This window comes from Columba livia, unplaced genomic scaffold (assembly GCF_036013475.1).
Source record: "Columba livia isolate bColLiv1 breed racing homer unplaced genomic scaffold, bColLiv1.pat.W.v2 Scaffold_102, whole genome shotgun sequence".
Taxonomy (NCBI): Eukaryota; Metazoa; Chordata; class Aves; order Columbiformes; family Columbidae; genus Columba; species Columba livia.
In genome coordinates this window covers 399,179-537,534 of record NW_027043007.1, presented here as the reverse complement: position 1 = coordinate 537,534, position 138,356 = coordinate 399,179, and the positions used below count along the sequence as shown (strand labels likewise).

At 53.9% G+C, this 138,356-nt stretch overlaps 9 protein-coding genes across 9 annotated transcripts; 6 read left to right on the top strand and 3 right to left on the bottom strand.

The window, feature by feature from the left end:
* Positions 1-16,200: 16,200 nt before the first annotated feature.
* On the top strand, positions 16,201-16,977 carry LOC135577570 (olfactory receptor 14I1-like). Its single transcript, XM_065047706.1, has one exon. The coding sequence runs from the start codon at positions 16,201-16,203 to the stop codon at positions 16,975-16,977; it is 777 nt and encodes a 258-aa protein (XP_064903778.1).
* Positions 16,978-28,196: 11,219 nt separating this feature from the next.
* Positions 28,197-29,138, bottom strand: LOC135577569 (olfactory receptor 14J1-like). Its single transcript, XM_065047705.1, has one exon. The coding sequence runs from the start codon at positions 29,136-29,138 to the stop codon at positions 28,197-28,199; it is 942 nt and encodes a 313-aa protein (XP_064903777.1).
* A 25,002-nt stretch (positions 29,139-54,140) lies between these two features.
* Positions 54,141-55,073, top strand: LOC135577568 (olfactory receptor 14C36-like). The gene has a single exon (XM_065047704.1). The coding sequence runs from the start codon at positions 54,141-54,143 to the stop codon at positions 55,071-55,073; it is 933 nt and encodes a 310-aa protein (XP_064903776.1).
* A 6,751-nt stretch (positions 55,074-61,824) lies between these two features.
* LOC135577567 (ubiquitin carboxyl-terminal hydrolase 36-like) lies at positions 61,825-66,788 on the top strand. Its single transcript, XM_065047703.1, has 11 exons — positions 61,825-62,078; positions 62,152-62,369; positions 63,115-63,225; positions 63,520-63,622; positions 63,952-64,019; positions 64,390-64,460; positions 64,644-64,726; positions 65,052-65,163; positions 65,453-65,593; positions 65,896-65,996; positions 66,287-66,788. Exons 1-11 carry the CDS (start codon positions 61,825-61,827, stop codon positions 66,786-66,788), a joined length of 1,764 nt encoding a protein of 587 aa, XP_064903775.1.
* A 7,287-nt stretch (positions 66,789-74,075) lies between these two features.
* LOC135577566 (olfactory receptor 14J1-like) lies at positions 74,076-75,166 on the bottom strand. The gene has a single exon (XM_065047702.1). The coding sequence runs from the start codon at positions 75,009-75,011 to the stop codon at positions 74,076-74,078; it is 936 nt and encodes a 311-aa protein (XP_064903774.1). The 5' UTR covers positions 75,012-75,166.
* Positions 75,167-90,703: 15,537 nt separating this feature from the next.
* On the top strand, positions 90,704-95,176 carry LOC135577565 (ubiquitin carboxyl-terminal hydrolase 36-like). Its single transcript, XM_065047701.1, has 11 exons — positions 90,704-90,953; positions 91,027-91,248; positions 91,532-91,642; positions 91,937-92,039; positions 92,371-92,438; positions 92,809-92,879; positions 93,063-93,145; positions 93,471-93,582; positions 93,872-94,012; positions 94,284-94,384; positions 94,675-95,176. Exons 1-11 carry the CDS (start codon positions 90,704-90,706, stop codon positions 95,174-95,176), a joined length of 1,764 nt encoding a protein of 587 aa, XP_064903773.1.
* A 6,283-nt stretch (positions 95,177-101,459) lies between these two features.
* LOC135577564 (ubiquitin carboxyl-terminal hydrolase 36-like) lies at positions 101,460-106,407 on the top strand. The gene is made up of 11 exons (XM_065047700.1): positions 101,460-101,709; positions 101,783-102,004; positions 102,751-102,861; positions 103,156-103,258; positions 103,590-103,657; positions 104,028-104,098; positions 104,282-104,364; positions 104,690-104,801; positions 105,091-105,231; positions 105,503-105,603; positions 105,906-106,407. The coding sequence occupies exons 1-11, from the start codon at positions 101,460-101,462 to the stop codon at positions 106,405-106,407; spliced, it is 1,764 nt and encodes a 587-aa protein (XP_064903772.1).
* Positions 106,408-113,493: 7,086 nt separating this feature from the next.
* On the bottom strand, positions 113,494-115,160 carry LOC135577599 (olfactory receptor 14I1-like). The gene has a single exon (XM_065047735.1). The coding sequence runs from the start codon at positions 114,634-114,636 to the stop codon at positions 113,701-113,703; it is 936 nt and encodes a 311-aa protein (XP_064903807.1). The 5' UTR covers positions 114,637-115,160; the 3' UTR covers positions 113,494-113,700.
* Positions 115,161-130,328: 15,168 nt separating this feature from the next.
* LOC135577563 (ubiquitin carboxyl-terminal hydrolase 36-like) lies at positions 130,329-135,291 on the top strand. Its single transcript, XM_065047699.1, has 11 exons — positions 130,329-130,578; positions 130,652-130,873; positions 131,619-131,729; positions 132,024-132,126; positions 132,458-132,525; positions 132,896-132,966; positions 133,150-133,232; positions 133,558-133,669; positions 133,956-134,096; positions 134,399-134,499; positions 134,790-135,291. Exons 1-11 carry the CDS (start codon positions 130,329-130,331, stop codon positions 135,289-135,291), a joined length of 1,764 nt encoding a protein of 587 aa, XP_064903771.1.
* The last annotated feature ends 3,065 nt before the right edge of the window (positions 135,292-138,356 follow it).

The window sequence follows — 138,356 nt, the reverse complement described above, 5'->3', positions numbered from 1 at the left end:
AAGGAATTCATCTGAGTCAATCGAAGCATCTTATCCTGGGTTTGTAGTCCTGGGGCTTGAAAAGTATTCAGATCCCTCCCATACCTGCCAAAATTCCACTTCCATCCAGGTGGGATTCCTCTTGCATCAGGTGTTCAGATGCTCACAAAATAGGCTGTGAGCTCCTTTTCTAAACTCACATGCTAATTGATGAAGTTGGAGGCCAATAGTCAGGTGTTCAGGTACAAATGTATGGTGACGTGACATTTCAGAAGTGGTCTAAGACATGTGCAGGTACCTGCAGACTCAAATGTAGTGATTCACAGAGACAGGGCAACATCCATGGGCATCCTCTTGAAGGATGTTGAGAATTTCCTTTGGCCAACTGAAACCACAACTGATGCTCAAAATAAGGGCAAGTGAACCTTTCCCTACTCATCATGTTCAGGGCAGCCTCTAGAGGTGTTCATGTGAATGATTCAAGTCATGTGCGTAGGGAGAGCTCAGTGTCTCTCTTCTGCAGTTTGTACTAGATCTTGACTGACTATATTGGCAGTTGTCTCATGTCCAGCCTCACACTGACTTACAGAATTCAGCATATCTACTCAATTTAGTATTCAAATCAAGGCCCACAGAGCTACAGGAGATGCAAGGGCTTGCAGGAACAGCAGAGGACTTAGAGAAAAACAATTCCCATTCAGGGCAGGTGTGTGACAGACACCCTAGGTGTCATCACAGGGATTGCAATTCGCTGCCTGTGTGCCATTGGCTGGTGCTATCAGTAAGAGGCATCAGTCATCAGATACCATCAGAGAGGCAAGGTCTGCCCCTCCTCTACCCAAGAGTTGCAGGCATTTTGTGAACAAGAAGCACATCACACTGGGGTCTTTAATCACCCCCATGATGATACAGTCAAGGAACACAAAAATAGTTTTCATAATGTGCCTGGCTACATTTTGTCTTCAGGGACAGTATCTTTCCAACACAGCAATGATCCTTATAAAAACTCAATTGAAAATGGAAAGGGAATGCAATGGGAACCAAAATGAGCTGTTGCTACATTAGGAACAGTTAAAGAAGCAACAGAGAGAATGTGGGGCCTCTGCTTAATTTAGTAAGAGTAGGTGTAGATAAATCTCAAATAGTTTATGACAACTTTGCCTCAGTTACCACCAGCAAGATCTTCCAAGCCTCTGAGCTTCGAGGCAGGACTCTTGGGACTCTGGAGGAGAATAACCCATGGCAGATGGGGATCAAGCCATGGGTTCCTTGAGCAAACTACACTCTTACCTATCCATAGCACTGGAGAGTTTGCATTCAAGGGTATTGGTCAGCAAGTTGAGCTCATGTGGATGACCAAGCACAGCCACCCCCAGCAGTGTGCATTCCCCATGTGGCAGGCTGAGGCATGCACATGAGATTGAAATGTCTGTTATCATACCTGATTTGGACAGGAAGGGCCTTCTTTCCTGCTATATTTCTAGGAAAAACATCCTTCTCCTCTTTTGCCTGCCGATATCAACTGTTTTCCGTTGTTGGTTTTGGATATAGTTTTAAGGATTCACTAAACCCATCAGCTATCCCCTTATTTTTCACTGAAGTCCCCTGACTGTCTCTCTCAGACCTACACATCTCCAGTCACTGCTGCTCAGGGCCTCTCATTCTTGCCTCTTGTCCTTGTGTCTTGTACCACAGACATGAACCTGGCTTATTGTTCCAGGGAACTGTGTAATGCTTCTATATTTTCCCTCCAAAGATCTCTTTTACCAGTTGGTCAAGTCCAGATCTCTAAGCTTCTTCTCACAGTACATGGTTTATCACCCTAAACACCTTGGTAGTCCTCCACTGAATTAGATCCAGATTTTCTAGGTCTCTTTGGCATTGTGGAGTTTCAAAACCCAGGAAATATTCTGAATATGGTGTAAGAAATGCTGAGAAAAGGGGTATAATCTTTTCCTCTCGTTATGCTCCTGCTCATAGAGCCCAGGATGCTGTTGGCCTTAGAATGATAGAATCACAGACTCATTTTGGTTGGAAGAGAACCTCAAGATCATCGAGTCCAACTCGTAACACTGACACTAAACTGTGGTGATGAGAACGATTCATACAGACGCAGATACACACACAGACACAGAGTTCTTGTTAGCAGTGAGAGCACAGCTAGGCAGAGCTGAGCTCACTTTTATTAACAGTTCTCGATTTATAGGTTTACAGATACAGGCCTGTACCAAGAGGTTAGACAGGATGTTTTTTCAATAATTGTTGTTCCAAACATACCACACTCATATTGTGACTGTTATCAGTCACGTTGCCATGCATATCTTGTGGGCGGCATTCCAACCCACTCATTCACAAACCCGGGCCCAACATTCACACATCATACATATGGGGGCAGTTTTTTGACCCAAGATATCATTCTCACTGGCCTGGGCTATCACTGCTTACACTCATAAAAAACATACTTCTATATAACCTGTCCAAGGCCCTTTAGCCAAAACCACACATCCTACCATTCCCACACCAAACCATGTCCCTAAGAACCTCATCTACACGTCTGTTCAACCCCTCTGGGGATGGTGACTCAACCACTTCCCTGGGCAGCCTGTGCCAATGCCTGACAATCCTTTTCAGGAAGAAATTTTTCCTAATATCCAATCAAAATCTCCCCTGACACAACTTGAGGCCATTTCCTCTATCACTTGCTACCTGGGAGAAGAGACAACACCCTCCATGCTACAACTTCATTTCAGGCAGTTGTAGAAAGTGAGAAGGTCTCCCCTCAACCTCCTGTTCTCCAGAGTGAACTCCCCCAGATCCCTCAGGAATGTGTCCAGGCAGGTCTTGAATGTCTCCAGAGAAGGAGACTCCACAATCTCTCTGGGCAGCCTGTTCCAGGCTCTGGCACCCTCAAAGTAAAAAACTTTTGCCTCCTATCCAGATAGAACCTCCTATGCTTCAGTCTGTGCCTGTTGCCCTTCATCCGCTCATTAGGCACCACTGCAAAGAGTCTGGTCCCATCCTCTTGACATCGACCCTTGAGATATTTATAAACATTTATGAGATCCCCTCTCAGCCTCTCTTCTCCAGCTGAACAGACCCAGCTCTCTCAGTCTCTCCTGCTCAAGGTGCTCGAGGCCCCTCATCATCTTCATAGCCTGCCACCGGAGTCTCTCCAGTAATTCCTTGTCCTTCTTAAACTGCAGAGCCCAGAACTGGACACAGTACTCCAGATGCGACCTCACCAGGTCACAGTAGAGGGGGAGGACAACCTCCCTCAACCTGCTGGTCACACTCTTATTAATGAACCTCAAGATACCATTGGCCTTCTTGAGCACAAGGGCACATTGGTGACTCATGGTCAACCAGAACTCCCAGGTCCTTCTCTGTACTGCTACTTTCCAGCAAGTCTGCCCCTCAACGGTACTGGTGTCTGGGGTTATTCCTCCCCAGGTGCAGGACTCTACACTTGCCCTTGTTGAACTTCATTAGGTTCTTTTCTGCCCAGTCCTCCAGCCTGTCCAGGTCCCACTGAATGGCAGCACAGCCGCTGGTGTGTCAACCCTTCCACCCAGTTTCGTATCATCAGCAAACTTGCTGAGAGTGCACTCAGTCTCTTCATCCAGGTCACTGATGAAAAGATTGAACAGCACTGGACCCAGTACTGACCCCTGGGGAACCCCACTAACTACAGGCCTCCAACCAGACTCTGCACCATTGATCACAACCTTCTGGGCTCTGCCATCCAGCCAGTTCATGATCCATCTCACTGTGCACAAGGTCACAGAGCAGCCTCCTCTCTCCTGCACCTGCATGACTTTGATCCCTCCCACAAACCCTGGCTCTGCACCACAACCCCTGGTGTGAGTCTTCACCCTGCATGGCCATGCAGCATGAGATACAGGCTGATGTTTTTCTCTCCCAGGTGCTTCCCAGCATATCCCAGCTCCATCGAGTCTCTCCCACCTCCCCTGCCCTATCTCCACCCCCAATGCCCTCTGCTCAGCAAAGCCCAGTTTGGGCTGGTCCCACACTAGTGCCCATTGCAGGTGCTCTGGGCAGTCACCCCACAGCCTCTGCCCCTCTGAAGGGCACAGCAGCTCCTGGGGGTCAGAGAGGGGTCACCCCAGAGGTGGGTGAACATGCACAGCAATAGGGAAAGGAGGCACCTGTGTCCTTTGCTCTCCTCTCTAGCAGATCCTGAGAGGTCCACAGCCCCTCCATATGATCCCCCAACACAAAAGCCCTGGCCCTTGAGGTCTTCAAGAGCTCTTACTGCTCCAGGCACAGGCAGCCTTCCCAAAGCTGGTGTTGCCAGGAAGGTGTTTTCATTTCCCATTCATCCCTGACACAATGAGGATGAATCTCGGGAAAAAAAAAAGTTGTCACGTGTTCATTTATTTCACTTAAATACGAGAGACTCCCCATTTACACAATGTCTTTGGGTCACACTAAACGGGTGGATAATTAAGCAGGAGGGGATGAATAGTGACATTTCATTCAAGAGAAAAACATCACAAGTGTTAAAAAAGGTAAAAAGTAAAGAAGGAAAGACAGACTTGGCCTGTCATGACATACACTGGGAGCCCTTTGTGGGAGGAAGCAGGCAGTCTATGGCTTTTGAAAACATCCAGTCATCAGCTTCCTCAGAGCACTCTTGAGCTCCTTGCTCCTCATGCTGTAGATGAGGGGGTTCAGTGTAGAAGGTACCAGTGCATACAGTACTGCCACCACCAGATTCAGGTTTGGGGAGGATAAGGAGTAGGTTTTCAGGTAAACGTGCCAGTGCTGACGAGCAGGGAGACCATGGCCAGGTGAGGGAGACACATGGAAAAGGCTTTGTGCCGTCCCTGCTCAGAGGGGATCCTCAGCACGGCCCTGAAGATCTGCACATAGGACACCGCAATGAACACAAAACATCCCCAAAATAGAAAAGCACTAAAAGCAAGAAGGCCAGCTTCCCTGTGGTAGGAGTCTGAGCAGAAGAGCTTGAGTATCAGGAGGATTTCACAGAAGAAGTGGTCCACAGCATTGCCCTTGCAGAGTGGCAGTGAAAATGTATTGGCCGTGTGCAGCAGAGTGTTGAGAAACCCAGTGGCCCAGGCAGCTGCTGCCATGTGGACACAAGCTCTGCTGCCCAGGAGGGTCCTGTAGTGCAGGGGTTTGCAGACGGCAACGTAGTGGTCGTAGGACATGACTGTGAGGAGAAAATACTCTCCTACAATCAGGAAAAGGAAGAACTGTGCAACACATCCCATAAAAGAAATGGCCCTGGTGTCCCAGAGGGAATTGGCCATTGATTTGGGGACAATGGTGGAGATACAGCCCAGGTCAAGGAGGGAGAGGTTGAGGAGGAAGAAGTACATGGGGGTGTGGAGGTGCTGGTCACAGGCTATGGTGGTGATGATGAGGCCGTTGCCCAGGAGGGCAGCCAGGTAGATGCCCAGGAAGAGCCAGAAGTGCAAGAGCTGCAGCTCCCGTGTGTCTGCGAATGGCAAGAGGAGGAACTGGGTGATGGAGCTGCTGTTGGACATTGGTTGTTTATTGGCATGGGGGCTCTGTACAATAAAGGAAATTACAACTTCAAATGAGGGCAGACTCCTCTGACCAAAGCCACTGATTTTTGTAGAAATCATCCCCAACTTAGATACATTTCCTTTCTCTGTTTTTTGCTGGCTGAGTGTGCTGAGGGGAGCAGGACCTTTGCCCATATGCTGCCAAGCAGCCAGCTTTGCTCTGATGCAGTGGGGACATAGGAGCTGGTTTTTGACAGTTCTGACATTCCCAAGGAATGTCAGATATAATCCAGCTTTAATGGAAAAGTTCTGTATATGCACTCATTACTTGAAAAGGTGTGGTCTCCACAGGAAATGTTTCACGTATCTTTGTATGAACTTTTTCTGTATTTTTAACTTTCCACCATGATATCTGTGGAATGTGTTACTTATGGGTAGAAATAGGGATTTATCTGACTGAAACTGTGAAGAGTCTTGAGACAGGACAGTCAAAAGGGCTCAGCTCTCTGTAGCTCAGTGCAGAGTCAGGAGAGCAAAAGTGTCCATCAGGTTTTTTACTCATCTCCCCTGTGCTATCGCTGGTGCTGTGTTGAAGATGTCTTTATATACAAATTGGTCTTTAAAAAAACTCAAACAGCTGGACTCATACAGGAGCAGGGGAGCACTGTTTGAAAGGACAGATCTGAATACTCTCTGTCCCAGCCCAGAGGCGGAGATGTGATGGAGAGAGCAAGGTACGACCCATCACTGAGAGAAGCAAAGGACTCTGAGAGGACAGTGCAGACCCCAAAGAAAGGCTCAGCACTGCTGGGATCCTACAGCAGACCTGAGCCTTTCTGGGGGCAGCTCGTGAGCCCAGCAGGACAGGCAGAGCAGAGTCAGGCTTCTGAAGATGGTATCTGCTAAAGGGACAGTCAGATCATTGTTCAGCAGACAACACCCAGAAGACAGAATGCAGCCTCCCCCCAGCTTGCATGGTCCCTGTGAATCCTCCCCAAATTTGCAGCTATTCAAAGTTGCCTGACAAAAGCCCCTGGCCAAGGAGTCCTCCTGACACATCCTGTGAGCTGTGGCTGTGCCAGCATCAGGAGATGCCTCCAGGAACTGCAGCTGCATTGCCCAGCAACCAGAGACTTACCATGTCAAGGGCTGTGAAGATTTCACTTCCAGTAAACTCTCAATCATCCTTCAACTCCCAGCTGGCCTCTACCCTCTCTCTGCCTGGCTCCTCTGCCCTCGGTGCTGCAGGCAGAGCCCTCATCCCTGCTGTGTGTGCAGAGGAGCTGCTCCTGGGCAGAGCTGTCTCTCTGCAGCGCTGCCGCTGCCATGAGCCCCCTCTGTGCCAGGAGCCCAGCCCAGCTCAGCAGCACAGGAGCAGCACAAGGGGGCACTTTCTCTGTCCCCTCTGGTGTGTTTGGTTCCAAGACTATAGACAGTGATAGGAAGTTGAAGAAGCCTCTCAAGAAGTCAAAGTTGCAAACTCCAATGTTTCTTGTAGTGTTAATGGACCCCACTGAGGGACATATCACTGACAAAGCTTGTGTGCTTGTTAAGGCAGAAAACTGGTGACAGTGAGGACAGCTAGGCAAAGGCAATGGGAAGGTGGCTCTGATGCTGTGTAACCAGCCCCTGGGGAGGCAGATCTTGTCCCTCACACATTGCTCAGGGCTCTTCCTGGGGCAGTGGGATGTGGGGCTGTGCAATGCCAAGAACAGAACTACGGTACAATATCTTCCAGGCTTACAGGTTGTGATGAGCAGGCAATGGAGTACTGGTGCTATAGTGGTGTCTCATAGACATCAACTGCTCAGAGAACAGCCGCAGCCCAGGAGGCAAAGGCCTTGGCTGTGTTGGGGACTTTCAGCCTCGCCAGTGCCTCCAGCTTTCTCCACCACTGGATGCCATACAGTGTTGACCTCCACCCTGCTTACCAACCTTGGTTGCACCTGAGCATCTTCCCACCCTTACCGATATCTCTCCATCCTCACAGACTGTTCATTGAAATGCAAAGCTTTGGCTAATCCAGACTCTTTGTAAGCGGCCTCTTGTACCACAAAACTGCACTTGCAGTGGCATTTTTTTCTCCTTTTGTCAAATCTCAGCCTCCCCATCTGCACTTTGTGGCATTTTTTCTTTCCAAATTCTTCTTTCTCAATTTTGAAAAAAGCTCCATCATCTCTGAAACTACACTTCAAGCAGTCTCAGGCTACTCCTATACTGCACTGAGCCTCTGTGCCACTGAGAAAGAAGAGCCAAATGAGTCCAGGTCTCTCAGTCCCTCTACACAGGGCATCTGCTGAAGGCCCCAAACTCCAGATCTCCTCTGGGCACTCTCCAGCTCCTCTCATCTCCATCAAAATAAGGAGCCAATAACTGTGACACACCCATGTGTGTGGGTCCCTGCCAGTGACCAGTGCTGTGCAAAGAGGGATAATATCTCCTCTGGGTGAACATGCTCAACGTAATGCAGCCCTGTATGCAGGTGGTCTTGTTCATGGTCAGCATAAACCACTGGCTTCTGTGGTATCTCCAACAGTTCCCAGGCTCTTCTCCTCAGAGTCACTCCTCAGCACTCAAAGTCACACAGACTCAGGTCCCAGCTGGACCTGATGTGCAGGTCTTTTATTCCTCTTGAAGCCAGACTGGCCAATTGTCCTTGTAAAGTTCAAGAGGTTTCTGTTGGCCAAACCCCTGAGTATCTCAAGGCCCCTCTGGATTCAAACTCCATTTGCTCATCTGTTAATATCTGCATGCAGGTGACTCACCCTGACTGTGGTGTGGTCTCACAAAGTAACAACATGAGGAGTTGAAGGTCTCTGCAAACCCAGGCAGGATTTACCATGAACACAATCTCCAAGACACCAAAGGAGGGTACAAAGCAAGCAAAAGCAGAGTCAGCAGAGAAAGGATAAATGAAGGTTGGGCTGTTTGTATGCAAGGCTATATTCGTGGAAAATGTACGCAAATATAGACACACAGAAAATGTGGATGCCTGCAGGGGCTGGTCATAGACCCTTTGTCTGTGCGGGAGCTGGCCCCAGAATCCCCTCCTGTCCCCATTTCCCCCCCACACACAGACAAACTCACACATGCAGATGTCTGTCTGCAGCACAGCAGCACAGAACCATTGAGGCCGGAAGGCAGCCAGCTTCTGCCTTCTCTGTGCTTCCTCTGCATGGCTATTTTGGAAGGAGCTCTTTTCAGTTACTCCTTTGTCAAGCATTTCCGTGCCTTTCTCCTGCCACTTTTTCTTAACAATCTACATGTGGGAGTAGACCATTCTGGAGGTTCAACAGGAGATCCTTGACCATCAAATAGCACACTGCAGCCCTCCTCTCTGTAGGGCTGCATCCTATAGAAATCTTAGAGGCAGGTTGCCCAGCAGGCCAAAGCCTGCCTCAGGATCCTGCACTCTACTTTCTTATCCCTGCCTGTTACATCTCTGACCAGTTCTTCCTTGTCTGGAAGTGTCAAGTCCTAAAGGACACCTCACCTCACTGGCTCTTCTTTTTATTTCCACTCTGCTCCCACCACAGAGTAGGTTTGTGGGCAGCGAGGGAACTTGCTAAAACCCGTGTGAATTGGAGTCCAATGGACGGTGACCTGTGGAACAGTTCACACTGGAGTTACATCAGCTGAGGGGATGGTTGCCTTTGGATAAGTCCATGTCAGAACATGCACACCCCTGTAGGGGCTGTGAGGAGTCACCCACATCAGAGCAGAGACAGTTCTGAAGGGTTGTTGAGACAGCCCCAGGTCTCTTAACCTCTCCTCATATGCAAGATGCCCTTTGTGGCCCTTTGCTGGACTCTCTCCAGTTGCTCCAAATCTCTCTTGTCTGTGGTACAGACCCCTCACTCACACACACATGTACTGTGTGTGGCCTCAGACATGCAGCCCATCCTGGAACTTGTCTTGGATTCTTGCTCTGCCCAGGTTCCTTTGTCCTAGAGACACCCATGTCATGGAGTGTCTTTCAACCATATGTGCACACACCATACACACAAACATGCACAGAGAAACACGTCTCCCAGTCACCCCTCAGACCCCACAGCCTTTCCAGCACCTGCAAGGACTCCCCTGGTCCCTCTGCAGCCAGCTCCTCCCATTGTGTCCTCAGCAGAGACCCTCACACAGCCTTGGCTTCCAGGTCACTTCACCTACATTCCAGCTGATCTGGCTTAATCTTCACCACTGATGACACATCTAATATCCCAGAGCCCACTGGATCATTAATGTCTTCAGTGATAATAATCTGTATTCTGTTTTCTTTCCTTTTTTCCAACCTTTAACTTTTCCATCATCTTCCCAGATGCTTTCTGTCACAGCCACCCCTAATGCACCCTCCCACTAGACAGAACATGAATCAAAATAAAAATTCTCCCACTACCTCTAGGTGCTGAGGAACTAACTGTAACCACAACCCTGACTTTACTTCAGGCTGTTGTATCACTGAAGTACCAAAAATTCTCTGGGATCAATGGGGCAACTTCTCTCCAGATCATTAAAAGTTATGTTCATGCGTTGTTTAAGTCTGAACTGCCTCTTTTCAGTGGTTGGTTGGTTGGTTGGGTTTTTGGTTGTTGTTTGGGTTGAGGTTTTTTGTTTGATTGGGTTTGTTTGTGTTGTTTTTTTTGGGGGGGTGTGGGGATGTCATAAATGGAGATTTTTATGAGCTCTCTGAATAACTCCTCTTTTTGTAAGATTTTTGGTGCTTGAAGCCATCTCATCTTTATTGTTTATAAAGATGTCTACTCTTCCTCTTTTTCTTTCTTTTTTTTCACCCACCTGGAGAAGATGATTTTAGGGCTCCTGTTTCTACTTTTTGGGGACAGCCTGCACTAACAGTCATCATTTTCTCAGCTCAGATTTCTTTAACTTCAATGTTCAGTTTGTCCTCGTTTTGTTACACTTTTAGCATCTTCTCTATCTGCATTTACTATTTGAGAGTCACCCATCTCACCTGTATCAGATATAACTGGCCCTTCAAGGATTACTCATTCTATTGAGGGAGGGGTCAGTATCCAGTGGAACACAGGGAAGTCTCTTATTTCCCTAGTTAACTCTTGTATGTACTATATTGAAAAAATTAAAAATTATTATATTTGAGTAAATTCAAGAATTGTTAAATGCTGCCAGTTCTTTTCACCTCTTTCTACTCCCTTTTTTCTGGTCTTACTGTTCATTTCAGCTTTCATAGAACCATAGAATGGTTTAGGTTGAAAGGGACCTTCAGAGCCCATCTAGTCCAGCCCCTGCCATGAGCAGGGACATCTTCACCCAGCTCAGGTTGCTCAGAGCCCCATCCAGCCTGGCCTGGGATGTCTCCAGGGATGTGGCACCTACCACCTCTCTGGCTTCCTGGGCCAGCATTCTGCCACCATCAGTGGAAAAAATGTCTTCCTCATGCCCAGCCTGAATCTCCCTCCTTTAGTTTAAAATCACCACCCCTTGTCCTACCACAGCAGGCCCTGCTAATAAGTCTGTCCCCATCTTTCTTATTAACCCCTTTTAAGTACAGAAAGGCTGCAACAAGATGTCACCAGAGCCTTCTCTTCTCCAGGCTGAACACCCCGACTCTCTCAGCCTGTCCTCACAGCAGAGCTGTTCCGTCCCTCTGATCAATTTTGTGGCCTCCTCTGGCCCCTCTCCAACAGGTCCATGTCTGTCCCGTGCTGAGGACCCTGAGCTGGATGCCGTACTCCAGGTGGAGTCCCACCAGAGTGGAACAGAGGGGCAGAATCGCCTCCCTTGACCTGCTGTCCGTGCTGCTGGTGGTGCAGCCCAAGATACAATTGGCCTTCTGGGCTGCAACAGCACGTTGCTGGCTCATGTCAAATCTTTCATCCACCAGTACCCCCAAGTCCTTCTTGGCAGGGCTGCTCTCCATCCCTTCATCCCCCAGCCTGTACCGATACTGGGCATTGCCCTGACCCAAGTGCAGGACCTTATACTTGGCCTAGTTGAAACTCAAGTTATTCACATGGACCCACGACATGAGCTTGTCCAGGCCCCTCTGGATGACGTCCCGACCCTCAGGCGTGTCAACTGCACCACTCAGCTTGGTGTCATTCATAAACTTTCTGAGGGTGCACCCAATCCCTCTGTCCATGTCATTGATGAAGATATTAAACATCACTGGTCCCAGTACGGAACCCTGAGGGACACCACTTGTCAGCAGTGTCCATCCAGACATTGTGCCACTGACCATTACTCCTGGGGTGTGACCATCCAGCCAGTTCCTCATCCACTGAACAGTCCACCCACCAAATCCACACCTCTCCAGTTTAGAGAGAAGGCTGTTTATGGGGGACTGTGTCAAAGGCTTAACAAAAGTCCAGATAGACGACATCTGTAGCCCTTCCTTTGTCCACTGATGTAGTTACTCCATCACTGAAGGCCCCTAGGACGGTCAGACAGGACTTGCCCTTGGTGAAGCCATGATGGATGTGTCAAATCACCTCCCTGTCCTGCATGTGCCTTAGCACAGCTTCTTACTCTTTACGTCTCTTAGGCATGAACCATTGTTCAACTCTGGGACTAAGTTTAGATCCAGCTGCACCCATACTCCTCACTGAGAAGGAGTTTAGAAAGCAAGGGGGTCCATTCTGAACCTTGTGACTCAATGGGAGGGCCTCCTTCTATTCTTTCATGTGTCCTGTCCCCACAGAAATCACTCTGAAACAACTCTCATCCAATTCTGTTTGACACATTTCCTCCATGCAGTAAGTAATAGAGTGAACCTTGCCATCAAACTCTGTTAACTTGCATTTTTCTTTAAGTGTCCTAAACACTGCCCTGCAGCAAGCAGGACCCTAAACCACTCAGCCGTGCAACTTCTCACAGGGAAACCTGAGCACCAATCCTGACCAGAAGACCATTGTACCTCAAGCAGCGACTGCTGTGCTGTGCTGCATGTACAGCGTGTCCTTCATGCCTGTGCTGGACTGCAGGAATCCCTTGGCCACATGACAACCTCAGCAGCGTATTGTCACACAAGAGTTGCAGGCAAGTCATACTCTGTATCAGACATTATGCCTTCTGCATGGCCTTGCCTGGATCTACCAGTGCAGAAAGAAGATCTAATGAAAGCATAATTTCTGTTTGACTGTAGAGATGATGAATAGAGTTGTTTCAAAGTAATAAAATCCTACAATAGCTTGAATGACCAAAACAGGAGACTGTCTTCTATGGATGGGGTCTACATTGTGTGCTGCATTTAGGTCAGAAGCTTGTTCAATGCTACACCTTCCATAGTTTCCACGAACTGAAAGAACATAAGATTGCCCATGTGACACTCCTCTTACAGTGCTAGACCTAATGAACAACATTTTAAATTATTGTATTATCTTTATTATCTTTAAAAAGCTTATCTTGGTGCCTTTCAATTACTTTTTGAGTTTCAGTTGAGTTTTGATATGAAGCATTGCTGCGCTTGGAGGATGCCATCTTGAAGACAAGATATATCCAGGCACACTGTTAAAGTATTTGATCTTTTCATTGACTATATCAAGAGAATGAGTGAAGATCCCTGTGTGATGTGCTGCTTGTCTGTGCAATGTCTGCAGCTATAGAATAGAGACAGACCTTGCCTCTCTGATGACATCTGATGACCGATGTCTCTGACTGATTGTATCAGCCAACAGCAAACAGGCAGTAAATCCCACTCTGCAATGCTGTCTGGGGCAGTTGTGATGCACCTGCCCTGAGTAGGGTAGATTTCCTGGAGGTCTTGTGTGGTTCTTGTCAGCCTTGGCATCTCATGTCGTTCTATGGGCCTGGATTTGAACATGAAATTGAGTATTTGTCCTGAATTCAGTGAGGCAACGTGGAGATGAACATGGGACAACTGCCAGTGTAGTCATTGGAGAGCTGGTAAATTCAGCTGCTGGACAAGAAAGAGACTGAGCTGTCCCTGTGGCACAGGACTATAATAAATCATTCATATGAATACCTCTGTCAACTACCATGAACACAGTGAGAAGGACAAGGTTCTTTCAGCCTTTATTTGGACATCATCTGTCATTTCACTCAGCCAAAGGGATTCCCCACCAGGCTCATGTATGATCCCAGAGATGTTGCCCAGTCTCTATGGACTTCTCCATTAGATCTTGCAATTACTTGCATATAGCTTGCACCACCTGTGGCAGCTCCAGTGTAACCAGGTATTTGCATCTGAAGGTCTCACTCCTGCATTCTGACTCCATTAATTATCACGGGAGTTGAGAAAAGAGGCTGACATGCCTATTTTATGTCTCTGTTTTGACCACAACTGAACAGATGCAAGAAGAATCCCACCTCCTGTGAGTTTCTGGCAGGCACAGGAGGGAGCTGATTCTCCTCCAAATGCTGGGAATGCAATGCAGGATGAGATGCCTCTACTGACTCAGCTGAATCTCTGTCCTCAACAGGGATAAAGGAGATCCCTCCCTGTCACCGTCCAGCTGTCCTGTCTAATATAAGACCAAAAAAAAAAAAGTGATATTTAGATGTAACAGTGTCTCCAAGAGGGGAAATTACACTTCTGGAAAAGTCTGTCTCTCCCCAGATGAGGGGGAGGGAACATCAGTGATGACTTCTGCCAGTTTCACAGCAGGTTCCCTGGAGCCCCATGGACACCTGGAGGGAGCCCAGAGGGGACAGAGAAAGTGCCCCCTTCTGCTGCTCCTGTGCTGCTGAGCTGGGCTGGGCTCCTGGCACAGAGGGAGCTCATGGAAGCGGCAGCGCTGCAGAGAGACAGCTCTGCCCAGGAGCAGCTCCTCTGCACACGCAGCAGGGATGAGGGCTCTGCCTGGGTATCTCAGGGAGATGAGCAAGCCTGAGAGAGAGCTGAAAGGTCATCAGGATTGAGAGGATGACTGAAAGCTCACTGGAGAAGAAATCTTCACAGCCCTTGACACGGTAAGCCTCTGGTTCAGTGACAAAGCATCTGTGGCTCCTGGAGGCATCTTCTGAAGCTGGCACAGCCACAGCTTGTGGGATCTGTAAGGAAGGGGCTCCTGTCAGGCCATTTTGAACAGTTATGAAGCCGTTTGTGCAGCCAGGGGTGCCCAGGGCTGTCCTGCAGAGCAGGGTCCCTGCACCCCAGGGCTGTGCCGGGACAGGGACTCTGCCACCTGCCAGGGTCAGCGCTCAGCCTGCCTGGGGAGATCCCCACGGTGCTGTGGGGAGAAGCTGTGGGTGGAAGGAGCAACGTCTGGTAGGTCAGGGTCCTGCTGCTGAGAGGGTGCTGCCTGGGTCAGGGCTGCTCACAGCTTCAGATTGCTAAAGAAGATTCCCAGGTGGTGTTTAAAGGAGAATAGCAAGGCAGGGGCTACCTGAAAGGGAAGGATCTTGTTCTTTCAGTCTGCTACTCGGAGTTTTCTGCGTGGGCAATGGGACATAGAAATTAATGTCTCAGTTAATGGGAGGCACTGAAATTCCCAATCTGTTCCTCTTAGCAGTGAATAAATGGGTGAGTATCAGAAATCAACACAACCGTGGCTTACAGACATTGTCAGGATGATTTTTCCAGCCTCATCAGGGTTGGTCTGATGTTCCCATCAGAGCCGGCCCACACCGAGCTGTCCCTGGGCAGTGCCGGCTGCTGGGAGGGGTCTGCAGGGCAGAGCTGAGCACACAGCGAGTGGGATGGGGTCTGTGGCACTGACAGCAGGAGACCTGGGGACACAGACACAGCTGCAGGCAGGGACAGCTCCAGGCAGCAGAGCAGGGGGTGTTCAGGAGCTCTTTCGGTCCTTGTCTGCAGATGATGCTGGGTGTTGTGTGCTGGGCAATGATCTGACTGTCCCTTTAGGACATGTCGCTTTCAGGAGCCTGACTCTGCTCTGCCTGTCCTGCTGGGCTCACGAGCTGCCCCCCGAAAGGCTCAGGTCTGCTGTAGGATCCCAGCAGTGCTGAGCCTTTCCTTGGGGTCCGCACTGTACTCTCAGAATTCTTGGCTTCTCTCAGTGATGGGTCATACCCTGCTCTCTCCACCACATCTCTAACTCTGGGATGAAACAGAAGTTCTGGGATCTGCAAACAGAGGTTTACAGATCTGCCTTTTCAAACAGGACTCCCCTGCTCCCATATTAGCCCAATTGTTTGGGTCTTTCCAGAGTGTATATTCTTTGTGATCAAATCTTCATGACAGCAGAAATGAAAGCACATGGCAGATCAGTAAAAGCCTGATGGATGGTGAGGCTGTCCTGATTCTGCACTAAGCCATAGAGAACTGAGTCCTTTGGCCTGTCCTGTCTCAAGACTCATTGAAGTTTCAGTCATAAAAATGAGAATTTCTAACCCTGAACTCCCACTCACCAGATGTTGTGCTGGAAAAAAAAAAAAAAAAAGACACACCGAAAAAATTACTGTAAAGACATGCTAACCCTCTCCTCTGTAGGCCACACTCCTCAGAGTCATGAGTGCAAATACTCAACTATTTCATTAACAGTGGATGATATTTGACATTCGCTGTGAACGTTGGAGCTGCCACAACCCAGCTCCCGTGTCCCCACTGCAGAGCTTGGCAGCACACGGGCAGAGGTTCTGCTGCTCACAGCACACTCAGCCAGCACAGCCCAGAGAAAGTTAATGCATGCTATTTGGAGGGCTAGGGGCTGGTTTCTGTGGAAAATAGAGTGACTTTGGTAAGAGGATGGTATTCTAATTTTATGTTGTTCTTTCCTTTGCTTTTTAACAGACCCCCCATGCCCACAGCCAGCAAATGTCCAACAGCAGCTCCATCACCCAGTTCCTCCTCTTGCCATTTGCAGACACACGGGAGCTGCAGCTCTTGCACTTCTGGCTCTTCCTGGGCATCTACCTGGCTGCCCTCCTGGGCAACGGCCTCATCATCACCACCATAGCCTGTGACCAGCACCTCCACACCCCCATGTACTTCTTCCTCCTCAACCTCTCCCTCCTTGACCTGGGCTGTATCTCCACCGTTGTCCCCGAATCCATGGCCAATTCCCTCTGGGACACCAGGGCCATTTCCTACGCAGGGTGTGTGTCGCAGATCTTTTTTTTCCCCTACTTCATCACAGCAGAGTATTGTCTTCTCACAGTCATGGCCTATGACCGCTACGTTGCCATCTGCAAACCCCTGCACTACGGGACACTCCTGGGCAGCAGAGGTTGTGTGCACATGGCAGCAGCTGCCTGGGCCAGTGGCTTTCTCAACACTTTTCTACACACGGTCAACACATTTTCACTGCCACTCTGCAAGGGCAATGCTGTGGACCAGTTCTTCTGCGAAATTCCTCATATCCTCAAGCTCTCCTGCTCACACTTTTACCTCAGGGAAGTCTGGGTTATTCTGGTTAGCCTCTTATTAATATTTGGATGTTTTGTTTTCATTGTGGTGTCCTATGTGCAGATCTTCAGGGCTGTGCTGAGGATTCCCTCTGAGCAGGCACAGCACAAAGCCTTTTCCACGTGCCTCCCTCACCTTGCTGTGGTTTTCTTGCTCACCAGTACTGGCACATTTGCCCACCTGTAGCCCGCCTTCATTTCTTTCCCATCCCTGAATCTGGGGGTGTCTGTTGTGTATTCAGTGGTACCTCCAACATTGAATCCCCTCATCTATAGCATGAGGAACAGGGAGCTCAGGGATGATCTGAGGAAGCTCATGACTGGATGTTTTCAGCAACCATAGACTGCTCCCCTGTGCAAAGGGCTCCTAGTGTATGTCATGACAGGCCAAGTTTGTCTTTCCTTCTTTACATTTTTTTTCCTTTTTCCACTTGCACTGTTATTGTCTTCCAAGAAATGTCACTGTTCATCCCTTCCCGCTTAATTATCCACCCATCTTGTGTGAACCAGTGACTTTGTGGAAATGGGAATACGTCATTGTATTTAAGTGAAATAAATGAACTGACAACACCATGTGTTTCTGGGCTCCTCCTGGGGATGTGGGGAGTGCAATGCCACTGAAGGATGATGGTGTGACCTCCTGGTCTCCCGGGGAGATGGGTGTAAAGAGGCAATGAGGGTCCATGCCCATGATGATGATGTGTCTCCTTTTAGGCCTTAGTTGGAGGCACATGAGCTATAGCTAAGGGGACAAAGACTTTGGGCTTTCAGGGACATCCAGCCTTACCAGCACCCTTGGACATCTTCGCTGCAGGCCATTCTACACTGACCCAGGCCTGTGGGTGTTCCCTTGCAGGCTGCAGGCTGCAGACACCCAGTGTGTCGGGAACAGAAGGGAAAGGGAGAAACCCATTGGTTGAGGATAAAAACAGCGTAATAAGACAACTATAAGACTATAATAAGACAAGACTATATTTAATAATATACTACTAAAAATACAGATGTGTAAGATAAAATAATGATATTCAGTGCAATCCCTCATGAAACTCCAGTTGTGCTGAACAGTCCTGGAGCAGGGAACATCCTGGTCTCAAACAGCCAATCCCAGTGAGACAGAGAGCAAAAAGGTAAAGTGCAGAAAGACCCAAGGGCTGACTGCAAACCAGAGGAATGGCAAAAGGCCGAACTAACACCAAACTCGCAGTGGAACAGAACTTCCAAACAGAAATAACTAAAGTAGCCACAAAACCTGAACTAACAGAACTGACTAGCTGGAAAAGCTGGCTGCAGCTTTATACCGAGCATGACGCTAATGGTAGGGAATATTTTGCTGATCAACCTGGATGTCAACATAGGAGCTGTCCTGTCTGTACCTCCTCCTACCAATTTGCACCTGCAGCTGGACAGTCGAAGAAGTCTTTGCTTTCCCTGATAACAGGCAAGGTATCAGTGAGTTCTGACTTTCCTTTCATGAGAAATCCCAAACACTGAAAAGCTACTGGAAGAAAATATTTGTTCCATCCCAGGGAAAAAGCAGTGTTATCTCACGATTCTCAGAGTAAATCTAAAAAAAAAGACTATTAAAGCTATGAAGGAGAGAAGATTCTAGCTACATGAAGAAAATTAACTCAGTTTCAGTCAAACCAGCATGTTCCCTTGACCTTCACACTTCAACAGGCTAGAGAAGACTGTGTCTCTCGGCCTCTCCACAACATGACCCCAACCCTATCTTGCCAGACTTTCTCTGGCCACGTGACAGCTACTCCACATTTCTCCAGAACGGGGAGCCTCACACTGGGACACACCACTCCAGATGTGACCACACCAGTGCTGAGTCAAGATGGACAATAATGGTCCGTGTCTGGTTGGCCACATTTGTGCCAGTGCAGCCCGATATGCTCATGGCCATATTCCTATTTAGCACCACTGGCTGCTATGGCATTACTTGTAATGTCCAAACTCTTCTTGCTGAGACTGCTGCTCAAACAGTCATGCCTGAGTCTACCTTGATGTGTGGGTGTTGTTGTTTAGCCCTGTAGACAGGTAAGTCCCACATAGCCACTTGCTCACTCATGATGTCATATAGTGTGGAACATCCCTTTGGTCATTTGGGGTCAGTTGTCTCAGCTGGGTCCTCTCCCAGATTCTCATGCACCTCCAGCCTACCTGATGTGGAGCAGCATGAGGAGCAGACAAGGCCTTGATGCTGTAAAAGAACTGCTCAGCGATAACTGGAACATTGGTATGTTATCAGTACTGCTTTGTGCACAAATCCAAACCACAGCACAGGGTTGCTATGATGAATATTAATTATACTCTAGCCAAAACCAGTACAACAGGGTGGTTCTGCCCACTGATGCAGTGCATCAGAAGCTCAGAAGGAGAACAAACATTCTCTTTAGAAAACTTCTTGAGGTTTCTGTTGGTCAAATCCCAGAGTTTCACAAGGTCTGCTTGGAGTGAAGCTCCATTATGTCAGTGGTTAAGGTGAGTTTGTAGATGGTTCACCTGTGGCCCCTGACTAGATCAAAGCAATAGGAACTAAAGGATGTGACAGAATAGAAATAAACAGAGGAGTCACTAGGTAAATGAAATTGCAGTGGGAAAGCCTGGAGCTTTGCCTTGGAAGAGATGACAAGTCTGTTGAGAGCTTGTGGGTCAGGATTAGCCAGGCAGACCAACATGGGTGACCTCTTAGTGCATGTCTGTTGTTGACTGCTTGTTGAGGAAGAAGTAGATGAGAACTTCATCAGGCCACTGGAAGAAGCTTCATGTACTCACACCCTGGGCCTCCTGGTCTTGGAAATGGACCACTTTATTAGCTCCCTGAGGGGCAACATAGTAGGGTACAACCCATCCAGAAGGCTTCTGGAGGACATCAGTGATAACTTCCCAGGTGTGCAGAGCTGGGCTTAGGGAAGCCAAAGCCCAGCTCAAGCTCAGTCTACATTGTGACCTGAAGGACAACAAAAAAGGTTTCTACAAGTATATAAAGTGCAAAAAGAAGACTAAGGACATGGTATATGGTCCAGGATATGGAAAAGCCTGAGATAGTCAATGTTTTTATCATCTCAGTATTTACTGATAGGACAGACATTTGAGAATCCCAGGGCCCCAAGAGCAGAGGGAAATCTGGAGCAAGGAAGTCTTACCCTTGGTGAAGGAGTCTCTAGTTAGAGAACATTTAAATAAACCAGACATACTTAAGTCTATGGGAACTGAGGGGATGCACCCATGAGTGCCAAGGGAGCTGGCCGATGTCACTGCAAGGCCACACTTAATTCACTTTTAAAGGTCATTGTTACTGGGAGAGGTTCCTGAGGAGTGGAAAAAGGTAAATGTCAATCCTGTCTCAAAGAAGGGCAAGGAGCAGGATCTGGGGAGCTGTCAGACTGTTTTCTCTAACATCCTGCTGGACATGCTGATGAAGTATAGGGTACATAAGTGGAAAATGTGGTGTACTCAGAACTGACAGAACAGCCAGGCTCAGAGGATTGCGACCAACAGCACAAAGACCAGCAGGAAACACCATGAGGAGTGATGGAGAACATCAAAGCTTGGCTGTTAGTCTGGGAGTTGCGAGCATGCACTGCCAGTGGCTCCAGCCCCAAGAGTACCCCGAACCCCATGAGCAGCAGTGAGTCCTCTTCTGACCAGGGAAAGATGCTCTGGCTGGAGAGGAGATGCTGGGAGCACTGGGTTGGCAATCCCCACCCAACATCTTCCCCACCAGGTGTCTCTTGGGTGCCTGGAACCACTGCAGTGATAATGGGAAGAGTACTGCCTACCTGGGCTGGAGGAGATGGGGTCTGGAATGAGGGTCCTGGAGCAGTTTCTCCTGGCTGTTCATGCAGCAACAAGCAGGGCTGGGTACTAGGACTGAGTGACTCTTCTTGAGGGCCTCCAACTGAGCATGAGGATTGTCTGTTGTTTCCTAAGTTCTCCTTTGTATGCTGCCTCTTCTGGTGGGGATCTCAGAGGCTGCCAGCCCTACAGAGAAGCTGAAAGAGGCCTTGTCCTTCCTGTGGTCACAGCTGGAACTCAGGTCTCTATCACAGCACAACTGAGAAGCCTTGTCTAGGAGTGACTTTTGGGGTAAAGGTGACAAGAGGGGTGAAGAAAGTTGTCTTAAGGACATGTGCTGGGCACCAGGACTGAAGTACCAGAGCAAAATGATGTGTCTTCTGGGTGAATGCTTTCTTCAGTGAAGACACAGGGTCCCATACTTTCTTTCCATGCCACCCTTCAGGAGGGAGAATGGCACTAAGAGTTGGAAAGTAGGGGACACCAATCCTTCTGCAGCCACTTCCCAGGCCTGGTGAAGCACCAGGACAGCAAAGACTTCTGGCTCTGCACCCTAAACTCTGGGTGTTATCTTGGGGCAGCTGAACACCAGCATTTTTCTCTCCAAGGCAATTTCCAGCCCAGGTCAGCTCCTTTCTGATCTCCCCCCATCCCTTCTCTGATCTGGTCTGGTGTTCCTGATCCTTCACCTGTGCTCCCCACAGGGCCCCAACCTGGCAGTGATGCTTTGCAGAGGAAATTGGCTGCAGGACCATAGGTGACACTGGCTGTGCTGATCAGTGATAGAGGCAGATGCAACTGGATGGGCCGCACTGTCACTGAGCTCTTTCCCGGGGGTCTAAAGCTGTGGAAAGGGCTCAGAGCATTTCTCATGACTTGGGGTGTTCTCCAGTGCCCACATTGAACCATCCATGGGTTTTTGCTGAAGGAGATATTAATCATCCTCAGATCTCTTTTTCATGATCTTGCTGGGTCCCCACGGCCTCACCTGGGATAGCAGAGACCTTGTTTACTTGTGGATACCGTCCTGGTTTTAGCTGAGATAGAGTTAATATTCTTTCTAGTAGCTGTGGTTTGGTTTTGGTATGAGAAGAATGTTGATAATACACTGATGTGTTGGTTGTTACTGGTTAGTCAAAGACTTTTTGTCTTCCCAGATGCAGAAGAATCTGTGAGGGAGCAAAGGTAGCTGACCCAAGCTGGCCAAGGGGTATTCCTTACCATATGATGTCATGCTACATATATAAATCAGAGTTCCTCAGGAGGCAAATATTGTTGCTTGGTCATGGATGGACTATTGGTGTTGCAGGTACTAAGCATTGTGCATCACTTGTTTTGCATATTCCGTTGCTATTATTATTATTATTATTATTTTCTCTTCCTTTGCTGTTCTGATAAAATGTTCTTATCTCAATCTATGAGGTTTTTTTCATTTGCAATTCTCTCTGCCATCCCACTTGAGGAGGTGGAGTGAGTGTGAAGTGTAGTCCCAGTTAACACCTGGGATTAAACGGCAACAGTTCTTTCTGGTGCACAACATGGTGCAAGAAGAATTTCAGATAGTAACAGATTGACTAGAGTGTATTAAGGGACTTATATCTGTTAATAGTTGTGGGTCACAATACTGATTCATTGATTGTTGATATTAGTTTATTTGATCTGAACTCTGCTCCTGTTTTTGCGATATATGTTAAAGATTGGTGTTGACTTTTGCGGTTTGCTGTGCTCTGAAATTATTAGTGGTGTTTTGCCTGGGAAATTGGTTATTAGAACACTGACCTTGACTTTGATCTGGTACCTGAGCTTTGTACTGAAGCTATTGCTGTACAAGAATTAGGGAAGGATCAAAGCCAGGACAACTGACCCAAGCTGTATAAAAAGTGGAGTTGCTCAGAGGGCAAATACTGCTGCTTGGAAACAAACAGGCTATTGGTGTCACAGGCAGTAAGTGACTTCACTGTGTATCACTAGTTTTGTGTATTCTATTATTGTTATCATTATCATCATTTTTCTCTTCATTTACTGTTCTAATAAACTGTTCTTTTTTCAATCCATGAGGTTTTTTCCCTTCTGATGCTCTCCTCCATTCCACTTGGAGTGAGTGAGCGATTGTGTGGCCCTAATTGCCAGCTAGTATTAAATGACAACAGTACTTTTTTGTACCCAACCTGGTATAAGAACAATTGGAGATAATAACAGCTACAGTAGAGCATATTATGGAATTTATATATCTTAACAGTTGCAGGTCACTATATTGATTAATCTGTTCTTGACATGAGTTAATTTTGTCTGAACTATACTTCTGTTTCGCTACACATGTCAAAGATGGGTGTTGGAGTTATCAGCTTGCTGTGCTCTGCAGTGATTTGCGGTGTTTGCCCTGGGAAATCTGTTATTAGAAAACTGACCTTGAGTTTAATATGGTATTTGAGTTTCATACCAAAGCCATTACTGTACATCTGGCACCAACTAGTGGAGACAATTAATAATTATACTTCTTGATCTGAGACAATTTCATGGAGGAAATACAGAATGGCAGCATTGTTAGCTTATCCTGTGATGCTTCCTCCTTCATTCAAATAACATCAGTACCTTCAAAATCTTTGGGTACTTAGAATACTCGTATTGGTATCTTTTGGAATATTATTTCAGTTTTGTAGAACAATGCACAAAGAATCTGAAAAACATTTAAAAAGCAGCTGAAAAAAAACAACTCCAAACAATGCACCTCAACAAACCAGTCAGTCTCAACCAGCCTCAAACAACCTAAACCAACCAAAACCAAAAACCCTCAGCAAACCCAAACCAAAACAGCCTGAACCACAAACCTTAAAGAACCAACCTGAGACAATTAAACTCAACTAAAACAACACACTTTCAATGACCTACAAACAACTCAAATGGCAAAGGAGGCACCAGGGACACTCAGCAGCTGTGCCCAGTGCCTGGCCACTAAGGTCAGAGGCAGCCCCCTGGGCCTCTTGTGCACAGGGACCCTCAGGGACAGCAGCACAAGGGCTCCTCCAAAGGGTACTGTGGAAGGTGGTGGTGGGGGAGGCAGAGGTGGGCAGGGCTGCATCCAGGGGTCACCCCCATCTCACAGGGCCACCACCTGGCAACGTAGGCATCACAGTGCTCCAGGGCAGGAGAAACAGCAGCGTCCTCCTGTGCCCACAGCCAGAACTGGCCCGGGCCAGCCCCAAGACGTCCCAGAGGAAGTCCTGGAGGAGACAGTGGCATCACTTGACAGGGCTGAAGGGACCAAGGGAAGCGGCTGGACCAGGCTGCTGCAGCTTCTCTGCTGCAGGGCTCATCTCGTGTGGAAACCCTTTTCAGCTGGACAGCAGAGGCAAGACCAAGGAAATGACTTCTTGAGGAGCACTGCAGAGCTCGCTGTCTTCATCCACTGCAGAGCCCGTGGCAGCAGGCATAATATATAGGATACAGAGACGTTGCAAGTGGTCCTGTTATAGTTGAATTGAATTTTGTGGGCTGTGTTTTGATTCTGTAGACCGTATCCAAGATTCTTAGCTTTGATACTGTATCCAGGTTCAGAATGTGCATTCAAACATGATTTTATATAATCATACCCTATTCTTGAAATTGACATAGATTTATGACATATTCTTTAGAACAGGTAACTTAAACCATACCCTATTCTTAAGATTGATATAGATTTATGATATATTCTTTAAAACAGGTGAAAACAGGTAACTTAGAAATAACTGATAAACATGCGAATGTTACTTAGCATTGCTTAGATAGATAATTTGTGTTAGAATAGGTGTGGAATATGCTAATGGTTGTCAAGAATTGTTATGCATATGTATGTGATCAAATTGTATAAATATGGTGTAGTCTGAATCAGTGGCTGAAGCCAGCTTTGGGTGCGAACCCCTGGTTTCCCAGCGCTGAAATAAAGCACCGCATATAACTGCACCTGTGGTTATGTGTCTTGAATGCTAACAGTCCCAGTGACCTGGATCATCCCCTGGGGTCCTGACAGGCACAGGAAGGACTCTTGTCCCTGAGGTCAGTCAGGTCACAGGAATCTGGGAACTCTCAGAAGCTCCTGAAATGGCTCCAGGTCAAGGGAGAATAAGGCTTGGGAATCTCCTCAGAGGCGTGAGTAGCTTGTGGGATGAGAAGCGAAGCCAAGCCTTGCCTAGGGAATATCCAATCACCATCCCTGAGGTCGGGAAGGAATTTTCCCCCAGGCAGATTGGCACTGGTCCCCAGGGTTGTTTTGCCTTCCTCTGCAGCATTGAGCATGACCACTTCTCAGAGCTTCTCTGGTCCCTCTGGGCTCAGTGAGTGTCTGCTGCTCAAGCACTAACAAGATGGCCTTTCATGCCCTGCAGCTGGGGGTGAAAGGCTTTTATTTTCTTATGCAGGAAAGAAAGTGTCCCCAGGGTTTTTTTTTTTGGCTTCCTCTGCAGTGTTGACCTTGGCCCCTTGACAGAGCTTCTTTGGGCCATTTTGGCTGCCTGCTGCTCCTGCTGCATGTGGGCCCTGGTGCCCCACACAACCTGTCTAAACCAAAACAAGCTACCTAAAAGAAAAGAACCAAACCAAAACAACCTACCTGAAAGAAAAGAACCCACCCAAAACAACCAACATAAAACAAACAAAATAAAACTGGCTAAAAGAAAGAACCTAAACCAAAACAAACTACCTAAGCCAATCTACCTAAAACAACCTACCCTAAGAAACCCTAAACCGAACAACCTAAATGAAACGAAACCAAAAAACCTAAACCAACACATCTTGAAACAACCCAACCTAAAAGCAACACTACCTGACACAGCTTACCTAGGAACAACTAAACCAACCCAAAACAAGTAACCTAAACCAACATCAATGGAAACACTTAAGCCAACCTAAATAACATAAACCAAACCTATTTCACCCAACCTACAAAAAATCACATGCATACACCAAACTTATCAAACCACCAACCAAAAAGAACCAATCTAAAAGACCTTTTGAAGAGAAAATTTCATGCCCTAGTGAGGCCCTCATATTATTATCCATTACTAATTTTTCAAGTGGGCAGTGATGAGACTGCAATGGGAAATGTAAGGGCAATCAAGGGAGACTTCAGGGCATTGGGACAACTGTAGGAGGGGAAAAACCAAAAAGCTCTGTATGATCCCCTGCAGTGCAGACCCCTCCTCTGAGCAGCCCCCTCGCCCCCTCTACCCCCAGCAAAGCCTCTGCCCTCAGGGCCGGGGTCTCCAAGGCATGAAGCAGCTCCTGTGCAGCCAGAGCTCCAGTTCCTCTGCAGAGCACAGGGGCTGAGAGCAGCTGCCCGGCAAGGTTGGTGTCTGGGAGGTGGCTGCACAGCTGGGGAAGGGTGACGCTGTCTGAGTGCCCGGCTGCCCCTGCCCTGGCCTCTCTCACACCCACCCTCACCGCATTTTCCTTCTTGCTCCACTGCTCTGTGTTCTGTTGCTGTGATCCTGTTCTTGCTTGAAAAAGGTAGTTGTCAAACCTGTCTTCAAGAAGGGCAAGAACGAAAATTGTGAGAATTACGTGTTGGTCAGCCTACCTCTGTCCCTGGGAAGGGGATGGGACATGTCCTCCTGCAGCCATGTCTAGGCACTTGGAAAACAAAAAAGGGATTGCTGAACAAAAATGGGCAGGGGAAAGAAAGGTATGTTGTGCACATGGAATTTTCCAAGGTGTCAGACATTGTTTCCTGTGGTGTCCTTATAATGTTATTGGTGCTCTCTGGGCTAAAGAAGTGGATTTTGGGTGGGAAGTTGGTTGGATGATGAAGCCCAAATGTCAGCAGTTACCAGTGGAGTCCCTCAGTGACCAGCACTTGGGCCAACACTGTTGAATGTCTCTATTCTCCCCCTGTATGATGTGATGGAGTAAACCTTCAGCTCCTTTGTGGATGGTGCAAACCTGGGCAGAGACCTATAACAACCTCATCTGATATTCAGGGTTCTCTTCAAACCTGAGTTACTCTGTGATTCAAGGAATTTTTCCCTTGGAGAGGTTTTGGAAGACAGACTAGGTGGAGGAACAAGAAAAAAAAAAAAAAAAAAAGAGGCAGATGAGGAGACATTTCCTCTTGTCCTATCACTTGTTACTTGGGAGAAGAGACCAACATCTTCCATGTTCCAACCTCCTTTCATGTATTTGTAGAGAGTGATCAGCCTCCTTTTTCTCCAGGCTGAACAGCCCCAGTTTCCTCAACTGCTCTTCATCACACTTGTGCTCCAGCCCCTCACCAGCTTTGTCGCTTCCTCTGCACTCTCTCTAGTATTTCGATGTCCTTCTTATAATGAGGGGCCCAAAACTGAACACAGGATTCAAGGTGGGACCTCACCAATGCCGAGTATGGTGGCATGATCACTTCTATAGTCCAGCTGGCCACACTGTTCCTGATACAAACCAAGATGCTGGTGGCCTGGGCACACTGCTGGCTGATATTCAGCCGCCTGTCAATCAACACCCCCACATCCCTCTCTGCCAGGCAGCTTTCCAGCCACTCTTCCCCGAGCCTGTAGCATTCCTGGGGTTGTTGTGACTCAAGTGCAGGACTTGGCAATTGGTCTTGTTCAGCCTCATACAATTGGTCCCAGTCCAATGATCCAGCTGGTCCAGATCCCTCTGTATGGCCATCCTCATGTCCCACATCATAAGGAATGGACATGGGGACCTCACTTCAAGGAAGCACACCCCAGTGTTGCATTCAGGTGGTCTCCCATGGGATGTTGCTGGCAACATGAAGTGACCTCGTGAATGATTGTCCCACGGGCCTTCATGGAACGCGCAGGAATAGCTGATGGCATTTGGTCCCACAGCAGAAAATGGAGGCCAATGAGAATGTTCATCCAGCCGGCATGCTGATGAGATCTCCAGACCAGGTAGTTGGCAACCTCAGGTGCCAAACTTGCACCCTAGGACAGCATGAAAGAATTGACATAGAGAATCCTCAGGAAGGTCCTGCTGCAGCAGTGACAGGGAAGCCTGCCCCGAGCTGCCAATGGCAGCAAAGAGTTTCTCTTTCCATGTCTGCACACACACAGTGCCCTGCTCTTCTCCTGGAACATCCCATCGCCCCACAGAGCCTTCTCCCAAGAGACCTCACCTAGGCTGACCCAGCCAGCCATTCTTGCACCCCCTTCCTATGCTCTGCACAGCCCTGAGCTGGCATTGCTGCTCTGCAGAGCAAGTGGGCTGTGGTGCCCAGGGCCATGGGTGGGTCTGCAGGGTCATGCTGGTCAGGATGGGATGTAGACCCTGCTCAGGTTTGCTACTGGTCTCTCCATCTCAGCACACAGACTTGGCTCCTGCAGCTCCAGAGATCTCGGAGAGAGGATCTTGGACAAACAAGTCAGTGCAGGGTCCTTTTTTTTTTGTTTGAACACACAGAATGAACACCTTCTTATATATACGAAGTCTGTGAGTCACACAAGACAGGTAGATACTCACACAGAAATGGGATAAAGAATGATTTCATTTTTTGTTGACAGCATTCATACAACCAAGAAAAGCTAAAAAGCAAAGAAACCAACCAAGCAACCTACCAAAACTAGGCTGAGCGCATATTGAGTTACACTCTGAATGATATGCACAGAGAAGATATCAGTTCATTACTGCTTCTGAGAAATGAACAATCATCACTTTCCACAGGGCATCCTTGAGCTCCTGGTTCCTCATGCTGTAGATAAGGGGGTTCACTGCTGGAACCACCACCGAGTACAGAACTGCCAGCACCAGATCCATGGAGGGGCAGGAGATGGAGTGGGGTTTCAGGTGAGAAAACACACCAGTGCTGATAAACAGGGAGACCACAGCCAGGTGAGGGAGACACGTGGAAAAGGCTTTGTGCCGTCCCTGCTCAGAGGGGATCCTCAGCACGGCCCTGAAGATCTGCACATAGGACACCACAATGAACACAAAACAGATGAAAACTAAACAGGAACTAAACACAAGAAGCCCAACTTCCCTGAGGTAGTAGTGTGAGTAGGAGAGCTTGAGGATCTGGGGGATTTCACAGAAGAACTTGTCCAGGGCATTGCCCTTGCAGAGCGGCAGTGAAAATGTATTGGCCGTGTGCAGCAGAGCAGTGAGGAACCCACTGGCCCAGGCAGCTGCTGCCATGTGCACACAAGCTCTGCTGCCCAGGAGGGTCCAGTAGTGCAGGGGTTTGCAGATGGCAATGTAGCGGTCATAGGACATGATGGTGAGCAGATAAGTCTCCGAGGAAATGAAAAATACAAACAGAAAGAGCTGGGCTGCACATCCTGCATAAGAAATGGCCCTGGTGTTCCACAGGGAATTGGCCATGGATTTGGGGACAATGGTGGAGATGAAGCCCAGGTCAAGGAGGGCGAGGTTGAGGAGGAAGAAGTACATGGGGGTGTGGAGGTGCTGGTCACAGGCTATGGTGGTGATGATGAGGCCGTTGCCCAGGAGGGCAGCCAGGTAGATGCCCAGAAAGAGCCAGAAGTGCAAGAGCTGCAGCTCCCGTGTGTCTGCGAACGCCAGGAGGAGGAACTCGTTTATGGAGCTGCAGTTGGACATTTAACCTCCCTGTGTATGGAGCACTGTCATAAGAGGAAAAGAGAGTGACAAGTTAGAGGAGCTCTGAGCAAAATCAAAGCCGTTTCTCATTCACTCTCCCCCTGCTCCACACCCCCTTGTCCTTTTCCAGACCTTCCTTCAGCTCGCAGACCGAGCACTGGGTGGTGCTGTCTGGAGGTGCCGTGAGGAGCAGGGCCTGTGCCGCTGGCTGCCGAGGAGTCAGCCCTGCTCTGCACCAGGGGGCATGGGAACGGGGGGCAGGGGCCGGTCCTGGGGTTCAGCTTTGGCAGATGGAACTGCTCTTGGTGCAGAAGGGCCTGCCAGCATATGCACTCCCAGGACTGAGAAACTGAGATGGCAGAAGGTAGTTTGGGATGTTTGGTTTTCTACAGCTCCCTCTCCCCTCCCACCCTGAGGAGTGTTCTTGGGTGTCAGAAACCCTCAGCATTTCTGCTGCACTCAGAAAGAACAGAGTGAGTCCTGTGAGACCAGAGAAGACCTGAGGTTCAGTGCAGAGTGAGGGGAGCTGATCTATACTTCTGTCTTGCTCCAGCTGCCCTGGGCTTGCACTTATCCAGGATGGAGCCTGATCACACTTCCATGTTATTGTGAAACACCACCAGGCACTAATGAGAGCAGAGGGATCCACCTCAGACCACAACATGTCTCACCCTTTCCTAAGGTCTCAGCACCCCACGTTTAACCCAGGACACACACAGCTTATTTCACAAACCCCATTTTCTCTGTCATAGCATCACTGTGCTTCCCCATGGGGCTTTCAGATAACAAAAAGATGCTACAGAACAGGTTGTCATGCTGGAGAATGGAAGGAAGCCTCAAGAGGATATCTTAATATCTGAATGATGGCATTTGATTCAGGGAGATTCAGCTCATTCCCCAGCCCCACAGACTGCATTGCCCACAGCCCCACAGGTCAGAGGAAAGCTGGGACACATGTTCCCATGGACACACCTGCAGGAAAGGACCCACAAGATCAGGCTGTGACCCTGGAGCTGAAACTCCCATCCCCAGAGAGCCTGACAGCAAGAACAGGATCACAGCAACAGAACACAGAGCAGTGGAGCAAGAAGGAAAATGCGGTGAGGGTGGGTGTGAGAGAGGCCAGGGCAGAGGCAGCCGGGCACTCAGACAGCGTCACCCTTCCCCAGCTGTGCAGCCACCTCCCAGACACCAACCTTGCTGGGCAGCTGCTCTCAGCCCCTGTGCTCTGCAGAGGAACTGGAGCTCTGGCTGCACAGGAGCTGCTTCATGCCTTGGAGCCCCCGGCCCTGAGGGCAGAGGCTTTGCTGGGGGGGAGAGGGGGTGAGCGGGCTGCTCAGAGGAGGGGTCTGCACTGCAGGGGATCATACAGAGCTTTCTGTGTTCTCCCTCCCACAACATTTCTTGTTTTGTTTTCCTCTCCTTTCTAGATCATATCCCTGCTGTCTGGAGGTTGTCCTCCTGGGAGGTGTTTCCCTGTCTCATGTCTTCTTCCTGTCAGTGCTCACAGACCCCATCCCAACCTCTTTTCAATAACCCTGGCCCTACAGAAACCTGCCTGTTTGCAGCAAAGTCCAGCAAAGGTGATGGTGGTTCTGCATCAACAGAGGAATGGCTGAAAGCATGCCAGGATTCTCTTGAAAGACCTACCGATCACTCAGTTACAGTCCATGAGTCTCAAGTATTTGTTTAAAATTAAGTATCACCTTTCCATTTATCCTCACCAATTCCCCAAGAGCAGAAGACTGAAAACACAGACTCGAGGAAGTTGCTTATCTTTATAGTACTTCTTGTCTTGATCTTCTCCTTGAATCCTTCCGTTGTAAATATTCTGGGAGTGAGTAGGAGCTGTGAGCAGCTCTGACCCACATAGCACCCCAGGCAGGCTGAGCGCTGACCCTGGCAGGCGGCAGAGTCCCTGTCCCGGCACAGCCCTGGGGTGCGAGGGCGAAAAATCATGGACTCCACACAATCCGATATGAATTCCTTTGGCTAGTTCAGAAATAAATCTCCATCTAATAGAAACCCATCCACACAACAACCTCAAGAAAATCCTTCAAATCTCCCACACTGCGGTGCAGGGACCCTGCTCTGCAGGACAGCCCTGGGCACCCCGGGGTGCTCCCCGCTGCAGTAACCCTGAGCAGAAGATGCCATCATGCCCTGTCTCTCTGATAGTGCAGCAGGGAAGCCCTGCTCTGGAGCACGTTCTTCTCTACAACAGAGATACTGTGAGAGAACCTGACAGATCCTGTAAACTGTGGGATGTAGCAGCTCTAGGAGATCCCTCCAGGAACTGCAGCTGCATTGTCCTACAGCCAGAGACTGACCATGTTAGGACTGTGAAGATATGTCTGCAAGTGAGCCCTCAGAAACCTACTACCCTATATTGCCTTTAATGACTCTCTGCCTGGCTCCTTTCTCCTTGGTGCTGCAGCTGGAAGAAGGCAGCCAACATTCTCTGACCCTCCGGAAGTGCAGCAGGTAAGACGTGCTCCATATCATGTCGGCTTTCTCCTCACCGGAGAATCTGCAAGGGTCCTCCTGGCAGATGCCAGAGGCTGTGGGATGTGCCAGCTTAGAAGATCTTTCCAGGAACCACAGCTGCCTTGCCCTGCACACAGAAACTTACCCTGTTAGAGGCTGCGAAGATATTTTCTCTGAGCTCTCAGCATGCTCCCACCCCAGACTGTGCTTCCCCTCTCTCTTTGGCTCCTCTGCCCTCGGTGATGCAGGCAGAGCCCTCATCCCTGCTGCGTGTGCAGAGGAGCTGCTCCTGGGCAGAGCTGTCTCTCTGCAGTGCTGCCGCTGCCATGAGCTCCCTCTGTGCCAGGAGCCCAGCCCAGCTCAGCAGCACAGGAGCAGCACAAGGGGGCACTTTCTCTGTCCCCTCTGGGTTCCTTCCAGGTGTCCCTGGGGCTCCAGGGAAGCCTCCTTTGAAACAGGCTGAAGTCATCAGTGATGTTCTTTCTCTCACCTCTGCAGAGACACTTCTTTCCAGCCAGCACTGTATTTTTCCTAACAGAAAATAAGCTGCTATACAAGTCACCTTTTCTTGTCCCGTCATTAGACAGGACACCAGGAATGTTACAGCAAAGGATCTAATTTCTCCAAGCTTGGCAGCATATCTTCAGTTGAATTAATTTAGACCTTTTATTCTGGGTTTGTATTGCTAGGGCTAGAAAGACATTCAGCAATGTTTTGACCATGTCATGTCTCTGCTCTGAAGCAAAACCTTTGCTCACACAGGGTATTGGACACTTGGTACCAGGTATTCTTGTGGCAGGTCAGAGCTGGGCTGGTGCCACAGCTGGTGTGGTTCAGCCCAGATGTGAGGCAATGTCCTCAGCCAGGGCACTGTCTGGGTGAGCTGGAACCATCAGTGTTGGAGACAGAGCTGTGACACTAATGGAATAAATTGCCAACGCAGGGTGGCAGAGGTTTGTTCATCTGGTGTTCAAGTTCAGCAGCCTCCAAGCACAGCAGCAGTCCAGATCGAAACTCGGTCTAGACCTGTAAGGCAATTCATGGGCCCCATAACAAACTGTTACTACTTCAGGAAAGGTTAGAGAAGAAACAAAGACACCGTGTGGCCACTGCTGAGTATAATAAGGGAAAGAGGTAAGAGTCTCTTTGTCCTCTTGTTCTCTGTCTTCACCAGCAAGGTCTCATAGACCTCTGTGACTGGAGGCAAGAATCTGGAGGAGAACAACCAGCAGTGGATGGGGATCAAGTCAGGGGTCACTTGAACTAAAACAATCCTGACCAGTCTGTGGGACAGGAGGAGAAGCATCCCAAGAGCTGAGAGAGCAGGGCGATGTCACAGTGAGGCCACTCTCCATCATTTTTGAAAGGCCATGGAGTCTTGGGGAACTCCCTGATGACTGGCAGCTCTCACTGCCAGCTCTCACTGTGGCTGTGCCACAGAACATGTCCACCCTGACCCCATTTCTGGGTGTCTGAAAGAGAAGGTGATGTGGCTTACCCAGAGAAGGTTGTGCCTGTCCATCCTCTTTACTTTCTGTGAGGAAAGGAGAGGGTTGCTGGATGTGAGTAGAACAGTGATGGTCTTTTACCTAGAAGTCAGCAAGGCATTCAGAATCATCCCCCACAATATTCTTCTGTCCAAGGTAGGATATTATGGTCTCCATTGGTGTGCATGTAGATGGGTGAAAAGCAAGCTGGATGATTGGGCTGAGAAAGGTAGTAGATAAAAGGATTAACTTTTAAATCATAAGCATAGTCAAGCACTGGAAGCTGTTTCCCTGTAGTGTGCACTCACTCTGTCCCAGAAAGTGACCAGGATGTACTTAGATAAAGCCCCGAGTAATCTGGTCTGACCCTGCTTTGAGCAGAAAGTTGGTCAAGGCACCCGCTGAGGTCCCTTTGAATCTGAATGATGCTGTCTTTCCTTCCCCTTCTTGTTTTCAAATAAGACAAAGCTCTGAGGTTCTCTTTGACCACAGAAATAATTCACATGCAGTATAGCACTGCTTTACAAGAACCCCCCAAAAAGCCCTGACCACAAGTTTGTATTTTCATTTGCCCCAGCCCAGGTTCTTCTTTTTTGCTGCCCTGATACCCTTACAGAAATAACAGGTGCCCTTGTTAATCCTTTCAGAGCAGGTTGTTCAATAGGTGTCAGCATCCATGTACAGAGTCTGCACATCAGCCAGGCGTGCATCAAAGCCACCCTTACAGAAACGGTGACAAAGCACTTGACCAGTTCCTTGCACTCAGATGCTGACACGCCATGTATGCTGAGATTCCAGGGAACACCTAAACTTTAAGAATACAGAGGTGTGAGTCCTCAATGAGTATCTTGGCTCATCTCCTGACCCATATGGTGCTTCAGGGTGTGAAGAGAATCAAAACTGACCGGGGTGGTTCCATTTTCCATGTGTCACGCAGGGCAGATGAAGGGAGCTCAGAACTCCAGACTCTGCTCACAGGTGGGACTTTGGAGACTGGAAATGCAGGTGATGTTGTGTGCCAGTGCATACCACATGAACATTCTGGATTCCTTTGTACCTTTGCACTGAGCTGGGATTTGTTCATAGAATCATAGAATCATTTCGGTTCGAAGAGATCATCGAGTCCAATCGTAATCTAACCCAACTCTAGCACTAAACCATGTCCCTAAGGACTTCGTCTAAATATCTTTTAAACGCCTCCAGGGACAGCCTGTTCCAATGACTGACAACCTTTTCTGTGAAGAATTTTTTCCTAATATCCAATCTAAACCTCCCCTGGTGCAACTTGAGGCCATTTCCTCTTGTCCTATCACTTGCTGCTTGGGAGGAGAGACCAACACCCTCCATGCTCCAGCCTCCTTTCAGGTATTTGTAGACAGCAAAAAGGTCTCCCTTCCCCAGTGGAAGAGAGGGTCAGGAGATGTGAGACAGAAAAGGGTGATGGCTGATTACTTTAGCAAATCTTTACAACCATGTCTGAGTTGTGGTTGATGTGAATGTGGTTGATGTTTGCAGGTGGAGACAGAATAGGAGGAAGTGGTTTTGGAGGGTTATGGAAAGAAGGCAGGCTTCTCTTGGGCTAATCATACATGGTAGTGACATTTATATGCTGTGGGCATGGCTGTGCCTGGGAGATTGGGCATGGCTGCTGCTGGGGCTCGCAATGCTCAGTCATGGCCCATGAGCTGACCTTACTCTGCTCCTCTCTTACACTCCCCAGACTTTGGTGGTTCTCAGGAATCGTCCATGACCCTGGAGGAAGCACCAACATCCTGGAGTGTTGGCCTGTTACTGGATGACAAGAGTGAAAGTTTTGTGAGACACATGGGAGTGCAGGAAGAGAGTGGTCTATGTGTGGCAGTAAGTGTTTTAAAGGCAAGAAGATCTGAAGAACGTGGGCTGGTCATGCTAATGTGGAATAGGCTGTTTTGTTGTTGGTGGTTGTTGTTGTTTTTTGGTGGGTTTTTTGTTATGTTTGGGGGTTTTGGTTTTGTTTTTTTTTTTGTTTGTTTGTTTTAATTTAATTTTAGGGCAACAGAAGAAGGAACATGTGCAATTTGGTGCTAGGCCATGGATCCAAATTGAGGATTCAAGCAAGTTTGGGACTGGGAGAGTGTCCTGGTTTTGTTAAAAAACAAGTTTCTCTTTTAGTAAATTTGCCTGTCAGCTAAAGCTTCATGTTAGCTGCATTTTCCTGGAGAACCAGATACATGTTTTGGTAAACCTAGCATTGGAATGCAAACTTATTGATAAGCACGGATGGACATCTCGCGAGAGGGGCAACGAGAAACAAGTGACCAAGAAACTGACCAACTGTGTATAACATCCCATTCACGTGAATGCTTCATATAAAAGTGGGAGATCACGAGGATCTCATCCCTTTTCCTTATGGCGACATTAGGAGAGGATCTTGCGAGTTGTCCCTACGAACTGAGGCCTAGTGACAGGCTGAATCCAGCTCTGGTTGGCTGTAGAGTCCAGTCCAGGACGTTGGTTGCCGGCTCTGCAGTTGCTGGGACTTTCAAGATTGGTTTTGTATATTTTTTGTTATTTTCTCTATTCTTATTAGTAGCATTAGTAAAACATTGTTAATTTTTCCAACTCTCTTCTCTCTGTCCTTCTGTCCCTCCCAATCGCCTGTCCTGAGTGGGAAGGAGGAAGAGAGGGGAGAGGAGGTTAACAATACATCTGCCAGGGTTTTATTGTCACCCCGCAGTCTAAACCTTCGACAGACAGCTTAGGTGACTGAGGACCATTGTCGGGTCGATGAAACAAGCTGGATGGGTTTTGGGGTCCTCACAGGCATTGCCAGCTCCTCAGGAAAACAGAGCCTTGTGGTTAAAGTGACAGCACTTGGCATCAAACCCACACCCAAAACACAGAGACACTCACACTGACAACAGGCAGAGCCTTGAGAAACATTTGATTGAAAGGGTCTCCTTTGCCAGACCCTGGGGGTCAGGGCTTGGACTTTCTGATGATAAACCAACATGAAGGGATGACATGGCACCATAGCCACCTCCACGTTGCCTTTACTGCCTGTAACCAGTGAGTCCAGGTTTTTGCTTCACCAGCCTCCAGGGACAGGGACTGTCTGTTTCCTTCACAGCTGTGTCAGTGATGGCCCTTTGTGGGGCCCCAAACACCCTCAGAAACTCAGGTTTTGCTTCTGCCTTTCACTCCCTTAGAGCTTTGTTCATTTTTTCAGTATCTGCAGTTCAGGTTCATGGCAGCAGAGGGCTCATTAACATCCAAAACACCCTTACAAGCCAAGGCTCTCTGAAGCATTTTGCTGAAGGCTTCAAGTCTGGTGTGGATGATTAGGGAGTTTTCAAGAATAGCCAAACAGAGAGCATTTCCATAATAAATAGCTATAAAATAAAATTTCTTCTATTTCCTTCCCCCTCCCCCTGCCCTCATTTACAGAACAGGTGGCATCAGGAATGTTAAATTCATATTGACCAGGAGCATCTCCTGATAAAGACTGAACATGTCAGAAAAGCAGGTTCCTTGAAGCACCACGTGAGTGAAGAGACAGGCCAGTACACCTCAAGAGGAGTCACAATCCTCTGGACCAAGAGGTGGGTGCTCCTGGGAATCTCACATGCCACATCTTACTGATACTTGTGTTCAGGGAGTTGGTCAAATAACCCATCTCCTTTTTTGTAATGGTATCTGAGTTTTCTCAAGTCACCCCTGACTTGAGCCCCATCCACTCCGGGGTGTTCTCCATGCTCTTGCCTTCAGGAACAAAGACCCAGGAGACACTGCTGGTGAAGATGGAGGCAAAGAAGCCACGAAGTACCTCAGTCCTGTCTGATTCTACTCAGCAGCAGGCCCATGTTCTCCCTGTCTATTATTTTACTGTGAGAGAAGCAGTTTCAGCTCCTCTTGCTGCGCTCACCCTCCCCTACAGTGACCACACCCAGAGGAGCTCTGGCATCATCCCCACATCCATGGACAAGGTTTCTAAATTCTTCCTTTGCAGCTTCCACCTCCCATGTGCTGCCTTTTTGCCCTGGAGCTCCATCAGATCAGACAAGCAGCCTCATGAGATAAATTCTTCTTTGCATGGGTACTTGGAGAGATCATTCTTGTGCTTGGAGCAGGCTGTCCTGTAAGGCTTCTCAGATTTCCTGAGCTTCTTCACCCTTCAGACCTACTTCCATGACACCACCTCTATCAGTCTCCATCCCCCAGTTTGACAAAGTCTTCTCCTCTGGAGTCCACCAGTCCACGCTCTGCTGCTGGCCTTCCTCCCTCCTCTCTGGTGCCAGGGACCCCACTGTTTCCTGGTCATGACAGCCAAGGTGGACACTGATGTTCATATTCCTCAAAAGTTCTTCCTTGTTTGCCAATTCCATATCCAGTGAACATCACCCTTATTGGCCCATCAGGCAGCTGTGTTAAGAAGTTGGCCCAAGATCCTCTGAACTGTTGGCACCTGCTGCTTTACCTGGCCAGTGAATGTCAGAGCAATTACAGTTCCCCATAGGAACCTGCTCATTGACAGGAGACATCCTCATGTTGCTGACAGAAGATCTTTTCCACTTGTTTTCCATGACCAAGTAGTTTGTAACATCCAACACTTTGTCGCCCTCTATCGGATTTACATGGCAAAGTCTTGGAACTGGGGGGTGATTGTTCTGGGGGTGAGTGTTCTGCAGTTATCAACTCTCTGAGAAGACAACAGGAGTTGGACGGACATCAGACAGAGAAAATTTCAGCTGGCCCAAGATGGACTCCACTCCTTGCTAAATCTGAGCTTCTCAGTGATGTTGGTGGCACCTCTGTGTTATTGTATTTGAGGAAGGGTAAAAAATGCTGCACAACAGTGGGAGGGAGAGAGGAGAGAGGAAATGTGAGAGAAACAAGTCTGCAGGCACCAAGGTCAGTGAAGAAGGAGGAGGAGGATGTGCTGCAGGTGCCAGAGCAGAGATTTCCCAGCAGTTCATGATAAAGACCATGGTGAGGCAGGTTAGCCCTTGCGTCAGGCAGAGGTGCGTGATGGAGAAGATAACTGACACTGCAACCCTCAGAAGACCCCACACTGGAGCAGGTAGATGTGCCCTGAAGTAAGCTTTAAACCCCATGGACAGACCAAGCAGGAGCAGGCTTCTAGGAGCAACTGCAGCATGTTGAGAGCAGCCCACAGAGAAGCAGGTTTTCTGGCAAGAACTGTGACCCTGTGGGGGGCACATGCTGGATCAGTCTGTTCCTGAAGGACTGCACTGAGGGAAAGGACCCACGCTGGAGCAGTTTGTGAAGAACTGCAGCAAATGGGAAGGACCCATGTTGGAGAGGTTCCTGTGGGAGGAACCCCATGCTGATGCACAGGAAGAGAAGCAGAAGGAAGAAGCAACAGACACAAAGCGTTATCAACTGGATGCAACCTGTGCTGTGTTTGCCTGGTGAGTGCGGCTGTGTTTGTCACCTCAGCCATCTGGCATGGCACTGGAGGCTTCTTTATATGCCATTAAATGAGAGCCCTGATGTGTTCAGTGCAGAGATGTGGATGTGATTGAGCTTTGCAGTGACTGGAGCTCTAGTGAGCACTGAGGATAGAGAAAGATCTGTGTCTCTGTTGGCACAGTCCTCCATCTGGTCAGCTCAACAGCTCTGTATGCTCCATGGGGATATTTGACAAAGGCACATCAGTGGCTGGTGTCATTGTAGGTGGCAAAGGATGTCCCCCTTCCCCCTTTGACCTTCAGCTGATACTCAGGAAGAATGAGGGAATTCTCATAATTTTCCATCAGAGCTCACAAACATTGCCCACATCTTGGACCACCACTGGCCCCTCAGTCATCACCAAGGGGCTGTGCCTGAGCGCCTGAGTTCCCACAGAATAAAGACCAGGGGCTCAGAGCCGGTGCTCACATGCAGACAACCCTTTCCTGCACTTCTGAGCTGAACCAAGAGGATTCCGGGGAGGGTGTGGTGTGCATGGGGGGAGCTGGATCCCAGTTCAGCCCAAGGGCTTCCAGCTTGGAAGGAGATGCCTGTGTTGCCTGGGCTGAATCCTGGCCTTGCACAGGTGAAGCCAACCCCTCCCTTTCCCTGTCTGTGTGTCTTTTTGTTATGGTAGAGTAATGGGGAACAGTTACACCTTGCAGTCAACCATGCTCTGGTATGACAAACCATGCTGCAGGAATCAGTGTCTGCCCACACTTTAGTGAGGGATTGCCCATGATTACTGGAGATGACTTCAAAGCACATTACCCTGGAAAGTCTCTGCTGCGTTTCAGGAGCTGTCAGCCCTTGGAGCCCTAAGGACATCTCAAGGGAGCCCACAGGGGACAGAGAAAGTATTGTCTTTGTGAGTCCTTTGCTGCTGAGCTGAGCTGGGCTCCTGGCACAGAGGGAGCTCATGGCAGCGGCAGCGCTGCAGAGAGACAGCTCTGCCCAGGAGCAGCTCCTCTGCACACACAGCAGGGATGAGGGCTCTGCCTGCAGCACCGAGGGCAGAGGAGCCAGGCAGAGAGAGGCTGAAGGCAGTCTGAGATGGTGAGACAGCTGAGAGCTCAGTGGAGGAGAAACCTTCACAGTCCTTAATGCTGTAAGTCTCTGGGTGCAGGGCGGTGCGGATGAATATCCTGCAATTGTCTCCCAGAGCTGGCACATCCCACGGCTGGTGTGGAGGAGAAGGATGGGCTCCTCAGCAGGGATCCCCTGCATGGACAGGACACAACAGCTGCCTTCTCCCAGCGTCAGGGTGTGAGCTGGGACAGCACCCAGGGGTGCCCAGGGCTGTCCTGCAGAGCAGGGTCCCTGCACCCCAGGGCTGTGCTGGGACAGGGACTCTGCCACCTGCCAGGGTCAGCGCTCAGCCTGCCCAGGGAGATCCCCATGGTGCTGTGGGGAGAAGCTGTGGGTGGAAGGGGATACCACTGTCAGAGAAGGGTCCTGCTGCTTTCAAGAGGGTGCTGTGTGGGTAGGAGCTCCAGATCACCCCCAGAACATCAGCAGAGGTAGCATTTCAAAATAAAAGTCAAGGCATGGGCTACCGTAAAGGTGAAGACCATTTCGTGGTCTGTAGTCTCATCTTTCTTCTAAGATAAAAAGGAAAAGAATTGTCAAGTTGGAAGAAGTCACAGAAGTGTTACAGTGGGAGATCAACCAGAAACCTCACGAAGTCCCTTCACCCACTTCTCTACCCACAACACCAGCATCACCTTTTCTGGCATCATCAGGCTTTATCTGATCTACTCCTCAGTACCTGCAAACAGGGAAATGCCCCTGGGCACTGCTCAGCTACCAGGAGGTGTGAGCAGACCTGAGCACATCGTGAGTGGGTTGTGGTCTGTGACACTGGCAGGAATGAGACACGGGGACAAAGAAATGGTTCCTGGCATTGACAGCTCCAGGCAGCCGAGAGCTACCCCACCCTTCTGCATCCCTCTCTGCTCAGCTGCCCAGGGAAAGAGAAAACAGTTTGGAGAAATGGACTTTGAATCTGGACTTTTCCACACTCACAAAAGTCCATTTTCTTCCTCAAGTATGTTGTTAGGCAGATAATTCTCCAACGAAGAGAGGTGTAAGCACAGGACACGTGCCTGGTGACTCGTGTGCAGACCAGCTTTCCTGATGCTGCAGTAGTGTGCAGGGAGCCCTTCTGTCCCTAAGGGCTCACCTGTGTTCAGGCTTAGAGCAATGTGAAGGAGAAAGACTTCTGCCCCTTCAAAGACAGTGGCCTCAGCAACATAGACCTGATATCACAATATGGATCTGAATGAAATTATTCCAAAGAAAGAGAAGTCATTTTGGGGTTGGTGTTGTGATTTGGGTTTTTTGGTGTTTTGTTTGGTTTGTTTGTTTGTTGTTGTGGTTTGTTTTTTTTTTTCCTGATTTGGCTTTTTTGGTTGATTGTTTGGTTTTTGTTTTTATTTTGGGGGGAACAGCCTAGGATTGCCTTAAATTGCCAATGACTTCTCTTTCAACGGTTCCCCATGCAATGGTCTCTTTGTGGCATTCAGATAACACAAAGATGCTGTAGGACAGGTTTGCATCCTGGAGAGAATCTCACAGCTTGGAAGAAAAACTCAAGGAGATAAACAAGTGTCCATTTGATTAAGGGAGATTCAGCTCACAGAATCACAGAATCACAGAATGTCAGGGACTGGAAGGGACCTCGAAAGATCATCTAGTCCAAGTCCCCTGCCGGAGCAGGAACACCCAGATGAGGTTACACAGGAAGGTGTCCAGGCGGGTTGGAATGTCTGCAGAGAAGGAAACTCCACAACCTCCCTGAGCAGCCTGGGCCAGGCTCTGCCACCCTCACCAGGAACAAGTTTCTTCTCAAATTTAAGTGGAACCTCTTGTGTTCCAGCTTGCAACCATTACCCCTTGTCCTATCATTGGTTGTCACTGAGTAGAGCCTGGCTCCATCCTCCTGACACTCACCTTTTATATATCTGTAAACATTAATGAGTCACCCCTCAGTCTCCTCTTCTCCAAACTAAAGAGAGCCAGCTCCCTCAGCCTTTCCTCACATGGGAGATGCTCCACTCCCTTAATCATCTTCGTTGCCCTGCGCTGGACCCTCTCCAGCAGTTCCCTGTCTTTCTGGAACTGAGGGGCCCAGATTGCCCACAGCCCCACAGATCAGATAAAGCTGGGACACGTGTTCCCATGGACACACCTGCAGGAAAGGACCCACAAGATCAGGCTGTGACTCTGCAGCTGAAACTCCCATCCCCAGGGAGCCTGACAGCAAGAACAGGATCACAGCAACAGAACACAGAGCAGTGGAGCAAGAAGGAAAATGCGGTGAGGGTGGGTGTGAGAGAGGCCAGGGCAGAGGCAGCCGGGCGCTCAGACAGCATCACCCTTCCCCAGCTGTGCAGCCACCTTCCAGACACCAACCTTGCTGGGCAGCTGCTCTCAGCCCCTGTGCTCTGCAGAGGAACTGGAGCTCTGGCTGCACAGGAGCTGCTTCATGCCTTGGAGACCCCGGCCCTGAGGGCAGAGGCTTTGCTGGGGGGAGAGGGGGTGAGGGGGCTGCTCAGAGGAGGGGTCTGCACTGCAGGAGGATCATACAGAGCTTTCTGTGTTCTCCCTCCTACAGCATTTCTTGTTTTGTTTTCCTCTCCTTTCTAGATCATATCCCTGCTGTCTGGAGGTTGTCCTCCTGGGAGGTGTTTCCCTGTCCCATGTCTTTTCTCTGTCAGCACCCTCAGATCCCATCCCAACCTCTGTTCCCTCACCCTGGCCCTACAGAGACCTGGCTGTTTGCAGGGCTCTGCCTGGGGACATGCTCCTATTTGTAGGTTGGAAAAATGGCATGTCAGAACAACACTGGTGGGTCCAGCAAAGGTGATGCGTGTGCTGTCCATAGGTAGAGGAGTGGCCGAAGGCCACTTAAGTTTATGGCTCAGCGGTGTCAGTAAGTTGTTGAAGCATGAGAGCTCCTTTTTCTTTTTTCTTGTCCCATTCCACAAGGGAAGCAAATTGAAAACACAGACTCAGAAAAGCTCCTTAGCATTTCAGTAATCCCTGCCTTTACCTTCCCTGTGATAAGTGCCCTCAGAAATGTCCTGCTGTGATCTGGATCTCTGAGCAGCCCTGATCAGTACAGCACACTCTTGAGAACAGGAGGACCTTCTTCTGCCAGGAGTCCTCACAGTGTTGTTGGGATCTCCCCGGGCAGGCTGAGCGCTGACCCTGGCAGGCGGCAGAGTCCCTGTCCCGGCACAGCCCTGGGGTGCAGGGACCCTGCTCTGCAGGACAGTCCCGGGCACCCCTGGCTGCACACACATCTTCGCAATCTGTAGCTATCCATGTGAGAAAGCAGCCATCCTGTCCTTCTGAAGGTGCAGCAGAAAAGTCATGCTCCAACTACATGCTCCATGCTGGAGGAGAAACGGCAAGGCTCCTGACAGATCCCATAGGATGTAGGACATGCCAGCTTTAGAACATCTTTCCAGGAACTGCTGCATTGCCCTGGAGCAGGAGACTTACCATGCTAAGAGCTGTGAAGATATTTCTGCAAGTGAGGTCCTCTCTTTCTTCCCACCCCAGACTGCCTTTAACCTCTCTCTGCCTGGCTCCTCTGCCCTCGGTGCTGCAGGCAGAGCCCTCATCCCTGCTGCGTGTGCAGAGGAGCTGCTCCTGGGCAGAGCTGTCTCTCTGCAGCGCTGCCGCTGCCATGAGCTCCCTCTGTGCCAGGAGCCCAGCCCAGCTCAGCAGCACAGGAGCAGCACAAGGGGGCACTTTCTCTGTCCCCTCTGGGCTCCCTCCAGGTGTCACTGGGGAAGAACCTGCTGTGAAACTGTCTGAAGTCATCACTGTTGCTTCCTCTCTCAGCTGGCCAGACACACAATTCTAGAAGTGTGATTTCACAGTATCACAGTATGTTTGGGATTGGAAGGGACCTCAAAAGATCATCTAGTCCAATCCCCCTGCTGGAGCAGGAATGTTTAGGTGAGGTCGCACAGGAACATGTCCAGGTGGGTTTTGAATGTCTTCAGAGAAGGAGACTCTACAACCTCCCTGGGCAGACTGTTCCAGTGCTCTGTCACCCTTATTGAGAAGAAGTTTCTTCTCAAATTTAAGTGGAACCTCTTGTGTTCCAGCTTGATCCCATTACCCCTTGTCCTATCATTGGTTGCCACCGAGAAGAGCCTGGCTCCATCCTCATGGCACTCACCCTTTATATATTTATAAACATTAATAAGGTCACCTCTCAGTCTCCTCTTCTCCAAACTAAAGAGACCCAGCTCCCTCACCCTTTCTTCATAAGGGAGATGCTCCACTCCTTTAATCATCTTCGTTGCCCTACGCTGGACCCTCTCCAGCAGTTCCCTGTCCTTCTGGAACTGAGGGGCCCAGAACTGGACACAATATTCCAGATGTGGTCTCACCAGGGCGGAGTAGAGGGGAAGGAGGACCTCTCTCGATCTACTAGCCACCCCCCTTCTAATCCACCCCAGGATGCCATTGGCCTTCCTGGCCACAAGGGCACAGTGCTGGCTCATGGTCATCCTGTTGTCCACCAGGACCCCCAGGTCCCTTTCCCCTACACTGCTCTCTAATATGTAATTTCCCAACCTATACTGGAACCTGGATTTCCCCTCTCAGAGACAAAGTTACCTCTAAATATCATCCTTTTTTGGTTTATTATTACATGGTACAGACAGAGAAAGGGAGGGATCTCCTTTACCCCTGCTGAGGGAAGGAATTCAGCAGACTCAATGGAGGAATCCCATCCTGCATTTCTATTCCCAGAATTTGAAGGAGACTCAGCTCCCTCCCATCTCTGCCACAAACCCACAGGAGGTGGGATTCCTCTTTCCTTTTTTCAGGTGGGCATGGAATAGACAAACAACATAGGCATGTCAGCCTCTTTTCTCAACTCCAGTGCAAATTAATGGAAATGGAAGGCAGGAGTGAGATGTTCAGATGCAAATACCTGGTGACATTTGAGTGTCCAGACGTGGTGCATGGTATGTTCAGGTAACTGCGAGCTATAATGGAGAAGTTCATAAAGACAGGGTAATATCTTAGGGATGATACCTTAGCTTCACTCCACATGTGAAGCTTGGTGTGAAATTCCTTTGACCAAGTGAAAAGACAGCTGATGTCCCAATAAAGGCCAAAAGAACCATTTCCTACTCATTATGTTCACGACAGTTTATAAATATTTTCATATGAACAACTGCAGTCCTATACCATTAGGACAGCTCAGTGTCTCTCTTGTCCATCAGCTGAATTTACCAGCTCTCCAGTGACTACACTGGCAGTTGTCCCATGTTCATCCCCACATTGCCTCATTGAATTCAGGGCAAATATTCAATTTCATGTTCAAATCCAGGCCCATAGAGCTACATGAGATGCCAAGGCTAGCATGGACCACACAGGACCTCCAGGAAATCCATTCCCATTCAGGGCAGCTGTGTCACAAATGCCCCAGACAGCATTGCAGGGTGGGATTTATTGTCTGTGTGCTGTGGGTTGATACAATCAGTGCAAGGCATCAGAGATCAGAGAGGCAAGGTCTGTCTCTTCTCTACCCAACAGCATCAGGCATTGCACAAACAAGCAGCAGATCACACAGGAATCTTTACTCACTCTCCTGATGATACAATCAATGAAAAGACCAAATACTTTAACAGTGTGCCTGGATCCATCTTGTCTGCAAGGTCAGCATCCTCAAGTACAGTGATGGTTCATATCAAAACTCAGTTGAAACTCAAAGAGAAATTCCAGGGCACCCATATAAGCTGTTGCTACTTCAACAACAGCTAAAGAAGAACCCTAAATTCTGTGAGACCACTACTAAATTTAGTAAGACTAGGTGTAGGTAAATCCAAGGTACTTCATGTCTTTGCCTCAGTTACCACCAGCAAGGTCTTCCAGGCCTTTGTGCTTTCAGGCAGGACTCTGGAGTAGAACAACCAGTGGTGGATAGGGATAAAGCCAGGGGTTACATAAGCAAACTGCACCCTTACCAGACCTCGGGACCAGAGGGTTTGCATCCAAGAGTGCTGAGAGAATGCTTTTCCCGAGGACGTGCTGGTCTGTTATGATCCTGGTAAGAAAGGCCCTCAGACTCTTTGAGGTATTTGAAATGTTGTTCTTTAGGTCTAGTACTATAAGAGGAGTCATAAAGACAATCTCACGTCCCTTTAGATGGTGGGAACCCCAGGTGGTGTGGCATTGAGTGAACATCCAAGACAAACACTCTTTCATGGTGCAACAGCTGAGGTAATGTAGCCGAAATGTGTACTGCCAGGAGGTGTCCCTTGTCCTGTCACAGCACTGTGACATTTTTGGATTAAGTGAGATGTGGTGGGACAGCTTGTTTTTCTGGGGTGCTGCAGTGGAGGGATACAGGCTCTGCTGGAGGGTGTAGCAAGGAGGATGAGGACAAGAGGATGCCCCTGTGTGAAGACGGATTTCAGATATATGGAGCTTCTCAATGAGATTGGCAACAAGTTGAGTTAGCCTGTGTGAGTGTGGAGGAGAGGAGAAGTCAGTAAGGGTGACCTGGGATTTCACAGAAGAACTGGTCCACAGCATTGCCCTTGCATAGTGGTAGTGAAAATGTATTGACCATGTGTAGGAAACAGTTGAGAAACCCAGTGCCCCAGGCAGCTGCTGCCATGTGCACACAAGCTCTGCTGCCCAGGAGGGTCCCGTAGTGCAGGGGTTTGCAGATGGCAACATAACGATCATAGGCCATGATGGTGAGAAGGGAATACTCAACGGAGATCAAAGAGAGAAAAGAAAAAAAAAAAAAGAGCTGTGTAGCACATCCTCGATAGGAGACAGTCCTGGTGTCCCAAAGGGAATTGGCCATGTATTTGGGGACAATGGTGGAGATGGAGCCCAAGTCGAGGAGGGAGAGATGAGGAGGAAGAAGTACATGGAGGTGTGGAGGTGCTCATGGAGGGGAGAAGGAGCTCATGTCTGGTGGGGGCTTTCAGCCCTTTTACATCCCTTGATCATCTCCACAACAGCCTGTCCTATGCTGTGGCATCACCTGAACCTCTTTCCCTGCAGGCTGGAGACATCCCCCCTGCTACCCCACCTTGCTCTTGTCTGAGCATCTTCCTTCCTTTGCTGATATCTCTCCATCCTCTCCAACTGTTCCTTGAAGCACAAAGACTTGGGTGATGCTGACTCCCTCTGGGTGACCTGCTCCACCACAGAACTGCCCTTCCAGTCACATTCCTTTCTCTTCATGGCCAGCCTGGACCTCCCAAGCTGCACTTTGTGCCATTATTTCTTTCTCAAGCTCTTTCCCACTATGAAGAAAACTTCCACCATCTCTGAAACCACCCTTCAAGCACTCTCAGGCTACTCCTACACTGCTGCATCCTACCCAGCGCTGCTCAGCCAAAGCAGCCCAGGTCCCTCAGCATCCCACACTATGTGTACTATGTCCCAAACCCTGCCTTGGCAGAGCCCTGCACTCTCCAGTTTCTCCATACTTGTCCAAACTGGGAAGCTGCACACTGGCACACACCCGTGTGTGTGGGTCACACCAGTGCTGAACCGAATGGGATGAGAACTCCAGGTGGCTGGGTGCCCACGCTCCTCCTAATGCGGCCCCATGTGCAGCTGCCTTGTTCATGATGAGTGCACCACTGACATGTGTGGCAGCCTTTGTAGTACCCAGGTCCTTCTCCTCAGGTTCACTACTCAACATGTCAGGTCCTGGCCTGGATGGGGTTGTTCTCCTGTCCCAATACAGAACTCGCCATTTCTCGTTGTAATTCTACAGACCTTTCTGATGGGTAAATCCCACATTTTCTCCTGGTCTGTACTCTCCCTGGACTGAAGCTCCTTTTGCTCAGCCGTTAATGTTTGCATGCAGGTGGCTTATGCTGATAAGGGTGCCTCTCCCAAGATAACAGCACAAGGAGTTACAGGACACTATGAATACCACCTCCTGGAGAAACTGTGGGGTCTTGTGGGTCTGGTTCTCATAATACCAGAGGTCTGGAGTCGGAGGGGAAGGTTCCCTTCATGTGGGAGAGCAGCAGGAATGCATGGAGCTCTGCCTGGGGACAGATAATATGAGCTGAAAGCTGAGGAGACAGCATGAGAGAGCAGAACAACATGGGCAATGTTGTGGTGGGTGGACATCAGCTACTGCCTCACTGATCAGGAAGAGGAATTAGATGAGGCCTCCTTCAGACAAATGAAAGAAGTCTCATGTTTTCAGGGCTCTGTCCTCATGGCAGACCTAAGATATCCCAATACCTGCAAGGTACCAGCCATCCAGGAGGGTTTTGGAGTTTATTGGTGAGAACTTCCTGATGTGATTGACTGAAGAGTCAATGAGATGAGGTGCCCTGTGGGACTTCAGACTTACAAGCCAGAAAGAGTTGGTCAGGGATGCAACAGTCAAGGGACAAGGAAGTAGAGTTGAGGCTCCTGGAAGATGACAACAAGGCAAAGAGCAGGATTTCAGGAGAGCAAGCTTTGGCCTGCTGAGGGACCTACTTGGGTCCTATGGAATATGACCTCGTTGTCTGCAGCATTTTGTCTCTCACATTTCCTCCCTCCTCTCTCCCACCTGCTGTTGTGCAGCGTTTTTTACCCTTTCTCAAATACAGTATCACAGAGGTGCTGCCAACATCATTGAGTGGCTCAGATTTGGCAAGAAGTGGGTCCATCTTGGAGCCAGCTGAAATCGGTTCTGTCTGATGTCAGTCAAAGTCCTGTTGTCTTCTCAGACAGGCGACAACTGTAGCACACTCACACTCACCCCCAGTTCCAAGTCTATGTAAATCCAGTACAGGGTGACAACGTGTTGTATGTTACAAACTACTTGGTCATGGAGAACAAATGGAAATGATCTTCTGTCAGTAACCTGAGGATGTCTCCTGTCAATGAGCAGGTTCCTATGGGGAACTGTAATTGCTCTGACATTCACTGGCCAGGTAAAGCAGCAGGTGCCAACAGTCCAGAGGATCTTGGGCCAACTTCTTAACATGACTGCCTGGTGGACCAACAAGGGAGATGCTCAAAGGGATCTGTTACTGGCAAACAAGGCAGAGCTGCTGAGGGACGTGAACAACAGTGTCCACCTTGGCTGCCGTGACCATGAAACAGTGCGGTCTCAGGCACCAGAGGGAAGGGAGGAAGGCCAGTAGCAGAGCACAGGCTGGTGGGCTCCAGAGGAGAAGACTTTGACATACTGGGGGATGGCAGCCAAGTTGGTGACATGGTGACATGGAAGTAGGTCTGAAGGTTGAAGGAGCTCAGGAAATTTGGTAGGCCTTACAGGACAGCCTGCTCCAAGCACAAGAATGATCTCTCCAAGTACCCATGAAAAGCAGCATTTATCTTGTGAGGTTGCTCATCTGATCTGATGGAGCTCCAGGGCAAAAAGGCAGCACACAGTCTTTATCAGGAGACGCTCCTGGTCAATATGAATCAGATATCGCTGATGCCATCTGTTCTGGAAGTGAGGGCATAGGAAAGGGGAAGGAAATCAAATAAATTTGACTTTATAGCTATTTATTATGGAAATGCTCTCTGTTTGGCTGTTCCTGGAAACTCCCTAATCATCCACACCAAACTTGAAGCCTTTAGGAAAATGCAGCAGAGAGCCTTGGCTTGTAAGGGTATTTTGGATGTTAATGAGCCCTCTGCTGCCATGACCCTGACTGCAGATACTGAAAAAATTAACAAACCTCCAATGAATTAAAAGGCAGAAGCAAACTCAAGTTTCTGAGGGTGTTTGGGATCCCACAAAGGGCCATCGCTGACACAGCTGTGAAGGAAACAAACAGTTCCTGTCCCTGGAGGCTGGTGAAGCAAAAACTCAGGCACTGGTTACAGGTGGTAAAGGCGATGGATGCAGAGGTGGCTCTGATGCCATGTCATCCCTTCATGTTGGTTTATCATCAGAAAGTCCAAGCCCTGACCCCCAGGGTCTGGCAAAGGAGACCCTTTCAATCAAATGTTTCTCAAGGCTCTGCCTGTTGTCAGTGTGAGTGTATCTGTGTTTTGGGTGTGGGTTTGATGCCAAGTGTCACTTTAACCACTAGGCTCTGTTTTTCTGAGGAGCTGGCAATGCCTGTGAGGACCCCAAAGCCCATCCAGCTTCTTTCATAGACCTGACAATGGTCCTCAGTCACCTAAGCCATCCCAGTCCCAAACTTGCTTGAATCCTCAATTTGGATCCATGCCCCAGAACTGAAAGGCACATGTTCTTTCTTCTGCTGTCCTAAAATAAATACATTTAAAAAAAATAAAAATAAAAGAAAAAATAAAAGAAAAAAAATAATAATAAAAAAAAAACAACCAAAAAAAACCACCAACCAAACAACAACAACAAGAACAAACACACACACACACAAATCAGTCTATTCCACATTAGCATGACCAGCACATGGTCTTCTTCGGGTCTTTTTCTTGCCTTTAACACATTTACTGCCACACATAGACCACTCTCTTCCTGCACTCCTATGTGTCTCACAAACCTTTCACTCTTGTCCTCCAGTAATGGGCCAACACTCCAGGAGGGTCATTTCTCTTCCAGTGTCATGGATGACTCCTGAGGACCATCGAAGTGTAGGGACTGTGAGAGGGGAGCAGAGTAAGGTCAGCTCATGGGCCATGACTGAGCATTGCGAGCCCCAGCAGCAGCCATGCCCGATCACCCAGGCACAGCCATGCCCACAGCATATTGATGTCACTACCATATATGATTAGCCCTAGAGAAGCCTGCCTTCTTTCCATAAGCCTCCAAAAACACTTTCTCCTATTCCCCCTCCACCCATAGATATCAACCACATTCCACTTGTGGACTCAGACATGGTTGTAAAGATTTGCTAAAGTCATCAGCCATCACCCTTTTCTACCTCACATCCCCTGACGCTCTCTCCCACTCCTACACATGGCCAGTCACGGCTGCTCAGGGCCTCTTACTCTTCAGAAGAGGCCTTGAACTTATTGGTTCTTCCTGGTGCTTGGTTATAATCTTCCTCGCTCCCTCCAGAGCTCATGGTGAGCTTTCTTGGTCATGACAGGGCCTTTGTATCCATCTCTTATGAAATGGTCGTCTTTTAATGATCACCTGTGCAGAAGGAGCTACCACAGAAAAGCACCAACTATATAAGATCTGATGATGTTGAAGTAAATGCAACAAAACCTTGTTGAGTCACCCCGTAGCTGTGTCTTTCCAGCAAAGAGTTTCTCCTGAAAAAGGGATCCAGCCTCTGTCACTCTCTGGAGAGGCACATGAGAAATGTCCATGTCACCTGGGAACAAAAAGGTTGAATTTTGAAAGACCACTCTTTATCTGAACTTCTTAGGCATGTACTTATGGATGGGGCATCAGGCCTTACAGTGCAGCAGAGACTGGAGTTCTGAGTTCCCTTCTGAGCACCCTACCTTGGCAGTTTATTCCATCCATGTAACAGCTCTGTCTCCAACACTGATGGCTCCAGCAAATCCAGTCAGGTCCCTGGCTGAGGGCATTGCCTTCACATTTGGGCTGAACCAGCCCAGCTCTGACTCATCATAAGGAAACCTGGTACCAAGTGTGCAAGACCCCATATGTGCAAAGGTTTTGTTTCAGAGCACAGACATGACATGGCTAAAAGATTGTTGAATGTCTCTCTAGACCTAGGAGTATAAAAGCAGAATAAAATGTCTAAATTCATTCAACTGAAGATATTCCTCCCCCAGCTTGAAGAAATTAGATCCTTTGCTGTAACATCCCTGGTGTCCTGTCTAATGATGGGACAAGAAAACATTCTTTTCTTGCCAATTTATTTTTTTATACGAAGAATACAATGCTGGAAAGAAGTGTCTCTGCAGAGGAGAGAGAATCAACATCACTGATTACTTCAGGTTGTTTCAAAGGATGTGCCCCTGGAGCCCCAGGGACACCTGGAGGGAGCCCAGAGGGGACAGAGAAAGGGACATCATGTGCTGCTCCTGTGCTGCTGAGCTGGGCTGGGCTCCTGGCACAGAGGGAGCTCATGGCAGCGGCAGCGCTGCAGAGAGACAGCTCTGCCCAGGAGCAGCTCCTCTGCACACGCAGCAGGGATGAGGGCTCTGCCTGCAGCACCGAGGGGAGAGGAGCCAAAGAGAGAGAGGGGAAATGCAGTCTGGGGTGGGAGCATGCTGAGAGCTCACTGGGAGATAAATCTTCACAGATATTGAGTCTGTGGCTGCAGGGCATTGCATTTGCAAATCATGGTAGAATCTCTGAAAACTGTCACATTGCAGAGACTGCAAGAGATGTAAGTACAACGCCCAGAGATACTCTGATGCAGAGGCAAAGGATGTGCTGCAGAGCAGGGATCACCTCCTGCACTGTCAGAGGGACAAGATGTGAATGCTGCCTTCTCCCAAGGATGGCTGTGGGTTGTAAATGTAAATGTGTACCCAGGGGTGCCCAGGGCTGTCCTGCAGAGCAGCGTCCCTGCACCCCAGGGCTGTGCTGGGGCAGGGACTCTGCTGCCTGCCAGGGTCAGCGCTCAGCCTGCCCGGGAAAATCCCCACGGTGCTGTGGGGAGAAGCTGTGGGTGTAAGAAGTGACGCCTTCATAGAAGGGTCCTTCTGCTGTTGAGGAATATTTTGTTGGTTCAGGCTGCTCAGAGCTTCAGCTCACTCCCACAATATTTCCAAAAGTAGGTTTCATAAAGAAGGTCAAGACAAGTGTTAACAGCAATATAAGAAACTTTCCTGAGTCTGTGTTTTAGATTTCCTGCTCTTTGGAAATGGCAAAACATAAATGGAAAAGGAGTTCTTAATTTTAAACAAGTCCTTGTGACTCCTGAACTGTAACTATGGGTGATCAGTAGGATTGCTAGGAGGTTCCTGACATGCCTTCAGCCAGTCCCCAGCCTGTGGGAGACACCAGCATTACCTTGGCTGGATATCAGGCAAAACATCTGGCATGTCCTTTTTTCTGACCTGCAAACAGAAGTATGTGCCCAGGCAGTGCCCTGCAAACAGGCAGGATTCTGTAGGGCCAGGGTGAGTGCACAGTCTGTGGGATGGGGTCTGTGAGCACTGACGGGGATAAAACAGGACACAGGAAAATATCTCCCAGGGGGGGAATCTCCAGAATGCAGGGTTGTGATATGGGAAGGAAAGGAAACTAAAACAAGAAATGTTGTAGGAGTGTCCCGAGGGAGTGTCCATCACAGGGAGGGAGAATTCTGAAAACTCACTTTGATCTCCTCCAATGGAGAGTCCTACTCTGAGCAGCCCCCTCGCCCCCTCTCCCCCCAGCAAAGCCTCTGCCCTCAGGGCCAGGGGCTCCAAGGCATGAAGCAGCTCCTGTGCAGCCAGAGCTCCAGTTCCTCTGCAGAGCACAGGGGCTGAGAGCAGCTGCCCAGTGAGGTTGGTGTCTGGAAGGTGGCTGCACAGCTGGGGAAGGGTGACGCTGTCTGAGTGCCCGGCTGCCTCTGCCCTGGCCTCTCTCACACCCACCCTCACCGCATTTTCCTTCTTGCTCCACTGCTCTGTGTTCTGTTGCTGTGATCCTGTTCTTGCTGTCAGGCTCTCTGGGGATGGCAGTTTCAGCTGCAGAGTCACAGCCTGATCTTGTGGGTCCTTTTCTGCAGGTGCGTCCATGGGAACATGTGTCCCAGCTTTCCTCTGACCTGTGGGGCTGTGGGCAATGCAGTCTGTGGGGCTGGGGAATGAGCTGAATCTCCCTGAATCAAATGCCATCATTAGGACTCTTGGCTGTCTCCTTGAGGCATCCTTCCAAGCTGTGAGCTTCACTCCAGGATAAAAATCTGTCCCACAGAATCCTTGTGTTATCTGAAACCCCAAGGACAGTCACAGAGATACTGCGACAGAGAAAATGCTGTTAGGTTTGTGAGATGAGCCACGTGTGTCCTGGGCTGAACCTGGGATGCTGAGACCTTAGCAAAGGGTGAGACATGTCATGGTCTGAGGTGGATCCCTCTGCTCTCAGCAGTGCCTGATGGCTTTTCAGGTCAACATGGGAGTGTGATCAGCCTCCATCTCAGAAAGGTGCCAGCCCAGGGCAGCTGGAGCAAGACAGAGGGACAGACCAGCTCGTCTCACTGTGCAGTAAGCCACAGACAACGTCTTGCATCACAGGACTCATGCTGTTCTCCCCCAGTGCAGCAGAAACGCTAAGGGTTTCTGACACCCAAGAACCCTCTCAAGGTGAAATTGGGTGGAAGCTATAAAACTCTAGAACTCTGAAACTGCCCTTACCATTCCCGTATCTTATCACAAGGAGTGCAGATGCTGACCGGCCTGTCGGCATTAGCAGTGGTTTGCACTTGACAATGTTGAACACCAGGACTGGCCACCTCCCCTGCCCACTTCTTTAGAGTCAGGCTGACTTATCAGGAACCCATGGTAGAGGGCCAGTTCTTCATCAGATGCTTATCAAGCACCAACCAGGGCTCCAGCTACAAAGCTGAAGGCGGTCTCCAGGAAAAAGAAAAGTGTCTGTGTGTGACAGTGGGGCTTCTATGGGAAATGGCTTTGATTTTGCTCAGAGAATTCTTTTGTAGCTTGTCATTGTCTTTTTCTCCTATGACATTGTCCTCATGCCCAGAGGCAGCAAATGTCCAACAGCAGCTCCATCACCCAGTTCCTCCTCCTGGCGTTCACAGACACACGGGAGCTGCAGCTCTTGCACTTCTGGCTCTTCCTGGGCATCTACCTGGCTGCCCTCCTGGGCAACGGCCTCATCATCACCACCATAGCCTGGGACCAGCACCTCCACACCCCCATGTACTTCTTCCTCCTCAACCTCTCCATGCTCGACCTGGGCTTCATCTCCACCACTGTCCCCAAGTCCATGGCCAATTCCCTCTGGGACACCAGAGCCATCTCCTATCAAGAATGCACTGCCCAAGTTTTAATGGTCGTCTTCTTCTTTGGAGCAGAGCTTTCTCTTCTCACCATCATGTCCTACGACCGCTATGTTGCCATCTGCAAACCCCTGCACTACGGGACCCTCCTGGGCAGCAGAGCTTGTGTGCACATGGCAGCAGCTGCCTGGGCCAGTGGCTTTCTCAATGCTCTGCTGCACACGGCCAATACATTTTCACTGCCGCTCTGCAAGGGCAATGCTGTGGACCAGTTCTTCTGTGAAATCCCCCAGATCCTCAAGCTCTCCTGCTCAGACACCTATTTCAGGGAAGCTGGGCTTCTGGTGGTTAGCGTCTCTTTAGGATTTGGGTGTTTTCTATTAATCATACTGTCCTATGTGCAGATCTTCAGGGCCGTGCTGAGGATCCCCTCTGAGCAGGGACGGCACAAAGCCTTTTCCACGTGCCTCCCTCACCTGGCCGTGGTCTCCCTGTTTATCAGCACTTCCATGTTTTCCTACCTGAAGCCCCCCTCCATCTCCTCCCCAAGCCTGGACCTGGTGGTATCTTTTCTGTACTCAGTGTTGCCTCCAGCAGTGAACCCCGTAATCTACAGCATGAGGAACCAGGAGATGAAAGTGGCACTGGAGAAGCAGATTCAATCATTTTTCTGTCAGCAGTAATAAGTTACCCATGTGTCTTCAGAAGTTATTTCCAGTTCATCTCAGGAATCTCCTGCGCATTGAGCATTTGATCTGTGATAACCATGTTTGTCAAGGAATTTCTTCATCCATGGCACTTCTCCAGAGGCATGAAGCCAGCCTCTCTGACTCAGAGGCCTGTGTCTAACGAATGGTCAGGATCTGTTGATCTAACAACCTGGGGAAGGGGCTCTGCTTGTGTCTCTGCAGGTTCTCAAGTGAAATGGATACTGTCAACATGTGTACGACCTTGTTGCCTTCTCCTTGGAGTCTCTGGGTGGCCCATCAGCAGAGGCCTGATTCAGCAAGAAAACGTATGGCTTACCTTAGCGAACTTAACCCATGCAGCTATTTTCTGTGCTTCTTTATCCACACCAACAGATCCTTTTCGTACATGCTTAGTAGGAGTACCAGCAACAGAACAACATTTAGGTAACTTATACAATGAAACTGTTAGAAGCAATTGCACCAAGCCAGGAGTTATGCAGCCATTGTGGTGGTGTCGGGAAACTTGGAGACAGACTGCCTGGGAAAAAGCTACATGGTACCATGATAAATTGTATAAGTTTAATGATTTTCCTGCATTGCCCCTTGAACCACAGGAATTAGACATCATGGGAACCTTACAGGTACCTATTTGCTTTTATCTAAATTTCACAACATGTCGGTATATAAATAGTTTAGGGTTTGATGTGTCCCCTACAGGGTTGTATGCCAGTCACTCCCTGTGGTGCAACACCACAAATCACTCTTGGAACAGATCCCGTAGGTTTACCTGAGGATTTGGTTTTGATCTGCGGGCAGCGAGCATGGAAGAGCATCCCGGCAAGAGCATTAGGAGGGCCTTGAGACTTCGGACAACTAACATTCTTTCACCCTGACATTTTACCACACAACAGAGCCGTATGGCAAAAACAAGACATACATCAGGTCTCAGAGTCCTGTAACTCAAACACAGAATTTTGGAATAAAGCTCAGAGAGTTTCAGCAAGCCTTTTTTCATCTGTAGGTACTGCACATGCACTTACAACTTTAAAAAAACTAGACTGCTGTCTCACAAAAGAAGCTAAATCTATGAGCCCAGCCCTGGGTTGTCTTTTAACAGATGTCAGTGCTGTCAGACATGCTTCGCTGCAAAACAGAGCTGCCAGTGATTTCTTCTTATTAGCTCAAGGTCATGGCTGTCAGGAGTTCAAAGGAATGTGTTGCATGAACCTCAGTGATCACTCAGAATCCATCCACACCAGCTCCTCCAGGGCTTCTCTGGGATGTCTTGGGGCTGCCCGGGGCCAGCTCTGGCCATGGGCATGGCAGGACGCTGCTGTTTCTCCTGCCCTGGGGCACTGTGACTGCTGCGATGCTGGGTGCTGGCCATGTGACATGGGGGTGATGGGGCCCCCAGGTGCAGCCCCCCTACCGCCCCTCTCCCCAGCACCCTTTGGAGGAGCCCTTGAGGTGCTGTCCCCAAGGGTCTCTGTGCCCATGAGGCCCAGGGGACTGTCCCTGCCCTTAGTGGCCAGGTGCTGGGCACAGCTGCTGGATGTCCCTGACACTTCCTTTGCCATTCACATGGTTTATAGGTTCTTCGTAGGTTGTTTTGGGTTTGTTGGTTTAGTTTGGTTGGTTTGCGGTGGCTCTTTCAGGTTGGTTGGTTCTGGCTGTTTTGGTTTAGGTTGGTTATTTGTCTGGGGTTGGTTTAGGTCATTTGCTTTAGGTTGTCTGAGGCTGGTTGGCTGCTTGAGGTTCGTTGTTTAGAGTCGGTTGACTTTGGAGCCTTTTTTTAACACATTTTCTAGGTTCTTTATAAGTCTTCCTTTTTTTCCAGCTTCTTTGTTTGTAGCTTCTCAGTTTGTAGCTTCTTTGTTTCTACATTCTTTTTCGTCAGCTTTTGTGTTTCTACCTTGTTTGTTTCTACCCTGTTTGAATGCTCATTTAAGTTTGTTTTAGCTCGGTTTATATTACTTAGTTTTGGGTGTTTTTTAAGGCTGGTTGTTTGATGGGTGAATTTTGGGTTGGTTGGTTTATGCTGAATCAGTTACTTTATGGGTGATTTGTAGGGTGTCTGTCTGTAGCCTATTTCCGGTTGGTTGGTTTCTGTTGCTGAAGATTGGTGAAGTTGAGTTTAGGTTGTCTTAGGTTGTTTGGTTTAGCTTTGTTGGGTTAGCTTGGTTTAGGTTCGTTAGTTTAGGATTTATGTAATTTTGTGAAGGTTGATCTGTGTTGTTTCATGCAGGTGGAAGCATAGGGAGCAGATTTCTTCCCCTCTGGGCAGCTGCCTTATATTCTGAAGATGTGGATATAGCTTTATTCTCAATAAGTGTATCCTTGGTATTTAGTTTCAGTAATTTGCTCTCTCAGTAATTATTCCACAGGAGGTCATGTTAACAATGAATTACTTTCCTGAGAATGAGCTCTGGGTGGGGAACGGAACCATCATACGGAACACACGCATGATTAACAGTAATCAACTGAGACTGCGCTCTCAATTCAGAACAAAGTATTAGAGCAGTAAACAAACGGTGACAATGAAAATAATCAACAATATGGGACGATGGATGAATGGGATGAAAATAACACTAGTGCAGGGCATTGCAAAAGACTAATAAAATAATCGAACCTCACCGAGTGAAAGTTAATATTAATTCTAATAATCCAAAGGCAATTAATTAATGATGACTCGCTGACACCGGTTCGATCATCGAAAGCGCCACGGGGAGTCATGGTAGGTTGGGCAGCCGGGTGCCTGTCCAGGAGTGCCCAGGCCAGATCTGCCACAGCACAGCCCGGCCCCACTCCCCAGGGCTGTGATGGGCCCTGGCGAGGCCGCGGGGGCTCCAGCCCCTTCTCATGGACACAGCAGCGCCGGGGCCGGTACCGGGTTCCTCGAGGCGGCAGAACCGGCGCGGCCGCCATGCTCCAAACCCCGCCCACGGCCCACCCCGCGGCCCAGCGCCAGCCAATGAGCGCCAGCAGCGGCGCAGCCCAGGGCTGGGATTGGTCAGCGCTGCTGCAGGGCTCGGTCTGTCAGGGAGTGGCTGCACTCAGCCGCTCAGCCCCGGGACGGGCAGTGGCGGCTCATGGAGAGGCCAGGGAGGGCACAGCGCGGGTCAGGGGCGGCTCCGCTCCCCACCGGGCCTGGGCCGTGTGGCCCGTGGGTCCCCGGGCTGCGCTCTCCGGTGATCCCCCCATGCTGTCCCCTGGGCCAGGGTGGATGTCCGTGTTGTGTCGAGTTGCCGCTGGAGCAGGACGAGGATGTAGGGGGGTGGCCCCCAGAGCCCCCCCAGCCCAAGGCCCCAGGGCCGGGGCAGCCGGCCTCTCCATGAGCCGCCAAGTGAAGGTGAATAACCATGAAAGAAAGAGGAAGACTGCCCCGTCCATGGAGCTCTGCAGAAGGAGCGTGGAGCCGTACATCATGAGGCGATATAGTTGGCATCAGCACGTAGAGAAGACTTTTGTAGGGAAGACTTTGAAGGGAGCGGCCTGACTCCATGCAGCTGAAAACCTGAGAGCTGGCAGTGTGCTGAAGGGATGGGGAGAAGTGTCCTGGGCTGAACAGAAAACTGTGGATGACACAAGGTTGGAGTGATGTGCTTTGCAGAGACTGGCAGGAGTCCTTCCCAGGGATGAGCGGGATGAGCTTTGGACACAAGGAAAAATAAAGCGGCTCTCAAGCATGGTTTGGAATTAGTGCCACTGTCACTAATAAGAGAAAGAGGACCGTGCCATAAGGGAACTCCTTGTTCTTCAGGAGAAAAACTGAAGCTTTTTCATGTCCTTACTTGTCAAAGCAGGTGTAATTTTTCAATAGTTAACTTCTGGTATCACAGAATCCCAGAATGTCAGGGGTTGGAAGGGACCTGGAAAGCTCATCCAGTGCAATCCCCCCATGGAGCAGGAACACCCAGATGAGGTTACACAGGAAGGTGTCCAGGCGGGTTGGAATGTCTGCACAGAAGGAGACTCCACAACCTCCCTGGGCAGCCTGGTCCAGGCTCTGCCACCCTCACCGGGAACAAGTTTCTTCTCATCTTTAAGCGGAACCTCCTGTGTTCCAGTTTGAACCCATTTCCCCTTGTCATACCACTGGTTGTCACCGAGAAGAGCCTGGCTCCATCCTCCTGACACTCCCCCTTTCCATATTGATCCCCATGAAGGACTCACGCCTCAGTCTCCTCTTGTCCAGCTCCAGAGCCCCAGCTCCCTCAGCCTTTCCTCACACGGGAGATGCTCCACTCCCTTCAGCATCTTGGTGGCTGTGCTGGACTCTCTCCAGCAGTTCCATGTCCTGCTGGAACTGAGGGGCCACAACTGGACCCAATATTCCAGGTGAGGTCTCCCCAGGGCAGAGTAGAGGGACAGGAGAACCTCTCTGACCTACTGACCACCCCCCTTCTAATCCACCCCAGGTACCATTGGCCTTCCTGGCCACAAGGGCCCAGTGCTGGCTCATGGTCATCCTGCTGTCCACCAGGACCCCCAGGTCCCTTTTCCCTACGCTGCTCTCTAATAGGTCATTCCTCAACTTATACTGGAACCTGGGGCTGTTCCTACCCAGAAGCAATACTCTACACCTTCCCTTGTTATATTTCATTACATTTTTCCCCGCCCAACTCTCCAGCCTGTCCAGGTCTCTGGATGGCAGCACAGCCTCTGGCGTGTCAGCCACTCCTCCCAGCTCGGTGTCATCAGCAAACTTGCTGAAAGTCACTCTATTCCCTCATCCAAATCATTGATGAATATTTTGAATAATACAGGCCCCAGTACTGACCCCTGAGGCACTGCACTAGATACAGTCCTCCAACTGGACTCTGCCCCATTGACCACGACTCTCTGGCTTCTTCCCTTCAGCCAGTTCGCAGTCACCTCACTACACGGTCATCCAGACGGCACTCCCTCAGTTTAGCTGTGAGGATGCTGTGGGAGACTGTGTCAAATGCCTTACTCAAGTCAAGGTAGATCACGTCCACCGCTCTGCCATCATCCATCCATCTTGTTATGTCCTCAAAAAAGTCAATGAGGTTGGTCAAGCACGACTTCCCCTTGGTGAGGCCATGTTGACTGCCCCTAATGACCCTCTTATCCTTGATATGCCTTGAGATGGCACCAAGCATAAGTCATTCCAGCCGTTTCCCAGGGATGGAGGTGAGCCTGACTGGTCTATAGTTACCCAGGTCCTCCTTCTTGTCCTTTTTGAAGACTACAGTGACATTTGCTTTCCTCCAGTCCTCAGGCACCTCTCCCGTTTCCCAAGACTTGGCAAAGATGATGAAGAGTGGTCCAGCAATGACCTCAGCCAGCTCCCTCAGCATCCGCGCGTGGAGGGGTTTCTGTTAGACGGAGATTTATTGTTGAATTAGTCAGGCCCAAAGGAATCTCAAGGCCACTCCAAAAAGCTGAAAACAGGACCTGCTCTGGGAGAGAGGCATTTCTACAATAACAAGGCCTCAACGTGACGTAAATCAACGGACCTGTCATCAGTGGGACTCCAGCGTGTGGACAGCTCGGGAACATAGATGATATCCAATGAGTGAATACATGCTTGGAGCGTGGACGTGCGATCGGAGAATAGTTGCATATATAAGGAAGCTTGTTTCTGTAATAAATGGCTTTGCGTGATTCACATTAAATTGGAATGCTGAGTCCTTTATCGTTCCAACAGCATGGAAGGGGTTTTGGGAAAGGGACCGATGGGGCAGTCTCTGGTAGGGTATCAGACACCCCAGGGTGAGGCTGGGTGACATTCTGGTGAGCTGAAACCTCCAAAGGCGGGGATCACCGAGAGTCCCCGGGTGTCCTGCTGCAGGGCAGCACCACCCGCCTGCTCAGTTTTTCCCAATGCTCCGTTCAAAGCTCCCTGGAGGGTGTTGGTGGCTGCTGCCTCTGTCCCACCAGCCGCCACTGCAGAAGGGTTTGCCTCCCCCATCATCTCCCCAAGCAGGAGTCGCTGCTTTTCCAGTGCCCTGTGTCCCCTTCAGCAGACTGAAGAGGCCCAATTGACTGAGCTGCTCCACAAAGCTCAAGTGCCCCTGACCCCACTATGACAGATGTTCCTCTGGACCTTCACCCGTGTCGTGGTTTAACCCGAGCTGGCAACACAACCGCGACAGCTGATCACTCACCCCCAACCCCTTCCCCTCCCAATAGGGGAGAGAATCGAAAGTGAAGGGAGAAATTTGGACTGAGAGAAACGCAGTTTAGTAAAATAAAAAAATGCTAACAGACCTCTAGTAAATATAGATAAACCCATCATAACTCCCACGCCCTTCTCCTCAGGACTGCTCAGCCGGTCACATCCCAGCCTGACCCGGGACACCAGGTTTGCTCCGCCCCCAGCGCACACCTTGCGCCTTGGCCTTGTAAGACTTGCAGAGGCTTTTGTTGGCCAAATCCACCACGGTGTCCAGGTTCCCCTGCACGGAAACCATAGTGTGTGACCATTTAATGATTCTGGGGCATGGCCGGAGCGCGATGACGTCACAAACAAGCCCCGCCCCCGGCAGGCTCCGCCCCTGGCGTTGCCGGGACGCGCAGGCGCAGCTCAGTTCTGTTCTGGACGCGGAGCGGAGCGGACGGCGAAGGCGAGGGGAGGAGTCAGTGGGCCGAGCCGAGCGCGAGCGACCGCAGCGAAGGGCGGGACTTGAGGAGGAGGCGCGGGAAGCGTGTGTGGTGGTGGAGAGGGAGAGGCCGAGAGACCGGCGCAACCTCGAGGCGGTGGCACGTGCGGCGACACGCCATGGCGGGCACGGCGAAGCCGAGGGAGCTGCTGAAAGCGCGGCGGGACGCGGGCAATGCCGGGGCGCTGGGCCGGCTGCTGAGCACCTCGGCCACGAAGGTGCTGCTGCACAAGATCGAGTTCCAGCCCGCCAGCCACGGCTTCTCCGGCCAGCCGGAGCTGCTGCGGGCCAAGTACCTGCTGCTCAACCCCCGCACCGAGCCCGCCGAGCACCCCCGCGGCGCTGAGGAGGGACAGCCGGGCAAGCAGGGTGGGTGCAGAGGGCCGGGGGGCTCTCCCTGCGCTGCGCAGCCCGCGGCTCACCCGCCTCTCTCTCCCCGCAGGCAGCGACCGGACCCCGGGGCGCCTCGGGGACAGCGTCCCTGCGCCCCAGAAGGGGCTGTTCCCTGCAGGGCGCCTCGCCATGCAGTGGCAGCGTGTCCAGCGCATCGGCGCCGGGCTGCTCAACCAGGGAAACACCTGTTTCCTCAACGCCACCCTGCAGTGCCTCACGTACACGCCACCGCTCGCCAACTACCTGCTGTCCAGGGAGCACAGCCGCACCTGTGAGTCGGAGGCGAGCGCCCGCCTGTCCCGGGGCTGCGCTCAGCACCCTGCGCACGGCTCTGCCGGGGCTGTGCGGCTGCTGGGATGTGCCTTCTCTGCTCCCTCCTGCCCGTTTCTCGGTGGAGAGGACATTCCTGCATACGGGAGCATCCACTTTTCCTGGCCGTAGCAGTGTTCCCGAGCTCTGCATCCTGCGTCTGAGAGGCTCTGTCTGTGCTGGACACAGCCAGAACTAAGATGGGTCCATGAGGGTCTGAGCAGGTGCCCCAAACAGCCGCAGCCTGTGGGGACCGTGTGAGCGCAGGGCACAAGGCTGCGTACAGGCTGCAGGTGCTGTTCACAGGCGGCTTTGAACGGGAATCTGGTGGGCTCTGCTCCGAGCCGTGACCGAGGGGAGCACGTGGGGCTCACAGCCCTGTCCGTAGGGCTCCGGTGGGATCGACCCCTCAGGGCTGACCCGTGGGCTCATCAGCGAGTCCCTGTGCCCTGTTTCCCCTCCACGTGGATGCTGTCTCATCTGGAGGGTTGCAGCGACTGGTGCTGTGACTGGGGCTGTTCCAGCCGGGGTGGTGTGTGCTGGTCCCTGTGACCCCGGGATGCCCCAGAGCTCTGCTGCAGCACAGAGCTCATAGGAAAACTGAGCGTGGATGAGCCGTGCTGGACCAGAGATTCCCTGTCCCCTGTACTGCCTCCATCTCTCCTGGGTTTGTCCTCAATGTTCTGTCTTCTCCTCTCCCACTCCAGGTCACCAAAGCGGCTTCTGCATGACATGCGTCATGCAGAACCACGTCACGCAGGCGTTCGCGAACAGCGGCAGCGTGATAAAGCCAGTGTCCTTTGTCCGGGACCTCAAGAGTAAGGATGGCTGCCCTCGTGTCCCCTCCTGTAGCTGTGCAGGAGGGCAGAGACTATTGCAGGAGCAGAACCTTTGAGATCAGGGCAGGTCTTGGCAGAGGTTCTTCCGAGACGACTCACTGAGCCTGCCAGGGCCTTCACGGGCCTTGTGGGGCTTCCCCCACGGCCCACATGAGTCTGACGTCTGGTTTGGGCCGAGGGAGCTCAAACCCCGCAGTCGCTGTCCCGAGGGAGGGCGGGAGGACCTGCCTCTGTTGCAGCGCGTGCTGCGGCTGATCCCTCCCTCTCCTGCAGAGATCGCCCCGCACATCCGCTTGGGCAGGCAAGAGGACGCACACGAGTTCCTCCGTTTCACCATCGATGCCATGCAGAAGGCCTGCCTGCCCGACTGCACCGAGTATGTGGGGCCTCTGGTGGCCGTCACTGCCCTTGTCTGCTGGTCCCCTGTGCCCGCGGGAGGGGACTGTGGGGTGAACGTGTCCCCCGGGCTGGGCTCATGGAGGGAGGTGCTGACTCCAGGGTCTGGGGTGGATGGCCCAGCATTCTGCCCCTCTGTGACACAGCCGTGGGCTGCTGTCTGCCTTCTCCTGACACTCCACCCCAGCAAAATGCCGTTCTGTCCCCAAATCCTGTGACTGGGCTGGGTTTGGATCCTGAGGACACAGCGCAGGCACGTGGGGGTGGCTCTTGGGACGGGCGCTGTGTGATCCCAGCTGCCGTCTCTAGGTTGGATCGCCAGACCCAAGCCACCACCCTGATCCACCAGATCTTTGGCGGTTCCCTGCGGTCCCGTGGTGAGTGCTGGCTGCCAGGGCCTGGGCCTGTGACTCTCAGGGCTGCTGTTTCCCCGAGAGCCTTGCAGTAACTTGGGAAAGTCACTAAGCATGTGCAAATTATGCAGAGCTGCAGCTGGTCAGTCTTTTGGTATCTGTGGGCCACGAAGCTGCTGGCTGTGGGTCCCCAGCTCATTGCCACCAGCAAAGGAACCCACGTTGCCAGCTGTCCCGTAACACTTGTTGTCCCAGCACGTACAGACTGCGAATGCTGGTGCTGCCGTCCCAGAGCCCAAACGCGGAAAAGGGCAACACGGCAGCCGCCTGCGCTGTGCTGGGGGTGGTGGTGCCGTGTTGTGCCAGGGGGTGCTCACTGCTCGTTCTCTTGCAGTGAAGTGCTCAATGTGCAAAGCAGTCTCGGACACCTTTGACCCCTGTCTGGACCTGCCGGTGGAGATCACGGTACCGGGGCAGGGTCAGGTGGGGAGGAGCTCTGCTCTGCAGGGGATGTTCCTGCAGCTGCACCGCTACTGCTCGAGGCTGTTTAACCTGCCAGTGTCAGGCACGGTGCAGGCAAGAGGGAATCAGCTTCTGTTGTTGCGCTGCCTCCTCTGCCTGGCCCTGACCTCTCCTCTGTCCTGGCAGCAAGCCGCAAACGTAGAGCAGGCACTGGAGCTGTTTGTGAAGCCAGACCTGCTGGGCGGAGAGAACGCCTACCTGTGTGACAAGTGAGTGTGCGGGGCTGGGGCGGGAAGGGGCCGCGGGTGTGCTGGTGGGAAGCAGGAGGCCAGCTGCAGTACAGGAGGGCTTCTCTACCTGCTCCACCGCTAAACCGTGAGGTGCGTGGCTGTGAAGCCTGCGATGAAGCCTGTCACTCCTCATCTCCCTCGTCTTGAGACGGGGACCTGAGCCAGCAGACCTGGCCGTGAGCAGGTGCCCTGGAGCAGAACCCGCTCTCACCAGGGTCATTTCCGTGGGGTTTGTGGCTTGGCCAGGGCTGGCAAGCACCTGGGTGGCGGAACAGCGTGAACAGCTCAAGCTCTCCCTGTGCAGATGCAAGAAGAAAGTGTCGGCAACCAAACGCTTCACCATCCACCGAGCGCCCAGGGTTCTCACGCTTGCTCTGAAGCGTTTTGCCGACTTCACCGGAGGCAAGATCACAAAGGTGAGTGCTCAGCAATCCAGAGCGGGGCTGTGTCCTGTCCCGAGGCCCTGCTGCCCCGAGCAGGGTGGGAGGCGGTTCTGTGCGCGGTGCGAGCTCTACCGCAGTCCTGCAGCCCTTCCCCAGCTGTGCTGTGCTGCGGTGGGAGTTTGGCTCATCCCGGCATCTTCCTCACCGTGGGCTCTGCCTGGGGAGAGTGGGTTCTCCCTCCCTCACAAGACGGGACTCGTAGTACAGCTGAGCTGCTCTTGCCATCTGCTGTGCAGGCTTCTGAGACATCCTCTCTCTGCAGGACGTGGTCTACCCTGAGCTCCTGAACATCCGCCCGTACATGTCCCAGACCAGCGGGGATCCGGTCATGTACAGGCTCTATGCGGTGCTGGTGCACTCGGGGTACAGCAGCCACGCAGGACACTACTACTGCTACGTGAAGGTGAGCCCAGGGCGCTCTCTTGGCACCTCTCTGTGCTGGGGGCCGGCGGGTGCTCAGGGGTCCGTGTAATGCGCAGACAGGAGGGTGCTCAGCAGAGGTGCGTGGTGTGGAGCACTGGGGGGTACGGGCTGTGCTCCGTCACAGGAAGTGTGGAGTTCTGCTCTTGCAGAGACCCCTCACCTGCCTGGGGTCACCTGGGGGTTTTGGGGAGCGGAGCTCTGCTGACGGGCGCTGTTCCTGCTGCTCCTCAGGCCAGGAGCGTCCCTGGACACAGCCCAACCCCGTTCTCTCTCCCTCCGTAGGCCAGCGACGGGCAGTGGTACCAAATGAATGACAACGTGGTCCGCCCCAGTAACATCAAGGTGGTCCTTAACCAGCAGGCGTATGTGCTGTTCTACCTCAGGTGAGCGTGCCCTGTGTCCCCGGTCCCTCTGTCCCTGCTCAGAGTGTGGGACAGGGCTGGGGGCACATGCCTGGATGTGGGAAGGAGCTTGGCCCAAGTAGCCCCACTGCCCACGTGCGTGTGCTGGCTCAGGGGAGGGCGGCAGCCGTTTGTTGTGGTTTTGCGGCAGCTCAAGAGCTCCTCACCTCCTCGGAGCTTCTGGCTCCTGGTTCTCGTGCGCAGCTATGACGAGAGTGTTGCAGTCGCTCCGACACTGGCAGTTCACACGTGCCCTTCTCTGCCTTCCCCAGGATCCCCAGCCCCGGGAAGAGCTCAGAGGGTCCCGTTTCCAAAGCTGCCTCCAGCCTGCCTGGCCGTGTCAAGCTGCCTTCTGGGTCACCGTCACCCAAGCTGGCCCTGAAAGCCAAACGCGCGGCTGCAGCGTTTCCCGGTGACACAGCCCAGAGGCCCAAGAAGCCGCGCTCCTCGCAGCCGCCACCTGCGCCCAGAGCGGCTCCAGGACTTTGCAGCCCCAGTCACACCAGTGGGGCCAAAGCGCAGGTTCCCCGGAAGCGCTGCTGGGAGCCCGGGCCCCTGCCCGCCTCCCCCGGGCTGCCGGAGCCCATCCCTGGCCAGGAGCCGTGGAGCAGCGGGGAGAACACCGGGACACCGGCAAGGGACCCTCGCAGCAGGGCTTCTGCCAGCCTGGTGCTGGCAAAGCTGAAAGCCTTCTTGTCGGCCAGGGCTGCTCCGCAGCCCAGCAGCACCATGTCACCACCACCGGCCAAGAAGATGGCGCTTTCCGACACATAGGTGAGTCTGAGCTTCTGCCCAGAGACTTCAGTAGGTGCCTCGTGCCTCCGGAGCCGGGGCTTGTGTTGGGGAGTGCAGGAATGATGCTGGTACCTTGCTAAGCAGGAGGCGGGCGGGGAGAGCCCCTAAACCCCAGGGCTCTGCCCTCCCTCTGCGTCGGGGTGCGGGGCCAGGCCCCCGCTCTTGTTCCCATCCCTGCAGAGGCTGGAGAATTGGCTGCTGCCTCCTTGCTCAGGACGGCGGGGTGGCTGCGCCAGTCCCTGGAGCGGGGCGGCCTTGCCAGCCTTGTCAGGGCAGCGTGTCCCCGGGGGCGATGGGAGCTGGTGACACCACAGCTGGAGGCTGCAGAGTCGCCTCCTCCCCAGGCAGCGGCTGCACCGGCTCTCTGGGCGCCGCTGTGCAGCTGGGGCTGGGGACGGATCTGGGGGTTCTGTTCTTAAAGTTTCCTTCCTTTTTTCCTTTCTGCTTCTAAGGGAAAACACTTCTGATTCTTCTACTCCCCCACTTCCCTCTCCCTGTCTGTGTCTTTTCCCCTCCCCTTTCTCTGGGCTCCCCTTTTTGTTTTCTCCTCTTGGCTCACAGCAACCTCTTTTATTTAGACCACCAAGTTGTTCTTTATGTCAATAACTGCAGGGAGGCCCCCCAGGGAAGGAGAGCAGAGGGGACCACCGTGCACGTCCTCACCTGCTGCTGCCGGTTCCTGTGCCCGCCCCAGCCCCGCGCTGGGTCCCTGTGGGGCCGGGGCGCTGCCACCGGGACACCGGGCAAGAAACTGGAGCGTTCCCTCGGGAACCGGCTGGGCTGGCGGGACAGCGGGAGCGGCCAGAGGAGCCACAGGGAGGATCCGAGGCTGGAACAGCTCTGCTGGGAGGAACGGCTGAGAGAGAGTCCTCAGCACTCGGACAACTCCTGGGAGAGCTTTCCGTCAGATACCTCGTGGTGAAGATTTCAGACACGATTTCATAAAAGAGGGGTTTTTCTTTCCGAGTTGTTTTCTATCATTTTTCATCGTATACAAGAAGTGATAGCAGCATTCTACCATGGGTATTGATCCAGGGGGTCTCCTGGAGACATCTGGATGGGCAGGAGAGCAGCCCTGTGAGGCTGGACATTGAATGGATGAATTTGCCCCTCACCCCTCCCCAATCCCACCTGTTCCCTCACCGGCCACCTGGGACTTGGCCTCACCAAGCTGGAGCACAAGTGTGATGGGAGCAGCTGAGGGACCTGGGGGTTCATCTGGAGAACAGGAGCTGAGGGGAGACCTTCTGATCTCTGAACTGCCTGAAAAGAGCTTGGAGCCAGGGGGGTCGGGCTCTGCTCCCCAGGAACAAGCGCCAGGAGCAGAGGAAACGGCCTCAAGTTGCGCCAGGGGAGGTTGAGGTTGGATGTGGGGAACAATTTCTTCCCCAAAGGGCTGTGTGGCATTGGAACAGGCTGCCCAGGGCAGTGCTGGAGTCACCATCCCTGGAGGGTTGAACAGACCTGAGATGAGGTTCTCAGGACACGGGTCAGTGCCGGGGGTGGGGGAGCAGTTGGACTCCATGATCTTAGGGGTGTTTTTCAACCAAACCTTTGCATTGTAATAGTGCCTAAAGGTCACAGCCAGGGTTTCTATTGTCTTGTCCTGGTATTTTTGCAAATGGGTAGAAGTCTGTCTCAAAGCATGTAATAAAAACGAAAAAAAAGAGCATGGGTAGAGCAAACCATGGGAAGGAGGGAGGGCCAAGTATGAAGGTAAATCTCAGCAAGAGCAAGTATTTACACATCACTAGTGATACGCAAAACTTGCAGGCTGTAAATCATTGACACTCTTTTTGTTAGTAATGGAAATGTTTCCTGTGTCCCACAGGATCCTTGTGTCACTGTTGCGAACTGCAGATGCATTTTTGGCATCAAAACAAAGGTGCATCTCAAAGCTGGGTGGGTCAGTTTGAAATGGTTACCGGGTGTATATTGGTAGCATATGAAAGAAAAAGCCTCGCAGTGATTTTTACCATTGGGAGCTTCTGGCAGGTGTTGATCTGCGAGAAGCAGCCTCGGCAGAGGTGAGAAGATTCTAAAAGATGGAAATAAGGAGAGTCAGAGAGAGAGAAGATTCTGAGGGATCTTAAGAGTGAACATGAAATAACCGAATGCAAAAGCAAGTCTTAATGCTGCATTTTGACTGAGCTGGAGGGTAGGAGTCTGGGCTTTGGAAAGCTCAGAGTTTGCACAGGCTGGAAGACAAGAGTCATAACAGCAAAAAGGGAGAAGGGCTGGAGCTGACTTCTGCTGGGAAAAGCATTTTTGCCTCCCCTAGAAAAACAGGTGGCTTCCAGAAACACGTTCAGTACCCATTTTCTCAATCTGGAGGTGTCCTGGTGGAGGAAGCCTTAGCACCGCACTGACACACGCAGGGCAGGCGAGGCAGAAGAAGATGCGCTGTCTGGGTTAACGGCTCAGGCCACTGAACAGCGGCACCGACTGTGATAGAGAAAGCAGCGACTGAGGGGAGCTGGAAGGGGCCTTGGCTGCAGGTAACCGTGCCCTGGGCTGAGAGGGGCTGGCACTGCGTCTAATGAACGTGACTGAGCATCTTCCTTGTCTGTGTGCTGATCTTATTCAATTGTGGTGTTTCACAAGGGAGAGAGAAAGAGAAAGGACATGAAAAGTAAATGTCGTGCTATTGGCATTTCAAAACTGCCTTTCTGTTGTTTTCAAACAGGCTCGGAATATCTCCTTTCGGAACCTGTGTCTTTGGAGATGTTGGAGGAGACAAAGGAGAAGGACACCCAGGAGGAAGACACACGAGGAAGATGTGGAGTCTCTGCACAGCCTTCCTGAGAGTCTGAGGAACCAACCAAGGAAGACGTGGAGACTCCACAGAGCATTCAAGAGGCAAGTCACTGGCGTACGGACCGTTCTGTGTGACTAGGGGACATTTTAGAGACGGAGGGGAAAAACAAACAGCTTATAAAGAACCCAAACCCCAGCCTCCCCAAACCAGGATTATGTTGCAGTGTCCTCAAAAGAAATCCTTTCTAATTTAGCTATTGCTGTGCTTAAGGCTGTGGTAGTTAAAAGCCCTGAAATTTTAATTGTTCAAGCGGTGTGTTCAAGTGCGGATTGGACTAGATGATCTTCTGAGGTCCCTTCCAATCCCAAACATACTGTGTGATACTGTGTGTGATGACCAAACATTAGGCAGTTGCAGGGGACCAGTATATGTATTTCTAAAGTTAATTGTTACCTCATTGTCTACTATTCTCTTGTTCTTTGCTCCTCCCTGCAAATCCAAACAGCGCTGAAAAGAAAGCTGTGGAGGAGAAGTCTGGTTTAATGGTGCCCACTTGGTGCTGTAGCTGGGCTGTGAGAGGGTCTTAAAATCCTTGTAGGATTTGGTGAAATCAGGTAGAATGAAGGTAGCATGAAAGAAAAACAAGAGACCCATAGATAAGCTGAATTCTTGCAACAATGCAATTATTTCCCTTTTAACCCTATGAAGGGAAGAAAAAAGAAGATAACATATTTTAGTCAGATTATTAAAGCCTGTATCTGCCTCAGCATACTCTAGATCACTTCAGTATTACACAGAAAACCTAAATGCACAGCCCAGCAGATCAGATCAGTTCACCTGTGACAACACAGCCCAGTCTTGGTTTTGTAGCTCAAAGCGATGTTCTTGCTTTCATGTGCTCCCTCCTGTTCACAGCTGCAAGTTCCAACAGTCTCTGCACCAGCAGAGCTCCTGAGAGAACTGGTACTAACCCTTGTGGATCAAAATGTTCCTGCAGCGGCTGTTAGTGCTGGGTTCAGGAGATCTGGACACTCTGGTTCAGTTCTTACCTCTTTCATTGGTGTGCACAGTAACTTGTGCACTCAGGTCCTCTCTGCTTTCGTTTGAAGTCCAAAAAAACCCCAGGTAAGTCAAGGCAGCTAAAAGAGCCCGGGAGGGCTCTGCTCCCTGAACACAATATTCCAGGTGTGGTCTCCCCAGGGCAGAGTAGAGGGGCAGGAGAACCTCTCTGACCTACTGACCACCCCCTTCTAACCCACGCCAGGTACCATTGACCACCACTCTCTGGCTTCTTCCCTTCAGCCAGTTCACTGTTGAGTGCACCAGGTTGGGAGTGCCTTGGTGATATCCTTGATCTGGGCTGCAGGTAGACTACAAACTTCCCTTTGATGAGGGTCAACTCTGCATGTTGGGCGCTCTGTCCCTCTCAGAAGGGAATTACCTACTACAATTACCCTTCTTTCTTTCTTATCAGAGTCAGTCTTGAGGTGTGGGGTCAACTGCCTCTTTCTATGTGGCCTTGTAGGTGGACCTTGCACCACATCCTCACCTACCTCTTCTTCAAGTTCCAGGGCCTCAAACTTATTACGGAGGGGCACCTGAGGAAGCAAAGCAGGTAAGGAGTGGGGGTTGCCCGTGACGCTGAACTGGAACTTGCTTCCAACCCTCATCATCTTTGTGGTCCCCTACCTCAGCCCAACAGCAACAGGGCAGGGGCTGTCTCGGGTCTTCCCCCTCTGCCTGACAGGGCAGGGGGTCCATCACCTTTTGGAGGGTATCCCCCTGGGACCTTTCTGACTGGTACATCAGGGAGTTACTCCACCAGTTAATCTCCTTTTCACACTCCCTGATGGACCTCGGTGTCTGGACCTTCTCCCTAAGATTTGCGATCATGCTGAGCAGATCTTGCACCAGCTCACACCTCACACATGTGGGATGCTGGCCATCCTCCCCAAGCAGCAGCAGGCTCTGGCAATCCCTGCAGCCAGAAACCTGAACAGCCACGGGTCGGGGCAAGGCCTCTGTCTGAGTTGTGACAGTCTTTTTGTGACAAGCTCTCTTTCTGGAGACCATGGTCAGCAGCGCTCTGGGACACTGGCAATAGGTGAGAGGGTCTACCAAGCAAGGAGTGACACCCTCTGCACCCTACTACACGAGCTAACACACCTGCTGCTGCAGCAAAGTGTGGGTGGTACTCACCCACTTGACAAGCTGGTTGCTCCCCTCCCAGTGCCTGCTGAGCAGTGACAGTCGCTACCCTCTCGGAGGCTTTTTCAAGGCGAGGGGTCGGGGTGTGATCGCCGACACTGTGGTAACACCATGCCACGTCAGCCACTCTTGCAAGGGCTGCCGGGGGCTTCCAGGTCGAAAAATTGGGATCCGGGGAACCGCAAAACCCCGTGTACCTCAGGATCCGCTGAAACGACTCCAGCTGAGCTGGCGCCAATCAGCTGACCCTGGGGACTGAGATTTAGATTGCATATTAGAAAAATATTCTTCTCAGAAAGGGTTGTCAGGCGTTGGAACAGGCTGCCCAGCGCAGTGGTAGAATCACCATCCATGGAGGGGTTTAAAAGGCATTTAGACAAGGTTATTAGGCACATGGTTTAGTACCAGAGTTAGATTAGGTTATGGTTGCACTTGGTGATCCTGAGGGCCCCTTCGAACTGAAACGATCCTATAATTCTATGATTGTATGATTTATATCTGGTCTTCAGAACTTGTACACTTAATCAGATCAGTTTCAAAAGTGTGGTTGAAGAGGAAGGGATGTAAAGAGAAGAAGTGATAGAGGAATTCTCCAATTGATATTGATACAGAGTTCCTCCTAAAGAGGTGTGTATGGGAAGGAGAAGCCATCTCCTTGGGGTCCATCATTGCATGGACAGTGTTGTTCCTCACCTCCCCAGCCCAACTGTGTCTATTTGTATGTTTGGCTGTGTCAGTGGAAAATATACATCCATATGACACACATAAGGTTTAGAACCCTCCAAGAGCAGGTCTTAGATTTGGAATCTATTCAGAAGTTGACCTTGGGTCACCTCATCTCCCCAGTACCCCAGAGACAGACAAACAGACACACACACAGACAAACTCACTCACACACACACACAAATCAGTCAGGGAAGGACTAATCTGGAGTTTGAAAATCATAGAATAACTTGAGTTGAAAAGGACCCATAAGGATCATTGAATCCAAGTCTCTGCTCCTCACAGGACTACCTAAACTAAACCATAAAACTAAGAGCATCTGCCAGATGCTCCTTGAACTCTGACAGATGTGGTGTCATGACCACTTCCCTGAGGAGCCGGTTCCAGTGACTGACCACCCTCTCAGTGAAGAACCTTTTCCTAATGTCCAATCTGAACTTCCCCCGATGCAGTTTCACTCCATTTACATGTCCTATCACAGGTCATCAGGAAGAAGAGATCAGCGCATCCCCCTCCACTGCCCACCATGAGGAAGGTGCAGACTGCAATGACGTCCCATCCAGCCCCAGCCGTGTCCCATGCAGGGGCTGCTACAGCCCTGCTCTGGCTCTGCCAACCTCTGGGCAAGAAGGGAGGCCGGGCAGGGCTGGCTGTTCCCTGACACAGGCACCGAGTCCCACAGCAGGAAGAAGATGGACAGAGAGCAAACCTCACACGTGAACTTGGGGGAGTGGTCAGTGCTGTAAATGGCAGCGGGAGAGACAAATGTCCTGGGAACCTTCCCAGTCTGGCTGGAGCTGGACATGGCACGAGGACATGGAGACCAGTGCAAACCCAGGACTGCTGGTGTCAGCTCCAGGAGATCCCCAGCACAGACGGCCTGTGCCCCTCAGTGCCAGCCCCTCTCCCCAGCCCAGAACAGGAGTGCTGCTCCAGCAGCAGAGCAGCCGGCCCCAAATGAGTGTCTGCAGAAGGGGGTTTCTCTTCCTCCTGGATTCCTCCCTGCAGGCACAGCAATGCTCCCTTGCTCTTCTCCAGAGACGTCCCTTTCCCTGGGTGACTGTGTCCAGGCTGGGCTGGCCAGGCAGCCTTGGTTCCCACTCTGGGCTCTCCTCAGGGCCCTGAGCTGGCCCCGCTGCTCTGAAAAGACCATGAACTGCTCTTGTCCATGACCATGGCTCCAGGGAGCCCAATGCAAAAGTGGCAGAAAGGATCTGTCCAGTGAGGCGGTGAGGAGCAGCCCTGAGGTCCACAAGTGCCTGATCCTCCTCATGGCAGCTGGGCTCTTGGCTCCTTGACCCCTCCTGCGTGCCAGGACTGAACCCCCAGTTCCAGAGGACATGTACAAGATGAGACACAGACAAATAATTTCCTGCTGGTTTCTTTACTGTGTTTACCTGCACTGGGAGCAATGCTCCATTTGTATATGAGGACTTTACACCACAAAACACTGGTAGAGGGCAATAAATAATATTCTTTCAGTGGGAATATGATTTGAAGTATATTAAACAAAAAGAAAACCAAGACATATATGTTAAAAAAAGCCTCCAAGCTTTCTCCTGAGGATGATAGACTGCTTATTGATACTGCAGTAGTCCTTGGTCAAATAATTTCCTCAGGGAATCCTTGATCTCTTTGTTCCTCATACTGTAAATGAGGGGGTTCACTGCTGGAGGCACCACCGAGTACAGAACGGACACCACCCGATCTAGGTTTGGGGAGAAGATGGAAGGGGCCTTCAGGTGAGCAAAAATACCAGTGCTGACAAACAGGGAGACCACGGCCAGGTGAGGGAGGCACGTGGAAAAGGCTTTGTGCCGTCCCTGCTCAGAGGGGATCCTCAGCACGGCCCTGAAGATCTGCACATAGGACACCACAATGAACACAAAACACCCAAAGACTAAACAGGAGCTAACAACAAGAAGCCACACTTCCCTGAGGTAGGAGTGTGAGCAGGAGAGCTTGAGGATATGAGGAATTTCGCAGAAGAACTGGTCCACAGCATTGCCCTTGCAGAGTGGCAGTGAAAATGTGTTGACCGTGTGTAGAAAAGTGTTGAGAAAGCCACTGGCCCAGGCAGCTGCTGCCATGTGCACACAAGCTCTGCTGCCCAGGAGGGTCCAGTAGTGCAGGGGTTTGCAGATGGCAACGTAGCGGTCATAGGCCATGATGGTGAGAAGGGAATACTCAACAGAGATCAAGGAGAGAAAAAAAAAGAGCTGTGTAGCACATCCTCGATAGGAGATAGTCCTGGTGTCCCAAAGGGAATTGGCCATGGATTTGGGGACAATGGTGGAGATGGAGCCCAAGTCAAGGAGGGAGAGGTTGAGGAGGAAGAAGTACATGGGGGTGTGGAGGTGCTGGTCCCAGGCTATGGTGGTGATGATGAGGCCGTTGCCCAGGAGGGCAGCCAGGTAGATGCCCAGGAAGAGCCAGAAGTGCAAGAGCTGCAGCTCCCGTGTGTCTGTGAATGGCAAGAGGAGGAACTGGGTGATGGAGCTGCTGTTGGACATTGGCTGTTTCTCTGTTCAAAAAAGGAAACAACAACTTAATATTAGGACAGACTCCACGGAGCAAAACTACTCTCTTTTTCATTAACATCACCCCAACTGAAATGCGTTTCCTTTCTCTGGTCTGTGCTGGCTGAGTGTGCTGTGAGCAGCAGAACCTCTGCCCGTGTGCTGCCAAGCAGCCAGCTCTGCTCTGCTGCAGTGGGGACATGGGAGCTGGGTTGTGGCAGCTCCAACGTTCACAAGCGGTGTCCGATTTTATGCATTGTTAATGGAAATCGTCAGTATCTGCACTCTTGACACTGAAAAGCACGGGAAGCAGAGCCGTGTTTTAACATGTCTTTGTAATGATTTTGTCTGTGTTTTTAGTTTTTCACCATCACATCCCGTGACTGGGTTTTTGTAGGGGTCAAAATCTTCATCTTTATGAGGTAAAATGTGAAGAGTCTTGAGAGAGGACAGGCAAAAGGGCTCATCTTTCTGTGGCTCAGTGCAGAGTCAGGACAGCAGAAGAGTCCATCAGTCTTCTTGCCATCGCTCCTGTGCCTTTGCTTGTGCTACTTTGAAGATGACTTCACACACAAATTACTCCTTAAAAAACCCCAAATATTTGGACTCATATGGGAGCGGGGGAGCATTGTTTGAAAGGGCAGATCTGCAAACTGTTCTCTGTTCCAGCCCACTGTCGGAGATGTGATGGAGAGAGCAGGACCCGACCTCTCACCGAGTGAAGCAAAGGACTCTGAGAGGACAGTGCGGACCCCAAGGAAAGGCTCAGCACTGCTGGGATCCTACAGCAGACCTGAGCCTTTCTGGGGGCAGCTCGTGAGCCCAGCAGGACAGGCAGAGCAGGGTCAGGCTCCTGAAAGCGACATGTCCTAAAGGGACAGTCAGATCATTGCCCAGCACACAACACCCAGCATCATCTGCAGACAAGGACCGAAAGAGCTCCTGAACACCCCCTGCTCTGCTGCCTGGAGCTGTCCCTGCCTGCAGCTGTGTCTGTGTCCCCAGGTCTCCTGCTGTCAGTGCCACAGATCCCATCCCACTCGCTGTGTGCTCAGCTCTGCCCTGCAGACCCCTCCCAGCAGCCAGCACTGCCCAGGGACAGCTCTGTGTGACTCCAGGAGCTACAGCTGAATTACCCTGCACCCAGAGACTTACCATGTCAAGGGCTGCAGAGATGTCTCCTCCAGTGAACTCTCAGTTACAGTCCCAGTCCTGAGCCACTTCCTCACTCCTCCCTCCTCAGCAGCTCCAGGCAGAGCCCTCATCCCTGCTGCGTGTGCAGAGGAGCTGCTCCTGGGCAGAGCTGTCTCTCTGCAGCGCTGCCGCTGCCATGAGCTCCCTCTGTGCCAGGAGCCCAGCCCAGCTCAGCAGCACAGGAGCAGCACAAGGCACTTTAATGACCCCTCTGGTGGGTTTGCTGCTGAGTCCATGAACCTCAGGCCCTGAGAGGAAGTTGAAGAAACATCTCAAGAAGTCAATGTCAGATTCAAACTCCAAACTTCCTTGTAGTGCTAATGGGTCCCACCGAGGAACACTACTGAGAAACCAGGTGCAGGGTCTGGGTAGAGAAGAAAACTGGAAGCAGAGATGACATATCAGGAAAAGCAAAGTAAAGGTGGCTCTGATGGGCAGTGAACATGGATGTGCTGCATGAACGCTGCAGGCCGGGGAAGAGCAGCTGGAAAGTGCCTGGAGGAAAAGGCCCTAAGGGTGTTGGTGACAGCGTCTGAACATGAGCCAGTGTGTGCCCAGGTGGCCAAAAAGGCCACCAGCATCCTGGCTTGTATCAGGAATAGTGTGGCCAGCAGGACCAGGGAAGTGAGCGTTCCCTGTCAGTAGATGAAACACTCCCACCCAATTTGTTGTCATCTGCAAATTTACTAAGGGTGCACTCAATCCCTTCATCCAGATCATTGATAAAGAGGTTAAACAGAACTGCCCTTGACGCATCCAGCAGCAGGTACAGCGAGTGATGGCACCACCAGCTGAGGTGCCATCACAGGTGGAGGAACCATGGCACATGAAGCTATTGACACAAATACAGCTGAAGAGAAGGTTACAGAGAGCAGCACAGATGCCAATACAGGTGCTGTTACACCTACAGGTCCACCCCGCAGTGGACACCCTGCCCCTCCCAGCCTGGGTGATGCGTCACAGTGAGGCCCTTTGTGACCCGCTGTGTGACACCACACGGTGCCATATACAGGTGGCGTGACCGCAGCCCTGCACTGTCTGTCAAGACAGCGACGGGACAGGACAGGAGAGCGGAGCTGGCGAGGAGACCCCGAGCACAGCCCACGACTTTCATTGCCAGTCCCGGCACTTCAGAGCACAGAGGCCTTTGCCTGAAGTTCCCCCTTCCCCAATAGTACAGAGGACTTTCCCTTAAGTTCCCGTCCTTTCCCCCCGCTTCCCGGCATTTCACAGGATGGCAAAGAGACCGCCCCCCAGCACCCCAAGGGCGGCCTGGGAAGAGGTGGAGGCTTCCCAGGAGAGCAGTTCTCTGCTGGACGCCTGCAAGGTCCCCACGGTCCAGCTGATGCAGACCGGTGAGTGCAGGGCTGCCTCAGGGCTGGGCAAGGGTCCGGGCCAGTAAACAAATGGGCCAGTGAGAGCGACCAGCTCGATGCCAGGATCACGTTTCCTTGGCACAGCGGCAGTGCAGTCCTGCAGGTGGGGGACATGGCGGTGCTTGACCACCAGGGCTGCCCAGGAGCAGCTGGAAGCCGGCCCCAGCACAGCCGCCCTCCTCAGCCGTGCTGAGCTTCAAGCTCTTTTCATGGTTGCGGAAGCTTGTTGGCAAAGATGCTGTGTCCAACTGACTCCTCTGTGTTTCCCCTCCACGTAGGCGAGACACTGCCAGAGGAGAACCCAAAGCATCCAGAGCTCCAACCTGCATGGGATTCTGTGAGCATCTGGACAATTGCTTCACTCCACCACGGTATCAACATGGCCAAGGTAACGAGCTCCCACCTTGTGTCAGGAGACACCTGTGAGCAAAGCGACCCAGAATCAGCAGAGTTGGCATGGCCTCACTGTCCCTGGTGAGAGGGTTCCTGCTCTCCCCATGTAGGGACTGTCCGAGGGTGGTCCAGCCGTCCTGGACACCAGGGAGCCCTGGTTCCCAGCAGGGCAAACACATAATGCCCATGCTCCCAACCCTCCTCCCTCCACCTGGGGAGCCTCTGCTCTAATCCTCCCCCCTGCAGTGACGGCAGACCCTGTTTCCAGCTTCCCTGCAGGCACTGCTGACAGCGCTGCCGGGCATCTCTGGCCAGAGCTGCTCATGGTGCTCAGCCAAGCAGCACCAGCAGGGTGGTCAGCACGACATGTCTTCCCCATCTTCCTTCCTCCTGTAGGAGTTTGGAGAAAACCGCCAGCCTGCCCAGATGACGGACATTCTCATGGTGGCCATTGAGGCCTTGACAGCAGAGGATATCTGTGACAGGCAGATGGGCAGCAGGGTCCTGGACACGGCCATGGGAGACCCGGCCTCCTGGATGACAGATGTAAGTGCCCTGTGGCTGGATTGTCCTGCCTGTGAGCCCTGTCAGGCCTTGTCCTTCCCTCCTTCCCTAAAGCAGCTCTCTCAGGCACCTGAAGCCATTTCAAGAGAGCGGAGAAGGACGGGGAGGGCAGCAGTTTCAGTGGCAGCTTGGGGAATGGCTGCAGCAGCACCAGGGGCTGCAGCATCCTCACCCGTCTCACATCCAGGTGCCAAAGCTCATGAGATACATCTACAAAAACATCGAGGGCGTCTCCACGGAGCCAGCCCGGCACAGCCTGCACTCACTCCTCCTCCTGCTGACGGAGCGGTGCTCCAGGGAAGTGGTGAGGAGCCTGTTGGAGATCTCTCCAACATGTGACAGGTATTGGCCCTGACAGCCCTGGGGGCTTGTTCCCTGTGGGGAGGAGGGCACAGGGATTCTCTGGCTGCCAGACCCACATCCCCAAGGAGAAGGGCTTCCATCCCACCACGTGTCCCAGCCCCACTGGGTCAGCCAGGCCCGCAGCAGCCCAAACTGGCCAATCTGGAGCCCAGCGCCACCACGCTCCTCCCTGCCCAAAGGGCAACACCACCTCAGGCCCGTCCTGCCTGCCCGGGCAGGGCCCCCGGGCACCCCAAGCAAAAATGGTGGGCAGGGCCAGGGCTGCAGCACCGCCCGGCTCTGGAGGACCTGGCTTGGACACGCTGCCCTGGCCGAGGCAGCCCCGCTGACGGGCGCTCTGGCTCTGCAGCGCTGCCCTGGCCATGTGGGAGGTGATGATCTCCATGCCTGGGACTTTGTGGAGCGTCCTGACCGAGCTGCGCAGCGTGCTCCAGGACCTGCAACTGCACAAGGTGTTCAGCTGTGCCATGGAGGACGCCTGCATCAGTCTCTTGGCTGTGAGTGTCCACGCTCATCTTCAGGGCTGTGCCTGCCCCTGCGGGGAACCAGGCACAGCCCCCTCCCTGTCTGTCAGCTCCGAATGGCCAGCTCCCCCAGGACATACAGACACGGCCTCTCAGGGTCAGCATGGACCTGACCAGTACCACCAGACCCTGTGCCAGACGCCTGGGGCTGCCCCGTGCGGTTTCGGCCCTGGTGAAAACACACCACGTCTGCCCCTGCCCAGGCAGCACTGTGCTCACCCCCGCCTGCATTGCCCTGCCTGGCTCTGCCCCCTGGAAAGCTGGGGCAGGGACAGAGAAAGGGGCAGAAGCCAGAGACAGCCCAGTTGCTGGCCCTGGGGCAGAGGAACGGTCTCTGCACGGGCTGAGGGCCTTCAGCTCTGGGGAGAGGAGACACTTGCCACCGGCCTTGTCATGCCTCCTTCGTGCCAACACACTGGAGGGAGCCCCGCCGGCTCTGCTGTTCTCTCACTGCTGCCTTCACTTTAGCTGCTGCTGCGCACTGACTTTGGATCAGAGAAGTTTGCTGCCCTCTACAAACCCGAGAGTTTCCTGAGGAATCCGAGTTGGATGATGCTCTCGGTGGTGCTCGAGAGCCTCATCACGCTTTCAAAGGCACATATGATGGTGAGTGAGGCACAGTCAGCTGGAGCCATGTTGGCAGCTGGGGGCTGCAGCAGTGGGTAATGCGTTGGCTTGGCCTTGGTGGGAGTCTGAATGTGGAGTGATGGCTCCAGTCCCCCTCTCTGCTATGGAGGGGGCTGGTGGGCGCCTGGGGAGCCCTCCAGGCACAGAGGGTTTCCCATCCTTCCGCCCCTTCAGGCTTGTCAGAAAAGGGGGTGGCTGAGCAGGGGACACTGCTCTCCTGCCCCCCCTTCCCTGCTCCATGCTCTCCCCACATCCCCATCAGTGGCCGCTGCCTGTCAGGAGGCTGCTGCAGCGACTCCTGTGCCACCTGCTGGGAAGCCGGACGGGAGGCTGGTCCTCAGTGGCCAGAGCATTTTTGCCAGGGTGATCTTTCAGCGCTTCACAATAAGGAAACTGTGTTTCTTACAGGCAAGAAAAATACTGGTCCTGCTGCCAGACATCATGGAGACCATGCAGGACACCAACAGTGATGTCAAGAGGAAGGCCCTGCTACTCTTCAGGAACACGATGGGTCACCTGGACCGGGAGGAGGCGAGCCCCATCGCTCTGCAGCTGGCGGAGAAGCTCCTGCCCCTCTTTGATGATGTAAGGCTGCCCTGGGAGCCCCAGCCCGAGCCCTACAGATGGGCACTTGGCAAAGACAGCTGCCCCTCAGCCCAGCCCCGTGGGCAGCCCTCGGGCAGGGGTCCCCTCATGCTCCTCTTGCATGGCCTTTCAGGGCTCTGGGGCCATCCAGCCTCAGCTGTAGATCTGCCCCACGGCTCCTGTGCTCAGGATCCGACCCCTCACATCAGCCACGCTGACGCCCTTTGCTCACCGTGGGCTGGGAGTGCCTGTTGCTGAAGTTCCCCATCCTCCACCCTACCAGGAGTCCAGCCTGGTGCGGGAGTTCTCCATCAGCCTCTTCAGAGATGTGATGGACACTGTGGTGGGGAGAAACAAGAAGATGCTGAGGAAGACAGTGAAGAGGGTCCTGGTCCCACTGTTCCTCCGTATGAATGACCAGAGCAAGAGCGTGGCCAAGGTGCAGTGACCAGAGTTGTTGGGAAGGCTGTGCTGCAGCAGCAGCCCAAGGCCACCCCACACAAGTCCCTACAGGCTTCCCAACTGTTCCTGCACGTGTGGGAGGCCAGGGCTGTGAGTCCCCATCACTGCCCCCAGGTCTTTGAGCCCCCAGCGCTGTCCCCCAGGGCTGTGCCCAAGAGACGCCCAGGTGTTTGGGCCGGAGACAACCCCAGCCCCTGAGGGCAGGATGGCCTCAGGACAAAGTCCTGCTCACCCAGTTCCCCCTGCCTTGGGCCAGCTAACTCGGGCTGTGCAGGGGGCTGCAGCACTTACAAGGGCTGCAGAGCCAGCTTGTTCAGGTGTCCTGCTGGGGGACGCCCGTGGGAGCTGCTGCTGGCTCCGTCCTGCCCCGGGGTCTCTGGGACTCCAGCCCTCACTGCCTGCAGCCGTGGGCCCTCAGCTCCTCTGCCCCTCAGGCTGCCCCCAGCCCCGGTGGAAGCTCAGCAGCTCTTGAGGATCTCTGTTCTGCTGGCCAGCAGCAGGCTACACCTGAGGTGGCGGCTGCCCCGTGTCCCTGCCCTGGGCACTGAACCCACTTCAGACTCCATTCCCTGATGCCTCTTCCCACAAGGGGCTGGGAACAGCTCATGCTGGGCCAAGAGGAGGGAAGGTGCCAGGTGTCTTCCCCCGGGGTGCGGTGCCATCTCCCAACCTCTGCTTCTCTGCAGGCCTCTAGGGACGCCCTGCTGGACTGTGCAGGGTTCCTGGGATGGAGGAACCTCAGCACCCTGGTCCAGACACATCAGATACACCGCATCGGAGAGTGTTTGGTAAGAATTGGACGAGGGCTGCCCCAGGTGCCCCGTGGGGAGGGCTGTGCAGCTGAGCCTCACCTGCCCTGTTCCAGCCCGGAGCCCACAGCCTGGAGCCACATCCTCCTTCCCTGCCTTCAAGCACAGACCCCCCAAGGGCTCTTCTCCAGGCCCCTCTCCCCTCCCTGCCCCCAGGTGCTAAACAAGACCCTGGCACATGTTGGCCCTGGCCGTGGGACAGAGGGCTCTCAGCACTGCCAGGCCCCCTCTGCCCTCTGCTCTCTCTGAACCTCAGCCCCACAGGGCTCCTGTCTGGGAGGGAAGAGGCCACTGGTAGGAGGGACTGGTCCGGGTGGCTGGGCAATGTCTGTACCAGACCCATGCCCTTGTGTTCTCACCAGCTCCAGCAGGACAAGAGCAGGCTGGAAGAACAGCTGTGTCAGAGCCTGCTGTATGTGAAGGACGCTCAGGCCACCGTGCGACTGGAGGCCGTCAGGTTCACCGGTGAGCCACAGCCCCCGGGGACCCTCTGCTGGCAGCCTGGCCCCCGTCCCCACCGCTGCACGGGCAGCGGCCTTGGGTCCTGTCCTGCCCGGGGCCAGCCCTGCCCAGGGGTGCAGGGTGTGCAGCCGAGCCGGCCGGGCCGGGGCCGTGCTGCCGGGAGCGTGCTGGGGAGCAGAGGCCTGACAGGAGCTCTGTGCACAGGGCTTGGCGCGCGGTACCTGAAGAACCGCAGCAATAAGGTGGAGAAGCTGAATGAAATCACCAAAGGTGAGTGGGGGCCGTGCTGTGCTGGTGGGCAGGGGACAGGGCCTGGGCAGGGCGCTGCCATGCCTGGTCCTCCTCCAGGAAAGCGCTTCAGGGGCAGAGGATGTGGCAGGGGCACCTGGCACGTCCCGGAGCAGCAGCTTCCAGCTGGCCTGTTGCTCTCATCTGCTCCTCCCGGCCAGGGGAAGAGACGAGTGGGGCTGGCACAGTTCGGAGGGGACTCCTGGGGGTCTCTGCAGGCAGTGGGGGCTCATCTCTGCTCTGCGTCCCTCTCTTGCAGTCCTCCTGCCCTTGATGGAAGACCCTGATACCTGCGTCAAGCACTTGGCATTTCAGACACTCTACAACCTACTGATAGAGTTCCCAAGACCAAAACAGAGATGGTGGTTGCTGAGCTGCTGGATCTGTGGGAGCCAAAGAGAATAAATTCTCTCTCAAAAATGGCCATATTTGAATATCTTTTTTTCACTAAAGCTGGAAGACAAAGCCCAGTCCCATGGTGTCCTTCCCATGGGGACCACCCTGAGCGTTCCAAGCAGTGTCACTCCTGGCCTCTGCCGCTGCCCGCGGGACAACACAGCTGGACCCAGGGTGTCCTGGCAACAAAGCCCCAGTGACCCGTTGGTCCACATACTTCTGTATAACCTGTCCAAGGCCCTTTAGCTGGAGCCACACGTCCTGCCTTTCCCACATCGCAGAGCTCCAGCCTTGGGGATACATGAAGGTACTGAAAGAAAAGAGACAGGCAGTGTGTGTGGGGAGCAGGGCAGGGGATTGGAGAGGCTAGAGAATGGGAAAAGCTTTGCCTGGAGCAGTCCTAACTCATAAGTGTGCTTCCCTCCCATGGCAGTGCCTCATAAACAAAGGGTCGGATGTCCAACACAGCTTCATCACCCAGTTCCTCCTCCTGGCATTCACAGACACACGGGAGCTGCAGCTCTTGCACTTCTGGCTCTTCCTGGGCATCTACCTGGCTGCCCTCCTGGGCAACGGCTTCATCATCACCACCATAGCCTGTGACCAGCACCTCCACACCCCCATGTACTTCTTCCTCCTCAACCTCTCCCTCCTAGATGTTGGCTTCATCTCCATCAGTGTTCCCAATGCAATGGCCAATTCCCTCACGGACACCAGGGCCACCTCCTACTTGCGTTGCTATGCAAAGTTATTTCTGCTTCATTCTTGATCGTAACAGAGTATTTTCTCCTCGCCATCATGTCCTACGACCGCTATGTTGCCATCTGCAAACCCCTGCACTACGGGACCCTCCTGGGTAGCAGAGCTTGTGTGCACATGGCAGCAGCTGCCTGGGCCAGTGGGTTTCTCGTTGCTCTGCTGCACACGGCCAATACATTTTCACTGCCACTGTGCACGGGCAATGACCTGGAACAGCTGTTCTGTGAAATCCCCCAGATCCTCAAGCTCTCCTGCTTAAACTCCTACCTCAGGGAAGTCTGGCTTCCCTTGGTCAGTGCCTGTTTACAGTTTGGGTGTTTTGTGTTCATTGTGGTGTCCTATGTGCAGATCTTCAGGGCCGTGCTGAGGATCCCCTCTGAGCAGGGACGGCACAAAGCCTTTTCCACGTGCCTCCCTCACCTGGCCGTGGTCTCCCTGTTTGTTAGCACCCCTTTTTTTGCCTACCTGAGTCCCCCTTCCATGTCCTCTCAGTCCCTGGACCTGGTGGTGTCATTTCTGTACCTGGTGGTACCTCCAGCAGTGAACCCCCTCATCTACAGCATGAGGAACAGAGAGATCAAGGATTCCCTGAGGAAAGGATTTGAACGCATACTATTTCAGCATCATTAAGGTACCCATACAACTTAGAAGACTTCCAGGGTATCTCAGGAAAAATCAGGACTATTTTTGGTTTTTTCTTTATTTTATATATTTGCCTTTATACCTATGATAACAAGAAGTGCCATGAAATAGTATTATTCATCCCACCTCTTGACACTGGTGAAACCCCAGTAGGCGGCTCAGCGTCACACAGCTCACTCCTCCAAAGTAGGATGGGGGAGAGAATTGGAACTCTAAAAGTGAGACAACTCAGGAGTTGAGACGAAGGCAATTTGATAGATAAATCTAAAGTTGTGTGCATAAACAAAGCAAAACAAGAACTGCATTTGCTCCTCCCTGTCAGCAGGTGGGTGCCCAGCCACCTCTAGCTAAGCTGGGCTCCAGCACACCTAGCAGTTACTTGGGAAGATAAGCACCATCACTCCAAGTGTCCTGCCCTCCCTTCTTCTGCTCCCGACTTTTACTGCTGAACATGACATCATATGGTGTGGAAGGTCCCTTTGGTCAGCTGTCCCAGCTGTGTCCCCTCCCAGCTCCTTGTGGACCCCCAGCCCACTTGCTGCTGTGGTGTGTGAGAAAAAGAAACGGCCTTGGCGCTGGGTAAGCTCTGCTCAACAGTGACTAAAACATGCGTGTGTTACTAACACTGTTCTCATCCCAAGGGCAATACATAGCGTCATACAAGCATGAAGAAATTGAACTCTATCCCAGATGAAACCAGCACATGTACATACAGAACCAGTCTTCTTGCATAAATAAAGAACCCTGAAGAAAACAATTTGTCTGAGCTCCCATCTCTTCCAATCTTCTCTGGAGCTGGGGATACAGAAAGGGTTAAGGACCCAAAATCCCAGCTGACACGTGGAGGAGCTGCCCATGGGACCCAGAGGCTGCATCCTGCTGACTCAGCAGGCGCTGCCCCTCTGCCGCCTGATTGTCATCACAGCTGCTGCTTCCCTGGAGCCACGGACATGGAGGATGTGGCCTCTTCAATGCTGGCCTCTCCTCACTTCCACTGTCCTCTTGTGCTCTTGCATTTGTGCTGCCGCTAAGGTCTTGTGTACCTTGTGACAGTCCTGGTGTATCTACAGTGGCATCCCTGTGGCTGTGGACAGGAGCAGGCCATGGGAACCACTGTGTGAGATCTGGCCTCACTGCTGGCACCACCAAGAGCACAGGGGCTCCTCAGGGCGGGGTACCCTTCCAAAGCTGGTGTCAGGAATATGCCCGACAAACTGCTCCCTCAAAGGGACTTTTGCTACCTTGGGATGCCTAATGGAGTCACAGCAACAAGCTCAGAGTGCCAGGATGATGTGTGAGGAACCAAAGGATGGGAAAAAAACTTCTCTTTGTGGTGACAAATGTCCATGCAGATAGCACCTGCCTTGGGTCCTATGGCAAATGCTATCCTGAAGAAGAACCACAAGCTGCCAAGTGATGTCAGGAGATTTCCAGGAACAGCATATGAGTCCCAACAGGCAGTGACTGGCACCTCCTAAAATAAGTGACCATCCAAGAAGGAGCCTCCCAGACAAAAAGGTGAAATCAGGAGATCATGGGCTAATGAGAGGAGAGGCTGTGAGGAGCCAGCAGGCAAAGTAACATAAGACTGGAGAGTGTTTCAGGACACCCTCTGGGGAAGGCCCTGGCTGGATCTAGTGCAGCCCTGTCCTGCCCTTTGTGCCATTAGAGACACCCCACGGTCCTGCCCTTGGCTACTGAGCCAGCTGGGAAGATGGAAAGGGCTCAGCAGTGGCGATGCTCATCCAGCTGGGTCTGCTTCCCAGCCCGAACAGCGTGGCCAGTGCAAAGACACCCCACGGCCCCAGGGCAACACAGCCCCTGGCTCTGCAGAGCAGCATCGCCAGATCAGGGCCATGCGGGGAGCATGGAGAGGAAACCAGAGCCAGCCAGAGCAGCCTGGACACCTGGAGAAAGGGATGTCCCTGGAGAAGAGCAGGGGAGCATTTCTGTGCCTGCAGGGGGGAATCCAGGAGGAAGAGAAACCCCTTTTTGCAGACGCTCATTTGGGGCCGGCTGCTCTGCTGCTGGAGCAGCACTCCTGTTCTGGCCTGGGGAGAGGGGCTGGCACTGAGGGGCACAGGCCGTCTGTGCTGGGACTCTACTGGAGCTGACACCAGCAGTCCTGGGTTTGCACTGATCTCCATGCCCTCGTGCCATGTCCAGCTCCAGCCCTGGGGCTGTGGGTGGGGCTGAGACCCGTCTGTGCCCCCAGCAGCTGCTGAGCCCTTCAGAGGGGCTGGGGCTGTGGGCTGAGTGCCCAGAGCTCTGCAGCCCCTGTGCCGGGCACGGCCGTGGGCCAGCCCAGCCTGGGCTGCTCTGCTGGGCTGGGCTGGAGAGAAAGCCGGGGCTGTGGGGAGAGCTGGGCAGGGGCTGGGCTGAGCTGGAAAGTGCTGGCAGAGGACACCCCGGTGCTGGCTGAGCTGTGTGGCCATGCAGGGGGAGGACTCACTCAGCGGGGTGAGCTGCAGAGCCAGGACACGCAGGGGCAGGAGAGAGGAGGCCGCTCTGTGCCCTCGGTGCAGGGACAGGATGGGAAGGTGCCCAGGACATTGGTCTCTCCCGTCGCCATTTCCAGCACTGCGCCACAGTTGCTGGGTCAGGTTTGCTCTCTGTCCATCTCCTTCCTCAAGCGCTGGTGCTCCCTGGCACTGCTGCCATTCCGGGACTGTTTTCCCCTCTACCCACACACAGGAACTGTCCCTGCAGCTCCAAAAAGGCCTTTGAGAAAGGATCTCAGGGAAAAAAATAGTCTCTGAAAGTCCTTTATTTCAGGTAAAGACCCAGAGAGCAGGGCTCCTCGTTTACCCAGCAATTAGGTATGAAAAGAAAAACAGACAGTGAATCAGTAAAGGATGAAAACATTCACACAATTTTAAAATCCCAGCATCACAACAAAATAAAGAAGACATGTCGAGCCTGCAGTGAGTTAAATTAAGACTGCCATGCAGCAGATAAGGGGCAGTTATTGCTTCAGAAAAACATCCAGTCATCAGTTTCCACATGGCGTCCTTGAGATAGGGGGAAATATGGAATTGGTGAAGCTGTGGGGGAAAACTGTGTTGTGTTGCTTCAGAAAATATTTGACAGGCATATCATAATAATAGTAATAACAACAATAACAACAATAATGAAACAAGCAGGCAAACAAATAAACCCAACAACAACAAAACAAAACAAGCGAAGGTGAATAACCATGAAAGAAAGAGGAAGACTGCCCCGTCCATGGAGCTCTGCAGAAGGAGCGTGGAGCCGTACATCGTATGAGGCGATATAGTTGGCATCAGCACGTAGAGAAGACTTTTGTAGGGAAGACTTTGAAGGGAGCGGCCTGACTCCATGCAGCTGAAAACCTGAGAGCTGGCAGTGTGCTGAAGGGATGGGGAGAAGTGTCCTGGGCTGAACAGAAACCTGTGGATGACACAAGGTTGGAGAGATGTGCTTTGCAGAGACTGGCAGGAGTCCTTCCCAGGGATGAGCGGGATGAGCTTTGGACACACGGAAAAATAAATTGGCTCTCAAGCGTGGTTTGGAATTAGTGCCACTGTCACTAGTAGCAGAAAGAGGACCGTGCCGTAAGGGAACTCCTTGTTCTTCAGGAGAAAAACTGAAGCTTTTTCACGTCCTTCCTTGTCAAAGAAGGTGTAATTCTTCAGTAGTTAGCCTCTGGCACCACAGAATCCCAGAATGTCGGGGTTGGAAGGGACCTGGAAAGCTCATCCAGTGCAATCCCCCCATGGAGCAGGAACACCCAGATGAGGTTACACAGGAAGGTGTCCAGGCGGGTTGGAATGTCTGCAGAGAAGGAGACTCCACAACCTCCCAAGACTCTACACTTGCCCTTGTTATATTTATTAAATTTTTCCCCGCCCAACTCTCCAGCCTGTCCAGGTCTCTGGATGGCAGCACAGCCTCTGGCGTGTCAGCCACTGCTCCCAGCTCGGTGTCATCAGCAAACTTGCTGACAGTCACTCTATTCCCTCGTCCAAATTGTTGATGAATATATTAAATAATACAGGCCCCAGCACTGACCCCTGAGGCACTGCACTAGATACAGGCCTCAACTGGACTCCGCCCCGTTGACCACGATTCTCTGGCTTCTTCCCTTCAGCCAGTTCACAGTCACCTCACTACCTGGTCATCTAGACCGCACTCCCTCAGTTTAGCTGTGAGGATGCTGTGTGAAATGCTTTATTTAAATCACGGTAGACCACATCCACCACTCTGCCATCATCCATCCATCTTGTTATGTCCTCATAAAAGTCAATGAGGTTGGTCAAGCATGACTTACCTTTGGTAAAGCCATGTTGACTGCCCCTAATGACCCTCTTATCCCTGATATGACTTGAGATGGTACCAAGCATGAGTCGTTCCAGCAGTTTCCAGGGGATGGAGGTGAGGCTGACCGGCCTACAGTTGCCCGGGTCCTCCTTCTTGCCCTTTTTGAAGACTACAGTGACATTTGCTTTCCTCCAGTCCTGAGGCACCTTTCCTGTTTCTCAAGACTTGGCAAAGATGATGGAGAGCGGTCCAGCAATGACCTCAGCCAGCTCCCTCAGCACCTGCGGGCGCATCCCATCCGGACCCATGGATTTATGGATCTCCAGATTGCCTAACTGCTCCCTAACCCAGTCCTCATCAACCCAGGCAAACTCCTCCATTGTCCTGCCTTCCTCTGGGGCCTCAGCAGTACGGGGCTCCCCAGGACAGCCTCCGGCAGAGCAGACAGAGACAAAGAAGTACTCAGTAACTCTGCCTTCTCTGTATCTTCTGTCACCAGGGCACCCGTCTCATTCATCAGTGGGCCTACATTGCCTCTGCTGTTAGTTTTATCTGCCACATATTTGAAAAAGGTTTTCCTGTTGTTCTTGACCCCTCTCGCCAGGTTTAATTCTAGGGAGGCCTTAGATTTCCTAGTTGCCTCCCTACACTCTCTGACAACAGCCTTACATTCTCCCCAAGTGGCCAGCCCCTCCTTCCATGATCTATAAAACCTCCTCTTCCACTTGAGCTTACCCAGCATCTCCTGTTTGACCACGCAGGTCTCCTGGTTTTGCTCTCAGGGCTATTCCTTTGTTTAAGTTATATTTAAATGATATTTAAAGATTACACCTCTTAGACAGAATTGCCTTTTTATGATGCCTGATCAATGTATTTTCTCCCTGGTTTTGGTAGGTGGCTGAGGGGTAGAATATGGTGGTTGTTTCTCTTTTAGGGTATCAGCCACCCCAGGGTGAGGCTGGGTGACATTTTGGTGAGCTGAAACCTCCAAAGGCGGGGATCACCGAGAGTCCCCGGGTGTCCTGCTGCAGGGCAGCACCACCCGCCTGCTCAGTTTTTCCTAATGCTCCGTTCAAAGCTCCCTGGAGGGTGTTGGTGGCTGCTGCCTCTGTCCCACCAGCCGCCACTGCAGAAGGGTTTGCCTCCCCCATCATCTCCCCAAGCAGGAGTCACTGCTTTTCCAGTGCCCTGTGTCCCCTTCAGCAGACTGAAGAGGCCCAATTGACTGAGCTGCTCCACAAAGCTCAAGTGCCCCTGACCCCACCATGACAGATGTTCCTCTGGACCTTCACCCGTGTCGTGGTTTAACCCGAGCTGGCAACACAACCGCGGCAGCTGATCACTCACCCCCAACCCCTTCCCCTCCCAATAGGGGAGAGAATCGAAAGTGAAGGGAGAAATTTGGACTGAGAGAAACGCAGTTTAATAAAATGACAAAATGCTAAGAGACTTCTAGTAAATATAGATAAACCCATCATAACTCCCACGCCCTTCTCCTCAGGACTGCTCAGCCGGTCACATCCCAGCCTGTCCCGGGACACCAGGTTTGCTCCGCCCCCAGCGCACACGTTGCACCCTGGCCTTGTAAGACTTGCAGAGGCTTTTGTCGGCCAAATCCACCACGGTGTCCAGGTTCCCCTGCACTGAAACCACAGTGTGTGACCATTTAATGATTCTGGGGCGTGGCCGGAGCGCGATGGCGTCACAAACAAGCCCCGCCCCCGGCAGGCTCCGCCCCTGGCGTTGCCGGGACGCGCAGGCGCAGCTCAGTCCTGTTCTGGACGCGGAGCGGAGCGGACGGCGAAGGCGAGGGGAGGAGTCAGTGGGCCGAGCCGAGCGCGAGCGACCGCAGCGAAGGGCGGGACTTGAGGAGGAGGCGCGGGAAGCGTGTGTGGTGGTGGAGAGGGAGAGGCCGAGAGACCGGCGCGACCTCGAGGCGGTGGCACGTGCGGCGACACGCCATGGCGGGCACGGCGAAGCCGAGGGAGCTGCTGAAAGCGCGGCAGGACGCGGGCAAGGACGGGGCGCTGGGCCGGCTGCTGAGCACCTCGGCCACGAAGGTGCTGCTGCACAAGATCGAGTTCCAGCCCGCCAGCCACGGCTTCTCCGGCCAGCCGGAGCTGCTGCGGGCCAAGTACCTGCTGCTCAACCCCCGCACCGAGCCCGCCGAGCACCCCCGCGGCGCTGAGGAGGGACAGCCGGGCAAGCAGGGTGGGTGCAGAGGGCTGGGGGGCTCTCCCTGCGCTGCGCAGCCCGCGGCTCACCCGCCTCTCTCTCCCCGCAGGCAGCGACCGGACCCCGGGGCGCCTCGGGGACGGCGTCCCTGCGCCCCAGAAGGGGCTGTTCCCTGCAGGGCACCTCGCCATGCAGTGGCAGTGTGTCCAGCGCATCGGCGCCGGGCTGCTCAACCTGGGAAACACCTGTTTCCTCAACGCCACCCTGCAGTGCCTCACGTACACACCACCGCTCGCCAACTACCTGCTGTCCAGGGAGCACAGCCGCACCTGTGAGTGGGGAGGGGAGCGCCCGCCTGTCCCGGGGCTGCGCTCAGCACCCTGCGCACGGCTCTGCCGGGGCTGTGCGGCTGCCGGGATGTGCCTTCTCTGCTCCCTCCTGCCCGTTTCTCCGTGGAGAGGACATTCCTGCATACGGGAGCATCCACTTTTCCTGGCCGTAGCAGTGTTCCCGAGCTCTGCATCCTGCGTCTGAGAGGCTCTGTCTGTGCTGGACGCAGCCAGGACTAAGATGAGTTTGTCCTCAACGTTCTGTCTTCTCCTCTCCCACTCCAGGTCACCAAAGCGGCTTCTGCATGATGTGCGTCATGCAGAACCACGTCACGCAGGCGTTCGCGAACAGCGGCAGCGTGATAAAGCCAGTGTCCCTTGTCCGAGACCTCAAGAGTAAGGATGGCTGCCCTCGCGTCCCCTCCTGTAGCCGTGCAGGAGGGCAGAGACTATTGCAGGAGCAGAACCTTTGAGATCAGGGCAGGTCTTGGCAGAGGTTCTTCCGAGACGACTCACTGAGCCTGCCAGGGCCTTCACGGGCCTTGTGGGGCTTCCCCCACGGCCCACATGAGTCTGACGTCTGGTTTGGGCCGAGGGAGCTCAAACCCCGCAGTCGCTGTCCCGAGGGAGGGCGGGAGGACCTGCCTCTGTTGCAGCGCGTGCTGCGGCTGATCCCTCCCTCTCCTGCAGAGATCGCCCCGCACATCCGCTTGGGCAGGCAAGAGGACGCACACGAGTTCCTCCGTTTCACCATCGATGCCATGCAGAAGGCCTGCCTGCCCGACTGCACCGAGTATGTGGGGCCTCTGGTGGTGACAACTGCCCTTGTCTGCTGGTCCCCTGTGCCCGTGGGAGGGGACTGTGGGGTGAACGTGTCCCCCGGGCTGGGCTCATGGAGGGAGGTGCTGACTCCAGGGTCTGGGGTGGATGGCCCAGCTCTCTGCCCCTCTGTGACACAGCCCTGGGCTGCTGTCTGCCTTCTCCTGACACCTCCACCCCAGCACAGCTGCGGTTCTGTCCCCAAATCCTGTGACTGGGCTGGGTTTGGATCCTGAGGACACAGCGCTGGCCCGTGGGGGTGGCTCTTGGGGCGGGCGCTGTGTGATCCGAGCTGCCGTCTCTAGGTTGGATCGCCAGACCCAAGCCACCACCCTGATCCACCAGATCTTTGGCGGTTCCCTGCGGTCCCGTGGTGAGTGCTGGCTGCCAGGGCCTGGGCCTGTGACTCTCAGGGCTGCTGTTTCCCCGAGAGCCTTGCAGTAACTTGGGAAAGTCACTAAGCATGTGCAAATTATGCAGAGCTGCAGCTGGTCAGTCTTTTGGTATCTGTGGGTCACGAAGCTGCTGGCTGTGGGTCCCCAGCTCATTGCCACCAGCAAAGGAACCCACGTTGCCAGCTGTCCCGCAACACTTGTTGTCCCAGCACGTACAGACTGCGAATGCTGGTGCTGCCGTCCCAGAGCCCAAACGCGGAAAAGGGCAACACGGCAGCCGCCTGCGCTGTGCTGGGGGTGGTGGTGCCGTGTTGTGCCAGGGGGTGCTCACTGCTCGTTCTCTTGCAGTGAAGTGCTCGATGTGCAAAGCAGTCTCGGACACCTTTGACCCCTGTCTGGACCTGCCAGTGGAGATCACGGTACCGGGGCAGGGTCAGGTGGGGAGGAGCTCTGCTCTGCAGGGGATGTTCCTGCAGCTGCACCGCTACTGCTCGAGGCTGTTTAACCTGCCAGTGTCAGGCACGGTGCAGGCAAGAGGGAATCAGCTTCTGTTGTTGCGCTGCCTCCTCTGCCTGGCCCTGACCTCTCCTCTGTCCTGGCAGCAAGCCGCAAACGTAGAGCAGGCACTGGAGCTGTTTGTGAAGCCAGACCTGCTGGGCGGAGAGAACGCCTACCTGTGTGACAAGTGAGTGTGCGGGGCTGGGGCGGGAAGGGGCCGCGGGTGTGCTGGTGGGAAGCAGGAGGGCAGCTGCAGTACAGGAGGGCTTCTCTACCTGCTCCACCGCTAAACCGTGACGTGCGTGGCTGTGAAGCCTGCGATGAAGCCTGTCACTCCTCATCTCCCTCGTCTTGAGACGGGGACCTGAGCCAGCAGACCTGGCCGTGAGCAGGTGCCCTGGAGCAGAACCCGCTCTCAGCAGGGTCATTTCCGTGGGGTTTGTGGCTTGGCCAGGGCTGGCAAGCACCTGGGTGGTGGAACAGCATGAACAGCTCAAGCTCTCCCTGTGCAGATGCAAGAAGAAAGTGTCGGCAACCAAACGCTTCACCATCCACCGAGCGCCCAGGGTTCTCACGCTTGCTTTGAAGCGTTTTGCCGACTTCACCGGAGGCAAGATCACAAAGGTGAGTGCTCAGCAATCCAGAGCGGGGCTGTGTCCTGTCCCGAGGCCCTGCTGCCCCGAGCAGGGTGGGAGGTGGTTCTGTGCGCGGTGCGAGCTCTACCGCAGTCCTGCAGCCCTTCCCCAGCTGTGCTGTGCTGTGGTGGGAGTTTGGCTCATCCCGGCATCTTCCTCACCGTGGGCTCTGCCTGGGGAGAGTGGGTTCCCCCTCCCTCGCGAGACGGGACTCGTAGGACAGCTGAGCTGCTCTTGCCATCTGCTGTGCAGGCTTCTGAGACATCCTCTCTCTGCAGGACGTGGGCTACCCTGAGCTCCTGAACATCCGCCCGTACATGTCCCAGACCAGCGGGGATCCGGTCATGTACGGGCTCTACGCGGTGCTGGTGCACTCGGGGTACAGCAGCCACGCAGGACACTACTACTGCTACGTGAAGGTGAGCCCAGGGCGCTCTCTTGGCACCTCTCTGTGCTGGGGGTCGGCAGGAGGGTGCTCAGCAGAGGTGCGTGGTGTGGAGCACTGGGGGGTACGGGCTGTGCTCCATCACAGGAAGCGTGGAGTTCTGCTCTTGCAGAGACCCCTCACCTGCCCGGGGTCACCTGCGGGTTTTGGGGAGCGGAGCTCTGCTGACGGGCGCTGTTCCTGCTGCTCCTCAGGCCAGGAGCGTCCCTGGACACAGCCCAACCCCGTTCTCTCTCCCTCCGCAGGCCAGCGACAGGCAGTGGTACCAAATGAATGACAACGTGGTCCGCCCCAGTAACATCAAGGTGGTCCTTAACCAGCAGGCGTATGTGCTGTTCTACCTCAGGTGAGCGTGCCCTGTGTCCCCGGCCCCTCTGTCCCTGCTCAGAGTGTGGGACAGGGCTGGGGGCACATGCCTGGATGTGGGAAGGAGCTTGGCCCAAGTAGCCCCAGTGCCCACGTGCGTGTGCTGGCTCAGGGGAGGGCGGCAGCCGTTTGTTGTGGTTTTGCGGCAGCTCAAGAGCTCCTCACCTCCTCGGAGCTTCTGGCTCCTGGTTCTCGTGCGCAGCTATGACGAGAGTGTTGCAGTCACTCAGACACTGGCAGTTAACACGTGCCCTGCTCTGCCTTCCCCAGGATCCCCAGCCCCGGGAAGAGCTCAGAGGGTCCCGTTTCCAAAGCTGCCTCCAGCCTGCCTGGCCGTGTCAAGCTGCCTTCTGGGTCACCGTCACCCAAGCTGGCCCTGAAAGCCAAACGCGCGGCTGCAGCATTTCCCGGTGACACAGCCCAGAGGCCCAAGAAGCCGCGCTCCTCGCAGCCGCCACCCGCGCCCAGAGCGGCTCCAGGACTTTGTGGCCCCAGTCACACCAGTGGGGCCAAAGCGCAGGTTCCCCGGAAGCGCTGCTGGGAGCCCGGGCCCCTGCCCGCCTCCCCTGGGCTGCCGGAGCCCATCCCTGGCCAGGAGCCGTGGAGCAGCGGGGAGAACACCGGGACACCGGCAAGGGACCCTCGCAGCAGGGCTTCTGCCAGCCTGGTGCTGGCAAAGCTGAAAGCCTTCTTGTCGGCCAGGGCTGCTCCGCAGCCCAGCAGCACCATGTCACCACCACCGGCCAAGAAGCTGGCGCTTTCCGACACATAGGTGAGTCTGAGCTTCTGCCCAGAGACTTTAGTAGGTGCCTCGTGCCTCCGGAGCCGGGGCTTGTGTTGGGGAGTGCAGGAATGATGCTGGTACCTTGCTAAGCAGGAGGCGGGCGGGGAGAGCCCCTAAACCCCAGGGCTCTGCCCTCCCTCTGGGTTGGGGTGCGGAGCCAGGCCCCCGCTCTTGTTCCCATCCCTGCAGAGGCTGGAGAATTGGCTGCTGCCTCCTTGCTCAGGACGGCGGGGTGGCTGCGCCAGTCCCTGGAGCAGGGCGGCCTTGCCAGCCTTGTCAGGGCAGCGTGTCCCCGGGGGCGATGGGAGCTGGAGACACCACAGCTGGAGGCTGCAGAGTCGCCTCCTCCCCAGGCAGCGGCTGCACCGGCTCTCTGGGCGCCGCTGTGCAGCCGGGGCTGGGGACGGATCTGGGGGTTCTGTTCTTAAAGTTTCCTTCCTTTTTTCCTTTCTGCTTCTAAGGGAAAACCCTTCTGATTCTTCTACTCCCCCACTTCCCTCTCCCTGTCTGTGTCTTTTCCCCTCCCCTTTCTCTGGGCTCCCCTTTTTGTTTTCTCCTCTTGGCTCACAGCAACCTCTTTTATTTAGACCACCAAGTTGTTCTTTATGTCAATAACTGCAGGGCGGCCCCCCAGGGAAGGAGAGCAGAGGGGACCACCGTGCACGTCCTCACCTGCTGCTGCCGGTTCCTGTGCCCGCCCCAGCCCCGCGCTGGGTCCCTGTGGGGCCGGGGCGCTGCCACCGGGACACCGGGCAAGAAACTGGAGCGTTCCCTCGGGAACCGGCTGGGCTGGCGGGACAGCGGGAGCGGCCAGAGGAGCCACAGGGAGGATCCGAGGCTGGAACAGCTCTGCTGGGAGGAACGGCTGAGAGAGAGTCCTCAGCACTCGGACAACTCCTGGGAGAGCTTTCCGTCAGATACTTCTTGGTGAAGATTTCAAACATGATTTCATAAAAGAGGGGTTTTTCTTTCCGAGTTGTTTTCTATCATTTTTCATCGTATACAAGAAGTGATAGCAGCATTCTACAATGGGTATTGATCCAGGGGGTCTCCTGGAGACATCTGGATGGGCAGGAGAGCAGCCCTGTGAGGCTGGACATTGTATGGATGAATTTGCCCCTCACCCCTCCACAATCCCACCTGTTCCCTCACCGGCCACCTGGGACTTGGCCTCACCAAGCTGGAGCACAAGTCTGATGAGGATCGGCTGAGGGACCTGGGGGTTCATCTGGAGAACAGGAGCTGAGGGGAGACCGTCTGATCTCTGAACTGCCTGAAAGGAGCTTGGAGCCAGGGGGGTCGGGCTCTGCTCCCCAGGAACAAGCGCCAGGAGCAGAGGAAACAGCCTCAAGTTGCGCCAGGGGTGGTTGAGGTTGAATCTGGGGAACAATTTCTTCCGCAAAGGGCTGTGGGGCATTGGAACAGACTGCCCAGGGCAGTGCTGGAGTCACCAGCCCTGGAGGGTTGGACAGACCTGAGATGAGGGTCTCAGGACACGGGTCAGTGCCGGGGGTGGGGAACGGTTGGACTCCATGATCTTAGAGGTGTTTTTCAACCAAAATGATTCTATCGCACAGTCTATCTTTGCATTGTAATAGTGCCTCAAGGTCACAGCCAGGGTTTCTATTGTCTTGTCCTGGTATTTTTGCAAACGGGTAGAAGTCTGTCTCAAAGGATGTAATGAAAACAAAACAAAAGAGCGTGGGTAGAGCGAACAATGGGAAGGAGGGAGGGCCAAGTATTAAGGTGAATCCCAGTGAGAGCATGGATTTATAGATCACAAGTGATACGCATCACTTGTAGGCTGTAAATCATTGACACTCTTTTTGTTAGTAATGGAAATGTTTCCTGTGTCCCACAGGATCCTTGTGTCACTGTTGTGAACTGCAGATGCATTTTTGGCATCAAAACGAAGGTGCACCTCATCGGGCGCCAGCAGGCAGACGTGTGCCAGGAGAAGCTCCGGGTCATCTACGAGGAACAGTGAGGACAGTGGGGTGTCTGTGGAGGCTGGCAGGAAGGAGCAAACACCCCAACTCCTGTCCCAGGCCGGGAGGGCTCTGCTCCCTGCGCAGGTGAGGGTCAGTGTGGGCAGAGCAGACAGAGACTTCAGGGGCACGTTGGACACTGGTGGCCAGCACCCTTGGGCTGATCCCGACACCCCTGCCTCCCTCCTGGCCCTGGGAAGAGCTGGGAGGGTAGGGGTGACCCTGACCGGAGGAGCTGCAGAGGTCCCCACAGAACAAATAAACCTGACAACAACAAAACAAAACAAGCAAAGGTGAATAACCATGAAAGAAAGAGGAAGACTGCCCCGTCCATGGAGCTCTGCAGAAGGAGCGTGGAGCCGTACATCATGAGGCGATATAGTTGGCATCAGCACGTAGAGAAGACTTTTGTAGGGAAGACTTTGAAGGGAGCGGCCTGACTCCATGCAGCTGAAAACCTGAGAGCTGGCAGTGTGCTGAAGGGATGGGGAGAAGTGTCCTGGGCTGAACAGAAACCTGTGGATGACACAAGGTTGGAGAGATGTGCTTTGCAGAGACTGGCAGGAGTCCTTCCCAGGGATGAGCGGGATGAGCTTTGGACACAAGGAAAAATAAAGCGGCTCTCAAGCGTGGTTTGGAATTAGTGCCACTGTCACTAATAGCAGAAAGAGGACCGTGCCGTAAGGGAACTCCTTGTTCTTCAGGAAAAAAACTGAAACTTTTTCACGTCCTTACTTGTCAAAGCAGGTGTAATTCTTGAGTAGTTAGCCTGTGGCATCACAGAATCCCAGAATGTCAGGGGTTGGAAGGGACCTGGAAAGCTCATCCAGTGCAATCCCCCCATGGAGCAGGAACACCCAGATGAGGTTACACAGGAAGGTGTCCAGGCGGGTTGGAATGTCTGCAGAGAAGGAGACTCCACAACCTCCCTGGGCAGCCTGGGCCAGTGTTCTGTCACCCTTCCCATGAAGAACTTTCTTCTCAAATGTAAGTGGAATCTCTTGTGTTCCAGTTTGAACGCATTTCCCCTTGTCCTACTGTTGGTTGTCACCGAGAAGAGCCTGGCTCCATCTCCTGACACTCACCCTTTATATATTTGTAAACATTAATAAGGTCACCGCTCAGTCTCCTCTTGTCCAGCTCCAGAGCCCCAGCTCCCTCAGCCTTTCCTCACACGGGAGATGCTCCACTCCCTTCAGCATCTTGGTGGCTGCGCTGGACTCTCTCCAGCAGTTCCCTGTCCTGCTGGAACTGAGGGGCCACAACTGGACACAGTATTCCAGATGTGGTCTCCCCAAGGCAGAGTAGAGGGGCAGGAGAACCTCTCTGACCTACTGACCACCCCCTTCTCATCCACCCCAGGTACCTTCCTGTCCACAAGGGCCCAGTGCTGGCTCGTGCTCATCCTGCTATCCCCAGGACCCCCAGGTCCCTTTCCTCTATGCTGCTCTCTAATAGGTCATTCCCCAACTGTGGCAGAAAGCAACCCCCCCTATCTCCCTCTCCCTCCTTCATCATGGAAGGAGTAGACACATCTCCCTCTCTCTTTGCTACAGTTTCTTTCGTTTGGCCCCAGAGCCCCCTGGCCAGGGCTGTTAGGAGAAGGGAGTGACGAGGTGCCAGGGAGCCGCTGGACGACCGTGGCCAGTGTGGGGGATGTTTGGAGGCTTCAGGAGCACCCCCACAGGCACTGTGGGGGTGCAGAGAAGCTTCTGGAATGCCCACAGTCAGATCTGATCACCCAATAAAAAAACGGGACTCTCGTCGAGAGTCCGCCCATTGTTGCGGGTCTCTTGGAGCACGAGCTGAGCCACTGACACCAGGAGCCACGGCGCCCCCTGCCCGGGACAAAGACTCCGCTTGCCTTGCCGCCACGGGTGTGAGTAAAATTAACCCTCGCAGGATTGTGAGTGCATCTACTTTCCGTGCACATTTTGCACATGTGTTTATACTTTCCGTGCACATTTGCATGTGTCCTCCCGTGCTTCCACATAAGCACGTGTAATATTCCGTGCACATTTGCACGTGTATTTAAAAATAATCCCACGCCGTGTTCAGGCAAGTGTGGACTCTTCCCGGACTCAGGGGTGGCTCCGGCATTGTTTTGGGTGAAGCCACGTGCATGCACTCTGTGGACCTCCTGTTGTATTAGTTGCTGGCCCTTAATAATTTACTCAACTGATATCTGAACCTGTATTCAAGTCACTTTGGAGGGCTAAAACCCTACTTCTCACTTCTTCACCCTCTTGTCCCTCAAACTAACCCCGGGGTGCCTCCGTGACACCAACTTATACTGGAACCTGGGGTTGTTCCTGCCCAGATTCAAGACTCTGCACTTGCCCTTGTTATATTTCATTTAATTTTTCCCCGCCCAACTCTCCAGCCTGTCCAGGTCTCTGGATGGCAGCACAGCCTCTGGCGTGTCAGCCACTCCTCCCAGCTGGGTGTCATCAGCAAACTTGCTGAAATTCGCTCTATTCCCTCGTCTAAATCGTTAATTAATGTATTGAATAATACAGGCCCCAGTACTGACCCCTGAGGCACTGCACTACATACAGTCCTCCAACTGGACTCCGCCCCATTGACCACGAGTTCGCAGTCACCTCACTACCCGCTCATCCAGACCGCACTCCCTCAGTTTAGCTGTGAGGATGCTGTGGGAGACTGTATCAAATGCCTTACTCAAGTCAAGGTAGATCACGTCCACCGCTCTGCCATCATCCATCCATCTTGTTATGTCCTCAAAAAAGTCAATGAGGTTGGTCAAGCACGAGTTCCCCTTGGTGAGGCCATGTTGACTGCCCCTAATGACCTTCTTATCCTTGATATGCCTTGAGATGGCACCAAGCATAAGTCATTCCAGCCGTTTCCCAGGGATGGAGGTGAGCCTGACTGGTCTATAGTTACCCAGGTCCTCCTTCTTGTCCTTTTTGAAGACTACAGTGACATTTGCTTTCCTCCAGTCCTCAGGCACCTCTCCCGTTTCCCAAGACTTGGCAAAGATGATGAAGAGTGGTCCAGCAATGACCTCAGCCAGCTCCCTCAGCATCCGTGTGTGGAGGGGTTTCTGTTAGACGGAGATTTATTGTTGAATTAGTCAGGCCCAAAGGAATCTCAAGGCCACTCCGAAAAGCTGAAAACAGGACCTGCTCTGGGAGAGAGGCATTTCTACCATAACAAGGCCTCAACGTGACGTAAATCAACGGACCTGTCATCAGTGGGACTCCAGCGTGTGGACAGCTCGGGAACATAGATGATATCCAATGAGTGAATACATGCTTGGAGCGTGGACGTGCGATCGGAGAATAGTTGCATATATAAGGAAGCTTGTTTCTGTAGTAAATGGCTTTGCGTGATTCACATTAAATTGGAATGCTGAGTCCTTTATCGTTCCAACAGCATGGAAGGGGTTTTGGGAAAGGGACCGATGGGGCAGTCTCTGGTAGGGTATCAGCCACCCCAGGGTGAGGCTGGGTGACATTCTGGTGAGCTGAAAACCTCCAAAGGCGGGGATCACCGAGAGTCCCCGGGTGTCCTGCTGCAGGGCAGCACCACCCGCCTGCTCAGTTTTTCCTAATGCTCCGTTCAAAGCTCCCTGGAGGGTGTTGGTGGCTGCTGCCTCTGTCCCACCAGCCGCCACTGCAGAAGGGTTTGCCTCCCCCATCATCTCCCCAAGCAGGAGTCGCTGCTTTTCCAGTGCCCTGTGTCCCCTTCAGCAGACTGAAGAGGCCCAATTGACTGAGCTGCTCCACAAAGCTCAAGTGCCCCTGACCCCACCATGACAGATGTTCCTCTGGACCTTCACCCGTGTCGTGGTTTAACCCGAGCTGGCAACACAACCGCGGCAGCTGATCACTCACCCCCAACCCCTTCCCCTCCCAATAGGGGAGGGAATCGAAAGTGAAGGGAGAAATTTGGACTGAGAGAAACACAGTTTAGTAAAATAAAAAAATGCTAAGAGACTTCCAGTAAATATACATAAGCCCATCATAACTCCCACGCCCTTCTCCTCAGGACTGCTCAGCCGGTCACATCCCAGCCTGTCCCGGGACGTTGTCCCTGGCGTTGCCGGGACGCGCAGGCGCAGCTCAGTCCTGTTCTGGATGCGGAGCGGAGCGGACGGCGAAGGCGAGGGGAGGAGTCAGTGGGCCAAGCCGAGCGCGAGCGACCGCAGCGAAGGGCGGGACTTGAGGAGGAGACGCGGGAAGCGTGTGTGGTGTTGGAGAGGGAGAGGCTGAGAGACCGGCGCGACCTCGAGGCGGTGGCACGTGCGGCGACACGCCATGGCGGGCACGGCGAAGCCGAGGGAGCTGCTGAAAGCGCGGCGGGACGCGGGCGAGGCCGGGGCGCTGGGCCGGCTGCTGAGCACCTCGGCCACGAAGGTGCTGCTGCACAAGATCGAGTTCCAGCCCGCCAGCCACGGCTTCTCCGGCCAGCCGGAGCTGCTGCGGGCCAAGTACCTGCTGCTCAACCCCCGCACCGAGCCCGCCGAGCACCCCCGCGGCGCTGAGGAGGGACAGCCGGGCAAGCAGGGTGGGTGCAGAGGGCCGGGGGGCTCTCCCTGCGCTGCGCAGCCCGCGGCTCACCCGCCTCTCTCTCCCCGCAGGCAGCGACCGGACCCCGGGGCGCCTCGGGGACGGCGTCCCTGCGCCCCAGAAGGGGCTGTTCCCTGCAGGGCGCCTCGCCATGCAGTGGCAGCGTGTCCAGCGCATCGGCGCCGGGCTGCTCAACCTGGGAAACACCTGTTTCCTCAACGCCACCCTGCAGTGCCTCACGTACACGCCACCGCTCGCCAACTACCTGCTGTCCAGGGAGCACAGCCGCACCTGTGAGTGGGGAGGGGAGCGCCCGCCTGTCCCGGGGCTGCGCTCAGCACCCTGCGCACGGCTCTGCCGGGGCTGTGCGGCTGCCGGGATGTGCCTTCTCTGCTCCCTCCTGCCCGTTTCTCCATGGAGAGGACATTCCTGCATACGGGAGCATCCACTTTTCCTGGCCGTAGCAGTGTTCCCGAGCTCTGCATCCTGCGTCTGAGAGGCTCTGTCTGTGCTGGACACAGCCAGGACTAAGATGGGTCCATGAGGGTCTGAGCAGGGGTCCCAAACAGCCGCAGCCTGTGGGGACCGTGTGAGCGCAGGGCACAAGGCTGCGTACAGGCTGCAGGTGGTGTTCACAGGCGGCTTTGAACGGGAATCTGGTGGGCTCTGCTCCGAGCCGTGACCGAGGGGAGCACGTGGGGCTCACAGCCCTGTCCGTAGGGCTCCGGTGGGATCGACCCCTCAGGGCTGACCCGTGGGCTCATCAGCGAGTCCCTGTGCCCTGTTTCCCCTCCACGTGGATGCTGTCTCATCTGGAGGGTTGCAGCGACTGGTGCTGTGACTGGGGCTGTTCCAGCCGGGGTGGTGTGTGCTGGTCCCTGTGACCCCGGGATGCCCCAGAGCTCTGCTGCAGCACAGAGCTCATAGGAAAACTGAGCGTGGATGAGCCGTGCTGGACCAGAGATTCCCTGTCCCCTGTACTGCCTCCATCTCTCCTGGGTTTGTCCTCAACGTCCTGTCTTCTCCTCTCCCACTCCAGGTCACCAAAGCGGCTTCTGCCTGACGTGCGTCATGCAGAACCACGTCACGCAGGCGTTCGCGAACAGCGGCAGCGTGATAAAGCCAGTGTCCTTTGTCCGGGACCTCAAGAGTAAGGATGGCTGCCCTCGCGTCCCCTCCTGTAGCCGTGCAGGAGGGCAGAGACTATTGCAGGAGCAGAACCTTTGAGATCAGGGCAGGTCTTGGCAGAGGTTCTTCCAAGACGACTCACTGAGCCTGCCAGGGCCTTCACGGGCCTTGTGGGGCTTCCCCCACGGCCCACATGAGTCTGACGTCTGGTTTGGGCCGAGGGAGCTCAAACCCCGCAGTCGCTGCCCCGAGGGAGGGCGGGAGGACCTGCCTCTGTTGCAGCGCGTGCTGCGGCTGATCCCTCCCTCTCCTGCAGAGATCGCCCCGCACATCCGCTTGGGCAGGCAAGAGGACGCACACGAGTTCCTCCGTTTCACCATCGATGCCATGCAGAAGGCCTGCCTGCCCGACTGCACCGAGTATGTGGGGCCTCTGGTGGCCGTCACTGCCCTTGTCTGCTGGTCCCCTGTGCCCGTGGGAGGGGACTGTGGGGTGAACGTGTCCCCCGGGCTGGGCTCATGGAGGGAGGTGCTGACTCCAGGGTCTGGGGTGGATGGCCCAGCTCTCTGCCCCTCTGTGACACAGCCCTGGGCTGCTGTCTGCCTTCTCCTGACACCTCCACCCCAGCACAGCTGCGGTTCTGTCCCCAAATCCTGTGACTGGGCTGGGTTTGGATCCTGAGGACACAGCGCAGGCACGTGGAGGTGGCTCTTGGGGCGGGCGCTGTGTGATCCCAGCTGCCGTCTCTAGGTTGGATCGCCAGACCCAAGCCACCACCCTGATCCACCAGATCTTTGGCGGTTCCCTGCGGTCCCGTGGTGAGTGCTGGCTGCCAGGGCCTGGGCCTGTGACTCTCAGGGCTGCTGTTTCCCCAAGAGCCTTGCAGTAACTTGGGAAAGTCACTAAGCATGTGCAAATTATGCAGAGCTGCAGCTGGTCAGTCTTTTGGTATCTGTGGGTCACGAAGCTGCTGGCTGTGGGTCCCCAGCTCATTGCCACCAGCAAAGGAACCCACGTTGCCAGCTGTCCCGCAACACTTGTTGTCCCAGCACGTACAGACTGCGAATGCTGGTGCTGCCGTCCCAGAGCCCAAACGCGGAAAAGGGCAACACGGCAGCCGCCTGCGCTGTGCTGGGGGTGGTGGTGCCGTGTTGTGCCAGGGGGTGCTCACTGCTCGTTCTCTTGCAGTGAAGTGCTCGATGTGCAAAGCAGTCTCGGACACCTTTGACCCCTGTCTGGACCTGCCGGTGGAGATCACGGTACCGGGGCAGGGTCAGGTGGGGAGGAGCTCTGCTCTGCAGGGGATGTTCCTGCAGCTGCACCGCTGCTGCTCGAGGCTGTTTAACCTGCCAGTGTCAGGCACGGTGCAGGCAAGAGGGAATCAGCTTCTGTTGTTGCGCTGCCTCCTCTGCCTGGCCCTGACCTCTCCTCTGTCCTGGCAGCAAGCCGCAAACGTAGAGCAGGCACTGGAGCTGTTTGTGAAGCCAGACCTGCTGGGCGGAGAGAACGCCTACCTGTGTGACAAGTGAGTGTGCGGGGCTGGGGCGGGAAGGGGCCGCGGGTGTGCTGGTGGGAAGCAGGAGGGCAGCTGCAGTACAGGAGGGCTTCTCTACCTGCTCCACCGCTAAACCGTGAGGTGCGTGGCTGTGAAGCCTGCAATGAAGCCTGTCACTCCTCATCTCCCCCGTCTTGAGACGGGGACCTGAGCCAGCAGACCTGGCCGTGAGCAGGTGCCCTGGAGCAGAACCCGCTCTCACCAGGGTCATTTCCATGGGGTTTGTGGCTTGGCCAGGGCTGACAAGCACCTGGGTGGTGGAACAGCGTGAACAGCTCAATCTCTCCCTGTGCAGATGCAAGAAGAAAGTGTCGGCAACCAAACGCTTCACCATCCACCGAGCGCCCAGGGTTCTCACGCTTGCTCTGAAGCGTTTTGCCGACTTCACCGGAGGCAAGATCACAAAGGTGAGTGCTCAGCAATCCAGAGCGGGGCTGTGTCCTGTCCCGAGGCCCTGCTGCCCCGAGCAGGGTGGGAGGCGGTTCTGTGCGCGGTGCGAGCTCTACCGCAGTCCTGCAGCCCTTCCCCAGCTGTGCTGTGCTGTGGTGGGAGTTTGGCTCATCCCGGCATCTTCCTCACCGTGGGCTCTGCCTGGGGAGAGTGGGTTCCCCCTCCCTCGCGAGACGGGACTCGTAGGACAGCTGAGCTGCTCTTGCCATCTGCTGTGCAGGCTTCTGAGACATCCTCTCTCTGCAGGACGTGGGCTACCCTGAGCTCCTGAACATCCGCCCGTACATGTCCCATACCAGCGGGGATCCGGTCATGTACGGGCTCTACGCGGTGCTGGTGCACTCGGGGTACAGCAGCCACGCAGGACACTACTACTGCTACGTGAAGGTGAGCCCAGGGCGCTCTCTTGGCACCTCTCTGTGCTGGGGGTCGGCAGGAGGATGCTCAGCAGAGGTGCGTGGTGTGGAGCACTGGGGGGTACGGGCTGTGCTCCGTCACAGGAAGTGTGGAGTTCTGCTCTTGCAGAGACCCCTCACCTGCCTGGGGTCACCTGGGGGTTTTGGGGAGCGGAGCTCTGCTGACGGGCGCTGTTCCTGCTGCTTCTCAGGCCAGGAGCGTCCCTGGACACAGCCCAACCCCGTTCTCTCTCCCTCCGCAGGCCAGCGACGGGCAGTGGTACCAAATGAATGACAACGTGGTCCGCCCCAGTAACATCAAGGTGGTCCTTAACCAGCAGGCGTATGTGCTGTTCTACCTCAGGTGAGCGTGCCCTGTGTCCCCGGTCCCTCTGTCCCTGCTCAGCGTGTGGGACAGGGCTGGGGGCACATGCCTGGGTGTGGGAAGGAGCTTGGCCCAAGTAGCCCCAGTGCCCACGTGTATGTGCTGGCTCGGGGAAGGGTGACAGAGAGAGCTCCAGCCCCTTGTTGTGGTTTTCCTGCAGATCAAGAGCTCCTCACCTCCTTGGAGCTTCTGGCTCCTGGTTCTCGTGCGCAGCTATGATGAGTATGTTGCAGTCACTCAGACACTGGCGGTTCACACGTGCCTTTCTCTGCCTTCCTCAGGATCCCCAGCCCCGGGAAGAGCTCAGAGGGTCCCGTTTCCAAAGCTGCCTCCAGCCTGGCTGGCCGGGTCAAGCTGCCTTCTGGGTCACCGTCACCCAAGCTGGCCCTGAAAGCCAAACGCGCGGCTGCAGCATTTCCCGGTGACACAGCCCAGAGGCCCAAGAAGCCGCGCTCCTCGCAGCCGCCACCCGCGCCCAGAGCGGCTCCAGGACTTTGCAGCCCCAGTCACACCAGTGGGGCCAAAGCGCAGGTTCCCCGGAAGCGCTGCTGGGAGCCCGGGCCCCTGCCCGCCTCCCCTGGGCTGCCGGAGCCCATCCCCAGCCAGGAGCCGTGGGGCAGCGGGGAGAACACCGGGACACCGGCAAGGGACCCTCGCAGCAGGGCTTCTGCCAGCCTGGTGCTGGCAAAGCTGAAAGCCTTCTTGTCGGCCAGGGCTGCTCCGCAGCCCAGCAGCACCATGTCACCACCACCGGCCAAGAAGCTGGCGCTTTCCGACACATAGGTGAGTCTGAGCTTCTGCCCAGAGACTTCAGTAGGTGCCTCGTGCCTCTGGAGCCGGGGCTTGTGTTGGGGAGTGCAGGAATGATGCTGGTACCTTGCTAAGCAGGAGGCGGGCGGGGAGAGCCCCTAAACCCCAGGGCTCTGCCCTCCCTCTGGGTCGGGGTGCAGGGCCAGGCCCCCGCTCTTGTTCCCATCGCAGCAGAGGCTGGAGAATTGGCTGCTGCCTCCTTGCTCAGGACAGCGGGGTGGCTGCGCCAGTCCCTGGAGCAGGGCGGCCTTGCCAGCCTTGTCAGGGCAGTGTGTCCCCGGGGGCGATGGGAGCTGGAGACACCACAGCTGGAGGCTGCAGAGTCGCCTCCTCCCCAGGCAGCGGCTGCACCGGCTCTCTGGGCGCCGCTGTGCAGCCGGGACTGGGGACGGCGCTGGGGGTTCTGTTCTTAAAGTTTCCTTCCTTTTTTCCTTTCTGCTTCTAAGGGAAAACACTTCTGATTCTTCTACTCCCCCACTTCCCTCTCCCTGTCTGTGTCTTTTCCCCTCCCCTTTCTCTGGGCTCCCCTTTTTGTTTTCTCCTCTTGGCTCATAGCAACCTCTTTTATTTAGACCACCAAGTTGTTCTTTATGTCAATAACTGCAGGGCGTCCCCCCAGGGAAGGAGAGCAGAGGAGACCACCGTGCACGTCCTCACCTGCTGCTGCCGGTTCCTGTGCCCGCCCCAGCCCCGCGCTGGGTCCCTGTGGGGCCGGGGCGCTGCCACCGGGACACCGGGCAAGAAACTGGAGCGTTCCCTCGGGAACCGGCTGGGCTGGCGGGACAGTGGGAGCGGCCAGAGGAGCCACAGGGAGGATCCGAGGCTGGAACAGCTCTGCTGGGAGGAACGGCTGAGAGACAGTCCTCAGCACTCGGACAACTCCTGGGAGAGCTTTCCGTCAGATACTTCATGGTGAAGATTTCAAACACGATTTCATAAAAGAGGGGTTTTTCTTTCCGAGTTGTTTTCTATCATTTTTTGGTTTATACAAGATGTGATAGCAGCATTCTACAATGGGTATTGATCCAGGGGGTCTCCTGGAGACATCTGGACAGGCAGGAGAATAGTCCTGTGAGGCTGGACATTATATGGATTACTTTGCCCCTCACCCCTCCCCAATCCCACCTGCTCCCTCACCTGCCACCTGGGACTTGGCCTCACCAAGCTGGAGCACAAGTGTGATGGGAGCAGCTGAGGGACCTGGGGGTTCAGCTGGAGAACAGGAGCTGAGGGGAGACCTTCTGATCTCTGAACTGCCTGAAAAGAGCTTGGAGCCAGGGCGGGTCGGGCTCTGCTCCCCAGGAACAAGCGCCAGGAGCAGAGGAAACGGCCTCAAGTTACGCCAGGGGAGGTTGAGGTTGGATGTGGGGAACAATTTCTTCCGCAAAGGGCTGTGGGGCATTGGAACAGGCTGCCCAGGGCAGTGCTGGAGTCACCATCCCTGGAGGGTTGGACAGACCTGAGATGAGGGTCTCAGGACACGGGTCAGTGCCGGGGGTGGGGGAGCAGTTGGACTCCATGATCTTAGGGGTGTTTTTCAACCAAACCTTTGCATTGTAATAGTGCCTCAAGGTCACAGGCAGGGTTTATATTTTCTTGTCCTGGTATTTTTGCAAATGGGTAGAAGTCTGTCTCAAAGCATGTAATGAGAACGAAAAAAAAGAGCATGGGTAGAGCAAACCATGGGAAGGAGGGAGGGCCAAGTATGAAGGTAAATCTCAGCAAGAGCAAGTATTTACACATCACTAGTGATACGCAAAACTTGCAGGCTGTAAATCATTGACACTTTTTTTGTTACTCATGGAAACATTTCCTGTGTCCCACAGGATCCTTGTGTCACTGTTGCGAACTGCAGATGCATTTTTGGCATCAAAACAAAGGTGCATCTCAAAGCTGGGTGGGTCAGTTTGAAATTGTTACCGAGTGTATATTGGTAGCATATGAAAGAAAAAGCCTGGCAGTGATTTTTACCATTGGGAGCTTCTGGCAGGTGTTGATCTGCGAGAAGCAGCCTTGGCAGAGGTGAGAAGATTCTAAAAGATGGAAATAAGGAGAGTCAGAAGAGAGATTAGATTCTGAGGGATCTTAAGAGTGAACATGAAATAACCGAATGCAAAAGCAAGTCTTAATGCTGCATTTTGACTGAGCTGGAGGGTAGAAGTCTGGGCTTTGGAAAGCTCGGAGTTTGCACAGGGTGGAAGGCAAGAGTCATAACAGCAAAAAGGGAGAAGGGCTGGAGCTGACTTCTGCTGGGAAAAGCATTTTTGCCTCCCCTAGAAAAACAGGTGGCTTCCAGAAACACGTTCAGTACCCATTTTCTCAATCTGGAGGTGTCCTGGTGGAGGAAGCCTTAGCACCGCACTGACACACGCAGGGCAGGCGAGGCAGAAGAAGATGCGCTGTCTGGGTTACCGGCTCAGGCCACTGAACAGCGGCACCGACTGTGATAGAGAAAGCAGCGACCGGGGGGAGCTGGAAGGGGCCTTGGCTGCAGGTAACCGTGCCCTGGGCTGAGAGGGGCTGGCGCTGCGTCTAATGAACGTGACTGAGCATCTTCCTTGTCTGTGTGCTGATCTTTTTCAATTGTTGTGTTTCACAAGGGAGAGAGAAAGAGAAAGGACATGAAAAGTAAATGTCGTGCTATTGGCATTTCAAAACTGCCTTTCTGTTGTTTTCAAACAGGCTCGGAATATCTCCTTTCGGAACCTGTGTCTTTGGAGATGTTGGAGGAGACAAAGGAGAAGGACACCCAGGAGGAAGACACGCGAGGAAGATGTGGAGTCTCTGCACAGCCTTCCTGAGAGTCTGAGGAACCAACCAAGGAAGACGAGGAGACTACACAGAGCGTTCAAGAGGCAAGTCACTGGTGTACGGACCGTTCTGTGTGACTAGGGGATATTTTAGAGACGGAGGAGGTAAAAACAAACAGCTTATAAAGAACCCAAACCCCAGCCTCCCCAAACCAGTATTTTGTTGCAGTGTCCTCAAAAGAAATCCTTTCTAATTTAGCTATTGCTGTGCTTAAGGCTGTGGTAGTTAAAAGCCCTGAAATTTTAATTGTTCAAGCGGTGTGTTCAAGTGCGGATTGGACTAGATGATCTTCTGAGGTCCCTTCCAATCCCAAACATACTGTGTGATACTGTGTGTGATGACCAAACATTAGGCAGTTGCAGGGGACCAGTATATGTATTTCTAAAGTTAATTGTTACCTCATTGTCTACTATTCTCTTGTTCTTTGCTCCTCCCTGCAAATCCAAACAGCGCTGAAAAGAAAGCTGTGGAGGAGAAGTCTGGTTTAATGGTGCCCACTTGGTGCTGTAGCTGGGCTGTGAGAGGGTCTTAAAATCCTTGTAGGATTTGGTGAAATCAGGTAGAATGAAGGTAGCATGAAAGAAAAACAAGAGACCCATAGATAAGCTGAATTCTTGCAACAATGCAATTATTTCCCTTTTAACCCTATGAAGAGAAGAAAAAAGAAGATAACATATTTTAGTCAGATTATTAAAGCCTGTATCTGCCTCAGCATACTCTAGATCACTTCAGTATTACACAGAAAACCTAAATGCACAGCCCAGCAGATCAGATCAGTTCACCTGTGACAACACAGCCCAGTCTTGGTTTTGTAGCTCAAAGCGATGTTCTTGCTTTCATGTGCTCCCTCCTGTTCACAGCTGCAAGTTCCAACAGTCTCTGCACCAGCAGAGCTCCTGAGAGAACTGGTACTAACCCTTGTGGATCAAAATGTTCCTGCAGCGGCTGTTAGTGCTGGGTTGAGGAGATCTGGACACTCTGGTTCAGTTCTTACCTCTTTCATTGGTGTGCACAGTAACTTGTGCACTCAGGTCCTCTCTGCTTTCGTTTGAAGTCCAAAAAAACCCCAGGTAAGTCAAGGCAGCTAAAAAGAGCCCGGGAGGGCTCTGCTCCCTGAACACAATATTCCAGGTGTGGTCTTCCCAGGGCAGAGTAGAGAGGCAGGAGAACCTCTCTGACCTACTGACCACCCCACTTCTAATCCACCCCAGGTACCACTGACCACCACTCTCTGGCTTCTTCTCTTCAGCCAGTTCACTGTTGAGTGCACCAGGTTGGGAGTGCCTTGGTGATATCCTTGATCTGGGCTGCAGGTAGACTACAAACTTCCCTTTGATGAGGGTCAACTCTGCATGTTGGGCGCTCTGTCCCTCTCAGAAGGGAATTACCTACTACAATTACCCTTCTTTCTTTCTTATCAGAGTCAGTCTTGAGGCGTGGGGTCAACTGCCTCTTTCTATGTGGCCTTGTAGGCGGGCCTTGCACCACATCCTCACCTACCTCTACTTCAAGTTCCAGGGCCTCAAACTTATTACGGAGGGGCACCTGAGGAAGCAAAGCAGGTAAGGAGTGGGGGTTGCCCGTGACGCTGAACTGGAACTTGCTTCCAACCCTCATCATCTTTGTGGTCCCCTACCTCAGCCCAACAGCGACAGGGCAGGGGTTGTCTCGGGTCTTCCCCCTCTGCCTGACAGGGCAGGGGGTCCATCACCTTTTGGAGGGTATCCCCCTGGGACCTTTCTGACTGGTACATCAGGGAGTTACTCCACCAGTTAATCTCCTTTTCACACTCCCTGATGGACCTCGGTGTCTGGACCTTCTCCCTAAGATTTGCGATCATGCTGAGCAGATCTTGCACCAGCTCACACCTCACACATGTGGGATGCTGGCCATCCTCCCCAAGCAGCAGCAGGCTCTGGCAATCCCTGCAGCCAGAGACCTGAACAGCCACGGTTCGGGGCAAGGCCTCTGTCTGAGTTGCGACAGTCTTTTTGTGACAAGCTCTCTTTCTGGAGACCATGGTCAGCAGCGCTCTGGGACACTGGCAATAGGTGAGAGGGTCTACCAAGCAAGGAGTGACACCCTCTGCACCCTACTACACGAGCTAACACACCTGCTGCTGCAGCAAAGTGTGGGTGGTACTCACCCACTTGACAAGCTGGTTGCTCCCCTCCCAGTGCCTGCTGAGCAGTGACAGTCGCTACCCTCTCGGAGGCTTTTTCAAGGCCAGGGGTCGGGGTGTGATCGCCGACACTGTGGTAACACCACGCCACGTCAGCCACTCTTGCAAGGGCTGCCGGGGGCTTCCAGGTCGAAAAATTGGGATCCGGGGAACCGCAAAACCCCGTGTACCTCAGGATCCGCTGAAACGACTCCAGCTGAGCTGGCGCCAATCAGCTGACCCTGGGGACTGAGATTTAGATTGCATATTAGAAAAATATTATTCTCAGAAAGGGTTGTCAGGCGTTGGAACAGGCTGCCCAGCGCAGTGGTAGAATCACCATCCATGGAGGGGTTTAAAAGGCATTTAGACAAGGTTATTAGGGACATGGTTTAGTACCAGAGTTAGATTAGGTTATGGTTGCACTTGGTGATCCTGAGGGCCCCTTCGAACTGAAACGATCCTATAATTCTATGATTGTATGATTTATATCTGGTCTTCAGAACTTGTACACTTAATCAGATCAGTTTCAAAAGTGTGGTTGAAGAGGAAGGGATGTAAAGAGAAGAAGTGATAGAGGAATTCTCCAATTGATATTGATACAGAGTTCCTCCTAAAGAGGTGTGTATGGGAAGGAGAAGCCATCTCCTTGGGGTCCATCATTGCATGGACAGTGTTGTTCCTCACCTCCCCAGCCCAACTGTGTCTATTTGTATGTTTGGCTGTGTCAGTGGAAAATATACATCCATATGACACACATAAGGTTTAGAACCCTCCAAGAGCAGGTCTTAGATTTGGAATCTATTCAGAAGTTGACCTTGGGTCACCTCATCTCCCCAGTACCCCAGAGACAGACAAACAGACACACACACAGACAAACTCACTCACACACACACACAAATCAGTCAGGGAAGGACTAATCTGGAGTTTGAAAATCATAGAATAACTTGAGTTGAAAAGGACCCATAAGGATCATTGAATCCAAGTCTCTGCTCCTCACAGGACTACCTAAACTAAACCATAAAACTAAGAGCATCTGCCAGATGCTCCTTGAACTCTGACAGATGTGGTGTCATGACCACTTCCCTGAGGAGCCGGTTCCAGTGACTGACCACCCTCTCAGTGAAGAACCTTTTCCCAATGTCCAATCTGAACTTCCCCCGATGCAGTTTCACTCCATTTACATGTCCTATCACAGGTCATCAGGAAGAAGAGATCAGCGCATCCCCCTCCACTGCCCACCATGAGGAAGGTGCAGACTGCAATGACGTCCCATCCAGCCCCAGCCGTGTCCCATGCAGGGGCTGCTACAGCCCTGCTCTGGCTCTGCCAACCTCTGGGCAAGAAGGGAGGCGGGGCAGGGCTGGCTGTTCCCTGACACAGGCACCGAGTCCCACAGCAGGAAGAAGATGGACAGAGAGCAAACCTCACACGTGAACTTGGGGGAGTGGTCAGTGCTGTAAATGGCAGCGGGAGAGACAAATGTCCTGGGAACCTTCCCAGTCTGGCTGGAGCTGGACATGGCACGAGGACATGGAGACCAGTGCAAAACCAGCACTGCTGGTGTCAGCTCCAGGAGATCCCCAGCACAGACGGCCTGTGCCCCTCAGTGCCAGCCCCTCTCCCCAGCCCAGAACAGGAGTGCTGCTCCAGCAGCAGAGCAGCCGGCCCCAAATGAGTGTCTGCAGAAGGGGGTTTCTCTTCCTCCTGGATTCCTCCCTGCAGGCACAGCAATGCTCCCTTGCTCTTCTCCAGAGACGTCCCTTTCCCTGGGTGACTGTGTCCAGGCTGGGCTGGCCAGGCAGCCTTGGTTCCCACTCTGGGCTCTCCTCAGGGCCCTGAGCTGGCCCCGCTGCTCTGAAAAGACCATGAACTGCTCTTGTCCATGACCATGGCTCCAGGGAGCCCAATGCAAAAGTGGCAGAAAGGATCTGTCCAGTGAGGCGGTGAGGAGCAGCCCTGAGGTCCACAAGTGCCTGATCCTCCTCATGGCAGCTGGGCTCTTGGCTCCTTGACCCCTCCTGCGTGCCAGGACTGAACCCCCAGTTCCAGAGGACATGTACAAGATGAGACACAGACAAATAATTTCCTGCTGGTTTCTTTGCTGTGTTTACCTGCACTGGGAGCAATGCTCCATTTGTATATGAGGACTTTACACCACAAAACACTGGTAGAGGGCAATAAATAATATTCTTTCAGTGGGAATATGATTTGAAGTATATTAAACAAAAAGAAAACCAAGACATATATGTTAAAAAAAGCCTCCAAGCTTTCTCCTGAGGATGATAGACTGCTTATTGATACTGCAGTATTCCTTGGTCAAATAATTTCCTCAGGGAATCCTTGATCTCTTTGTTCCTCATACTGTAAATGAGGGGGTTCACTGCTGGAGGCACCACCGAGTACAGAACGGACACCACCCGATCTAGGTTTGGGGAGAAGATGGAAGGGGGCTTCAGGTGAGCAAAAATACCAGTGCTGACAAACAGGGAGACCACGGCCAGGTGAGGGAGGCACGTGGAAAAGGCTTTGTGCCGTCCCTGCTCAGAGGGGATCCTCAGCACGGCCCTGAAGATCTGCACATAGGACACCACAATGAACACAAAACACCCAAAGACTAAACAGGAGCTAACAACAAGAAGCCACACTTCCCTGAGGTAGGAGTGTGAGCAGGAGAGCTTGAGGATATGAGGAATTTCGCAGAAGAACTGGTCCACAGCATTGCCCTTGCAGAGTGGCAGTGAAAATGTGTTGACCGTGTGTAGAAAAGTGTTGAGAAAGCCACTGGCCCAGGCAGCTGCTGCCATGTGCACACAAGCTCTGCTGCCCAGGAGGGTCCCGTAGTGCAGGGGTTTGCAGATGGCAACGTAGCGGTCATAGGCCATGATGGTGAGAAGGGAATACTCAACAGAGATCAAGGAGAGAAAAAAAAAGAGCTGTGTAGCACATCCTCGATAGGAGATAGTCCTGGTGTCCCAAAGGGAATTGGCCATGGATTTGGGGACAATGGTGGAGATGGAGCCCAAGTCAAGGAGGGAGAGGTTGAGGAGGAAGAAGTACATGGGGGTGTGGAGGTGCTGGTCACAGGCTATGGTGGTGATGATGAGGCCGTTGCCCAGGAGGGCAGCCAGGTAGATGCCCAGGAAGAGCCAGAAGTGCAAGAGCTGCAGCTCCCGTGTGTCTGTGAATGGCAAGAGGAGGAACTGGGTGATGGAGCTGCTGTTCGACATTGGCTGTTTCTCTGTTCAAAAAAGGAAACAACAACTTAATATTAGGACAGACTCCACGGAGCAAAACTACTCTCTTTTTCATTAACATCACCCCAACTGAAATGCGTTTCCTTTCTCTGGTCTGTGCTGGCTGAGTGTGCTGTGAGCAGCAGAACCTCTGCCCGTGTGCTGCCAAGCAGCCAGCTCTGCTCTGCTGCACTGGGGACACGGGAGCTGGGTTGTGGCAGCTCCAACGTTCACAAGCGGTGTCCGATTTTATGCATTGTTAATGGAAATCGTCAGTATCTGCACTCTTGACACTGAAAAGCACGGGAAGCAGAGCCGTGTTTTAACATGTCTTTGTAATGATTTTGTCTGTGTTTTTAGTTTTTCACCATCACATCCCGTGACTGGGTTTTTGTAGGGGTCAAAATCTTCATCTTTATGAGGTAAAATGTGAAGAGTCTTGAGAGAGGACAGGTGAAAGGGCTCATCTTTCTGTGGCTCAGTGCAGAGTCAGGACAGCAGAAGAGTCCATCAGTCTTCTTGTCATCGCTCCTGTGCCTTTGCTTGTGCTACTTTGAAGATGACTTCACACACAAATCACTCCTTAAAAAACCCCAAATATTTGGACTCATATGGGAGCGGGGGAGCATTGTTTGAAAGGGCAGATCTGCAAACTGTTCTCTGTTCCAGCCCACTGTCGGAGATGTGATGGAGAGAGCAGGACCCGACCTCTCACCGAGTGAAGCAAAGGACTCTGAGAGGACAGTGCGGACCCCAAGGAAAGGCTCAGCACTGCTGGGATCCTACAGCAGACCTGAGCCTTTCTGGGGGCAGCTCGTGAGCCCAGCAGGACAGGCAGAGCAGGGTCAGGCTCCTGAAAGCGACATGTCCTAAAGGGACAGTCAGATCATTGCCCAGCACACAACACCCAGCATCATCTGCAGACAAGGACCGAAAGAGCTCCTGAACACCCCCTGCTCTGCTGCCTGGAGCTGTCCCTGCCTGCAGCTGTGTCTGTGTCCCCAGGTCTCCTGCTGTCAGTGCCACAGATCCCATCCCACTCGCTGTGTGCTCAGCTCTGCCCTGCAGACCCCTCCCAGCAGCCGGCACTGCCCAGGGACAGCTCTGTGTGACTCCAGGAGCTACAGCTGAATTACCCTGCACCCAGAGACTTACCATGTCAAGGGCTGCAGAGATGTCTCCTCCAGTGAACTCTCAGTTACGGTCCCAGTCCTGAGCCACTTCCTCACTCCTCCCTCCTCAGCAGCTCCAGGCAGAGCCCTCATCCCTGCTGTGTGTGCAGAGGAGCTGCTCCTGGGCAGAGCTGTCTCTCTGCAGCGCTGCCGCTGCCATGAGCTCCCTCTGTGCCAGGAGCCCAGCCCAGCTCAGCAGCACAGGAGCAGCACAAGGCACTTTAATGACCCCTCTGGTGGGTTTGCTGCTGAGTCCATGAACCTCAGGCCCTGAGAGGAAGTTGAAGAAACATCTCAAGAAGTCAATGTCAGATTCAAACTCCAAACTTCCTTGTAGTGCTAATGGGTCCCACCGAGGAACACTACTGAGAAACCAGGTGCAGGGTCTGGGTAGAGAAGAAAACTGGAAGCAGAGATGACATATCAGGAAAAGCAAAGTAAAGGTGGCTCTGATGGGCAGTGAACATGGATGTGCTGCATGAACGCTGCAGGCCGGGGAAGAGCAGCTGGAAAGTGCCTGGAGGAAAAGGCCCTAAGGGTGTTGGTGACAGCGTCTGAACATGAGCCAGTGTGTGCCCAGGTGGCCAAAAAGGCCACCAGCATCCTGGCTTGTATCAGGAATAGTGTGGCCAGCAGGACCAGGGAAGTGAGCGTTCCCTGTCAGTAGATGAAACACTCCCACCCAATTTGTTGTCATCTGCAAATTTACTAAGGGTGCACTCAATCCCTTCATCCAGATCATTGATAAAGAGGTTAAACAGAACTGCCCTTGACGCATCCAGCAGCAGGTACAGCGAGTGATGGCACCACCAGCTGAGGTGCCATCACAGGTGGAGGAACCATGGCACATGAAGCTATTGACACAAATACAGCTGAAGAGAAGGTTACAGAGAGCAGCACAGATGCCAATACAGGTGCTGTTACACCTACAGGTCCACCCCGCAGTGGACGCCCTGCCCCTCCCAGCCTGGGTGATGCGTCACAGTGAGGCCCTTTGTGACCCGCTGTGTGACACCACACGGTGCCATATACAGGTGGCGTGACCGCAGCCCTGCACTGTCTGTCAAGACAGCGACGGGACAGGACAGGAGAGCGGAGCTGGCGAGGAGACCCCGAGCACAGCCCACGACTTTCATTGCCAGTCCCGGCACTTCAGAGCACAGAGGCCTTTGCCTGAAGTTCCCCCTTCCCCAATAGTACAGAGGACTTTCCCTTAAGTTCCCGTCCTTTCCCCCCGCTTCCCGGCATTTCACAGGATGGCAAAGAGACCGCCCCCCAGCACCCCAAGGGCGGCCTGGGAAGAGGTGGAGGCTTCCCAGGAGAGCAGTTCTCTGCTGGACGCCTGCAAGGTCCCCACGGTCCAGCTGATGCAGACCGGTGAGTGCAGGGCTGCCTCAGGGCTGGGCAAGGGTCCGGGCCAGTAAACAAATGGGCCAGTGAGAGCGACCAGCTCGATGCCAGGATCACGTTTCCTTGGCACAGCGGCAGTGCAGTCCTGCAGGTGGGGGACATGGCGGTGCTTGACCACCAGGGCTGCCCAGGAGCAGCTGGAAGCCGGCCCCAGCACAGCCGCCCTCCTCAGCCGTGCTGAGCTTCAAGCTCTTTTCATGGTTGCGGAAGCTTGTTGGCAAAGATGCTGTGTCCAACTGACTCCTCTGTGTTTCCCCTCCACGTAGGCGAGACACTGCCAGAGGAGAACCCAAAGCATCCAGAGCTCCAACCTGCATGGGATTCTGTGAGCATCTGGACAATTGCTTCACTCCACCACGGTATCAACATGGCCAAGGTAACGAGCTCCCACCTTGTGTCAGGAGACACCTGTGAGCAAAGCGACCCAGAATCAGCAGAGTTGGCATGGCCTCACTGTCCCTGGTGAGAGGGTTCCTGCTCTCCCCACGTAGGGACTGTCCGAGGGTGGTCCGGCCATCCTGGACACCAGGGAGCCCTGGTTCCCAGCAGGGCAAACACATAATGCCCATGCTCCCAACCCTCCTCCCTCCACCTGGGGAGCCTCTGCTCTAATCCTCCCCCCTGCAGTGACGGCAGACCCTGTTTCCAGCTTCCCTGCAGGCACTGCTGACAGCGCTGCCGGGCATCTCTGGCCAGAGCTGCTCATGGTGCTCAGCCAAGCAGCACCAGCAGGGTGGTCAGCACGACATGTCTTCCCCATCTTCCTTCCTCCTGTAGGAGTTTGGAGAAAACCGCCAGCCTGCCCAGATGACGGACATTCTCATGGTGGCCATTGAGGCCTTGACAGCAGAGGATATCTGTGACAGGCAGATGGGCAGCAGGGTCCTGGACACGGCCATGGGAGACCCGGCCTCCTGGATGACAGATGTAAGTGCCCTGTGGCTGGATTGTCCTGCCTGTGAGCCCTGTCAGGCCTTGTCCTTCCCTCCTTCCCTAAAGCAGCTCTCTCAGGCACCTGAAGCCATTTCAAGAGAGCGGAGAAGGACGGGGAGGGCAGCAGTTTCAGTGGCAGCTTGGGGAATGGCTGCAGCAGCACCAGGGGCTGCAGCATCCTCACCCGTCTCACATCCAGGTGCCAAAGCTCATGAGATACATCTACAAAAACATCGAGGGCGTCTCCACGGAGCCAGCCCGGCACAGCCTGCACTCACTCCTCCTCCTGCTGACGGAGCGGTGCTCCAGGGAAGTGGTGAGGAGCCTGTTGGAGATCTCTCCAACATGTGACAGGTATTGGCCCTGACAGCCCTGGGGGCTTGTTCCCTGTGGGGAGGAGGGCACAGGGATTCTCTGGCTGCCAGACCCACATCCCCAAGGAGAAGGGCTTCCATCCCACCACGTGTCCCAGCCCCACTGGGTCAGCCAGGCCCGCAGCAGCCCAAACTGGCCAATCTGGAGCCCAGCGCCACCACGCTCCTCCCTGCCCAAAGGGCAACACCACCTCAGGCCCGTCCAACCTGCCTGGGCAGGGCCCCCGGGCACCCCAAGCAAAAATGGTGGGCAGGGCCAGGGCTGCAGCACCGCCCGGCTCTGGAGGACCTGGCTTGGACATGCTGCCCTGGCCGAGGCAGCCCCGCTGACGGGCGCTCTGGCTCTGCAGCGCTGCCCTGGCCATGTGGGAGGTGATGATCTCCATGCCTGGGACTTTGTGGAGCGTCCTGACCGAGCTGCGCAGCGTGCTCCAGGACCTGCAACTGCACAAGGTGTTCAGCTGTGCCATGGAGGACGCCTGCATCAGTCTCTTGGCTGTGAGTGTCCGCGCTCATCTTCAGGGCTGTGCCTGCCCCTGCGGGGAACCAGGCACAGCCCCCTCCCTGTCTGTCAGCTCCGAATGGCCAGCTCCCCCAGGACATACAGACACGGCCTCTCAGGGTCAGCATGGACCTGACCAGTACCACCAGACCCTGTGCCAGACGCCTGGGGCTGCCCCGTGCGGTTTCGGCCCTGGTGAAAACACACCACGTCTGCCCCTGCCCAGGCAGCACTGTGCTCACCCCCGCCTGCATTGCCCTGCCTGGCTCTGCCCCCTGGAAAGCTGGGGCAGGGACAGAGAAAGGGGCAGAAGCCAGAGACAGCCCAGTTGCTGGCCCTGGGGCAGACGAACGGTCTCTGCACGGGCTGAGGGCCTTCAGCTCTGGGGAGAGGAGACACTTGCCACCGGCCTTGTCATGCCTCCTTCGTGCCAACACACTGGAGGGAGCCCCACCGGCTCTGCTGTTCTCTCACTGCTGCCTTCACTTTAGCTGCTGCTGCGCACTGACTTTGGATCAGAGAAGTTTGCTGCCCTCTACAAACCCGAGAGTTTCCTGAGGAATCCGAGTTGGATGATGCTCTCGGTGGTGCTCGAGAGCCTCATCACGCTTTCAAAGGCACATATGATGGTGAGTGAGGCACAGTCAGCTGGAGCCATGTTGGCAGCTGGGGGCTGCAGCAGTGGGTAATGCGTTGGCTTGGCCTTGGTGGGAGTCTGAATGTGGAGTGATGGCTCCAGTCCCCCTCTCTGCTATGGAGGGGGCTGGTGGGCGCCTGGGGAGCCCTCCAGGCACAGAGGGTTTCCCATCCTTCCGCCCCTTCAGGCTTGTCAGAAAAGGGGGTGGCTGAGCAGGGGACACTGCTCTCCTGCCCCCCCTTCCCTGCTCCATGCTCTCCCCACATCCCCATCAGTGGCCGCTGCCTGTCAGGAGGCTGCTGCAGCGACTCCTGTGCCACCTGCTGGGAAGATGAACGGGAGGCTGGTCCTCAGTGGCCAGAGCATTTTTGCCAGGGTGATCTTTCAGCGCTTCACAATAAGGAAACTGTGTTTCTTACAGGCAAGAAAAATACTGGTCCTGCTGCCAGACATCATGGAGACCATGCAGGACACCAACAGTGATGTCAAGAGGAAGGCCCTGCTACTCTTCAGGAACACGATGGGTCACCTGGACCGGGAGGAGGCGAGCCCCATCGCTCTGCAGCTGGCGGAGAAGCTCCTGCCCCTCTTTGATGATGTAAGGCTGCCCTGGGAGCCCCAGCCCGAGCCCTACAGATGGGCACTCGGCAAAGACAGCTGCCCCTCAGCCCGGCCCCGTGGGCAGCCCTCGGGCAGGGCTCCCCTCATGCTCCTCTTGCATGGCCTTTCAGGGCTCTGGGGCCATCCAGCCTCAGCTGTAGATCTGCCCCACGGCTCCTGTGCTCAGGATCCGACCCCTCACATCAGCCACGCTGACGCCCTTTGCTCACCGTGGGCTGGGAGTGCCTGTTGCTGAAGTTCCCCATCCTCCACCCTACCAGGAGTCCAGCCTGGTGCGGGAGTTCTCCATCAGCCTCTTCAGAGATGTGATGGACACTGTGGTGGGGAGAAACAAGAAGATGCTGAGGAAGACAGTGAAGAGGGTCCTGGTCCCACTGTTCCTCCGTATGAATGACCAGAGCAAGAGCGTGGCCAAGGTGCAGTGACCAGAGTTGTTGGGAAGGCTGTGCTGCAGCAGCAGCCCAAGGCCACCCCACACAAGTCCCTACAGGCTTCCCAACTGTTCCTGCACGTGTGGGAGGCCAGGGCTGTGAGTCCCCATCACTGCCCCCAGGTCTTTGAGCCCCCAGCGCTGTCCCCCAGGGCTGTGCCCAAGAGACCCCCAGGTGTTTGGGCCGGAGACAACCCCAGCCCCTGAGGGCAGGATGGCCTCAGGACAAAGTCCTGCTCACCCAGTTCCCCCTGCCTTGGGCCAGCTAACTCGGGCTGTGCAGGGGGCTGCAGCACTTACAAGGGCTGCAGAGCCAGCTTGTTCAGGTGTCCTGCTGGGGGACGCCCGTGGGAGCTGCTGCTGGCTCCGTCCTGCCCCGGGGTCTCTGGGACTCCAGCCCTCACTGCCTGCAGCCGTGGGCCCTCAGCTCCTCTGCCCCTCAGGCTGCCCCCAGCCCCGGTGGAAGCTCAGCAGCTCTTGAGGATCTCTGTTCTGCTGGCCAGCAGCAGGCTACACCTGAGGTGGCGGCTGCCCCGTGTCCCTGCCCTGGGCACTGAACCCACTTCAGACTCCATTCCCTGATGCCTCTTCCCACAAGGGGCTGGGAACAGCTCATGCTGGGCCAAGAGGAGGGAAGGTGCCAGGTGTCTTCCCCCGGGGTGCGGTGCCATCTCCCAACCTCTGCTTCTCTGCAGGCCTCTAGGGACGCCCTGCTGGACTGTGCAGGGTTCCTGGGATGGAGGAACCTCAGCACCCTGGTCCAGACACATCAGATACACCGCATCGGAGAGTGTTTGGTAAGAATTGGACGAGGGCTGCCCCAGGTGCCCCGTGGGGAGGGCTGTGCAGCTGAGCCTCACCTGCCCTGTTCCAGCCCGGAGCCCACAGCCTGGAGCCACATCCTCCTTCCCTGCCTTCAAGCACAGACCCCCCAAGGGCTCTTCTCCAGGCCCCTCTCCCCTCCCTGCCCCCAGGTGCTAAACAAGACCCTGGCACATGTTGGCCCTGGCCGTGGGACAGAGGGCTCTCAGCACTGCCAGGCCCCCTCGGCCCTCTGCTCTCTCTGAACCTCAGCCCCACGGGGCTCCTGTCTGGGAGGGAAGAGGCCACTGGTAGGAGGGACTGGTCCGGGTGGCTGGGCAATGTCTGTACCAGACCCATGCCCTTGTGTTCTCACCAGCTCCAGCAGGACAAGAGCAGGCTGGAAGAACAGCTGTGTCAGAGCCTGCTGTATGTGAAGGACGCTCAGGCCACCGTGCGACTGGAGGCCGTCAGGTTCACCGGTGAGCCACAGCCCCCGGGGACCCTCTGCTGGCAGCCTGGCCCCCGTCCCCACCGCTGCACGGGCAGCGGCCTTGGGTCCTGTCCTGCCCGGGGCCAGCCCTGCCCAGGGGTGCAGGGTGTGCAGCCGAGCCGGCCGGGCCGGGGCCGTGCTGCCGGGAGCGTGCTGGGGAGCAGAGGCCTGACAGGAGCTCTGTGCACAGGGCTTGGCGCGCGGTACCTGAAGAACCGCAGCAATAAGGTGGAGAAGCTGAATGAAATCACCAAAGGTGAGTGGGGGCCGTGCTGTGCTGGTGGGCAGGGGACAGGGCCTGGGCAGGGCGCTGCCATGCCTGGTCCTCCTCCAGGAAAGCGCTTCAGGGGCAGAGGATGTGGCAGGGGCACCTGGCACGTCCCGGAGCAGCAGCTTCCAGCTGGCCTGTTGCTCTCATCTGCTCCTCCCGGCCAGGGGAAGAGACGAGTGGGGCTGGCACAGTTTGGAGGGGACTCCTGGGGGTCTCTGCAGGCAGTGGGGGCTCATCTCTGCTCTGCGTCCCTCTCTTGCAGTCCTCCTGCCCTTGATGGAAGACCCTGATACCTGCGTCAGGCACTTGGCATTTCAGACACTCTACAACCTACTGATAGAGTTCCCAAGACCAAAACAGAGATGGTGGTTGCTGAGCTGCTGGATCTGTGGGAGCCAAAGAGAATAAATTCTCTCTCAAAAATGGCCATATTTGAATATCTTTTTTTCACTAAAGCTGGAAGACAAAGCCCAGTCCCATGGTGTCCTTCCCATGGGGACCACCCTGAGCGTTCCAAGCAGTGTCACTCCTGGCCTCTGCCGCTGCCCGCGGGACAACACAGCTGGACCCAGGGTGTCCTGGCAACAAAGCCCCAGTGACCCGTTGGTCCACATACTTCTGTATAACCTGTCCAAGGCCCTTTAGCTGGAGCCACACGTCCTGCCTTTCCCACATCGCAGAGCTCCAGCCTTGGGGATACATGAAGGTACTGAAAGAAAAGAGACAGGCAGTGTGTGTGGGGAGCAGGGCAGGGGATTGGAGAGGCTAGAGAATGGGAAAAGCTTTGCCTGGAGCAGTCCTAACTCATAAGTGTGCTTCCCTCCCATGGCAGTGCCTCATAAACAAAGGGTCGGATGTCCAACACAGCTTCATCACCCAGTTCCTCCTCCTGGCATTCACAGACACACGGGAGCTGCAGCTCTTGCACTTCTGGCTCTTCCTGGGCATCTACCTGGCTGCCCTCCTGGGCAACGGCTTCATCATCACCACCATAGCCTGTGACCAGCACCTCCACACCCCCATGTACTTCTTCCTCCTCAACCTCTCCCTCCTAGATGTTGGCTTCATCTCCATCAGTGTTCCCAATGCAATGGCCAATTCCCTCACGGACACCAGGGCCACCTCCTACTTGCGTTGCTATGCAAAGTTATTTCTGCTTCATTCTTGATCGTAACAGAGTATTTTCTCCTCGCCATCATGTCCTACGACCGCTATGTTGCCATCTGCAAACCCCTGCACTACGGGACCCTCCTGGGCAGCAGAGCTTGTGTGCACATGGCAGCAGCTGCCTGGGCCAGTGGGTTTCTCGTTGCTCTGCTGCACACGGCCAATACATTTTCACTGCCACTGTGCACGGGCAATGACCTGGAACAGCTGTTCTGTGAAATCCCCCAGATCCTCAAGCTCTCCTGCTTAAACTCCTACCTCAGGGAAGTCTGGCTTCCCTTGGTCAGTGCCTGTTTACAGTTTGGGTGTTTTGTGTTCATTGTGGTGTCCTATGTGCAGATCTTCAGGGCCGTGCTGAGGATCCCCTCTGAGCAGGGACGGCACAAAGCCTTTTCCACGTGCCTCCCTCACCTGGCCGTGGTCTCCCTGTTTGTTAGCACCCCTTTTTTTGCCTACCTGAGTCCCCCTTCCATGTCCTCTCAGTCCCTGGACCTGGTGGTGTCATTTCTGTACCTGGTGGTACCTCCAGCAGTGAACCCCCTCATCTACAGCATGAGGAACAGAGAGATCAAGGATTCCCTGAGGAAAGGATTTGAACACATACTATTTCAGCATCATTAAGGTACCCATACAACTTAGAAGACTTCCAGGGTATCTCAGGAAAAATCAGGACTATTTTTGGTTTTTTCTTTATTTTATATATTTGCCTTTATACCTATGATAACAAGAAGTGCCATGAAATAGTATTACTCATCCCACCTCTTGACACTGGTGAAACCCCAGTAGGCGGCTCAGCGTCACACAGCTCACTCCTCCAAAGTAGGATGGGGGAGAGAATTGGAACTCTAAAAGTGAGACAACTCAGGAGTTGAGACGAAGGCAATTTGATAGATAAATCTAAAGTTGTGTGCATAAACAAAGCAAAACAAGAACTGCATTTGCTCCTCCCTGTCAGCAGGTGGGTGCCCAGCCACCTCTAGCTAAGCTGGGCTCCAGCACACCTAGCAGTTACTTGGGAAGATAAGCACCATCACTCCAAGTGTCCTGCCCTCCCTTCTTCTGCTCCCAACTTTTACTGCTGAACATGACATCATATGGTGTGGAAGGTCCCTTTGGTCAGCTGTCCCAGCTGTGTCCCCTCCCAGCTCCTTGTGGACCCCCAGCCCACTTGCTGCTGTGGTGTGTGAGAAAAAGAAACGGCCTTGGCGCTGGGTAAGCTCTGCTCAACAGTGACTAAAACATGCGTGTGTTACTAACACTGTTCTCATCCCAAGGGCAAAACATAGCGTCATACAAGCATGAAGAAATTGAACTCTATCCCAGATGAAACCAGCACATGTACATACAGAACCAGTCTTCTTGCATAAATAAAGAACCCTGAAGAAAACAATTTGTCTGAGCTCCCATCTCTTCCAATCTTCTCTGGAGCTGGGGATACAGAAAGGGTTAAGGACCCAAAATCCCAGCTGACACGTGGAGGAGCTGCCCATGGGACCCAGAGGCTGCATCCTGCTGACTCAGCAGGCGCTGCCCCTCTGCCGCCTGATTGTCATCACAGCTGCTGCTTCCCTGGAGCCACGGACATGGAGGATGTGGCCTCTTCAATGCTGGCCTCTCCTCACTTCCACTGTCCTCTTGTGCTCTTGCATTTGTGCTGCCGCTAAGGTCTTGTGTACCTTGTGACAGTCCTGGTGTATCTACAGTGGCATCCCTGTGGCTGTGGACAGGAGCAGGCCATGGGAACCACTGTGTGAGATCTGGCCTCACTGCTGGCACCACCAAGAGCACAGGGGCTCCTCAGGGCGGGGTACCCTTCCAAAGCTGGTGTCAGGAATATGCCCGACAAACTGCTCCCTCAAAGGGACTTTTGCTACCTTGGGATGCCTAATGGAGTCACAGCAACAAGCTCAGAGTGCCAGGATGATGTGTGAGGAACCAAAGGATGGGAAAAAACTTCTCTTTGTGGTGACAAATGTCCATGCAGACAGCACCTGCCTTGGGTCCTATGGCAAATGCTATCCTGGAGAAGAACCACAAGCTGCCAAGTGATGTCAGGAGATTTCCAGGAACAGCATATGAGTCCCAACAGGCAGTGACTGGCACCTCCTAAAATAAGTGACCATCCAAGAAGGAGCCTCCCAGACAAAAAGGTGAAATCAGGAGATCATGGGCTAATGAGAGGAGAGGCTGTGAGGAGCCAGCAGGCAAAGGAACATAAGACTGGAGAGTGTTTCAGGACACCCTCTGGTGAAGGCCCTGGCTGGATCTAGTGCAGCCCTGTCCTGCCCTTTGTGCCATTAGAGACACCCCACGGTCCTGCCCTTGGCTACTGAGCCAGCTGGGAAGATGGAAAGGGCTCAGCAGTGGCGATGCTCATCCAGCTGGGTCTGCTTCCCACCCCGGACAGCGTGGCCAGTGCAAAGACACCCCACGGCCCCAGGGCAACACAGCCCCTGGCTCTGCAGAGCAGCATCGCCAGATCAGGGCCATGCGGGGAGCACGGAGAGGAAACCAGAGCCAGCCAGAGCAGCCTGGACACCTGGAGAAAGGGATGTCCCTGGAGAAGAGCAGGGGAGCATTTCTGTGCCTGCAGGGGGGAATCCAGGAGGAAGAGAAACCCCTTTTTGCAGATGCTCATTTGGGGCCGGCTGCTCTGCTGCTGGAGCAGCACTCCTGTTCTGGCCTGGGGAAAGGGGCTGGCAATGAGGGGCACAGGCCGTCTGTGCTGGGACTCTACTGGAGCTGACACCAGCATTCCTGGGTTTGCACTGGTCTCCATGCCCTCGTGCCATGTCCAGCTCCAGCCCTGGGGCTGTGGGTGGGGCTGAGACCCGTCTGTGCCCCCAGCAGCTGCTGAGCCCTTCAGAGGGGCTGGGGCTGTGGGCTGAGTGCCCAGAGCTCTGCAGCCCCTGCGCCGGGCACGGCCGTGGGCCAGCCCAGCCTGGGCTGCTCTGCTGGGCTGGGCTGGAGAGAAAGCCGGGGCTGTGGGGAGAGCTGGGCAGGGGCTGGGCTGAGCTGGAAAGTGCTGGCAGAGGACACCCCAGTGCTGGCTGAGCTGTGTGACCATGCAGGGGGAGGACACACTCAGCGGGGTGAGCTGCAGAGCCAGGACACGCAGGGGCAGGAGAGAGGAGGCCGCTCTGTGCCCTCGGTGCAGGGACAGGCTGGGAAGGTGCCCAGGACATTGGTCTCTCCCGTCACCATTTCCAGCACTGCGCCCCAGTTGCTGGGTCAGGTTTGCTCTCTGTCCACCTCCTTCCTCAGGCGCTGGTGCTCCCTGGCACTGCTGCCATTCCGGGACTGTTTTCCCCTCTACCCACACACAGGAACTGTCCCTGCAGCTCCAAAAAGGCCTTTGAGAAAGGATCTCAGGGAAAAAAATAGTCTCTGAAAGTCCTTTATTTCAGGTAAAGACCCAGAGAGCAGGGCTCCTCGTTTACCCAGCAATTAGGTATGAAAAGAAAAACAGACAGTGAATCAGTAAAGGATGAAAACATTAACACAATTTTAAAATCCCAGCATCACAACAAAATAAAGAAGACATGTCGAGCCTGCAGTGAGTTAAATTAAGACTGCCATGCAGCAGATAAGGGGCAGTTATTGCTTCAGAAAAACATCCAGTCATCAGTTTCCACATGGCGTCCTTGAGATAGGGGGAAATATGGAATTGGTGAAGCTGTGGGGGAAAACTGTGTTGTGTTGCTTCAGAAAATATTTGACATGCATATCATAATAATAGTAATAACAACAATAACAACAATAATGAAACAAGCAGGCAAACAAATAAACCCAACAACAACAAAACAAAACAAGCGAAGGTGAATAACCATGAAAGAAAGAGGAAGACTGCCCCGTCCATGGAGCTCTGCAGAAGGAGCGTGGAGCCGTACATCGTATGAGGCGATATAGTTGGCATCAGCACGTAGAGAAGACTTTTGTAGGGAAGACTTTGAAGGGAGCGGCCTGACTCCATGCAGCTGAAAACCTGAGAGCTGGCAGTGTGCTGAAGGGATGGGGAGAAGTGTCCTGGGCTGAACAGAAACCTGTGGATGACACAAGGTTGGAGAGATGTGCTTTGCAGAGACTGGCAGGAGTCCTTCCCAGGGATGAGCGGGATGAGCTTTGGACACAAGGAAAAATAAAGCGGCTCTCAAGCGTGGTTTGGAATTAGTGCCACTGTCACTAGTAGCAGAAAGAGGACCGTGCCGTAAGGGAACCCCTTGTTCTTCAGGAGAAAAACTGAAGCTTTTTCACGTCCTTCCTTGTCAAAGAAGGTGTAATTCTTCAGTAGTTAGCCTCTGGCACCACAGAATCCCAGAATGTCGGGGTTGGAAGGGACCTGGAAAGCTCATCCAGTGCAATCCCCCCATGGAGCAGGAACACCCAGATGAGGTTACACAGGAAGGTGTCCAGGCGGGTTGGAATGTCTGCAGAGAAGGAGACTCCACAACCTCCCAAGACTCTACACTTGCCCTTGTTATATTTATTAAATTTTTCCCTGCCCAACTCTCCAGCCTGTCCAGGTCTCTGGATGGCAGCACAGCCTCTGGCGTGTCAGCCACTGCTCCCAGCTCGGTGTCATCAGCAAACTTGCTGACAGTGACTCTATTCCCTCGTCCAAATTGTTGATGAATATATTAAATAATACAGGCCCCAGCACTGACCCCTGAGGCACTGCACTAGATACAGGCCTCAACTGGACTCTGCCCCATTGACCACGACTCGCTGGCTTCTTCCCTTCAGCCAGTTCACAGTCACCTCACTACCTGGTCATCTAGACCGCACTCCCTCAGTTTAGCTGTGAGGATGTTGTGTGAAATGCTTTATTTAAATCACGGTAGACCACATCCACCACTCTGCCATCATCCATCCATCTTGTTATGTCCTCATAAAAGTCAATGAGGTTGGTCAAGCATGACTTACCTTTGGTAAAGCCATGTTGACTGCCCCTAATGACCCTCTTATCCCTGATATGACTTGAGATGGTACCAAGCATGAGTCGTTCCAGCAGTTTCCAGGGGATGGAGGTGAGGCTGACCGGCCTACAGTTGCCCGGGTCCTCCTTCTTGCCCTTTTTGAAGACTGCAGTGACATTTGCTTTCCTCCAGTCCTGAGGCACCTTTCCTGTTTCTCAAGACTTGGCAAAGATGATGGAGAGCGGTCCAGCAATGACCTCAGCCAGCTCCCTCAGCACCTGCGGGCGCATCCCATCCGGACCCATGGATTTATGGATCTCCAGATTGCCTAACTGCTCCCTAACCCAGTCCTCATCAACCCAGGCAAACTCCTCCATTGTCCTGACTTCCTCTGGGGCCTCAGCAGTACGGGGCTCCCCAGGACAGCCTCCGGCAGAGCAGACAGAGACAAAGAAGTACTCAGTAACTCTGCCTTCTCTGTATCTTCTGTCACCAGGGCACCCGTCTCATTCATCAGTGGGCCTACATTGCCTCTGCTGTTAGTTTTATCTGCCACATATTTGAAAAAGGTTTTCCTGTTGTTCTTGACCCCTCTCGCCAGGTTTAATTCTAGGGAGGCCTTAGCTTTCCTAGTTGCCTCCCTACACTCTCTGACAACAGCCTTACATTCTCCCCAAGTGGCCAGCCCCTCCTTCCATGATCTATAAAACCTCCTCTTCCACTTGAGCTTACCCAGCATCTCCTGTTTGACCACGCAGGTCTCCTGGTTTTGCTCTCAGGGCTATTCCTTTGTTTAAGTTATATTTAAATGATATTTAAAGATTACACCTCTTAGACAGAATTGCCTTTTTATGATGCCTGATCAATGTATTTTCTCCCTGGTTTTGGTAGGTGGATGAGGGGTAGAATATGGTGGTTGTTTCTCTTTTAGGGTATCAGCCACCCCAGGGTGAGGCTGGGTGACATTTTGGTGAGCTGAAAACCTCCAAAGGCGGGGATCACCGAGAGTCCCCGGGTGTCCTGCTGCAGGGCAGCACCACCCGCCTGCTCAGTTTTTCCTAATGCTCCGTTCAAAGCTCCCTGGAGGGTGTTGGTGGCTGCTGCCTCTGTCCCACCAGCCGCCACTGCAGAAGGGTTTGCCTCCCCCATCATCTCCCCAAGCAGGAGTCGCTGCTTTTCCAGTGCCCTGTGTCCCCTTCAGCAGACTGAAGAGGCCCAATTGACTGAGCTGCTCCACAAAGCTCAAGTGCCCATGACCCCACCATGACAGATGTTCCTCTGGACCTTCACCCGTGTCGTGGTTTAACCCGAGCTGGCAACACAACCGCGGCAGCTGATCACTCACCCCCTACCCCTTCCCTTCCCAATAGGGGAAAGAATCGAAAGTGAAGGGAGAAATTTGGACTGAGAGAAACACAGTTTAGTAAAATAAAAAAATGCTAAGAGACTTCTAGTAAATATAGATAAACCCATCATAACTCCCACGCCCTTCTCCTCAGGACTGCTCAGCCGGTCACATCCCAGCCTGTCCCGGGACACCAGGTTTGCTCCGCCCCCAGCGCACACGTTGCACCCTGGCCTTGTAAGACTTGCAGAGGCTTTTGTTGGCCAAATCCACCACGGTGTCCAGGTTCCCCTGCACTGAAACCACAGTGTGTGACCATTTAATGATTCTGGGGCGTGGCCGGAGCGCGATGGCGTCACAAACAAGCCCCGCCCCCGGCAGGCTCCGCCCCTGGCGTTGCCGGGACGCGCAGGCGCAGCTCAGTCCTGTTCTGGACGCGGAGCGGAGCGGACGGCGAAGGCGAGGGGAGGAGTCAGTGGGCCGAGCCGAGCGCGAGCGACCGCAGCGAAGGGCGGGACTTGAGGAGGAGGCGTGGGAAGCGTGTGTGGTGGTGGAGAGGGAGAGGCCGAGAGACCGGCGCGACCTCGAGGCGGTGGCACGTGCGGCGACACGCCATGGCGGGCACGGCGAAGCCGAGGGAGCTGCTGAAAGCGCGGCGGGACGCGGGCGAGGCCGGGGCGCTGGGCCGGCTGCTGAGCACCTCGGCCACGAAGGTGCTGCTGCACAAGATCGAGTTCCAGCCCGCCAGCCACGGCTTCTCCGGCCAGCCGGAGCTGCTGCGGGCCAAGTACCTGCTGCTCAACCCCCGCACCGAGCCCGCCGAGCACCCCCGCGGCGCTGAGGAGGGACAGCCGGGCAAGCAGGGTGGGTGCAGAGGGCCGGGGGGCTCTCCCTGCGCTGCGCAGCCCGCGGCTCACCCGCCTCTCTCTCCCCGCAGGCAGCGACCGGACCCCGGGGCGCCTCGGGGACGGCGTCCCTGCGCCCCAGAAGGGGCTGTTCCCTGCAGGGCGCCTCGCCATGCAGTGGCAGCGTGTCCAGCGCATCGGCGCCGGGCTGCTCAACCTGGGAAACACCTGTTTCCTCAACGCCACCCTGCAGTGCCTCACGTACACGCCACCGCTCGCCAACTACCTGCTCTCCAGGGAGCACAGCCGCACCTGTGAGTCGGAGGCGAGCGCCCGCCTGTCCCGGGGCTGCGCTCAGCACCCTGCGCACGGCTCTGCCGGGGCTGTGCGGATGCCGGGATGTGCCTTCTCTGCTCCCTCCTGCCCGTTTCTCCGTGGAGAGGACATTCCTGCATACGGGAGCATCCACTTTTCCTGGCCGTAGCAGTGTTCCCGAGCTCTGCATCCTGCGTCTCAGAGGCTCTGTCTGTGCTGGACACAGCCAGGACTAAGATGGGTCCATGAGGGTCTGAGCAGGGGTCCCAAACAGCCGCAGCCTGTGGGGACCGTGTGAGCGCAGGGCACAAGGCTGCGTACAGGCTGCAGGTGGTGTTCACAGGCGGCTTTGAACGGGAATCTGGTGGGCTCTGCTCCGAGCCGTGACCGAGGGGAGCACGTGGGGCTCACAGCCCTGTCCGTAGGGCTCCGGTGGGATCGACCCCTCAGGGCTGACCCGTGGGCTCATCAGCGAGTCCCTGTGCCCTGTTTCCCCTCCACGTGGATGCTGTCTCATCTGGAGGGTTGCAGCGACTGGTGCTGTGACTGGGGCTGTTCCAGCCGGGGTGGTGTGTGCTGGTCCCTGTGACCCCGGGATGCCCCAGAGCTCTGCTGCAGCACAGAGCTCATAGGAAAACTGATCGTGGATGAGCCGTGCTGGACCAGAGATTCCCTGTCCCCTGTACTGCCTCTATCTCTCCTGGGTTTGTCCTCAATGTTCTGTCTTCTCCTCTCCCACTCCAGGTCACCAAAGCGGCTTCTGCGTGACATGCGTCATGCAGAACCACGTCACGCAGGCGTTCGCGAACAGCGGCAGCGTGATAAAGCCAGTGTCCTTTGTCCGAGACCTCAAGAGTAAGGATGGCTGCCCTCGCGTCCCCTCCTGTAGCCGTGCAGGAGGGCAGAGACTATTGCAGGAGCAGAACCTTTGAGATCAGGGCAGGTCTTGGCAGAGGTTCTTCCGAGACGACTCACTGAGCCTGCCAGGGCCTTCACGGGCCTTGTGGGGCTTCCCCCACGGCCCACATGAGTCTGACGTCTGGTTTGGGCCGAGGGAGCTCAAACCCCGCAGTCGCTGCCCCGAGGGAGGGCGGGAGGACCTGCCTCTGTTGCAGCGCGTGCTGCGGCTGATCCCTCCCTCTCCTGCAGAGATCGCCCCGCACATCCGCTTGGGCAGGCAAGAGGACGCACACGAGTTCCTCCGTTTCACCATCGATGCCATGCAGAAGGCCTGCCTGCCCGACTGCACCGAGTATGTGGGGCCTCTGGTGGTGACAACTGCCCTTGTCTGCTGGTCCCCTGTGCCCGCGGGAGGGGACTGTGGGGTGAACGTGTCCCCCGGGCTGGGCTCATGGAGGGAGGTGCTGACTCCAGGGTCTGGGGTGGATGGCCCAGCTCTCTGCCCCTCTGTGACACAGCCCTGGGCTGCTGTCTGCCTTCTCCTGACACCTCCACCCCAGCACAGCTGCGGTTCTGTCCCCAAATCCTGTGACTGGGCTGGGTTTGGATCCTGAGGACACAGCGCTGGCCCGTGGGGGTGGCTCTTGGGGCGGGCGCTGTGTGATCCCAGCTGCCGTCTCTAGGTTGGATCGCCAGACCCAAGCCACCACCCTGATCCACCAGATCTTTGGCGGTTCCCTGCGGTCCCGTGGTGAGTGCTGGCTGCCAGGGCCTGGGCCTGTGACTCTCAGGGCTGCTGTTTCCCCGAGAGCCTTGCAGTAACTTGGGAAAGTTACTAAGCATGTGCAAATTATGCAGAGCTGCAGCTGGTCAGTCTTTTGGTATCTGTGGGTCACGAAGCTGCTGGCTGTGGGTCCCCAGCTCATTGCCACCAGCAAAGGAACCCACATTGCCAGCTGTCCCGCAACACTTGTTGTCCCAGCACGTACAGACTGCGAATGCTGGTGCTGCCGTCCCAGAGCCCAAACGCGGAAAAGGGCAACACGGCAGCCGCCTGCGCTGTGCTGGGGGTGGTGGTGCCGTGTTGTGCCAGGGGGTGCTCACTGCTCGTTCTCTTGCAGTGAAGTGCTCGATGTGCAAAGCAGTCTCGGACACCTTTGACCCCTGTCTGGACCTGCCGGTGGAGATCACGGTACCGGGGCAGGGTCAGGTGGGGAGGAGCTCTGCTCTGCAGGGGATGTTCCTGCAGCTGCACCGCTACTGCTCGAGGCTGTTTAACCTGCCAGTGTCAGGCACGGTGCAGGCAAGAGGGAATCAGCTTCTGTTGTTGTGCTGCCTCCTCTGCCTGGCCCTGACCTCTCCTCTGTCCTGGCAGCAAGCCGCAAACGTAGAGCAGGCACTGGAGCTGTTTGTGAAGCCAGACCTGCTGGGCGGAGAGAACGCCTACCTGTGTGACAAGTGAGTGTGCGGGGCTGGGGCGGGAAGGGGCCGCGGGTGTGCTGGTGGGAAGCAGGAGGGCAGCTGCAGTACAGGAGGGCTTCTCTACCTGCTCCACCGCTAAACCGTGACGTGCGTGGCTGTGAAGCCTGCGATGAAGCCTGTCACTCCTCATCTCCCCCGTCTTGAGACGGGGACCTGAGCCAGCAGACCTGGCCGTGAGCAGGTGCCCTGGAGCAGAACCCGCTCTCACCAGGGTCATTTCCGTGGGGTTTGTGGCTTGGCCAGGGCTGGCAAGCACCTGGGTGGTGGAACAGCGTGAACAGCTCAAGCTCTCCCTGTGCAGATGCAAGAAGAAAGTGTCGGCAACCAAACGCTTCACCATCCACCGAGCGCCCAGGGTTCTCACGCTTGCTCTGAAGCGTTTTGCCGACTTCACTGGAGGCAAGATCACAAAGGTGAGTGCTCAGCAATCCAGAGCGGGGCTGTGTCCTGTCCCGAGGCCCTGCTGCCCCGAGCAGGGTGGGAGGTGGTTCTGTGCGCGGTGCGAGCTCTACCGCAGTCCTGCAGCCCTTCCCCAGCTGTGCGCTGCGGTGGGAGTTTGGCTCATACCGGCATCTTCCTCACCGTGGGCTCTGCCTGGGGAGAGTGGGTTCTCCCTCCCTCGTGACACGGGACTCATAGGACAGCTGAGCTGCTCTTGCCATCTGCTGTGCAGGCTTCTGAGACATCCTCTCTCTGCAGGACGTGGGCTACCCTGAGCTCCTGAACATCCGCCCGTACATGTCCCAGACCAGCGGGGATCCGGTCATGTACGGGCTCTACGCGGTGCTGGTGCACTCGGGGTACAGCAGCCACTCAGGACACTACTACTGCTACGTGAAGGTGAGCCCAGGGCGCTGTCTTGGCACCTCTCTGTGCTGGGGGTCGGCGGGTGCTCAAGGGTCCGTGTAATGCGCAGACAGGAGGGTGCTCAGCAGAGGTGCGTGGTGTGGAGCACTGGGGGGTACGGGCCGTGCTCCGTCACAGGAAGTGTGGAGTTCTGCTCTTGCAGAGACCCCTCACCTGCCTGGGGTCACCTGCGTGTTTTGCGGAGCGGAGCTGTGCCGACGGGTGCTGTTCCTGCTGCTTCTCAGGCCAGGAGCGTCCCTGGAAACAGCCCAACCCCGTTCTCTCTCCCTCCGCAGGCCAGCGACGGGCAGTGGTACCAAATGAATGACAACGTGGTCCGCCCCAGTAACATCAAGGTGGTCCTTAACCAGCAGGCGTATGTGCTGTTCTACCTCAGGTGAGCGTGCCCTGTGTCCCCGGTCCCTCTGCCCCTGCTCAGCGTGTGGGACAGGGCTGGGGGCACATGCCTGGATGTGGGAAGGAGCTTGGCCCAAGTAGCCCCAGTGCCCACGTGCGTGTGCTGGCTCAGGGGAGGGCGGCAGCCGTTTGTTGTGGTTTTGCGGCAGCTCAAGAGCTCCTCACCTCCTCGGAGCTTCTGGCTCCTGGTTCTCGTGCGCAGCTATGACGAGAGTGTTGCAGTCGCTCCGACACTGGCAGTTAACACGTGCCCTGCTCTGCCTTTCCCAGGATCCCCAGCCCCGGGAAGAGCTCAGAGGGTCCCGTTTCCAAAGCTGCCTCCAGCCTGCCTGGCCGTGTCAAGCTGCCTTCTGGGTCACCGTCACCCAAGCTGGCCCTGAAAGCCAAACGCGTGGCTGCAGCGTTTCCCGGTGACGCAGCCCAGAGGCCCAAGAAGCCGCGCTCCTTGCAGCCGCCACCCGCGCCCAGAGCGGCTCCAGGACTTTGTGGCCCCAGTCACACCAGTGGGGCCAAAGCGCAGGTTCCCCGGAAGCGCTGCTGGGAGCCCGGGCCCCTGCCTGCCTCCCCTGGGCTGCCGGAGCCCATCCCTGGCCAGGAGCCGTGGAGCAGCGGGGAGAACACCGGGACACCGGCAAGGGACCCTCGCAGCAGGGCTTCTGCCAGCCTGGTGCTGGCAAAGCTGAAAGCCTTCTTGTCGGCCAGGGCTGCTCCGCAGCCCAGCAGCACCATGTCACCACCACCGGCCAAGAAGCTGGCGCTTTCCGACACATAGGTGAGTCTGAGCTTCTGCCCAGAGACTTTAGCAGGTGCCTCGTGCCTCCGGAGCTGGGGCTTGTGTTGGGGAGTGCAGGAATGATGCTGGTACCTTGCTAAGCAGGAGGCGGGCGGGGAGAGCCCCTAAACCCCAGGGCTCTGCCCTCCCTCTGGGTCGGGGTGCGGGGCCAGGCCCCCGCTCTTGTTCCCATCCCTGCAGAGGCTGGAGAATTGGCTGCTGCCTCCTTGCTCAGGACGGCGGGGTGGCTGCGCCAGTCCCTGGAGCGGGGCGGCCTTGCCAGCCTTGTCGGGGCAGCCGGTCCCCGGGGGCGATGGGAGCTGGTGACACCACAGCTGGAGTCTGCAGAGTCGCCTCCTCCCCAGGCAGCGGCTGCACCGCCCACTGGGCGCCGCTGTGCAGCTGGGGCTGGGGACGGCGCTGGGGGTTCTGTTCTTAAAGTTTCCTTCCTTTTTCCCTTTCTGCTTCTAAGGGAAAACATTTCTGATTCTTCTATTCCCCCACTTCCCTCTCCCTGTCTGTGTCTTTTCCCCTCCCCTTTCTCTGGGCTCCCCTTTTTGTTTTCTCCTCTTGGCTCACAGCAACCTCTTTTATTTAGACCACCAAGTTGTTCTTTATGTCAATAACTGCAGGGCGGCCCCCCAGGGAAGGAGAGCAGAGGGGACCACCGTGCACGTCCTCACCTGCTGCTGCCGGTTCCTGTGCCCGCCCCAGCCCCGCGCTGGGTCCCTGTGGGGCCGGTGCGCTGCCGCCGGGACACCGGGCAAGAAATTGGAGCGTTCCCTCGGGAACCGGCTGGGCTGGCGGGACAGCGGGAGCGGCCAGAGGAGCCACAGGGAGGATCCGAGGCTGGAACAGCTCTGCTGGGAGGAACGGCTGAGAGAGAGTCCTCAGCACTCGGACGACTCCTGGGAGAGATTTCCGTCAGATACTTCTTGGTGAAGATTTCAAACATGATTTCATAAAAGAGGGGTTTTTTTTCCGAGTTGTTTTCTATCATTTTTCATCGTATACAAGAAGTGATAGCAGCATTCTACCATGGGTATTGATCCAGGGGGTCTCCTGGAGACATCTGGATGGGCAGGAGAGCAGCCCTGTGAGGCTGGACATTGTATGGATGAATTTGCCCCTCACCCCTCCCCAGTCCCACCTGTTCCCTCACCGGCCACCTGGGACTTGGCCTCACCAAGCTGGAGCACAAGTCTGATGAGGAGCGGCTGAGGGACCTGGAGGTTCATCTGGAGAACAGGAGCTGAGGGGAGACCTTCTGATCTCTGAACTGCCTGAAAGGAGCTTGGAGCCAGGGGGGTCGGGCTCTGCTCCCCAGGAACAAGCGCCAGGAGCAGAGGAAACGGCCTCAAGTTGCGCCAGGGGAGGTTGAGGTTGAATCGGGGGAACAATTTCTTCCCCAAAGGGCTGTGGGGCATTGGAACAGGCTGCCCAGGGCAGTGCTGGAGTCACCATCCCTGGAGGGTTGGACAGACCTGAGATGAGGGTCTCAGGACACGGGTCAGTGCCGGGGGTGGGGAACGGTTGGACTCCATGATCTTAGAGGTGTTTTTCAACCAAAATGATTCTATCGCACAGTCTATCTTTGCATTGTAATAGTGCCTCAAGGTCACAGCCAGGGTTTATATTTTCTTGTCCTGGTATTTTTGCAAACGGGTAGAAGTCTGTCTCAAAGGATGTAATGAAAACAAAACAAAAGAGCGTGGGTAGAGCGAACAATGGGAAGGAGGGAGGGCCAAGTATTAAGGTGAATCCCAGTGAGAGCATGGATTTATAGATCACAAGTGATACGCATCACTTGCAGGCTGTAAATCATTGACACTCTTTTTGTTAGTAATGGAAATGTTTCCTGTGTCCCACAGGATCCTTGTGTCACTGTTGTGAACTGCAGATGCATTTTTGGCATCAAAACGAAGGTGCATCTCAAAGCTGGGTGGGTCAGATTGAAATTGTTACCGAGAGTATATTGGTAGCATATGAAAGAAAAAGCCTCGCAGTGATCTTTAGCACTGGGAGCTTCTGGCAGGTGTTGATCTGCGAGAAGCAGCCTCAGCAGGGGTGAGAAGATTCTAAAAGATGGAAATAAGGAGAGTCAGAGAGAGAGAAGATTCTGAGGGATCTTAAGAGTGAACATGAAATAACTGAATGCAAAAGCAAGTGTTAATGCTGCGTTCTGACTGAGCTGGAGGGTAGGAGTCTGGGCTTTGGAAAGCTCGGAGTTTGCACAGGCTGGAAGACAAGAGTCATAACAGCATAAAGGGAGAAGGGCTGGAGCTGACTTCTGCTGGGAAAAGCATTTTTGCCTCCCCTAGAAAAACAGGTGGCTTCCAGAAACATGTTCAGTACCCATTTTCTCAATCTGGAGGTGTCCTGGTGGAGGAAGCCTTAGCACCGCACTGACACACGCAGGGCAGGCGAGGCAGAAGAAGATGCGCTGTCTGGGTTACCGGCTCAGGCCACTGAACAGCAGCACCGACTGTGATAGAGAAAGCAGCGACCGAGGGGAGCTGGAAGGGGCCTTGGCTGCAGGTAATCGTGCCCTGGGCTGAGAGGGGCTGGCGCTGCGTCTAATGAACGTGACTGAGCATCTTCCTTGTCTGTGTGCTGATCTTTTTCAATTGTGGTGTTTCACAAGGGAGAGAGAAAGAGAAAGGACATGAAAAGTAAATGTTGTGCTATCGGCACAACAAGATGTGGAGTCCCTGCACAGCCTTCCTGAGAGTCTGAGGAACCAACCAAGGAAGACGAGGAGACTCCACAGAGCGTTCAAGAGGCAAGTCACTGGCGTACGGACCATTCTGTGTGACTAGGGGATATTTTAGAGACGGCGGGGGTAAAAACAAACAGCTCATAAAGAACCCAAGCCTCAGCCTCCCCAAACCAGGATTTTGTTGCAGTGTCCTCGAAAGAAATCCTTTCTAATTTAGCTATTGCTGTGCTTAATGCTGTGGTACTTAAAAGCCCTGAAATTTTAATTGTTCAAGCGCTGTGTATGACGACCAAACATTATGCGGTTGCAGGGGGACCAGTATATGTATTTCAAAAGTTAATTGGTA

Excerpts from the sequence above, each read along its gene's own strand:
- LOC135577563 (XM_065047699.1), top strand. The coding sequence starts at position 130,329 with ATGGCGGGCACGGCGAAGCCGAGGGAGCTGCTGAAAGCGCGGCGGGAC. Across the intron at positions 130,874-131,618 it reads CAGGGAGCACAGCCGCACCT|GTCACCAAAGCGGCTTCTGC; the intron begins GTGAGTCGGAGG and ends CTCCCACTCCAG. Across the intron at positions 132,127-132,457 it reads TGCCTGCCCGACTGCACCGA|GTTGGATCGCCAGACCCAAG; the intron begins GTATGTGGGGCC and ends TGCCGTCTCTAG.
- LOC135577565 (XM_065047701.1), top strand. The coding sequence starts at position 90,704 with ATGGCGGGCACGGCGAAGCCGAGGGAGCTGCTGAAAGCGCGGCAGGAC. Across the intron at positions 91,249-91,531 it reads CAGGGAGCACAGCCGCACCT|GTCACCAAAGCGGCTTCTGC; the intron begins GTGAGTGGGGAG and ends CTCCCACTCCAG. Across the intron at positions 92,439-92,808 it reads CGGTTCCCTGCGGTCCCGTG|TGAAGTGCTCGATGTGCAAA; the intron begins GTGAGTGCTGGC and ends GTTCTCTTGCAG.
- LOC135577568 (XM_065047704.1), top strand. The coding sequence starts at position 54,141 with ATGTCCAACAGCAGCTCCATCACCCAGTTCCTCCTCCTGGCGTTCACA.
- LOC135577599 (XM_065047735.1), bottom strand. The coding sequence starts at position 114,636 with ATGTCGAACAGCAGCTCCATCACCCAGTTCCTCCTCTTGCCATTCACA.
- LOC135577566 (XM_065047702.1), bottom strand. The coding sequence starts at position 75,011 with ATGTCCAACAGCAGCTCCATCACCCAGTTCCTCCTCTTGCCATTCACA.
- LOC135577567 (XM_065047703.1), top strand. The coding sequence starts at position 61,825 with ATGGCGGGCACGGCGAAGCCGAGGGAGCTGCTGAAAGCGCGGCGGGAC. Across the intron at positions 64,020-64,389 it reads CGGTTCCCTGCGGTCCCGTG|TGAAGTGCTCAATGTGCAAA; the intron begins GTGAGTGCTGGC and ends GTTCTCTTGCAG. Across the intron at positions 64,461-64,643 it reads ACCTGCCGGTGGAGATCACG|CAAGCCGCAAACGTAGAGCA; the intron begins GTACCGGGGCAG and ends CTGTCCTGGCAG.
- LOC135577570 (XM_065047706.1), top strand. The coding sequence starts at position 16,201 with ATGTCCAACAGCAGCTCCATCACCCAGTTCCTCCTCTTGCCATTTGCA.
- LOC135577564 (XM_065047700.1), top strand. The coding sequence starts at position 101,460 with ATGGCGGGCACGGCGAAGCCGAGGGAGCTGCTGAAAGCGCGGCGGGAC. Across the intron at positions 101,710-101,782 it reads GGGACAGCCGGGCAAGCAGG|GCAGCGACCGGACCCCGGGG; the intron begins GTGGGTGCAGAG and ends CTCTCCCCGCAG. Across the intron at positions 102,862-103,155 it reads CTTTGTCCGGGACCTCAAGA|AGATCGCCCCGCACATCCGC; the intron begins GTAAGGATGGCT and ends CCTCTCCTGCAG.
- LOC135577569 (XM_065047705.1), bottom strand. The coding sequence starts at position 29,138 with ATGTCCAACTGCAGCTCCATAAACGAGTTCCTCCTCCTGGCGTTCGCA.